Here is a 106,672-nt window from a genome sequence, read left to right as displayed (position 1 = left end):
TCATTATTTATTTGTTTGCTTATTAGCCTTATGGCAAAGCAAGCGACGAAGGCTGCTACCCTACCAGAATATTTTCGAGAAGGAATTTCAAAGGAATGCTAGTTCTTATTCTGGTTACACATGGGAGAAACAAGAAAATGGTTATGGAGCCAACCACTGCCTCGAGACTCGAAATCTTCAGCCGAATTACTGGTTCCCAGCATTTTTATCCACACGCTGCCTTTCATAACGGAAACAGACTTTTCCTTCACATTGAACTGCTTTATTATTTAACGCATCTTTCTATTGCTATCAGCTAATCCAGTGATGGGCAAACATTTTCGGTAGCCGGCCAAAAATTGGAAACAAAAGTTTTGCAGGCGAAGTTAAATTTTTCTAAAATTTTAAAAACGATATACAAGTATTACAATTTAAATATGTTAATGAGATGGAGGAAATTCCGATTTCATTTTTAAAAGTTCCTTATATTGAGTTTCGAAGTGAGATGTACTGATTCTAAGGAACGAGGCTAAATGCTCATCTGTCTCTGCTTCTGAAATAATTCTTTCTAAGTTTCATAGTTGAGGAGACGTGTTCCCATATATAAGATGAAGCAAATATAGCACTGATTTTCTGGGCGTGAGATATTAAATTTAGAAAACTTACTTTCGATAATTATTTATAAAACTGTAACTTTGGCACATTTAGAAAAAAACTGCTTGAGATGATTGTTAGATTGCAACTCAATTAATTCAAGCTGCAAATCTGACCTCACTGCTTCGCAGTTTACGTTGAAAGGCATGGTAAAAATATCCAATTCTGTTTGAATGGCACTGAAATCTTGAAATCTTTGTTCGAACTCAAAATGCAGTTTTTTCAAACCATCTTCATAATTAGCTTCTCTTTATTTACATAGGGTATTGAATTTAACCTCGGGAAATAACAAAAGTCATTCTTAGCTAGCTAGTTGCCCATCCAACAGATTAAGTTTCTTATTAAGTTAAGATCGTAGAGACATAGTATTTTTGGAAGCAGGCAAGATGAAGAATTAGCTACGCCTTTGCCGGGAATCGAACCCCGGACCTCTCAATTACGCGCTGAGCGTGCAGATCACCACACCACGAAGGCTCGCTAAGAAGGTGGTAGAAATACCTTACAAGATAATTATTTCAAAATAATAAATTGAATTTAAATACAAATTTAATTAAATTTTAACAACTATGTATATACGTAAAAAGCAAATTTAAAGTTAAAATAATTAAAAAATGTGCAAACATATAGAATTTGAAAATTGTATTTAAAATTTATAATAAAAGAAGAGAAACAAACCAGGTAATTAGCGCTAAATCTGCTAAGTACAAAATTTTCCCATATGTCTGCTCCCCGAGAAAGAGCTAACTCTTGTTGGCGCCAATCTACAGCTATTACTAAGAAAGAACTTCCGCTTTTAATATTTTACCAATTGAAAGCTGTCTGTGCTTGCTATTTCCGTCGATTTATGTTTTGTAGAACAAAAATAGAGAAAGTAAAAAGATCATCAGCCCTTTGAAAAAAGGAAGAAGAGAGTAATATTTACACAAAGTAGAAAAAGAGATGGTATATAATATATAAATACATATTTCTTTTAATTTGCCGGTGCCTCGGACCGGCAAATTAAAATTCTATCCGCGGGCTGGATAGAACCTTCCGGCGGGCCGTAGTTTGTCCATATCTGAGCTAATCGAAAATTCGGCAGTTTTCTACTCCGAGTTACCGCCTAATCCAGGCACCCGCGTGTGAGTATCTGCATCAAGTTAATTTACGGTATTATATATGCTACGCGTCTGTAAATTTATTTTTTTCCGACCTGAAATTAACTGCATTTATGTCATTTTATCCAATCAGTTTAGTTAACATATTTTATACCAACTAAATACGATTTTACTTATTTTGAACAAGGTCTACTGCAGCTATGAACTGTCGCCATCTGGTGAATGGTCAGGTATTTTTCTGAAACAGTCCCATTACTTCGTGAAAAATTTCATAAATCAAGATATCACGCAAAAATGAGTTATACTAGTCAGTTTACTTCTCAGAAATTCCAAATAAAATTTTCTTTTTAATTCTTTATTAGAAGCTATGTTAAATTGTAGTCGTTTAGAAACATGAAAAAAGAGCACCTCGTTCTTTTGCGGTTAAAGCACATAATCACATCCTGATTGAAAAATCAACGGTATTTTTAAGTTCTTTTATCTTTATTTGATAGAAATTTCATGTTTATTATTTATATAGAATAAAGCAACTTATAATAGAAATCAAGGATGTTTCAAGTCAATTTGAAATGTTAGTGAAATAATTTGAAATATTAATGTAGTTCTGTATCATAATAGTTACACAAATTTATGTGCACAGTGGGTTTTATAGCACTATGCACAATCAAAGTAAAAATTATAAATTAATATTTTAATGAGTGGTTATGAACATGATGTAAGCTGAAATAGTGTAGTATACATAAATTATTAATGAAAACGAAAAAAAAAAAATTCTTGGAAACAGCATTATAAATGTTTATTCAGACGTGACAATTATTTAAAATTTTAGCAAATAGTACGAAAAACTAAACTAAATAGATAAATATTTTTAAACTCCTAAAATAGAAATGCAAATATAGAAAGTATTTCTGTATAATTTTTAAATCTGTACATAAGCTTACTATTTGTTAGTACCGCAATTTCTTCATTATAGGAGTAGTTTTTATTGCAATGAATGTTCTAGTGACAGCCACTTCTCTATTAGACATCCATCTCTGACGGTAAAACTTTGTTTCTGAGAAAGCAAATCGATATCATTTGAACTTCATCTCTGTAAACTGACCAGTGATCTTTATAGAAAGGGTTTAATATAACTTCAAAGTTAAGGAAAAATCAAATCAAATAAAAGCTGTGATTTAACTGGAGGAAGGAAGGGCTGAAATAGCTGCTGCGAATTATATTTCAGTTTTATAACGTATATAGTATCGTCAAAGTGGCACAATCTCGGTAGTCAGATCCTTTGATCACAGAAAGGAAACATGTCAAGCTAGAGCAAGTGAGAATAATCGCAAGTTGAAGAAGAAGTCTGCATTGTATTTTCATTTAAGTGAAAATGATGAGTTTTTAATTCGCATTCATCACAAAATTTAAGAGTGCTATAGTAGGGATAGAAACTATGAATATTTCATTTTCTTTCAAGCTGAAAAGAAAATGCGTTTCATTTTTGCCGTTTCCTAAAATGCAGGGCTTAATTTCTAAGATTAGAAGTGCCGGAGCCCTATGGAAGACCATCAGCAAAAGGAACAAGAGTAAATAAATAAATAAAATGACTATTAAACTCATTAATAATTTAAAAATTAAATAATTAATTATTATCAAATAAATTAATGTTTATAAATTGTTATTTAATCAATAACTATTACATAAGTAATTAATTATAACTTAATTGATAATTATTAGATAAATAATTAATTATAATTTAATTGATAATTATTAGATAATTAACTATTATTTATTGAAATAATTAAAGATTGAAGTAATTAAAAAATTAAAATCAAATAAAATGTAAAGAGATAAATTGAAATTTAATAAGCGATTTTTAATATAATTTTATTGTTAAAATAAAATTTTCGAGATAAAAATTTCTACTGAAATTGTTATTCAGTTACATAAAAGTGCCGCAGCCTTCTTATTCAGGACTCCGGTGCGTTCCTGCTAGAATTATGATTTATTACAAAAACTAAGAAGCACCGGAGCCGAAATCCCGTGGGCTCCAGCTCAATTTAAGCTCAGATCGTAGGGAGGAGAAAAAGTTATTTTATCATCACAAAAATTAAATATACTTAAAGTATAGCTGATGAAAATTCCAGGGCGAAACAGAATGAGCGTATGAGTGGGTGAAAACAAAAAATGAGGGAAATCTTGGTGAGAGAGAACGTTCTCTTTGACCGCGGCTGTCTACTGATATAATTATACCCATAAAGCAGATGCGTATCAGGGGTAAAATGAGCCCTGAATCTGACTCCTAAGGAAGAATGTAAAGTTGCTGTTTACGCTTTCCCCCACAATAGTGAATACTGTGGGAAGACGATGTATAGGATGTGTTTGAGCAGTTTATCTCAGTCTTTTACTCTTACTGTATTCGCTGTCACTTATAACGTACATTTAAAAACACAAATTGTCCTTCATGCGAGGATAACTAACCATCGATAACAATACACTCGATACCATGGCATGGCGAGAAATTTACGCGTTCCTAAACAAACTTCCGCAAATTTCTTTTCCTTCGTAAAGGGAAAGGTTTCCGCATGTGAGTGAAGGGACTTTACTTGAACGTCTCATGTTCTCATGAGTTCGTATTTTTAGGGAAATAGAGTATTGCAAAGTCTGCTTATTGTTAAACTAAAACGTTAGGAATTCTAAATTTTTTATTCCCTTCAAATTGTGGTTCAGTTTTACAAAAAGAAGTACCGGAGCTCATCTTATTTAGGGCTCCGGTGCGCTCTGGCTAAAACTGTAATTTATCTTAAAAATTAAGAAGTACCGGAGCCGGGCTCCGGCGCAGTTTAAGCACTGCTATAATAACTACAACATGAAAAATCCTTTCGTGCACTGAAAAGGCAAACTTATTTTGTTAGTTAATCATATAAAAATACAGTTTATGCATGTAAAACTATACTGATTATTTTACCTTTTTGAAGTCACTTCCAACGCGAACTGAAGTTGAACTACCCTTTTCTGAAAGAAACTGCGGAAATTTAACTAGGTTTTTGGGAACGAAACAAATACAACCACGCAATGCGAGTATGTGTTCATGTGATAATAAAAGAAATTGTTACTTAATTTATATATACTAGATTTGTTACCAAGTACTAACTGTTCTGTGCTATATAGAGCATGACTATTCTTTCAGTATTCTGTCATTTAGTTCGTTATTATATGATCATTATGATGACGTGGAAGAGTTCAAAGGTGAGACTGAAGAATCTTTTGTTAAGTGCATTGAATATTTTTACGTGGGTCGAAAATAAAACCTCAGATGCGATTATCTATGGTTCGTATCGTTTCAAGGCTATATTATAAGGTGGGAGTTATCACTGATGTTTCCTGAATTGAAAGATATCATCGAATGTATGAATGAGGCAGATGATATTTAGATTGAGTACAGTAAACTAGAAAGGCTTTCGCTGATGAACTGAATGTAGTGGTGGAAGTTCCTATGCACTGAATTGTGTTTAAAGATAACAAAGAAAGATGTTATGTTTGAAAATTAAAAATTAACTCAGAGAGAAAGCAAAGGGCATCAGATTACGTCTTCTGAGCATGCGAATTTCACATGCTTTATATCATTCTGAAACAGAAGATTAGAATTACACTGAAGGAAACTAACACTTCTTTTATGTAACTGAACAACAATTTCAGTAGAAATTTTGATCTCGAACATTTTATATTTTGCAATAAAAATGTATTAAAAATCGCTTATTAAATTTTAGTTTATCTCTTTATAAATTATAATTAATTAATTTGTATTTAATTAATTATTAATAAGAATTAAATAATTATTAATTAATTTGATAATTAACTATTTAATTCTAAAATTATTAATGATTTTTAATAGTTATCTTATTTATTTATTCAATTTTGTTCCTCTTTGTTGACATCCTTCCATAGGGCTCTGGCACTTCTAATTTTAGAAATTAAGCCCTGGTTTGTTTACATTTGATGATAACTTCAGGTATGAATGCATGCGCAAAAGTTTGAAAAGGTTACAAATATATTGAGTACTTGATGCGTAGTTTTAAAATTTAAGTAAGATAAACAGGTTTATCAACAGATTACAAGACAAATAATAAGGATTTCTGTAATAAAGTACAGAAAGGTATCAGCAAAACTAAATTTGTAAGGATACGATTCCTTTGTTCTTCATATAAATCACTTATCTGGAAATTCTTCAAATGGAAAAGATTTCTCTGAGACTAATTCAGAGCTTTTTGGTATAATATTTATAAAAAAAAGTATTAGAGTTAGCACCTATTTCAAGCCGAAAGACGCGAAACAGAATTATGAAAGAAAATATTAAAACCGCATTCAGGAAAATAACTTATTGCTCAGAGGATTCTGATTTCATTATTCTCGGAGAACCTTTCATTTTTTTTTTTTTTTTTTTTATAATAAAAGCTGTAGTGTTCATCACTAGCATCGTAATTTTCTAATTTACACGACCCTGCCTTTTCTACATAAGATACTGACATTAAGTCAGTTTTCTTAACTGGGAGGTACGATTTTGTATTTAAAATTAGTCATCGAAATGTTATAAAAGGGATTCAAATTTTTACCTCATTCGTTTTTAAAGAAACGTAAATTAGAAACGATTAAATACTTAAAAATCCAAAAATGCGAATTAATTGGTATTGGGTGTAATTTTTATGCGTATTTTTAATTTCAAAATGCTATAGTATTCGAGTACCTGATACTGTTTCCATCTGAATTGTTTGGTTTTCTAAAATCAAACGAAATTTTATAACTTATTTAGTGTTTATTTATTTTGTTTGCGAGCATTCATTATTTTAATGCAGTAGAATCTGATCCTTTTTGATTGATGTTCTTTTAATAGTTAAATTACAACTATCTTTGATTTGAATGAAAATTTGTTTTAGTCACTTCAAAAAAGTTTAACACGGCAGTTAATTAACACTGTTAGAAATTAACACGGCGGCAGTTAATTTTTTTATACTTAGTTCAAAGGTATTGATATCAGTATCCATGATAATAGTATTTTCAGTAGTGTAATCATACTCTTAAAAAATAATACGAATTTTACCAGCTGAAGTAGAACTAATCTGAATCCGAAGTCGAACTAATCCAATAGATAGAATATGACAGCTCGCTTTACACTAAATTTTCTTGGCTCATTTCGTTTCTTTTAATTTTTCTCACTTCTGATATGTTTGAGAAAAACAGAGTATTTTATAAATGTGCAACAGTAGAAAGGAGGGTTTGCTTGGCAATATATCTTTGCCTACAGGAAAGGGAATTTTGACTTAGTAGGATTTCCGAAAAGATTGCATGTGTGAAAGGAAAATTAATTTTTGACCTCCAATTTAGGCAAAATAAATACCACACTGGGGAAGATAAGTTAAAAGAAGCATATGCGATTATGCTTTCCAAGTTTTGAAAACTGAAAGAAAACAAAGTGAATGTATTCAAGAGATACCCGCGAATTTTAGTGAGACGATCCACGTAAAATCAAAAAATAAAAAATTTTCGTTTTTGGTGGTAAAAGCTATTCTTATATGCTAGACTTCACTAGCACCGAGTACGGTAGAAATAAAATAATTAAAGAATTTTAGGCTCAATTAAATAAAGTAAAAACATACGAATTTAGAAAAATATAAATGAAATTCTCTCGACTTATGCCATTAAATTACATTGGAACTTAAACCTTAAGAGGAGCAAAGCAGAAAATTCTGACATTTATTTTTCGATTATTGAAAACACAGTTAAACTAAAATCGTTAAAATATCGTAACTAATGCTGAAATAACTTTTATAAAAGTATTCTCTGAACGCAGAAAATTATTCTAAGGATTCTTTCAAGAAACAGCTGTTGAAAAAAATAATTTTAGCATGATAATTAATAGCAATTTTTCTTTAATTAACTAGCTTGACTGTATGCAAATATATTCCTTATTTTTCTGCTAACTAGAATTGGTAAGGTATTTCTCCCTCATTTCCACGTACTTTCGTACTGTAACTGGATAGCACGTCCGACGCGTATTCGGAGATACAGAATTCGAACCCCGGGGAAGGTCCTACTCATTTTACACGCTCCAGCATTGATATAATCTAATGACTAACTGACACTCGAACTAAAAAGGTGGTGGACCGTAATTCGTCACCACCAGGATTTGGCGATTGGGTCTCTTAATTCCCAGTTTCCCTTTAAAATGGGGAGTATAAAGCTATTTTCTCCTCTTTTCTGCGTGCATTCGTGGTATATCTGGATAGCACGTCCGACGCGCAATCGACAGGTCTAGGGTTCGAATCCCGGCGAGGGCACTGCATATTTTTTACGTTTGTACACCGATATATCTTAATTATTGCCCATAATTTTAATTTCAGTTAACAGTATTTTCTTATTTTATTGCTATGTCAGCTCTGGTGGTACGGCTAGTAAAATTAATGTTTCCTTATCATTGTATAAAAACATGAATGACTATCATAAAACATCTAAAGACATATATCATTTTATTTTTTATTAAATTACAAATTTATTACACACTTTCATACAAAGTTAGGTAAAAAAAAAGTTTACAATTGGGTGCCTCTTTTTTTTTTTTTTAATTCTTTTTTGACGCCAAGATCGGCGCCATGAAGGCACAATTTCTACACAAAACCAAAATAAGAAGTCAAAGAATTGCATAAACTCGGTGTCCATGTACACATCGATCTATTTTTCACTTTAAAAAAAACATTAGAGAATCGCACAATCTCGGCATTGTGCACTGCCTTTGTCAATATACACATCGATCTGTTTTCACTTAAAATAATCAAAAAGCTAAAACCAAGTTAAAACTGTCATGGTAACCAGAAATGGGCTTTCATCTCCAAACTTTAACCAAATTTGTCGCCAATCGAAGGGGGACCCAATTCTAAACTAGAGCTCAAAGTTATTACATTAGTTCTGGCCATGCAAAGACCTGAGCCGTTTTCTGAGCAAAAAGAATAATCGCGATAATAATAATCTAATAATCATAATCGTAATGCAATTAATTGTTATTTTATAAACACGCAAAACACTTATTTAAATACGAGGAATTGGTAGTTTCAACTCATATCTTAACTTTATTGTAAATATTGTAAGGCACGATATCGTTTGATTGATGCACATTTGAAATGTCAGTAAAGTACTGGATTCAGCGCACATTTGTCCTTTCCTAGAAACATTTTTCTACAGAGCAAGTTGACTGTAATTATAAAGCATAGAATTTTTCTCGAAACCGATTTCCAGTCCTTTCTAGATGCAAAAGAATGGGGAGATTGCTAAAGTACGACTCCCTCGTTCTCCTTAGTTCATGAAATTTCTTCAGCAGTTTTGTTATCTTTCTTAAATAGTAATTACTTTTCAATTTAAACTTTTTCCTGTGTTTTTTTTTTTTTTTTTTTTTTTGAATGGAATGAAATACATTTTGAATTGACTATGATTTTATTGATTTTTAAATGTTTCAGATTTATTATTTTTATATTTTTATTCACATATTTATTTATTTAAAGTGAAAGAAAAATGTTTAGTATATCCGAATCTGTATTCTATATAGACTCCGAGGTAGTAAATTAATATTGTATAATGTTTTTCTTTTTAATTGATTTTATGTATAAAAGTGTATAATAATAGGAATGCAAACAAACTTGATTAGTTTCATACTTTATACATAAGCCATGTTCGTGCAGGAATCTCATATTTCTAACACATATTCATCATGGCTCCAAATCCACAATGTTTCTGTTCTCGATGCCAAAGAAGCTATTTTCTCACTCTGAGTAGAAGGCATCTCTGACGTTCTTTAAATATTATTAACGTTATCTAAATAGCTTATAAAAATTATTTTTTGACACTTTTATAGCCAATTAAGTATAGGCTTTCTTAATTCAGCGGCGATTATTCCATATTTTAAAACATCAGCAAAGAATATTACTCTGAAAATAAGACTGGAAAATAATTTATATATATGTACACGAAATAAACTACACTGCTTCGTCCTTTGCCAAAAGTTGCCATGAGTTGAAATGAAAAGTACGTTACAGGATTTTGAGGTCATATTTAGTCATATCATGTTAGGCAACTTATTGAAGTTATCCCTTCTAACGTTTCATCATTTAAACAATAACACTTTTAAGCATTTTAAAAAAAATATTTACATTTTGAATATATTGAATGACATTCAACTACTTCCAAAATTTAAAATATCACAAATATAAGGATTTTAAAAATTCTATTCCGCTTCAAATATTAGTATCCGCTTCAAGTTTGTACTTCGTTTCAAGTATTTTCGCGGGCTCATATTTGAAGAACTGGTTTAAGTAATTTTGACTTTAATCTATTTGATATCCATACCTGCATCCTCGACTTCAGTGAACCAGAATACTCGTAATTATGCAAATTTTACATCTCCAAATGTATTATCAAGATATTAAAATGTTTCAACTCATTTAAAGAATCGTTGATATGTTTTGAGCAAATGGAAATTCGTTTCGCTGCTGAATGTGTATGCTTCAGAAAGTTTTTATTTGGCAATCACGTGTAAGTAGTATACAAAAGGAAATACACTTATGTATTACAAGACTCAGTTTCTAGATTATTTCCATCCATTTGGAATGTAGAGGACATTTATTTATCAGTGTATTTTGTTTTTTCCATTTGAAAGCCAAAAATATGAGAATATTCTTAAATGTTAAGAAGATAAATAAAAAACTGCTATCTGTTCACTGTAAAATTTTCACAAATTCGTGCGAAACACCTCATTGCTTTCACGAAGATAATCTGTAAATAACATAAAAGCGTATACAGCCTACCGTCAAACTGGATGCATAAAGACTGGAAAATTAATATCGTATACATTCCATCTGCAATATATAAGAAAATGAATCTTGTAATATCCATGTTGACCACAGCGGCCAGGAAGCTCAAGTTAGTGTTCCTATTTCCATCAGTTTATATGGCGCATTTTTCCAGACTAAAATGGACCAGGCTCTGAAGACAAGCCGTTAATATGCGTTGCCCATAAGCATCAGAAATACGTTCAAGCTATGGTAACACCAAGCACAATTCCGAGGATGACCCCTATGGTAACCACAGCCAGTATGATCCATAATACAATCAGATGTCCTTTACAGCATACTTGGTCCACGCTATAAGCATCATCCGCTTTTGAACCAGCATATGCCGAAGCAGGTGGTGTTCGCATTTTGTAAGGATCTCTCACTGGTAAAGGTTCTGCTCCTGCAGGAATAACGAAGGGCCTGGGTCGCATTAATGGTGGCATCAAATAAGGATTGCCTATCATCTGGAGAGAACCATGGAATGATTTCTTTTCAAGTAGCGGAGGTGGAGGTGCCGGATATTGGATTGGTGGTCCAAATGGTGGGGGATGACCATAATAAGGGAGCCGTACATCGAAAAGTGATCCATGACGGCGTAGTGTACCTCCATTGCTTAGACCTACTGAGTGTTGATGGTGAAAAAGTGGTACGCCATGACCATGGACTGGACAAGGTTCACCATCCCATGTTGCCAATGCCAAAGCCGGAACGCTTCTTGTGGACCTAAAGTAAAATCATAATTAATAGAAAGTACTCAAAGTAAGGGCGAACATATTTCATTCAGTTTTAAAATGTTAATATAGAAAATGTTAGCAAGACTTTCAGCAAAGAAATCAGAAGTTAATATTTACAATCTTCCATTTTCTTGTTACTTTTCTTATTTTTTACACTCAAATGAAGAACAAATGTAAAAAGTTATAACGTATGGTAACAATTTTTGGAAATGTCATCTTCAAGACGAAAGTGGAAGGTTTGTACAATAGTTCTAACCGATTATTCTCGCATTAAATTATTTTTATCTTTCTAATTATGATAATTAAAAGTGATCAGACTTTTAATAAGTCAATCCAAAACAATCATGTTTGGACGAGCAAAAAACCTTACAATGAAATCTCCCTAAAACGACTACTCATCGCTGTAGTTCATCATCGTATGTCTGTCTTTTGTGTAGGTGGTCTCATTAGAGAACAATGACAATCGATAGTCAGTACTCATATTCAGTTATGCTTTCAGATATACTGGCCACTATTAAACGAGTTAACGTTCAACTATTAAATGTATTTTGTTTTAAGTTATATAGCTTTATAAATAAAATATTTTATTGTCAAAGTACGTTTTGGGTAAAGTTATGGCTTCTTCCCTAGTTTTTTCTTTGATAACATTTTCGTAAAGTGATTCATTTAAAATTCCACGAACTACTTAATTTCTCAGCCCATTTTGATTCCAAGTATGAAACACAGTTAGACTGTAGGGATTTATATTTATTTTAACTAACATTTTTAATTTTAAGTTCAGACTTTTCTATAAGCCTTCATTCCCCTAATTGTCAGTGCCAGAATAGTTAAATGTTGTAGCCCGCCAGAACGGATGCAAATTTTTCATTGTTGAAGGAAATAGTTAAAAGCCGAGTTTCGGTGCGAGAAAGAGAGAGTTAAGGCTCTAGCTGCCATAGGTATGTTTGCTTACTGCTGGTTCAAGTGGCTTAATTGCATTGCCTTACTGCCACTAGCTTAGAAGGGGGTTGAAGTTCGGGATCTCGCTGAGCCCTGTAGCTTAATTTAGCACTTGTTAAACATTTCAACTTTTAATTTTCAATTATTCGACTTACCACCTAAGTAGAGGCGAAGTTTGTTAGCGTCGAGTTGACGCATTGTAAATTTTAAAGAGTTAATAAAGGGTTTGAACCCTTCTTCTGTGTAATTTCCTGCTACTCCAATATACAGAAAGAAGATAAAGCACCTGGACTCTACAAGACAATAGAAAAAAATAGAAACCCCAAAATCTTTTCATAATATATTCTTTTGCTGACTCGCAAATTCCCCAAAATATATATCTGTAATCTAGAGTTATTTGATAAATAATATATTTTTGACTTTAAATTTATAACTATAAGCACACAAAGTGGCACTAACAAAATTCATTTCAACGCTTTTCGAAATTCAAAGTTATTTACGAAATGTGGGATGATTTCAACTATATATCCTAAACCGAGACACCATCTAAAATCTGGGACCGTCTCGGATTGTTCGGGATGTTTGCCTAGTTTATTTTAATATGCTCGGAGATGAATGAGAGTAAATTAATAAAACTGAATTAGATTGAGACGTTTCCGGAATAAAAAAGTTTCTTAGGTTTATGTACGTAAGCTACCTCATGTAATTAAGATACAATAACACGCCGAACAAATATTATTTTAGAACTCAAACAACAAAAATCAGAGTTATATTTTTCAAATTTTCACAGGACTAGTTTCGATGGTTTTACCGAACCACCATCCTCAGCTGCAAAAGCGCAAGTGAACGAGATAGGATATAATGATTAGATAAGATAAGAAAGCTTGGACAGAAAATAAGCTAGTGGCGCCATCTGTTGATGAAACCAGAACTAAAGCATAATTTCTTTAAAGGCTAAAAGTAAAGATGGATTGGAATTAGGGTCGTTAACTAGAACGGAAAGATTTTTTTGAATGTGAAATGCCTCTACAAAATCCAGTTCACCAATGGAAGATGTTTTTTGAATAATTTTGGCAGCAGAAAAATTGAAAGTGTGATTTTCGGACCAACAATGTTGGGCAACAGAAGACTTCTGTGTTTCCTTCTTTTCTAACATATGCCTTATGTTCCTTGACACGAAATTTTAAGGCTCTCTTAGTTTGGCCAATGTTAATTAAACCACACTGGCAAGGAATCCTATAAATACCCCAGGAATTCATATGTGGAATGGGGTCCTTGAGTTTGGAAATCGGAATTTTATTGATGGGAGAATAAACGACCCGAAAGTTAAATTTCTGCAAAATATGTGCAACTTTATAGCTAATTGATGGAAAGAGGTCCTGTGAAAATCTGAAAAATATAACCCTGATTTTTGTTGTTTGACTTCTAAATTAATGCCTAATGTAAACTAATTTGGATGTCTTGTACAGACATTAGGTTATTTAGAAGCCAGATAGATGAAAAATGAGCAATGTCTTCTCCGGGAATCGAACCACGGACCTCTGGATACGCGCTTAGCGTGCAGACCACTACAACACGAAGGCATGCTAAGTAGGCGGGAGAAATACCTTATATTACCCCCTTTTAAAGGGCGACTGGAGTTTTAGGGAACCAGTCGCCAAATCCTGGGTGTGGAGAATCATCATCCACCACGCTTTTAGTTCGGGCGCCACTGTAAAGACATTAGATATTTTTTGGAAGTAGGCAAGATGAAAAATGAGCAACGCCTTCGCCGGTAATCGAACCGAATGTCCGATAATGAATCGAATGTCTTCTCTGGGAATCGAACCACGGACCTCTAGAATACGCGCCCAGGGTGCAGACCGCCACACCGCGAGGGCATGCCAAAAAGGTGGGAGAAATACCTTATAGGCTCACCGATGAATTGTCTGCTAGTATCATTCGACTGCTTATCCATATATCGCAGAGAAGTGCCATTTATTTAATAAACTTTCTTGGATATTTATTCAAACGTATACTTTGAAACTTTCCAAACATAATGTCTTTACTTTCATACAACACAATGTAGCTTTTCTCTGGATGTTGCAAACATCTGATAATTATATTTTATTTCATCTGTTTATGAATTTAAAAATTCAAAATCTACTTTAGAACTGGCACCAACATTTGACATCTCTTACGGTTACAGAATTGATAACTTATTAACAAACATTTATCAAAAATTCATGAAAGGACCTATTTACAAAATAAATCCAGACAGGCGATGATTTAATTGAAGGTGGAAAATTAGCTTATTTTCTTTTGATTAATTTATAAACAAATTTAAATTTTCAGTTTTTTATAAATAATTTAAAATATTGGTGATAGAATTAATAACATTCGGTTATTTGAACTACCCAGACACTGGAGGGCTCAAAAAACGTTATTGCATTAAAAATAAATTGTTGTGAACTATAAAACTATAAATATAACTTAATAAATGCCCTTTTTGAAAAAAATCCTTTTTCCTGGAGTCCAAAAATTGTGATACAGCTTTTGTGACATCGTCGCGTTTCGAAACTCCTGTTTCCGTATGTATGTGTATGTGTGATTATGGCAAAGCCTCGAGGGCTATCTGTCTAAGGGGAGGGATGCCTTCGTGGAGGACTTTCTAAGGGAAACTGGCTCGTATACACGTTACACATGGGAAAAACCACGAAAACGCCCATGCAGCCAGCCCGTTCGCGGGATTCGAACCTCGGACCGAACTACCAATTTTCAACGACACCGCTCGGCCGCTGATGGGCTCTTGTTTCCGTATGTGAAATGGTGTTTCCACATTCATGGCGAAAAATGTATAATTGTGAGATGGGGCGATGTCCGGAGAATAAGGTGGCTTAGCCATCCCTGTCCCTTCATCACATCTTTGGCCGCTTTTGCCCTATGAGGTCTGGCATTATCCATGGAGGAAGAGAACTCGTCTGTTGACCAGTGCTGGCTGCTTCTGGTGCAGTGCAGCTGAAATTCTTCGCAGCTTTGACCAGTAGACTTCAGATATTATGGTTTTTCCGCTTTCTAAATATTCTCTAGTGGAATATGCCGCAGCTGTTCCACCAAACACACGGCATTACCTTCTTTTAATGCATATCTGGTTTAGCGGCCAATGTGACCGAACCAGAAATCAACTAATGATGTTTCCTTTCCTGGTTATCATACATGATCCAGTTTTCGTCACGTGTAGAGATTTGGTCCAGGGACGAGGGTTTATTATGGGCTCGACACCAAAGACAAGCAAATGTCCAACTGTTGAAGCTCGTTTTCCTCTGACAGGACATGAACAACCCACTTATTTAATTTCTACGTCATCCCAAGATTATGAAAATGTGACTGAATGGTTTCATCAGATACTCCAAGCCTGTGTGCAAGCACCTGGCAGGTCTGACGAGGATTCTGCTTGATTTCCACTTTTGAGCAGCCCATTCACTTATTGATGTCTCTCTAAGTACGGAGCATATTCCTTTAAAGGGATCTGCAGCTTCATATTCTAATTTGTGGTCGTGAAGAAATAGGCACAAAATCTCCTTTTCCAACGACATATTCTTTTAAAATGGCGTTTCCTACAAAGCCAATAGCGAAATGTGCGAGCCGCTTAATAACTCTCCACAGAATAAGGTTTGAAGGGAGTGTAAACATATGATGTCATCATAATCAATTTAATCATACTAACGCACTAAAAGAACTGTTCTAAAAAAATGCACGAACGTTCTTGGTCAACTGGTATTTTTTGTTAATTTCACCATCATAAAGATTTAAATGCAGAATTATAATTATCTAATCGAACATTAACCCAATACTAAGAAATAAAGTGTATTCTCGGAGATAGCTGTTATTTTTTAACAGCACTTCATTTACAATTTTTGAAATCAAATCAAAATGCTCAATCACCTGAGAGTTCCCCCACTTCTGAAAGGAGCACCTGGAGCTGGATACGACTCAGCGGCCGAGAACTGAGACTGGCCATCTCTATGATAGCGAGCACCTCTGCTGTTTGGTCGTCTGTGTGGAGGTCCACGCACCATGGGCACTTCTTCTCTTTCATCTGAAGAAGTTGTCGTGACTGATGGACTTGGAGGCGGCCGAGGTGGATGGTGGTGGTGATGATGATGGTGATGACCACTCCTCTGTCCACTACTGTGCAAAGTCATATCCCGATGACGCCAGGCGAGGGGTGTCCGATGATCAGTCATGTAAGAACGCATCAGGAGTGAAAGCACTTACGACTTGCTGGAACAAAATGTAAGAAAGTGTAAATGAAGCATAAGTGCCATATTTCACAACAGGATTATAATAGTTTAGTTACTTAATGTACTAATTTTGTTTCAATGGATTCATTCGATCAACCATTAAAGCAGTGGTATTTTGTTAGAACTCCCCCCCCGAAAAGTTTCCATTTACTGAGTTGCTTTTAATAACTTCGAATATTTTGTTATATTTGTGAGTCTTACGCCCAAAACTGAACTGGTAAATTATGTAGAATAGTTGGTTACTTAAATACGGCAAAGTACGCGAGAGCTGTTTGCCTCAGATGTACTTCGGGGAGGACTTTTTAAGGAAAGCTGGCTGGTATTCAAGTCGCACATGTGGAAAAATATGTGGTGTTGGTGTATTTAATTATGGCAAAGCACACTAGGGCTATCTGCCTAAGGGGAGGGATGCCTTCCTGGAGGACTTTCTAAGGGAAATTGGCTTGTATACACGTTACACACGGGGAAAACCACGAAAACACCCACGCAGCCAGCCCTTTCGTGGGATTCGAACCTCGGACCGAACTACCAATGTTCAGCGACTTTACCGCTCGGCCGCTGGTGGGCTGAAGAAATATGAAAACCAGCCTTGCAGTCAGCTCATTCGCCTGGATTGGAACCCGGGGCGAACTACCAATATTCAGCAAATTTTAACCGCTTGGCTGCTACTGGGAGGGGTCTAGGACTTTTCGCCGTCGCCATTTCACCGTGGCCGTTTCGCCATTGGGACATTTCGCCGTCAATACGTTTCACCGTCAAGAAATTTTTTTTTACATGATTGTATTATATCTTGCTGCATTATACACATATTAAATTTATTTAGTTTAATAATTATGTTTACTTTTTGTATACTTAATAAAGGTTGCTTGTAATATATATAGTTGTTTACAAGTATGAGATATAAAGCAATTATACATAGTTAATTAGAAAATTCTGTCAGTATGAAAGAGAACTGGGCTAAACCTCTGGTATAACAGAAGTTATATTATCGATTTTAAAATTATGGGGGTGCAATAATTACATTATTCGTCAAAATTTTTCGAAATTTTAATTGCCTAGTTCATAGAAATCGCATGCAAAAAGAGGAAATTGACATTTTTGTGAAATCTGAATTCAGAAAAAACTTACTTTGAAATCTTGTCAGCACATTTCTCTTTTAAAATTAATACGAGTATATAAGGTACCGAGCATAATTGGGGGAGTATATAAGGGATTTTCCTCGCCTTCCTAGTGTATCTTCGTGGTGTAGTGGTCTGCACACTGGGCGCGTATTCCAGAGGTCCGTGTTTCGATTCCCGGTGAAGGCGATTGCTCATGTTTTATCTCTCCGGCTTTTCCAATTAACCTAATGCCTCTACACAGAAATTCTGCAGCTGGTTCTTAGGCCTCGTGCGTGCATTCGCGTTTTGGATCTTTATCACCAAACCAAATTTGATTGTAATGAAAATGTTGATATTACTTGTAGATAAATTGCCATATAATAAAGCATATTCTAAAATGGGCGACTGAGTTTAGGGTGATAAAATTAGAATGTGAAATTTGCAGCATCAAAATTGAGTATTCTGGACTGGCGTAGCAGCACTGGAGACGCCCAAACGGTCGGATCTATTCAGGCGTAGATGACGGAGGGAGAAGGTTATTCTCCTCATTCATGCATGCAAGAACTTGCACAATGGCTACTGTGAATAAGTGTGGACGAAAGCCATGATTAATAAGAATCGAAGGACGTTTGCCGAGAATGGCTTCAACGGGTTGCCGGTATTAATCGAACAGATAGCATTTTGTGACAATGATGGTTTCCAGTCTCATTCATCTTTAATGATGCCGGCTGTTCAACTTCAATGTATTATCCAAGTTTCAGTACGACTGAAGCATAAGGAAGGGATACTCGTTGCAAGTTTAATATGTTATTAGATTTAATTAAGAAGATAAAACAAAAATAAAATTAAAAGGCTTCAGATTTTAAATTACGTCCATAGGGGCGTTTTTTTAAAGTTTTGTGTGTTACCTTTATTTATTAAATATCATGTTCTTTGCACTTAAACCATAAAATTCAGTTCAGTAGCAATGTCGCAAAATGATTTTAAAATGAGCCTATCTTTAGAATTTCCGATACACAGTTCCGCGCGCTGGAGATAAAAAGGTCCCCCCCCCCGTAGAGTGTCGCCATGGCTCGCTTTTAAATCGTTGAGTTTATTAATCAAAAATTCGTTAAAATTTTACAAAGTATGAAATCGATTATAAAACAAATTCCAAATTTCATATTTGGCCTTCCACATCCCATATTCGTAGGAGGATTACGTCATTCAAAATTCGATGGCTCTATGTATCGCTGTTTTATCACAATGCGAGAAATAGACATACACTTACGCAGATTTTTCATTATTGAATTTCTTCAGATATAATGCAAGACTTAACACTTGGTGGCAACAGTTTGAAAAGTGATTCGCCGTTTATAGTGATTCAACGCAAAATTGCAAAACGAAAATAATAGTCCTTCAGGGACAAAGCCCCTTTGGGCTAAAAAGTCCCTCAACGTTTGCTAAAGATTTTGGTTTCTTATCTATGCAAATAAATATGCATATGAAAATATGCACACATTTATTTGTACGTGTCATTAAAACACCTTAACCACTAGTGACAAAATAAAGTACGCATGTAAATAAGGGATGCATGGGTCTATTTCTTCCAACAATTTGATTTTTCATATCCCTATACTACCTTTATATATGTAGAAAGTACAGCTTTAAAAATACCTATCGGAAAAATGAATTAGTAAGAATAGTTTCAAAAAGTAATGCTTATTGTGAGTAAAAAAAAAAGTTTAATCTCTCGTACTGCAAGCTGGTTTCTCAAAATTTATATTTCTACTATATATTGTTGTAACTTTGTGATTTTCTAGGAAATATGGTTTTATTTCCTGCAGTCTCATCAGCCCTTTTCTCACCGGTCATTACTTTGACTACAAGTTTTTCTATGTACATTATTAAGTATTTTAACAAAAACATTTACCAAAATGTTCTTCACTTAAATAAAGGTTTCTACACCTGTTTTCATTCAACCTTATTTAACATAAAGAAAGGAAGACAGATATATTACTGTTAAAATCTGTTTGGAAAGATTATAAATATTTTGAATATGAGTTTTAATATACTCAACGCGGGGAAAGCTATGGTTTTATTTATTTACTTGCAGAGACATTAGGTATTTTTTGGAAGCAGGCAAGATGAAAAATATGCAACGCCTTCGCCGGGAATCGAACCGCGGACTTCGCCGGGAACTCAATTACACGTTGAGCTTGAAGATAACTACACCATGAAGGATCTCTAAGAAGGCGGGAGAAATACCTTATATACTCCCCCTTTTAAAGGGCGACTGGGGTTTCTAAGGGATCCAATCGCCAAATCCTAGGTGAAGAGAATCGTCATCCAACACCCTTTTTAGTTCAAGCGCCACTGTAGAGACATTAAGTATTTTTGGAAGCAGGCAAGATGGACAATTAGCAACGCCTTCGCCGGGAATCGAATCGCAGACCTTTGAATTACGCGCTGAGCGTGCAGACCACTACACCATGAAGGCTCGCTAAGAAGGCGGGAGAAATACCTTATAAAGTAAATATCACTGAAGCACACATCCCCAGCAGAAGCAGGCCAAATAATGTTAGAATAAGAAATAATTTCTAGCTCGTGTACATCAGGTGAAAGCTATTTTTTAAGAAATAACTTCGTATCCAAAATAACTTGAAAAATTAGGAAAATGTGCTTGTTAACACCACACTTTTGTATTACTTCGATAAAAATAAAAACTACGTGAAAGTACTCAGATAATTTTTTCAGCATCTTGAATTAAATCACAACAGTACACTGAAAATTAAATGTTAAATTACTGATTCATCCCCACTAAAGAAAAACAATTAGCTGCGCTTTTAACCATAAATCTGATCGCAGACTGAATTCGTAAGCATGAAAAACTACAGAATAACAAAGACGTGAACACGGCATAGCTAGAGCATTTCCCTCTTCCCGCGGAGGCCCGTTTGTTTGCCTCCCCTTTCATTGCAAATCAAATTTATAAAGTGATAGAATGACATATCGGGAAATAAATAGATGCTCTGTATGAAGTTTTGAAAGAAAATTTTACTTCGAGCATTTTAAACAGCTATTTCCTCCGTTTTTCTTTTAGAAAAATGGTCGATGACATTCCAGAACTTTGTTTCATTATTCCAGCTGCCCTTCTTTAGAGCGTACATTACATATTTAAAGAATGATACTCATTTGTAGGTCTTATCGGATTTGTATGAAAAAAAAAACTCCTCTCATAACAAGTAATATTTACAGTGATAGTGAGGAAAATACGAAGTAAAATGACAATGTTTGGAATTTCGTTTAGGAGACTGCAAAAGTTCAAAGCGACTGTTCTTTTCCCTTCTGATTTTGTCTTCCGAAGTAGTTACAGAAATAAAACTCTGAAGTGTTTCTTTCGCAGTGAGGTAATGTCATTAAGATCATAATTTAATCGTTATTCGCATTTCCATTCAAAAGTTTTTATGGAATAGGGAAGACTATTGAAGTTGCTTGGATAGTTTAAAAAGAATTTCTTTCCTTAATTAAGTTCCCAAAATTCGGTATTTCATATTTCGTGATTCTTCACCTCACCAGTGACCGAATGAATAAGATGGCTGAATGCTGGTAGTTCGACTTGGAGTGAAATCCCAAACAACAGGCTGATTGCCTTATGTATTTATATTATGTGTAACGTGGTATTCACACAGTAGGTGATCTGAATAGAAGCCAGTGCTCCTTTCGTAACGTTTCAGCCAGTTTAAATTTATTTAAACCTTGTGGAGAGAAGTTTAGTCCTCCACGAAGACATCCCGCTTCTTAGCAGACAACCGTAGTGCACTTTGTTATAATCCGTTAATACGAGGTGGGCCAAATAAGACCTACTAATGTTAAACACAGATAACTCTTGTAATAATCATTTATTTTGATTAATTTTTTGTACATGAAATATATTTTATGGAAATTATGTATGAAATATGACATCAGATAAATGTCCACCATTTTTCTCGATACAGAGATTGGCTCTTTTTAACGCGTTTTCGAATTAGACTCCCGTAATGTTTCTGGTTGAAGGTTTAGTATTTCCTCTCGAATATTCTGCTTCGGCTGTCTAATCGTTCGTTTTATTAACATATACTTCATCTTTTAAGTATTCCCATAGAGAAAAGGATTCTGCTCCGCCATTGGCTGCAAAAAGTTTTCAATCATTGTTCCGGAAATCGTTTCCGGAACCAAACAATACACTTGAATTAAAATATTGCCGATATTTACGCTGCGTCATAACAAATGATCTTGACAAAAATAGAAAAACTCGATAATTTTAACGCGTTGTTTTGTACTGTATGGTTACACAATAAATTTCCAAGAATTCAATTCTAAACTACAAAAAGAAAAAAAAAATAATTATATCAAAAAATAAAAAAAGTTATTTGTGTTTAACATTGGTAGGTCTTACTTGGCCCCATTCTGATCCTTATACTATACTGTTTCACAGGAAAACAGTCGCCTGCTAAAATTGTGCAGACAGTCCCCCTCTGACTACCCATGGCATGAACAAGGACTAAATCGTGAGAGTGTCAGTTAAGCTGTCATCTTTATATCTCTGGTGAAAATTAATTTTAGGATCATGAAAAATAAAATTCATAAAACTTTGCTCCATGAGCGACTTGTAAATGGTTTCTTTTTAGTTTGTGGAGATGCTGTGTTGCAGTAGATGCTTCCAAATAGCTTGTTACTTTCAAAATCGTAAAAAACAACCTTATATTTAGCGTAGGTATAATGAAACACGCAATCGATTTCGAGGGCAGCTAAAGGTCCCTCCTCATCAGGAGAAAGAAATACATAGAAAGAAGAAAATAGGAATCACAGAAACACGTGGTGCTTATCAGCACTGCACGTGGTTATAACTAGATTCACCCTTCGATTCTAAAAGATTGCGTTTCTGTCTTGGATTCTTGGGGAATTTATAGTATATCATGTCAGTGTGGTTTAAGATATATTGGCCAAACAAAAAGAGCGTTGAAGTTTCGTATCAAGGAACATGAATCTTAAGTCAAAAAAGGGCAAATTAACAAGTCTTCAATAGCGTATCATAGCTGGACTTTTAACCATAATTTTGATTTTGGGTCTGCAAAAATCATCCAAAAGGCTTCTTCCATAGGCGAATTGGATTTTCTTGAGGCTTTTCACATTCACAAAGATTTAGAAAGTTTAGTTAATGATTTGAAGTCCAATCCAGTCCTTCCTAATGCCTTTAAAATTCTACTGTCTTAATTCAATTATTTTTGCCGATAGATGGCGTTACCTCCTCGCACTTGGTACTACCAGAGGGTATAAAAATCCGTTCAGTGGTTGCTTTCCATTATTTGAAGTTCAGATTTTGAGCGTAATGTGCATTTGCCCCTCGCTCCCTATTTTAACTTCGCTAATATTTCTTTATGCTTGATCAGACAGCCTGGCTCAGTAAAAGTAGGCGGCCAGTGCAACTCTGATTAAAAATCTAGTTATAACCACGTGCAGTGCTGATAAGCACCACGTGTTTCTGTGATTCCTATTTTCTTCTTTCTATGTATTTCTTTCTCCTGATGAGGAGGGTCCTTTAGCTGCCCTCGAAATCGATTGAGTGTTTCATTATACCTACGCTAAATATAAGGTTGTTTTTTACGATTTTGATTGTCACATTAGCGTGTTTCTCTTCTAGTCTAGCTTGTTACTTACTTACTGCACACAACGGCTACCTCCTGAAGGGAAGGGACGCTTTCATGCAGAACTTTTTAAGGAAAAGAGGTTCGTGTTTACGTTACACTTGAGAAAGACAACTCTCCCCGGAACTCGAATCTCGGTCAAATTATTCTTGTTTAGCAGTCTTTTAGGTCGTTTCCTGATAGAATAATGCGGTAAAGTAACGGAAATTAATCGTAAAGCATCTCAGGTTTCATTAGTTTTGAATAATATTAAGGCAAGATTCAACATCAGATTGACGTTAGCCTTTAAAGCAAAGTTATGCATTTCGTAAAACACAAGGGCAACGTTCCTTTTGTTCAAGAATTTTCTATCCCATCTTAATACTTTGAAACTCGTTATTTTCAGTTTAATTGTTTACATAAATTATTCTTTTAATACATGTATTAGAAGAAGATAACGAAATAAAGTTTGACGACATTCCAAATAGTTTACGTTGTGCTCAGATATTCACGCTAATGAAATAATGTTGAATGTTAGTTTATAAGGTGAGTGAGTGAGCGCCACCAAGGAAGACCACTGACCTGGCCTTAGCCTCACAGTGTGTTATCTTCCTGTCAGAAAGCATCTACTCTCTGCTCCATCCTGCTTCTGGAACGCAGCCGAATAGACGGCTAAGAGCCTCATAAAGTCTACATGTAAGCTTGGATACTGTTGTTCGGGGAAAGAGTATTCTGTTAGGAACTACTTAACCTAAAAATGATTAAATTATGTTGTTCTTATCTTCCGGTTAAGGTTTTCATGCCTTTAGTAAATCTGCATGCAATATTTGTAGGATTATCGACAATTTAAAAGTTGTTTAAGTCCGGCTAAGCTTAATTAATATTTACCATGTCGGCCATGTTTGTTTATATTTGAAACTTGGCAAAATAGTAGGTTTGTTGCCAATCTAGAGAAACACTAATCGTTACACTTAATCTACTTACTCTTTGCTTAAATTTAAGCAAAGAAGCAATCAAAAGACTGTTAAGAATCGCTGTTAGAATAGACAGAATTTTGTGTTAGATAAAGTAAAGAAAGGAGGACTCTGCCTCAAAAATTAACTGTCGTGGATTTTCTGGACTTGCTAAATGTCTACATGCGGATCTTATAAGGTACACAATCTTATAAGGTATTTTCTTCCTTTTTACTTCTTTGTACGAAGTAAAAAGGAAGTATTGTAATCGCGAAAAGTTTCAGGCAGCGCCAAACGTATATAAATATATTTATATATATATCCACTCTATTACCTGGCTCAGTGATCTCAGTTTCTTTACTCTTATATGTTTGTAAATTGTACATTTTTTGCTTTAAAAATGATTGAATTAATTTGTTCTTATCTTCCAGTTAAGGTTTTTATGCCTTTAGTAAATCTGTATGGAATATTTTTAGAATCATCAACAATTTTAAAGTTGTTTAAGTGCCGCTAAGCCTTTTTTTTTTTCTATGGCGGCCGTTGATTGTTTACAATCGAAACAGGAGACTAGTGGATTTGTTGCCAATCTAGAGAAACTTAGCTTCGCAACAACAAAGATAACGCCTTCATTTATTATTGCCAATTAAATCATGCTTAATCCTTTCTGGAATTTTTTCGAGGAAATAAGTGTTTAAGATTTACTTCGTAATTTTTAATCCAGATATTTTGAGTTTTTATGCATTTTTGCCTGTCGCGAAGTGAGAACTGAATTAATTGAATGAGAAATACTCAATCGTCTGTGAAAAACTATTTCTTTTCTTTTCTTTTTCTTTTTTTTTTTTTTTTTTTTTTTTTTTTTGCTTAATTTCTTTTATACATCGTTCTAGCTTTATTATAGTATTTGAATAGAACACGTGGTAACGATTAGATAATTCTTTAAATGATATAAATTTTGTGCATTCGGAGTTATAATATAATATGAAAGAAATATAATACTGTTAAGTGAAGCGCCAGAGTGTCGCTATGGTAAACAAATAGAGTGAATTTTAAAGAATGCATTTATTCTATTGTGGTTTATGCGCTGTCGGCGAGGTAGATTTAATTCAATCCAATAAGTTTAAACGAAATGCAAGAAAAAATGCGTATAATTTAATATTCTGTACAAGGAAGGCATGTGGTGTACACATCAGATTTTTTCCGCTTGCGTTCGTGGTGTAATTGGAAGCATAGTGGACTCGCATTTGAGGCGTCCAAGGTTCGAGTCCCGGCGAAGGCATTGCACATTTTTCACGTCTCTTGCTTAAAAAACCTAATGACTCTACAATTTGAAAATTTATTTGTTTAAAGCTTTCTATTGGCATAGAGGTCATCAGGAACTAGAGAGTGAAAAAGATTTTACGGTACAAATGAACTTATTCTCTGCGATTAAAACTGGAGCTTACATGGACGATTTATACTTTCTTGCTATCTTATTTCAAGTTTTTTACATTAATATATGTGCTGAAGCATTAAAAGGAAAGAGTGATTTTACATCCAAATGTATCAGCTTTACAGTAGTGTATAAGGTATTTCTCTCACTTCCCTAGCGTGCCTTCGTGGTGTAATGGTAGCACGCTGGGCCGGTATTCCAGAGGTCCGTGGTTCGATTCCCGGGGAAGGCGGTTGCGTATTTTTCATCTTTTTTACTTAAAAAAAAAAAAAAAAAAAAAAAAAAAAAAACTTAATGACTCTTCAAGTGTATTGAAGAGTGCGATACTTTTCATCATTACTTTCAAACCAAGAATTTAACATGAAGTAGATTTACTCGACGATATTGCATTTCCCGTTTCGAGGCATCGAATGAGATAATCAATAGAGAAGAAATTATAAACCGGAATTAGGGAAAAGAATTAGTAACAATGCTATTTTCTTATTCTGGGACATCAAAACACGCTACTTCCTACGGCTCATTCATTATCAAGTGATCATATCGTTGGAACGAGATAAGATGTATAGCTTCTGCTGCTTGGAAAACATTGTGGCAATTTCTCCGTCTAATTAAGCTTATTTACCGCTTTCAGAATTCGTTGCACGCTAAAGCCACTAACTGAGATCTTTCTGCTCTGTTTCCCAGAGGAAATAGATGCAACATAACGATACTGCAAAAGTGTCTCTTTTTCCCTAAAATAAATTATCTACGTTATATTTTTTTACTCAAATGCATTTAAAAATTTCATGGCATTGTATATAAATATGAGTCAGTGTTTTTTATATGATATGAATCTTCAATTTGAGAAGTGAATTAGAAAATTATCTATGAAATGCTTTGCTTTAGAAAGGCATTAATACTGAGAAAAAAAAATCCTCATTTAAAAATTTCATTTATTTCTATCTTAAAAATGAATTGCAAATGAAACTTTCTAAATTTAATTCTATGAAATTCTAAATTTATTTCTAATTTCTAAATTTATTTCTATGAATTTTTCTATTTCTCACATTTTTTACACTTTATACAATGAGAAATTCCAAATAAATCAAATTGAGGAAAGTTTCTACGTGAAGTTATATTCTACCAAATGGAAAAATGGGGCAAAAAGTTATGGGTTTTTTAATTTAACCTTTGTAATAACGAATTCATAAATATCATTATACTGAAATTTTCTATTATTTTAATTAAGAAATCACATCTGAAGTTTTCTAATATATTAATGAATAAATCTTGTTCTTCTGAAGATCGTTCTTTACTTAATTCTTTACTATGAGCCTAATATTTTTAATTTATTGTTTAATAATGACTTACCTTGACTAAGTCATACTGTTGAAATTTAATGATAAAACTTGATTCGAAGTAAGCAGTTGATGGAAGGTGTTTTCTTTCGTAGGTCGAGGCAAACAATTTTCTGCTTGACAACTTCTGTTAAGCGGTAAAAGGAACTTTTTTCTTTAGGAACTCTACAATATTCCTAAAGAAAAAATCTGATGTGTACACCACATGACTTCCTTGTACGGATTATAAATTATACGCTTTTTTCTTGCATTTCATTTAAACTTATTAAACTGAATTAAATCTGCTTCGTCGAAAGCGCATAAACCACAACAGAATAAATGCACTCTTTAAAATTCACTATATTTGTTTACCATTATGATACTCTGGCGCTACGTTGCCTTAACAGAGTTACATTTCATTTAATTTATAACTCTTTATATCTATTTACCTAGTAACTTATTTCCTGGCATCAACTTTAAAGGGTTTTTTTCCCAAGTATGTTAAAATTTATTTGCTTGGCTTAAAGATAAAAGATGCATGACAGCCAGTATCGTCGCACAGAGGCGTGAATTAAGTAATGAAAGTTCATTGACTAATTGATATAAACATTCTTATCTTTGAATTCAATAGTTTGCGAGTGAAAGTCGCGAAGGCTAAACTTGAGGCGCACGTGACAAATTTATAACTCAGAATGCACAAAATTTATATCATCTGCAGAATTATCTAATCTTTGCTACATGTTCTGTTCAAATATTATAATAAATCTAAAACGATACGTAAAAGAAATCAAACAAACAAACAAACAAAAAAGAAACAGTTTTTCACAGACGTTTCAGTATTTTTCAGTCAATTAATTCACTCCTCAGTTCGCTACAAGGCTAAAATACACACACACACACACACACACAAAAAAAAAAAAAAAAAAAAAAACCCTCAAAATATCTATATTAAAAATTACGAAGTAAATCTTAAACCCTTATTCCCTCGAATAAATTCCAGTATGGATTAAGCAGGATTTAATTCGCAATAATAAAAGAAGGCGTTATCTTTGTTGTTGCGAAGCTAAGTTTCTCTAGATTAGCAACAAATCCACTAGTCTGCTGTTTCAAATGTAAACAATCAATGGCCGCCATAAAAAAAAATGCTTAGCCGGACAACTTTTAAATTGTCGATAATTCTACAAATATTGCATGAAGATTTACTAAAGGCATAAAAACCTTAACCGGAAGATAAGAACAACATAATTCAATCATTTTTAAAGCGAAACATGCACAATTTACAAACATATAAGAGTAAAGAAACTGAGATCACTGAGCTGGGTAACAGAGTGGATATATAACATTTGGCACGGCCGACTGGAAACAAAATACGAGGTGCACATCTACATGTTATAGTAGTCCTATACAAAATTTCAACATTCTGAGGCTACTCGTTTTTGAGTTATGGGAGGTACGTACGTACGTACGCACAGACGCCACGAAAACTCTTCAGAATTCATTTTAAATCAGTGTAATAATTTTTTTGGGACGAAAAGTCCTTTATTCTATCTTTACGTACGGACATCATGCAAAACATCGGTAAATTGCATTCGATAGCGGTGAAAATGGATATTTTCGTTGAAATATGATGTCTGAAACTTCTCGCGATCACAATACTTCCTTTTTACTTTGTAGAAGGCGTAAAAAAAAGTAGGCGTAAAGTAAAAAGGCGTAAAAGTGAAAAATTGTTTAACATGATTCTTTTTATGAATAGAAAAGCAAATTAGAATTAAATCTCAGCGGAATCCATTATAAAGGCATGTACTTGATTTACTTTTGAAGAGCGATAATTAAGTGACTAATAACATATTTTTTTTCAAAGAACTTATTTTTTTTTTAGGTATATTCAAAGGGATAGTTGTGGCTCACTCTGTAGACTGAAGTTTTCGTCTTACTTCTCCCAGATTTTAAGTTTTTAGTAATGCAAAACTTAGTCAAAAGGAGATAATTCACACTGGGAAAGTGAACCGAGGTAAGTTTTATTGTTTTCACCTAATCGCATGTATCTCTATGTTAGAGGGAAAGACACATATTTTATACTTTATATACAGGGCGTATCAGTACAACGGTGACAACATTTCAGGAGATAGAGTACCCCTAGACGATGGGAAATCCCATAGCAATATATGGTTGGGAACGTTTTCCTAACGCGGTGGTGATGACATAAAACGCAAAAAAAGAAAGGACAGAAACAGTGAGACAAAACGTGTTTTATTATGTTTAGTACAGCAGAAATCAACAAATAAGAACAAAAACAAACAACGAACGTTATTAAAGAAGGTGTTTGAAATTACGACCCCGGACCGTGATGTAGGCGTCACTTCTGGGGCGCATGGAAGATCACATGGAAGATGTATGAACGCATGGTTCCTGCATCACGGTCGCCATTTCGAACACCTTCTTTGATGACTTTTTATGTTGTGTTTTTCTTGTTTTTGCTGTATTTCGGATAATAAACATGTCTTCTCACCCCGTTCGTATCCTTTCTTTATTTTTGTGTCGTCAGTATCGGGTTAGGAAAGCGTTTCTAAAATAAATGTGTAAATGGAGACATCAAGTTACGGCAGTGAGGTTTTCAATTCTTTCATTTTCATTGAAAATGGATAAATTTCATATTATATTTCTAATAGAAAATTTATCAACTCTATATTCAGTGTATTATAATAAACAGATTTACTAATAATTGATTGTTAGTCCAAAGGGTCTTTGTCCCTGAAGGACCATTGTTTTCGTTTTGCGATTTCGCGTTGAAAATTTTAAAAGGCTGTATGACTTTTCAAATCGTTGCCACAAAATACTATCTCCCTGTATTATATTTGAAGAAATAAATAATGAAGAATCTGCATAAATGTATGTATGTTTCTCGCATTGTGATGAAACAACGGTACCTAGAGATATCCAATTTTGAATGACGTAATCTTAATGCGAATATGGGCATCTGAAGTGCAAAGAATATGATATTTAATAAATAAAGGTAACACACAAAACGTTAAAAAAATGTCCCTTTGGATGTAATTTACGATTAACAAACTCAAGGATTTAAAAGCGAGCCATGGCAACACTCTACGAGGTAAAAAACCTTTTTATCTCTAGCGCGAAAAACTGTGTATCGGAAATTCTAGAGATATGCTCATTTTAAAATTATTTTCTGACACTGCTGTTGAACTGAATTTTATGGTTATGTTAAATTACGAACTTTAAATTATGTCCTTTTGGACGTAATTTAAAGTCTGAAACCTTTCAGATTTTTATTAATTTTTTCCCTTCTTTTTTGTGGTAAGAAAAAAGGAGGTGATATCTCTTGCTCATCCTGCTGATGTGGCAACTAGATTTAAAAAAAAATATATTAGCCTTTGTTTTCTGCTGTTAATTCCTCCGTAAGCTCCGTCCATTACCAGCTAATTTTGCAATAAAACGAGATCACATTCCACAAGAACCAATTCTACACTAAAAATACCCGAGTTCCGTCTATTTGACCTTCTTGTAACTGTCGGCACGCTTTCGTTAGGAATTTTATTATTGGCTTCAGGACGTAAAACTTCCGTCCTCCATTTTGGATCTCAGCTAAACACTTGCGAATATTCCTTAAGCAATTCAGTTTCTAATATTACGTATCACCTATGGTTCGCATTTCAGCGGCGTCGCCTTATTTTAGAAAGATGAACTGCTAACGATCGAAATCAACATTTATTGAGCATTTTATATACTTGGATAAGAACGAGAAAATTTAAGCTGATTAAGAATAAACGAAGTAAGAATATAACAATAAAAAGCAAGCGTAAAACTCCAGTAGCTCTTAGTTAATTAATGATAGATCCATATATGGCTGCTAAAGGAACCTCATGGCCATTGATTTGGATTCTTCCATTAACCCGAATAAATTCAGAGATATGATATCATTAATTCCATCGTACATTCTACGACAAATTTCCCAGATACTGTCTATACACATTTCACCTGCTTTAACAATAATAAAAGTAAAAAAGCTGTAAAAGTAAATATATCACGGACTCTCCGATGAAACCAAAGCAAGGCGTTTGGGAAATACGCTTTTCTATCTGGAAAAGACAGATTATGTCAATTAAATATTGCAAACATTATGAGGGTTATTTGCTTAAACGTAGCGATGCCTTCGTGTATGACTTTCTAAGAGAAGCTTGCCCGTAATCACGTTACGCATGGAAAAAACCACGAGCAGCTACGTATTTCGCCTCGGCATGAACCCGGTTAGGCCCCAGGCTGAGTCTAACTGTTTAACTACATGAATGCTGGTGAGGTCATTTCACATGAAGATGCAAAGAAGAAAGATTTTCGCAACGAAATTGTGATTGGATGAGAAGAAGATATTCTAGGGCAGGGTTTCTTAAACTTTTTCTAGTCACAACCCCTTTTTATCACTGAGATTTTTTCACGACTCCCAGGACCTCATAATATTTACGAAAATTTTGTGAGACCCTATAAGTATTGCGCAAAACCGACACACGCGTGAGTGAAACTGTCAATCTTTTCACTTCTGCTGTAATACACTATTGCAGTTTAGGTCATTAACTTTAATTTCTAATTTTAAGCCATAGAAAATGGGAAAATTTTAAATAGGCAACAGATTATGCATCTGTAAAAATATTTGGTAATTTTAAAATTATTATAATAAGTTAGTTAAAGTAATATCAAAACTGTTAAAATTTTTGGCGACCGCCTGTTCCAGGCCCTGCTATCTCCAGTTTTAGAAACTCAGGTCTAATACAATCTACACGTTCGTCGAAGTAGTTTGGAATGAAAGCCCCTTTCTATCTGAGGAAAATGTTGTTTACTTTAGGCCAGCGGTTCTCAAACTTTTGACTAAAGCGTACCTTCTAAACAAAAATTGAAAATCTTTAGTACCATCACTACAAAGTACTACTACCACTACCACTCTTGAACAAAGCTCAGATCGCATAAATTTACGAGTGTTAGAGAAAAAACTCGATCAGGATGTATAATTTAATATTTCGTGCTGGGAAGTCATATGGTATACGCGTCAGATTTTTATACTTTGGTAAATTTTTTGCTTTAAAATGATTGAATTATTTTGTTCTTATCTCCCGGTTAAGGTTTTTATGCCTTTAGTTAACCTGCATGCAATAACTGTAGAATTATCAACAATTTAAAAGTTGTTTAACTGTGTCTAAACCATATGATATGGCTGTCTATTTGCCATATTTGTTTACATTTGAAACTTAGCACAATAGTGGATTTGTTGCCACTCTAGAGAAACTAAGCTTCGCAACAACAATGATAACGTCTTCTTTTATTATTGCGAATTAAATCATGCTTAATCCATTCTGAAATTATCGTTTAAGTTATTTAATTATCCCATATATTGATTCAGCTTAGCTTCAACAACAAATTCAGTTTCTACGTTTTCAGTGTCTTTTTGCCGAGTGAGACCAAAAGTAAACTTTCAGTTTCGCGCACTGGAAAATCTGGCTTCTTGCCCGCTGTCTGTATTGCTTGTTGTTTTTGCGTAGAAACTCTATAATGTTTTATAAAAGTTTCGTTGAAAGGCTCAGGGAAAGAGTGATTCGTGCGAGACCAGCCATTGCAGACAAGTGGATGCTTCATCATGTCAATGGCCCGTATCACACGGCCCTTTCCATCAGTGAATTTTTTACCTCAAAACTCATTGCTTTTGTTCTTCAACCCCCTATTCATCTTATTTGAGTACTTGCGACTTTTTCCTTTTCCCGAAATATGTCTTAAAAGGGCGTCATTTTGGAACTCTGGAGAATAACGACCGCCGATGTATAGCTGCTCAGGGGAACTACTTTGAAGGGGATAAGATTGCTGTTTGAAAAAAACTAAAAACTTTGGTAAGTACAAACTCATTACTTTTCTAACACACTACGTATTAATGGGTAAATATAAAGTTATTCCAATTAACTCAAGACTGGTTATTTATATTGTCTCTTGTCTGTTCGAATAAGGCATGAACGTATGTGTCCGTCACGACCAATAAAAATATCTTCGATAATATCAAATGGCTATAAAAATTTTGTTTTAGTTGTCCTTTCAAGGAAAACTACGTTTCCTCTTTTAAGATACTTTCCCGCTGATGGGTTTACAAAATTATGTGCGTTTCTCAATTACATCAAATATTTATTCTTCCATTTCGCCAAGAGTTGACGTAAAAGTTTAGGCTGATACAATTTTCGACGAGTCAAAGTTTCTTTTATATAAGGTTGATCGTCAAATTTTCAACGATAGGTATAGAATATCTAAGATTTTCTTGACCAGGCAACAAAAATGGGTAAGAGGCTTAGATTCATCATACTCATTGCGTGCACACAGTGGCTCAAACAATTGAGAATACACTTTATTTTTACTTGATAAATCCAACTTCAATATAAATAACACATTATCAAGAAGCGGAAACATGTTTCTATTTTTACACGTAACAATTGGTTTAATTTAAAGTATAAATGAAGAAAAATCAACGAAAAAAATCCTAAAATGAAAAATTTAAGAAGAATTTTAAATAAACATACAGATTTTTGCCTATAATATTTGTGAATACACCAATGAATAATATTTTTATCTACCACTAAATGTTTTCAACGTGGGTTCTATTTTTATCTAATGTCGCGTAATTTTATCTCAAAAGTTTTCACTTTTGTGATATGAACTTAAAGCCACAGTTTAAAACAGAAAATGGCTCCTTAAAGAGAAACCAATATTGACATAAGGAAATTCGTACTAAGATTACATAAAAAAAGAAAATTTTATCGTGAAATAGCTAAAATTATTGGTAGAAGTCGCACGTGTGTCCAGAAAATCACTGGAAAACTTTAAAGGGATGAATTGATTGAAAATAAAAGGGGGAGATGAAAAAAAGGTATTCTGAGTGTTGTCTCCAAAAAGAAAATTTTGAAAGTTATCAAGATTGAACCTAAAGTAAGCACAGTCACATTTGCTGCAGAAACTTCTTAAATCATCGGCAGAAGTGTAAGTGCTGAAACTGTGCAAAATTTAAGTAGGCAAGCTGGATGCTAGAAAGAACCATTCACCAGTTTGCATAATCAGAAAAAGCGTTTGGAGTTTGCAAAAACTCATTAACTGAAGATTAACCTTTTGGAAGAAAGTTATATTCACTGATGAAAGTAAATTTAACATTTTCGGCACTGACAACCGTCAAAATGTAAGAGAGCCCAACACCACTATGGATACAAAGAATTTACATCCTACAGTTAAACATGATGGTGGCTACGTCATGGTTTGGGGTTGTATGGCTTCAGCTGGGGTAAAAAGTTTGGTTTTCATAGATGACATTATGAAATCGTATGGTTTACTTGAATATACTCCACTATAATCTAAACGAAAGTGCTAAAATTTAGATTCTTCTTGGTAATGTGTTATATACATTGAAAGTTAGATTTACAAAGTAAGGTGTATTCTCAATTGTTTGAGCCACTGTAAGGGGTTTATGATTTAATACTAATTCGATTGATTTTCCTTATAGTGTCCTCCTGTTTTATACTCCTCAGGAGTTTTTCAAAGTAGCGCATCCCACGATACAGCACGAGGGGCAACAAACTGCCATGCTATGTCATGTATCGCAACAAAATTTTTTTAGTCCAAATCAGCCAATATTTGGGAAAAACTTTTCAAGCTGTTGTTCAAACTGTTAAAATTATTAATATTATCAAAAATAATGACCTTAGAATTCCCCCTTCTTGCCAAATAACGTCTTAAGGAGGAAATAAAACTTTTGGTCGGCATATCAGTAATTCATTCGACTTGAAGTGCTCAAGTAACTCCAGATATGACCAAAGCTATATATAACTTTGAGTGTCCTTTCCGGAACAAAGAAAGACTGGACCAATGAAATTAACTTCTTCATAAAATTTACTTTTTTCTTTCGTTTAATTCAATTTATAGTTTAAGTTATTGCAACCCGGTTGGGCTAGACTTTTAAAACCTAAGGTTCCTTTTCAAGCAAAGTTTTAAGGCGACTTACAACAGCAGCAGCGGTAAGCGCCAAAGCAGCTTTTGCTGGTAATCAGCGGTGTGTGTGTGTGGGGGGGGGGTCAACTAGTCGAATAGTAACTGAGTCTGTAACACGAGGTATTGTGTATTAAAAATGCTTCACAAATGTTACGGTATATTGATGAAAAGGGATGATCTTGTGATTATTTTTAAGCAAATATTTAATACAGAAGAGTATGTTTTCACTTGTTATACAAAACATCAGTTTCGAGCACAACATTTTCTATGTTTGTATTTATTAAATCATTAGCAGTTATATTTTCTAAAAAAATATCGGCGTTACTTGCTTTTCAAGGCTCCCGTTATCGAAATGGCGCCTAGATTATTGCGAAGTTTAAGCCACTCGCATATACTTTTCTGTTATTGGGACGGGATTCAGAAATGTACGTATGTCAGAAATGTAGGTTGATCTTTACAATATGGTAACTGGTAGTTTGGCGACATTTTGGAGGCGATAAAGGTTACGACCTGGCACTTTGGTAATAATGTGAGCAGTACTCAGTTCCGATTACGCATTATTTTGTGTGAGGGAAATGAGAGATCATGGGATATGTCATGTGATATTAATGGACGAATTACGGTTCTTTAATCGGAAAAGGGGGGAAATCGGGAAAAAATCTGGAAATTTTGTATTTGGCTTTATTCTGTGTTGTGTGAAACAGTGTTCGTGAATTTTTGGATCCCATGGCCGTAACTAAAGTGAATTCGAAATGGGTATTTATGTATGTATTAATTTAATGTATGTGCTCATTTATATTTTAAGTAGTGTTTTTGAATTTAATTATATTTTAATTAAATGATAGTTATTTTGTGAGTTTTATGTTTGTAGGAATTTGGTATACGTTTTAGTTGAAGTAAACGTGCATGGAAATAATTTAAATATCTGACACTAAGTATTTGTAATGGTTGCGGTATGAATTCGTTGGTGACGTGTATAATGTAATAGATGATTTAGAGGTAAAAGTTTTTGGATATTTTATTTATTTTATATGTGGAAATGTTCATATTTGGAAAGGGTAAATACTTTTTCGCGATCAGGTAATTTCATATATGTTCTTTTTACCGGGTTTAAAGATTGAGAAAATTGTCATGTATTTTCGTGAAATTTTTCTAATTTATGAGAAAAAAGCAGTGTACATGAATATAGTGAAGAGTGTGAGCAATGCCATTTTTGTGCAATTCTGGGATGTTTTTTTAAGTAAAAATAAGTCGGCGTGTACATGGTTTATGTGTATGTGTTATTTTGAAAAACGCGTAAGGAGTATGGTATTGTGCACTTTTTCCCAATTTTGCAGTGAATATTTGTCATGATTAAGCAGTTTTGTTAGGTAAAATTTCTAGCATAAGTGTAATTCGGCTAGTAGATTGTAGATTGCCTGTACATATATATGTGTGTGTGTACACACACATATCTTCACATGCATACATATACACGTGCGATAATAGAGTATCGCATATAGTTTGTGGCTGCCATATTTCCGTGACTGCTTTTAGTATGGCATCAAAAAGCTTACCTTTCCCACGGGATTTCTACCACATGAATACCAAAAGATACGCTTGTAAATGATGTCGAGTTTAGTAAATGGTTTTCACTTTATTTTTTGTTTCGCAGTTTAACAGAATCCCATAATCTTTCCACATTTTGGGTGCGAGCACCCATTTTTGTATCAAGAAAATTAAATGTGTGATGTCTGTGACCAGCCTTTTGAAACGCGTCTGTTTCATAGGCTCGTCAAAAATTTCAATATATTGTCGAACCTTCGACTGCGTGGTCAACAATCATTGAAATCGGTGTACTTGCTTCCCGGTTTGGAACCAGAACAAGAACGCACTCGCCACTTTCACGACGACTGTATTATTGCATTTATTTCAGCTATTATAAATAGCATTTATTATTGGATTTATTTCAGGTATATTATTGCCTTAGATGGTACTTACGGAAAATCCCGTTGACCCTTTTTGACTATTAAAGAACAGACGCCAAACTACGAGCTTGACGCTCGAGCTTGAAAAAATTACAGCGATTAAAACATTAAGAGTTGAAAACGGCCAGCTTAATATTGCAAATGATTTTAATAACACTTTATGAAGATATCTTGCTATAATTACAAATGCGAGTATTTTCGATTTCTTCTGATTACGATTACAAGACTGTTTTATTTTTATATAAAATATTGGAAGATAGTTACGAGTAGTTTTCCTTTGATAAACTCAATTACAATTGGCTAAGAAATTTTCATTTCAGTTTTAATCCAAGACAGTTGTAATGAAGGTTAAATAGTTTTTGGGATTACTTAAAAATACTTACTAACCGTAATTAAAAAAAAAAAAAATAAGCAAAAGTTTTAAATTATGGAATTTGAAAAACAAGCTATTTTCATTTAAAATATAAATTATTGAAATAAAATAGAAACGTAAAGGATATATAAATAAAAACAGTGCAGTTTTTAATGTTTAGAGTATCAAAGAGCAATGATGCGAGCCGTTTAATAAACAAGGAGTCAAGCGACTGCGTAAACATCTTAGCCGGAAAATCATTAATATGCGGGAAAATACGTGTAAAACCTTCCCTCATCATATCTGAAAGTCACGGTTCACTTCCAAAATGTATTTTATGTGTTTTGCTCGATATCTATTCGTAACTTGTAATCCTTTCTCCAATACAAATGGAAAAAAAAAAAAAAAAAAAAATCTGCGTCAACTGCGTGAAAGTGTTTCATCTTCCGTTAGTACTTTCCGGAAGATGTTCGTTTCTCATTTTGCAAGTAATTTACACGCATCGTACGAGAAATTTAGGTTATTACTGACAGAAAGTTATATCATCAGAATGGCGGTGATTAGAACACGTGAAAATTCTCCAGCTATTAACTGGGCCATGATGAAATGCTTGCCAGTTTGTAAATTTTCTAGAATTTTCAAAGACTTTGAGTCAGGATTACACGTTCCAAGTTTTGCAAACAATCAAAAAACCAAATGCTTTAGAACTTATGAACGAAACAAAAGTAATCATTTATTCGCTGAGTTAAAAAGAGTGAATAATTATTTCAAGAATCATTATGTAAAAGAACAGATGCAAAGTTACAGCATTTTCAGGAAATGTTTCCAAATGACTACTCGAAATTGGGACTTATACAGCTGAGATAAATTTGCAATGAATTCAATTTTTAATGTATAAAATTTGAAATTCTGGTTTAAAGAAATAATATGCAAGGTAGCAAAAATATTTGGGAAAAAACGGTAATAATCCACGTTTGATAAAATTTTGGTTGGTTAATCAAGTAAAATACTAATATTTTACGCCTCCCAGACGGTTAGTGGTTAGGGAAGCCTAATGATGTAACCGGATTAGAATATCAGAGAAGGTATGGATGTTTGTAAATGTATAGCGTCTTTGCGGCATGGGGCACTCTAAATATATGGGGAGCCGAAAGTCCTCTCGTGGGGTTTGGTTCTAGGGACAGGGGTAGAAGACCCTCGGACCACCTTCCAGGGTACTCTCCCTCAAAATTGGGTTGAAAGTAGAAGTTTAACTCCTTTAGGTTCTGGCAATCGTTCTTCCCTGAAATACATGGACAAGATAATAACAACTAATATTTTACGAAGAAAAAGAAATACTCTAAAAGGGCGATTCAAACGCCAAAGCAGAATGCTTTTACGGACAAAGTATGTTATTTTCTCCATATGAAAGTAGTTTTTTTCTTCTGTCCTCAAAACAAGAGTTACCGATTCGCTCACATTCCAAGTAATTCAATCAATTTTTCTGAAAATTCTATTCGGTTTGTTTACGTATACTGGTATTTAAAATGGAAAGAGAGCTAAACTGAGGATAAACCCAAAGTGAGCTCTTTGGAAGTTTTCCAGAAAGGGCAAAGGGTAACTCCCTAATAATTTACTTAATTTAACTGTAAATTCTTCGTAGCTTAAAGAAGCTATGAAGCTATTTTAGTTTGTTAAGCTTGGTTATTCATACCATCAGCAGATCAAGGAAAAAAGTTTCAAAAGAAAAAAAGAAAAAAAAAAAAATATCTATAAAAAACAAAATCTGAAATGTTTCAGATTTTAAATTACGTCCAAAGGGGCGTTTTTTAACATTTTGTGTGTTACCTTTCTTTATTAAATATCATGTTCCTCGCACTTAAACCATAAGATCCAGTGCAACAGCAATATCGCAAAATAGTTTTAAAACGAGCCTATCTTTAGAATTTCCGATACAGAGACTCACGCGCTGGAGATAAAAATGTTTTTTCTGCACAACGTTGCCATTGCTAGCTTTGAAATCCTTGAGTTTGTTAATCAAAAACTCGTCAAAGTTTTAAAAAATAGGAAATCGATCATAAAACAAATTTCAAATTTCAAATTTGGTCTTCCACATGCTCATATTCGTTGGAGGATTACGTTATTCAAAATTCGATGACTCTATGTACCGTTGTTTTATCACAATACGAGAAATATACATACATTTATGCAGATTTTTCATTATTTAATTTCTTCAAATATAATGCAGGACTCTAACATTTTGTGGCAACAGTTTGAAAAGTGAACCGACATTTATGAGTCCGACGCAAAATGCCAAAACGAAACTAATAGTCCTTCGGGATTCAAATCCCTTTGGACTAAAAAAAAAAAAAAAAAAAAAAAAAATCAGTTTTCTAATTTTATTTTATTTTTTTCTGACACGAATTATTTAAGCAAACGAATTATTAAGCAATCAAGTTATTTTCTTATGATTTTCATGTTAAGAATGAGCTTACTACTGAATACAGTTTTAACTTTTCGTTAGAGTTTAGGTTTAAGTATTTTAGATCAAGATGGTAGTCTGTTAGTTCTTTGTCAGTATTGGTAATTAACCCTATGGATGATTACTCTATTCTTGACGTAGATTACTCTATTCTCGTGTCAACATTGCAATCATTATCATCAAATAAGGAACTGAATTTATTAATAATATGTAAATACACCCTACACTATACGATTTTAGTTGGTCTAGTAGTTTTCCTAGGAGCATTGATATCTTCCTTATACGATTTCTCGTTTTCCTTTTTCTGTTTTCCTTTTGAAGCTATTTAGCAACATTGCATTAATTAACATTGTCTACGTTAGTCGCATTATCATTATCAGAATCTTTATTACTAGAGCAGATATTTATAACTTTCAGGAATCGATAATATTTACCATTTGCAACTTTTTTTTATCATTAAGAACATTTCAGTTTTATTCCGCATAGCCCAATCTTGAATTAATTTGGCAACTAAATAGTTATTAATTGGCTTTTGGGCTCCAAAAAGGCTGCTCGTCCCTCTCGTAACATTTAAAACATTGTTCAGATGCTAGGCAGCATGACAGTACAAACAAGTCTAGAACAAATTCGCTAGCATTCTGTGACTCATGAAGTTTTATTCTTTATATCTTGAGGAATTGCACACTCCTCGTAAGACTTCATTTCAGCAACCACTTCTCTATTCTCGGCATGCATCTCGAGGTAATACAAAACATCCGGATCTTGAAGAATATTTATTGACTTTCTTTCTTTCCACCGACAGCGAGGCAGTCGATCAACTGGAGCAGTCAACATATCGGCCAAATAGCCCAGCTGACGGAATTAACTTGGTCCACATAACACACTTTAGTGCATTTTGTGCTCAAGACAAGCGCTGGGGATGGGGCAAACAAATGCTGGGCGAGTCAGTGGTGTAGTGGTGGAAGAAGGGTGCACTGCGGGTGAGGAGAACAGTTTCAGTTTCATGTTTACAGAGTTGTAGATAGATGGTTACAATAGGTATCCACAACGTGAACAATAAATGAGTACTGTGGATTGTCAGATACTGGTATACTGGGTTATAATCAGCTGAATAGTTCATTAATTATGAACAGAGTGAAACAGAGTTAACACAGTTAACAGAGTGACTGATAAAACAGTAAAAATAACACATAAAATACGGAAAATAATTAATAGCAATACTAAAAAGCAAAATAATGCATAAATAAAATAGGCAAAATACATAATTGAAGATTCACAATTCAAAGAAATAAGTATAAATAGTAAGTATAAATAGGCGGAAAAAAAAAAAAAAAAAAAAAAAAAGCTAATTTATCCACTTGCGCTAAAAAGACGTGCCACGCACGTCGAGATGCTTTTGTGTCAAACCGCGAGCGACGTGAACACCAAGTCGATAGGCATTTATCGCAAAAATTAAAATAACGTGGTGCACACGTCGCCTAACAACGAGATTGTTTATTTCTCGAGTTACAGCTCTGGATTGCACTCGCAGACGCGGATCGGCGTAAATGAGACACTTTACCGCTTGTTATATAATAGCGCACGGCACCGCAACCGTGAAGTTTAGTCGTAGCGCAAGTGGTTAAAATAAATTAACTACAAGTACAAAACATACGGGATTGTGCTGGTGACGAGGATGGCAGCTGAGAATTACTCCAGCCTGTTTGAGATATTACGTGCAATATTTACGCACGTGCTTATGCTTATGCACGTGCATATGCTTTTCAATGCATAGCGATTTTTCGAAGTGGCTTCGGCCCATGCATGGATATGGTCTACTACTATCTGTCTAAGATGATGTTCGTCAGTCTCTCTGCAAATACATAGTGGTCTGGATCTCCTGCCATCTCGCATTAGCACTGTTTACTTTCTCGTCATCTAAAGCGATGCAGGTAAGTCATGAAGGGATCATGCCCTGTTAGATACTGGGTAAAGCGCGGCGAGGCACTTCTGAGAAACCGACAGACTTTTGGGCAAAATCTGTGAACTCTCCTGCCAGTAGTCTCTGTCTCCCACAAATATTGCCAACGCTTCAATAATTGTCTCTCGATCTCGGCTTTAGAACCGAGTCTGGGAGGCGTAATTCACAAATGCACATAAGTATCGCCACTGAAGGAGGGAAGGAGTTTATAATTCGATAAGATATCTGCCAAACAATGAAGGTTATGCAATTACTTTCTTACAACAGTATAATATATTGCCGAGTAACTGTCAAGATTCCACTTTGCATGAGATGATGTTTCATTCGAATCATTGAAGAGCCCACGAGAATGCCAGTCAATAACTGGTTTGCAGTAAGTGGATTGCCCATTTGTGAAAGGCACTTGCTAACAAATTCATCTACTGCTGTTCTAACGAAATGGCATCCATAAAAAATAAGCATGATTGATATTACTGTTATAGACTGGAACAATTATTTGAGAAAAATATGCATCTACGAGATAGTCATGAAAATTAAAAAATAACGGGTGAAGGCTTGATCCTGGACACTGATGAAAGCTTATTCTCGAAAAGGAAAACTAACGTTGGCCGCCTTTGACCGCCTCAGTTGATTTTCGGCGAAACTAAAGAAACCTTTCTTGTTACAGTACCCTAGTAAAAAGCCACGACTTTAATGCAATCAAGGAAAATATCACAATTTATTCCGACTCATGGACCTCCTATAAAAAAGAAGTATTTCGGTTTTGAGCTTTCAAAAGTGAGCCACAAACTCAATTTTGTGCATCCACATTCCGAAGTACATACGCAAACTGTCTAGCGGGTATGGGGGTTTTCAAAATGACAACAAGACGCCATTTGAAGTTGTACTTAGTAGAATATATGTGGTGGCAGAAAGTTGTAGCTCAGGGTAAGAATCTTTTGAAGGTATTTCAGAAGCGATTGTCAAGCATTTCCGACGCGAAGCAAAGAAAAATTAATTGTATCAAATTACCGCCAAAGTTAACCAGTCCTTCTCCTTTACTCATATGTACCCGCGTTTTTGTAGCACTGGTTTTGCAACGATGAAAAAGCAAAGAACATTCGTTTTCTTTTTGTGGTGCGAAAATTTGAAAAATTGTTCAACGCAATACTAGGAGTATTCCGTTTCCACATTTGGTTGGTTTAGTTTATTAGATTACGACAAAGCACTCGAGGGCTATCTGCCTTAAGGGAGGGATGCTTTCGTGGAGAATTTTTTAAGGGAAACTGGCTCGTATACACGTTACACATGGGGAAAAACCACGAAAGTACCCATGCAGCCAGCCCGTTCGCGGGATTCGAACCTCAGACCGAACTACCAGTGTTCAGCGACGTTACCGCTCGGCCGCTGGTGGGCCCGTTTCCACATTTGAAAACACTTTTACGGAATGTTCGATCTGAGAGTTTAAGATATTAGTTTATAATTGGGGTAAGTGTATTCAATTATTTAGTTCATATTGATGACAATCATGTTGAAAAACTGCATTGTAATATTGATGAAAAATGAAGAAATAAAAAATTATATCTAAATTTCTAGAACTTTGAAAACATTCCACGTACTTAAAAATACGTATACACTTTTACGGTAATCTTTTTAAAAGCAAACTAGCACGAACAGTACTTTCGTAAATCAGAGATACGCACGATGAAGTTAAGAATGTTCGTAACAAGCTCCTAAGAGACTAAATATACGTGAAATCATGGTGTGATTATCTAATTATTAAATTAAGTCAAATTTTATTTTCTCTTAAATTTTCATCAAATTCCATTTTAAATTTTCATTCAATTTTCAGCTTTTTACGCTACAAACAGGGGGTTTACTTCACTATTAGAATTTTATATTCAAGAAAAAATATGAAAATAATTTTTTGTTTTTAAATAAATAAAGTCAAAAGCTTTATTAATTTTTTTGTATTAGATATTCTGACTGGTTAATAAAGTTAAGACAATGTCAGGCTCGGCTGATGAATTACGCCGTTACCGAAAAGCAGATTATAAAGGTAATCTCACTGCCAGTCGGCCATGTTTGACCACTTGTTAACAGGTACTTCAAGTTACAGGTATAGGTACGGTCATTGAAGTTTGGGATTCTGAAGGAGTCCAGTCACGCGCATTCCCTTGACCCAAGAATGTGAATAAGAAAAGATTCAAGAACCGGCTTTATTCACCAGCATTCTGTTTCTGTCTCGCCACGTTATCGACCGCTAGGTGCGTCCGCATGAATGGAATGCTTTTAACTGAAGAAAAGAAATCCTAGAGATTCTAGATTAGCCGCAGTTTTTTCCAGACTGTCTGCGTTTTTAGCTCGCTTTGAACATCATAATTTAAAGAAAAAGAATAATATAGCGTCAAAAATATTTAGATCAAAAACAACAATGAACCTAACAACAATGAATTGGTAACTAAAATGAAAATTAGAATTTAGTTACAATTATCGTGCAAGTCGTACTTTTTTAGAGTGATTAGAAATAGGTACATGGCATCGCAGAAGCACGTGTTTAACGATATAGTGTAAAATTCATTGTTGTTGGGCGAACGCTACACAAGATATCAGCACTCCAGGGAAATGGTAGACAGGCTTATTGGCCAGACTCTTCATTTTCCTTTTTTAATTAGAAGTAAAAATTAAAGGCAAGGGTTATACGCGCAAGAATACGGTAAGCAGTTTGCTATAGCACCCAAATTTATTTACCTTATTTTATTCTAAGAATTATTCTTACAATTTTATATTTTACCATTCAGTGAAAGAAATAGTAAACAACCTAGTGTGTGTGTGTGTGTGTGATTATGGCAAAGCCTCGAGGGCTATCTGCCTAAGGGGAGGGATGCCTTCGTGGAGGACTTTCTAAGGGAAACTGGCTCGTATACACGTTACACATGGGGAAAACCACGAAAACGCCCATGCAGCCAGCCCGTTCGCGTGATTCGAACCTCGGACCAAACTACCAGTGTTTAGCAACTTTACCGCTCGGCCGCTGGTGGGCCCCAGTAAACAACCTAGAGCAGAATTAATTCACTATCCTCTGTAGTTTCGAAAAGTGTTTCGTGAAGGAATACATTATAAAAATTTTTGAAACCTAAATATTCTTCTTTGCCAGAACCAGTGGTTTGAGGAGAACTAATAAAGGGGATAAATAAATTTCCTAATAAAGGAGAAACGTACTATTCTCAACTCCAAGTACTGTGAGCTTTTTTTAAATCTGACATTAATACAAAATAAAGACTCAGCTTCCACATTTCTGACGATTACATCGTATACAGCATATTGTGAACATAACACTTGTAAGAAATAATCTGATTGAGAACAGTATTTAAATATTTTCTATATCTTTCGTAAAAAACAAAAATTAAGATTTTTAGAAAATATTGTAATGGATATCAGCCCAAAAATCTTAAGATAAAACGAGATGGAAAAGCAAATTAAAAAAGTATTTTCTAAAAGCCGAAAAAGTAATAACGTGTTTGTAATTATTCTAAATAATAATTTAAATGAATGTTTTAAAGCGTAAGTTTTGTATGCGTTTGTAATGTACTCAGTTTTATATACACTGATCGGAAATGAAATCTCAACACCAAGACCCAATTGTGCTAGATAACAGAACTTTGGGAGGCGTGCTCGCACATTTGAAAGATGACTATTCAAATTTCGCGCTAGACGAATAGGTACGGTTCTATAAGCATGCAAATTGCGTTTTCTTTAAATATGCGATGTGTGCTTTATTTATCATCTGGATTGGGCTCCGTGAGCGAGATTTGATTCCAGAATGCTTCCAAGGAGATAAAGAAGGCTGTATCAGCAGCTTACTGAATGCGAACGAGGTCGTATAACAGTGTTATGAGAAGGTAGATTTTCTTTTGTCGATATTGCAGAAAGACTTGGATGTATTCAATGTGCATGTGTGTCGGCAACAGTGTTCACGGTTCAAAGAAGGCCGGAGTGTAACGCATGTGCCGCCACTCGGAGAAAAGACAGTGTTCACGGTTCAAAGAAGGCCGGAATCCGGTCGCACATGTGCTGCCACTCAGAGAAAAGACCGCCAACAGTGTTCACGATTCAAACAAGTCCGGAATCCGCCGCACATGTGCCGCCACTCAGAGAAAAGAACGCCAACATTGTTCACGGTTCAAAGAAGGCCGGAGTGTAACACATGTGCCGCCACTCGGAGAAAAGACCGTCATGTATGACGCGCGTCTGTGGGCATGGCACTGCATTTGCATCAGACATTCGAGCTTTTGTTGACACTAGTGTGACATAGTGAACGGTAACAAATTGATTACTTGAGGGAGAGCTCCTAGCCAAAATACTCAACGGCTATACCACAACTCCAAATCACCGCTCTCTGCGACTTGGTCGTATGGTCGTATCAAGCTGAGGCTCAATGAAGGGCGGAGTGGAGATTTGTTTTTTTGCTCTCAGATAACAGCCGTTTCTGTCCTATGCTAGTGATGGCCATATGTAGGTTAGAAAGAGGTCAGGTGAGCACCTAGAAAGAAGCAGTCTGTGGTGAAAACAGATTGGGTTGTAATCACCTACACCAAGCGGTTGTGATTTGGGGAGGAATTTCATGTGGCAACAGAAGCATTCTCGTTGTTATCCCACACACCTTGACAGTAAATCTGACTGGTGATTGCACCGGTTGTGTTCCCATTGTTTAACAATATTCCAGGACGCACTTTCCAACAAACTAATATTGTTCTTATGCCACTGCTATCACCGATCGTGGTCTACAGAGCGTCAACATACTGGCTTAGCCTGCGAGATCACTCGATCTTTCTTCCATCGAGTGCGTATGGGACATGATTGGATGAAAAATCCAACGTCATTCACAACCAGCACGGACTGTGCTGATTTGGCTGATTAAGTGCCCCGGGCCTAGAATTTTATTTCACAAAATGACACACGGTATCTGTAAGACACAATGCATGCGAGTTTGCAAGCTTGCATTCACTATCGTTGAAACTACAGCGGTTATTAATGTACCACCATTTCACATTTGGAATGGCTCTTCTCGAGCATGACTTGTGATCTTGAAACATTAATCAGATATATATGCTACCTAGAGAAATTGCTACCTGCTTGCATTTCATTCCTCTAAACTGATGTTAGCTGCCTGCATTTCATTCCTCTAAACTGATTTCTTGTTGGTGTTGGGATTTCATTTTCCATCAATATATACATATAGATAGAAAGGGAAATTCAAATTACTTATACAATAAAGATAACGTATAACGATAATTAGAGAATATAATTGGCAACAAGTAGGAGATAGCAGCATTGCCTTAAGTATTGTGGAGAGGATCTCCAAGACATTCTATTAAAGAAGTGACACATCCTTTTAAAAGCCTTTTTAATTTACCCTCATAATAAATATATTAGTAAAAATTAACAATTAATTAGCCAAGATCCCAGACTAAATTAAGAATACGTGCTTTCAAAATAGAATTATTTAATTTATAAATAAAATATTACTTAAATTTAGCGCATGACACTTAATTCAATGCGGTTAATTTTAAAATGATTATTCATAAAGGACTGTTTGCGGCATACTCATTCATTTGGTAATTAATGCATTTGTTTTATAGTTTCAACATATTGAAAATGGCATGTATTCGACTTCAATAATCAGCCCTTCATACTGAATTTAATATATCCTGATTAAATTCAAAATTTGAACAGAGCCCTTTTAAAAAAGTATTTTTTCATTATTTTCTAAGAACTTTTCTTTGAAAATTATTATACGCACTTAAAAATGATTTGCAAAAATATCTCCATTGTTAAGTTTTCAACCATTGTCGCTCAAATTATCTTTCTTCAATTTAGTTCTTCGAAGAATGAAACAGATAAAACTTCAGCCGTAAAATACCATATAATGCTTAGAGACTTTTGTTACTGCGCATGACCTTTGAAAATGGTGTTCAACTATCTACACGAAGATCTATCTGATTGCATTGTATTGAAAATGAGATAAATAAAATACCTCGTGTCAATCACCTTCGTCTTGTGAAGCAGAGATCCAAACAAAAACATTTTCTTATATTTCTTAATGAATTTTTCTTTAAAGACATCAAAGAAGCACTGCACCGAAGCGCCTCTAAATTATCTTTAGTTTTTCTTGAATATTGCATCGTAAGGTGTGGGATTTCGTACTTATTGCATTAATTCGTGTTTTAATAAAAGTATCTTGATTTCTTAAAAATTAGGCTCTAAAGACGAGACAAAACTATCTCCTCTTCGAGTTTTCCAAATAATGTCAAATTCTGTGGAAATAATAATAGAATTTCATGATTTATGATATTTGCGGGACAACGTATTAGATTCGATAGTAATTTCAATAAAAAATGAGATTTAGACCCTTTTTAGTTAAATTTGAGTCTCAGGAAATGCATTAAATTTCTTATTAACGAAATTGATGTGAAACAAAGACTAAATTTTGTCATTTGTTAATAATCTTTAATGTAATAATAAGTACAGGAATAAAGAACCGCTAACTGAGTTATCGGAGCGATTCAAGGAGCTCTAACCAGAAATTATATTAATCTATTCGTCAATTGAATTTCCACGACGAGGATTTGAAATCCTTACACCATGCAAGTCAGAGTTCAGTGCTTATTATAGTAACTAGCAGTTTACGAAACAACTATTGCATTATGTGTTATGAAGTTCTTGCTTTTGCTTCTCAAAGCGTGCTTGAAAAATTTAAGAAAAATAAAAAGTTCCTAATTGCTTTCACTATTCGCAATACTCAAGTGAAACTCTCTTACACTGAGAGATTCTTCTTGGTCAATACATGGCACCATTAATTGTTTACCTGGGCATCCTCAAAACGACTTGGCACAGGATGCCTGCTATGAATTTTATTCCAGTGGCATCTTGAAAACATTCTTAATTTTTACTTCAAAGCATACATTTCGCGTATTCTTAGCCAGTACAACTCTATTTTTCACCTGACAAGAAATGTGCATTAAAAGGTACAGCAGAACAATTTATTATTAATATCAACATTTTATCACTTTCCAAATGGATAATATATGCAATATTTAACAGTGGTGTAAAAAAAAAAAAGGCACATGCTATGCTGCCTTCAGCGTTTGCTACGCGCAAAACCACCATGAATTGCTGTAACCAGTGTTGCCAGATCGTGCGATTTTGCGCAAATTTGCGACTTTTGGCAAACTTGTGCTACTAAAATTTTGGTAATTGCGATTTGCGAAATTTTCGCGACATCCATCATTTTTCTTTTGCTACTTTTTGTGACTTCAAAGATTTTTTTTAATTTATCGTAAAATGCTTTTATTTCAAAACTATTTATCAATTAAATATAAATTTATATTAAAAAAATAGTTTATTTAGGCTTAACTAGAAGTTGACAGCTGGCAATCATATTTAGACGTGGGCCTTCCTTTTCAAGGCTGCACAGCCTGATGCCGGTATAACGAGAAAGGGGTAAGGGAAGTGAAAAAAGTAAAAAGAAAGGAAAAAAAAAAACGCTTAGGGACCTCCCACCACCCTCCCTCGTTCCCCGTGCATGTTGTTTTTAAGTCAGTTCTCCTCCCCCAGTTCTATGGTAATGAATGTGATAATGAATCGAACCAAAGAATGTATTGCGCGCCATATATTGGGTACCCAAACAGATAAATAAATTAAATTCATACTCTTGATTATAATGTTGCTAAGAACTAAGTAATGGAAATGACTTGAATATCAAAGCAACGGCATTTTTCTATATAACAACAAAAATAAATTTAACAGTGAAAGAACAAGGCTTTCTTAAGTAATCAGAATCTGAAACAGATCCACTACACAGAACGGAGAGCTCAATGAAAAGCATTCCCCAATTAAAATGTTCACAATTAAGGAAAAAAAAAAAAAAAAAAAAAACGCAATTAACTTCCAACTCAAAAAATTTAATATAAAAGAGCTAACAGTCTAAACTTGAGGAATCTCTTAAGAATGGATATCGCAAATTAATTTAAAAATTGAAACTAAATTAAATGAGAATTAATTAAAAAGAAATGGATATTTAAACAGAAAATGAGCAATATAGTTTTAAAATTTTCGTTAAAGCAAAGATGTGTAATTAAAAAGACTAAGAATTGAATACAGTCTGTAACTTACAGAACCAATAGACGGTAAATTTGGTAAGAGGCAACTATAACGTCACAAAAATCACGTGATCTCTGACGTCATTTGAGGGGTTTTTTTGGGGGGGGGTTCTTTTGCTATAGTTGAAAATTTTTTGGCAACACTGGGTGTAACTAATGCGGGGGTGGGGAATCTACTGTGCCCACACATCACCTCCCGCTACTTACATTTTAAGACATGAATGTTTAAAACATGGAATAGCAAAAAGCTTTAAGTAATCTACCAAACTTCCGATTCATCATTTGTAAAGTAAATCTAATTTTTGTTACAAACTTTATGACTCGGTATTAATTATAAATATTTTTTATTAGTCTCTTCTCCCATACAATGGACAATGATAACTATACGGGTACACGTCTATATGGGTTCTTTGATTTAAAAATATCGCATCGATTGTAGTATATCCTCTATTCATAGTCGCAATGATTTAATAATTATAGAAGTTTTAAAGCAGTGTATCTTTCGAGTGTTTAGTGTTGCCATATTTTTCTTCTTATATTCGTTATATTATTTATTTTTACTATTTATTTAGAAATAATTCAAAGCGATAACATTTGGTGGCAGCATCCTTTTATTTAAAAAGTAATTCGAGACGAAAGTGAAACGAACACAATGTTGTGGATTGAGTTAATACATTTAACTTCTTCATAACGAGAGCTCGTCTTCATAATGAGTTTATTCTCCTTGGATTTAGCTGAATTCCAAGAACACATTGAATGCTTGTAAATGTAAATGTGTTGCTTTCAATCACACACTTATTTAAAATACAAATTTGAGAAATTTGGGATTATCCCGTAATATATTTTTGTAGGAAAGTCTGTTCAGGGCTTCAATCACTTCCGTTTTAACAATTTTAATTAAAATCTAATACGTTACTCCTATTGATATAAAAGTCTAAAATATTAAAATTTATATTCTAAGTTTAATATGTTTCAATATAGACTTTTAGTAAAACCTTTTACAGGCTTTAAGTAAAGTACCATATTCGGCTCTCCATCGACAATTTATAGGCTTTCTGCAAAGTGCCGCTTCCGGTTGTCGAACTTTACCCTAAATATTTATATGAACTATCAACTCTTTATAAGTATGTAGAAAATTTAAATACGGAAAATGTACATTTTTGAATTTTTCACCTAAAAGTTATCTTGGACGAAAAATACGTCAGATATATACACAAGCAGACAGACATCATTGTACAAACCGAAAAACATGTTGTGGGGAATTTTAGTTTCTGCTCATTCACTGAAAACTCACTATAGAATTTTTAGACCGAAAACATTACTTTCCTTACTTATGCATGCAAGTTGGTCTGAGGTAACAAGCATATGCCACTTTGATCCTTAAACTATATATTTTTAATATGTAGGATTTAACTGAAAACGGGTACTCTTCCGTTAGAGCGGCGTCGGTTAAAAAAGAAGAAAAAATGAGAAGAAAACAACGCTACAACAACATGCCAAATATCGTGGCTAGATAATTTAACGTTTGAAATATCATCACTAGTTATTTTGTTATTTTTTGTCATATTTTGCCATATATTGCCTAATGACCGAAAGGCTGTCATAAGATTCTTTCAGGATAAAGAAGTAATTCATAGCAATAGACTTTGTTCTCAAAATCATCTGATGAAGTTAACTTTTGACTCAAACAAACCTCCTATATAGTGTTGTTTCGTACGTTCTTGCTGTGGCAGAAAAAAAAAAAAAAAAAAAAGGATTGAGAACTAAAAAAATGGTTTGAAGACACACGTCTTCCTTTTCTCAATACAGTTCGTTTTATCTATCTGTGGTATCAAGAATTGACATCGATTGAATTTTGCTAACTTCAGTTAGAAATCATTCATAATACGACAATAGATTGGAATAGCTACTTTAAAGTCTTTTCACGAAAAGTAAAAATCTGATGTGTACACCACATGACTTCCTTCTACGGAATATTAAATTATACGTATTTTTTTCTTGCATTTCGTTTAAACTTATTGGATTGAATTAAATCTACTTCGCCAACAACGCATAAACTACTTTAGAATAAATGCATTCTTTAAAATTCACTCTATTTGTTTACCATAGCGACACTCTGGCGCTAGGTTCACTTAACAGTATTATATTTCGTTCATATTATAATTCAGAATGTACAAAATTTATATCATTTAAAGAATTATCTAATCGTTGCCACATGTTCCATTCAAATACTATAATAAAGCTAGAACGATGTATAAAAGAAATTAAGCAAACAAAACAAAACAAAACAAAAGCTTTTCACGGACGATGTAGTATTTCTCATTCAATTAATTCAGTTCTGATTTCGTGACAAGGCAAACATATATAAAACTCAAAATGTAAATCTTAAAACACTTATTTCCTCGAAAAAATTCCAAAAAAGATTAAGCATGGTTTTATTCACAATAATAAATGAAGGCGTTATCTTTGTTGTTGCGAAGCTTAGTCTCTCTAGATTGGCAACAAATCTACTATTCTGCTGTTTCAAATGTAAACAAGCAATGGCCGCCATGGAAAAAAAAAATATTAGGCTTAGCGGCACTTAAACAACTTTTAAATTGTTGATAATTCTAAAAATATTGCATACAGATTTACTAAGGGCATGAACACCTTAACCGGAAGATAAGAACAAAATAATTCAATCATTTTTAAAGCAAAAAATGTCCAATTTACAAACATGTAAGAGTAAAGAAACTGAGATCACTGAGCCGGGTAACAGAGTGGATATATATATAAATATATTTATATACGTTTGGCGCGGCCGTTTGCAACCAAAATACGAGGTGCACACCTACATGTTATAGCAGTCCTATATACAAAAGTTCAACTTTCTGAGGCTACTCGTTTTTGAGTTATGCGAGATACGTACGTACATTCGTTCATACAGACGTCACGAAAAATTCTCTTCAGAATTCATTTTAAAGCAGTTTTATAATTTTTTTTTTTTTTTTGAGGAAAAGAGTATTTTATTCAGTCCTTTCGTACGGATGTCACGCAAAAACATCGTTAAATTGCATTCGATAGCGGTCAAAATGGATATTTTCGTTGAAATATGCTACCTGAAACTTTTCGTGATTACAATACTTCCTTTTCTTCGTACAAGGAAGTAAAAAACAGTGTTATACGTATTCTTCCGGAACAATTGCTCTCCGGGGGGGGAAGCTAAATGCTGTGAAAGCAACGCAGATGGCAGCATTATATTTTCAGACTGCTGGAAAGGATGTAAAAGAGAGGAATTGAGAAATACTGGGTATGAACATTTTCCCCGTGAATCACAGTTATAATTTTATAGACTGGAAATTGGATGTCATACCCAAACTGTGGACAGATTGTGGGTAGTGCTAAATGGAGAAATAAAGTCAGCGGGGGCACTGCTCATCACTATTTAGAGTCGTATTTGATAGAATTTATGTGGCTTTGGTTACTTTAAAAAACTGAACATTTTTCTGCAACATTGAATGATATTTGTAATTTTATGCCATCTGTTCACATCGAATTTCGTTTTGTTTTGTTATTTTTTATTTATGTGTAGAGTATTCTAGATTAATAAAATTAAAAAGAAAAATTTACTTTCCATAATAAATTTTTTAAAAATTTACTTTTTACAAAACTAATTCCTTTTTAGTCTTTTGAACTCTATTATTATTTCATAATTTTATAATTTAACAACTGGGAAAAAATGGTATATTTAACTGACGCCCTTCTAACGGAATAGTACCTAAAAACGCTGTTAACAAACTTATTACTGCTATAACTCTTTCTTCTGCAACACAAGTTATGCTAAACTTGTAGCACAATTCTAACTCAGAAATAAATAATAATAAAAATTTAGGAATGGTACCTTAAAGTTCAAAGGTGTATTCCTTTTAATCGTAACTTCGTCATTATATAAAATGACTAGCCTAAGTACAGTTATAAAATTATTCACATATTAAACTTGTAACTGCAGCTTTACATGCTTTAGCTGTTCTTGATCTTACCACTGAATGCAATTCTGACATTTTCTACCATATTTATAGGAATACCTGTTATCACTGTTGCCAGAAATGACTGTATTTTAAAAATTTTAGCCTTTTATTTAATACGTTATATCACTATAATGCTATAAGTTCGGAGTTCCGTATGAGAATTCAGTTCCTTTATCACTAAAAAACTAATGTTTTCTTCTCATCTGCTCCAGTTTCTTACATCTAAAGAATCACTCTTTCCCACCTTAATCTTTAAATCAACGCATTCGTTTCAAAAGCCAAAATGACTAATAGTTCATATTTACTGTACGGAACAGCTTGTTATCTGTCTGAAACAATCGCCAAGTGGTATTAGTTTCAAAAGCCAAAATGACTAAAGGTTGATCTTTACTGTACGGTACCTCTTGGTTTCTGTCTGAAAGAATCACCAAGTGGTATGGGTTGTTCGTGAAATCTGGATATTCGTTGCGTGAAATAGGTTTTTCGGTAACCCTAATGTTAATAATGTTGGCCTTGGGAAAAATTATGTTTTTTTAAGTTTTTGTTATTAAAAAGAAGTTATTTCTGCAACTATCGCCAAACGTGTTGTGATTTAGATTTTGGCTATTTTTTGTAATAGTAACCTTTCGTATGGACCCGGGTTTGGTGTTTTCAGTTGCTGTCTTTGCTTGGACGTGTATGGAATTTGGATTTTGAACTTGCGTGGATTTTGAACTTGCTATTATTTTGCTATGGGTACTATCATTTGAGTGTGTCTTAGGTGGGTAAGAGGATGAATGTTGATTAACAGCGTATAAGCAGAAGCGACCAAAAGTTTAATTGAATTGTTTACGTGGAGGAATGGTGGTGGGCACGTGAAAAAAAGGTATGTTAAAAAATTGACGTATCATTTATTTATTCGTCTCTGCGTGTTAACTTTTGCTAAAAGATTTGTTGTTTAATGTTTTTATGTTCGGAAATATGTATTTTTGGTTATTTATTACTCTCTGTTAGTGCATTTTTGGTTATTTGTTCGTCTATATGCGTTAAGACAGCGTCGAATTTTTTCTGGTTAACATGATAGTTTAACTTTGTTTTAGCTTCTTGATTTTGTTTAGATGAAAATAGATCGATGTCAGTGAATAAAGTTAAGGCAGTGCGCAATGCCTAGTTTGTGCAATTTTCTGACTTTTTTTTAAAGTTAATATAGGTCTATGTGTACATGGACACAGAGTTTGTGTAAGTCTTTGACTTCTTGCTTTGGTTTTGTGTAGCAGGCGAAAGAATCGGCACCATCTTGAAATTGGTGCTGATCCTTCCTGGCGCCGATCTTGGCGTCAAAAAAGGAACGATTCGCCAAGGGGTACAGTAGAGTAAATTTTAATCTGACTAATATTTAACAAACTATTGCGTGTTATTCGCGCTATATTTGTGTATTTCAGAACTAAATTATAGATTATTTAAACCTTTGTATTAGAACTTAACTTAATTATAAGACTCGTGGAATTAACAGAACAATTCATCGTTTCTCGGCCGATTTAACGGAACATAAACGTTAACATAAAACCTGAGCAGTTTAAGCAAAGAATTAAAGGGGGTTCTCTATACAAATTGTTTGATTTCAGTATGCAGTTGCACGGTAAAGTGCTACTGTAGGTCTTGACAACCAATGACCGGCGAATCAGCGAGTGATCCATTACATAGTTTTATAATTTTATCATTTGAGTTCCGAAAATAAAGTATAAAGTAAAAAATTATAAAACAAGCACTTAAAGAATACTTAGGGGAAAAAATATAGAGGGGGAAAAATCCGAAAGGTTTCAGATTTTAAATTATATCCAAAAGGGCTTTTTTTTACATTTTGTCGGTTACCTTTATTTACTAAATATCACGTTCTTCGCACTTAAACCATAAAATTCAGTTCAAAAGCAATATCGCAGAATAGTTTTAAATTGAGCATATCCTTGTAATTTCCGATACAGAGTCTCGCGCGCTGGAGATAGAAATGTTTTTTCTGTGCAACATTGCCATGGCTCGCTTTGAAATCCTTGAGTTTGTTAATCAAAAATTCGTTAAAGATTTACAAAATACGAAATCGATAATAAAACAAATTCCAAATTTCGGCTTCCACATACCCATATTCGCAGTACGATTACGTCATTCAAAATTCGATGGCTCTGTGTACCGTTGTTTTATCACAATGCCAGAAATATACATACGTTTATGCAGATTTTTCATTATTTAATTTCTTCAAATATAATGCAGGACTCTAACATTGGGTGGCAACACTTTGAAAAGTGAAACGGGCATTTATAGTGAACTAAAGAAAAATCGCAAAACGAAAACAATAGTCCTTCAGGAACAAAGCCCCTTTTGGACTGCCAATAACATTTTTGCTTAATTACAAATTTGCATTAACGAACATGCATTTTTAATTTTTAAAAATAAAACTTTTAACAAAAGTTCAGGGAGAAATCGATAAGTATTGCAATGCCGCATTCAGTTCATTTTATAAATGCAAACAAATATTCCCACGCATTTTTTTTTTTTTTTTTTTTTGTAAATAAGAACAGGAGCAGCTGAATTATCGAAAATTCAGATGCTTGTTTTTGTCTTAAGACGACTAACTATACGCCAGACTTTACTACACTGACATCACAAGTTCAACATCAAAGATTTGATACCGAAGAGAAAAATATAAAGTTCACTCAGTTATGTTTGTTTTATTTTTTATATTTAAAGTGCAAATCGTATTGTTATTGATTATTTTCTCAATAAAATTTATCTTGTTATTCACCAAGAAAGACTGTTTTAAAAGGAAAATACCACTTAATTTACACACTGTTTGATTTTGAGCCAAGAATGGTTACTGATGCCTGCCCTCCTGTAAAGTTTTTCTCAGCCCCTCGAATTACGCAGGCAGAACACGGCTAGCAAAAAAGGCTAAAACCGATTCAGGTGGTGTGGTGTATTTAATTATGGCAAAGCACACTAGGGCTATCTGCCTAAGGGGAGGGATGCCTTCGTGGAGGACTTTCTAAGGAAAACTGGCTCGTATACACGTTACACATGGGGAAAACCACGAAAACACCCATGCAGCCAGCCCGATCGCGGAGTTCGAACCCCGGACCGAACTACCAGTGTTCAGCGACTTTACCGCTCTTCCGCTGGTGGGCTGACTCTCGATTCAGATAAATCTAAGAGCTTGGGAGAAAGTAGTACGGAGAAGGTCTCCCAGAAAGCCCTCCGTAAAAATTTAAGAACAATGTTCTTATATAGGTTAATTAATTTGCATACTAGTGGGAGCCGACGAAAGTGGAAGTGGCAAATAACAATAAAATGGGCTAATAATAATAGTGTTACTATTTTTGTATTTATTTAGCTATTTTTAGTCGAATTTGTGATTAAAATTGTTTTATATTCCCGTGCAATGCAGTACAAGACTTATTGAAAGAGAAAGCTCCGCCGGAAAAATTAAAATATAGGAGCACGCGCATTTAACATTTTAATAAATAGATATCTCGTAACTGTACTCTTTTGCGATCTCGAAAAATCGAGAAAATACGAGAATGTTCTAGCGCTTGATTAAAAAGCTTATAAAAGCCGGACCGAAACATCTCATTTCAGTTATTTACTTAGTGCTGTTATTGATTGTAGCGAATTCACGGTGAGATCGGATTGGCTTTCTCGGTGTTTTGAATAGAGTTCTATTCAACGTTTTAGTAGTTTAAAATATAACTACTGCGAGATATTGCGATATTGTACGAATATCTCTGAGAAAATTTCAGCATTTTGTTTTATTTGGCCTGATAAGAATAAATTTTATCCACTTTTTATTGGCTTTTGCATTCAGTTTATTACGAATTTGTACGCACGGAACAATAGTAACAATGAAATGGGCTAATAAACATAAAAACCCTGCAGATTCATCTCAAAAATTATGTTTAAAAATGCAGTTATAATTCTATTTCTTCAGAGATTTTCGTAGTCATATCCAACATCTAAATTGTTACACTATACGTAGAACTGCTTTTATACTAGGTTCAATTAATTATGCAATAAATAATGTCTAAAGTGTACTGTCAATTCATTTGAGCATAGTTTTATATTTTGAAAGACCTAAAGATTTCTAACAGTATGACTTTCAGCATACTGTATAACGATTATAAATAAACTATATTTGCTAGAAATATTCAGAAAATAGTTTATTATGCATATTGTTTTTGTTTCGGAAAGTTATTGAAAAATCTTACGAATAAGACTACTAGCTACTTGAATAAGTAACCTTGGAGGTTTTTATTTTAAATTTTGTTTCCTCGTTCTAATTAATTGTGTGTTTTTCCTTTTTTAATTTCTTTCAACGCTGGTCTGTTTATTCTATTCTCAAAATAGTTTGTTGTTACTCTTAATTATCCTTTTTTCTGAGAGCCCACCAGTGGCCGAGCACCGGTAGTTCAGCCCGAGGTTCGAATCCCGAGAATCGACTGGCTGCATGGGCGTTTTCGTGGTTTACCTCATGTGTAATGCGTATACGAGCCAGTTTTCCTTAGAAAGTCCTCCACGAAGGCATCCCTACCCTTAGGAAAATAGCCTTCGAGGCTCTGTTGTAATCACATAAAATCAAGAAAACCAATCCTTTTTCCTGAATTACTTCCAAAAATTTCATTTACCTTAAGAAGTTCTCGTGTGACATCAAACATTTCATGAATAGTGTAATGCGTATACGAGCCAGTTTTCCTTAGAAAGTCCTCCACGAAGGCATCCCTACCCTTAGGAAAATAGCCTTCGAGGCTTTGATGTAATCACATAAAACCAAGAAAACCAATCCTTTTTCCTGAATTACTTCCAAAAATTTCATTTACCTTAAGAAGTTCTCGTGTGACATCAAACATTTCATGAATAGTGTAATGCGTATACGAGCCAGTTTTCCATAGAAAGTCCTCCACGAAGGCATCCCTACCCTTAGGAAAATAGCCTTCGAGGCTTTGTTCTAATCACATAAAACCAAGAAAACCAATCCTTTTTCCTGAATTACTTCCAAAAATTTCATTTACCTTAAGAAGTTCTCGTGTGACATCAAACATTTCATGAATAGTGTAATGCGTATACAAGCCAGTTTTCCTTAGAAAGTCCTCCACGAAGGCATCCCTACCCTTAGGAAAATAGCCTTCGAGGCTTTGTTCTAATCACATAAAACCAAGAAAACCAATCCTTTTTCCTGAATTACTTCCAAAAATTTCATTTACCTTAAGAAGTTCTCGTGTGACATCAAACATTTCATGAATAGTGCAATGCGTATACGAGCCAGTTTTCCTTAGAAAGTCCTCCACGAAGGCATCCCTACCCTTAGGAAAATAGCCTTCGAGGCTTTGTTGTAATCACATAAAACCAAGAAAACCAATCCTTTTTCCTGAATTACTTCCAAAAATTTCATTTACCTTAAGAAGTTCTCGTGTGACATCAAACATTTCATGAATAGTGTAATGCGTATACGAGCCAGTTTTCCTTAGAAAGTCCTCCACGAAGGCATCCCTACCCTTAGGAAAATAGCCTTCGAGGCTTTGTTGTAATCACATAAAACCAAGAAAACCAATCCTTTTTCCTGAATTAATTCCAAAAATTTCATTTACCTTAAGTAGTTCTCGTGTGACATCAAACATTTCATGAATAGTGTAATGCGTATACGAGCCAGTTTGCCTTAGAAAGTCCTCCACGAAGGCATCCCTACCCTTAGAAAAATAGCCTTCGAGGCTTTGTTGTAATCACATAAAACCAAGAAAACCAATCCTTTTTCCTGAATTACTTCCAAAAATTTCATTTACCTTAAGTAGTTCTCGTGTGACATCAAACATTTCATGAATAGTGTAATGCGTATACGAGCCAGTTTTCCTTAGAAAGTCCTCCGCGAAGGCATCCCTACCCTTAGGAAAATAGCCTTCGAGGCTTTGTTGTAATCACATAAAACCAAGAAACCAATCCTTTTTCCTGAATTACTTCCAAAAATTTCATTTACCGTAAGTAGTTCTCGTGTGACATCAAACATTTCATGAATAGTGTAATGCGTATACGAGCCAGTTTTCCTTAGAAAGTCCTCCACGAAGGCATCCCTACCCTTAGGAAAATAGCCTTCGAGGCTTTGTTGTAATCACATAAAACCAAGAAAACCAATACTTTTTCCTGAATTACTTCCAAAAATTTCATTTACCTTAAGTAGTTCTCGTGTGACATCAAACATTTCATGAATAGTGTAATGCGTATACGAGCCAGTTTTCCTTAGAAAGTCCTCCACGAAGGCATCCCTACCCTTAGGAAAATAGACTTCGAGGCTTTGATGTAATCACATAAAACCAAGAAAACCAATCCTTTTTCCTGAATTACTTCCAAAAATTTCATTTACCTTAAGTAGTTCTCGTGTGACATCAAACATTTCATGAATAACTGCTTGTTGATGAACATAGTGTCAGTACATCCGCCTTCAGAAATGCATTTATTTTCGAATATTTGTTCTTATTACACGCGATTCGGATTTTGAGATGCAGAACTCAGATAACTGGGAGAATGAGACACGTTGACATACCATCGACCAACCAGCATCCAATAGGAAAAGCAGCTTGGTAACCGCCAAAGAAGGTGTGTGTATGTGTATTGAGAATACGGCAAAGCACACTAGGGCTATCTGCCTAAGGGGAGGGATGCCTTTCGTGGAGGAATTTCTAAGGGAAACTGGCTCGTATTCACGTTACACATGGGGAAAACCACGAAAACGCCCATGCAGCCAGCCCGTTCGCGGGATTCGAACCTCGGACCGAACTACCAGTGTTCAGCGACTTTACCGCTCGGCCGCTGGTGGGCGCCAAAGAAAGCTTTCTTTACTAAAGAAGTTCACCAAAGAACTCTTCTTCTTCGGTAAGCTAGTTGCAGATATTTAACTTAATCCCTTAGTTTTTGATTTCAGACGCGACCAAACATCACACTTTCTAAGTGGCGTCATGCCTTTGATTATGCAGTTCCGTGGCTAAAACAAAATTGCGGAAAGCGATGTAGTGTGAAAAGTGTAGGGTTGAAAGGGTGTTTTTATTTACAACGGAAAGGCGGGTGATTCAGGTTTGGGTGACCCTGACCTTCTGTTGCGCGACACCGAACAGGACATCGGAGGTGTTCTAAGACCGGTTTCTGATCAATTCCTGCAGAGCATATAACTGTGAGTAGGAGATGAATATTTTTCGTATGTATGGCCATAGTTCTCGCCATAGATGCTTTTGGGCGGAGAGAAGGTTTCCTTTTTATCTAATCATCTTCGCACTGCAAATTGTAACGTCCTACGGTAACTGTTTGTTTCATGGCCGATTGCATCACTTTGAATATAACGTACGGGAAGATTTCGACTTTTAATTCTTCACACCCGAATATGTTCCTGATAATAAATCTCCTTTCAGGTCATTACTTATTCTCCAGCTAATAGAATTCCGATAATGTTACCAAACAAGGAGAGTTTTATCTGTTATTCACTACTCTATCAAAAATCGATTTTTTCCTAGGGCAGATAATTCTGAACAGCTAATTAACATCAATGAAGAAATAACTTTAATCAACATTAGCATTTGATAATGAAAGGACAACTTCTGATGCAACTCAGATCGAAATTCTTCTCTTCAAGACGGCACGAGAATTCGTCTAGAAATCTGGAATGTTAGACTCACGCTTTGTGTTTAAGCAGGATCGGTGCTATAATTTAACATAATTTTTTTTCCATGTTTCGATTCTATGACTCAGATTATGCCTAGATATTAAATTTTGTGAAATTTACGGAGAAATCAAAAAAAGTCGCATCTTTCCTACCAAATTTGATGTTTTATCCCTTTCAACAAATATGCCAACTTTCAAAACGCGCTAATGTATAAATTCACGTATATCTTCGGAAATTTTGAATAAAAAACTAATTTTTTGCAGGTATGCTTAGAAATACATCTACTTTAAGATGATGGTAAAATTTTATAGATTATAATTCAATTTTTTTTTTTTGAAAAATTTATAAAATTTATTTAAAAATACAAATCCTAAAAAAATGGGTGAATTTTATTTGGAATGAACGTGAATTTCGAAATGTGAAAGGAAGAATCAAATAAGTTTAATAAAAAAAGAGAGATTAATTAATATATACCAAACTCAATTAACATAGAGGAGCTAAAATTTTGAGAGCTAATTTTTTAAAAACTATTCATGCGATTTTTACAAAACTTGGTAGTTTGGCGTAATTTGAGTCATAGAATTAAAATATGGAAAAATCATTTCAGAAAAAAACCGATTTTGTCCCAAAATACCTATATTAGAACAATGATGTATATATAAATCTAATACATACTCTAAGTCGCGCTTTCCGAGACATGAAAAACGAGTAGAATTTCTTCAATCGGCCCAATAGAATCGAAGATTTACAACAAAACTCCTCTCCCCCCCTTTTTTTTCCCCGCTGTGTAGGTAGGTTTAGTAAAACTTCAGTAAAAAAGAAATACACTTAAAATTTCATTTAAAAATATTATTATAATCGGAGATGGAAAGTTTTATTAAACTATACCGTCTGCCTATCGAGTTATCGACATATGCTACAATGCAAGTTGTCTCTAATCACGTAACATAAAGATGAAAATTTTGGATGTCTCCTCATTGTTATTCTCAGTTGATACAGCCTGAAAAATGTCAGTTAATAGTCAATTAAATCTATTAACACATACTTATTAATATGTGATATAGTACAAGTCGACTTACTTTTTGTTCTGTAAAATTTTATAAATAGCCTCTTTTGAAGTTCTCGCTGATTTAAAAGTTGCTCATTAAATATTTTCGGCCATGGAAATGTGCATTAAAAAAGCATGTTAAAGGCGTCATATTTTATCTCGACAACAGTTCGTGTTACGGCTTTTTAAAACGACACAGTAAGTAACGTGATTTTAATATTCCTTTCATTAAATGAAATAAATTCCCAATGACTAACTCTTCTCTGCAATTTATTTTACAGGTATAGTATTTTTTAAAATTTTATTTTCTTCCAGAATGAAACTTGATTGTAAACTAATAAACATTTATCCCATCCCCCCCTCCAAAAAAATCAGAAACTGAACTGCTGTTATAAGTCTGTTATAAATTGAACTGCTGGTCTGCAAGACATTATCACAAGCCTCTGGTATCAGCACAACCTTACATCTTAAGTTTGTTACATGGTCTTTAATATTCAAATTCATTTACTGATTTCGCTTCTATTTTTATTCTGAGAAATAAGAATGAAATCCATTTTCAGTCAAACAAATATTCCGAAAAGGTATCTTGAGACCCGGAAAGTAATATTATCTATATGCTACATTATTTTGCCATTTAAATCATTACTGCTATTTCTAAAGAGTCGGTAAGATGTTTATGAACGATTTTCACTCCGAATCGAAGGCATTTAGCTTTCTCAGTTTTCTGGTACAAAGCAATATTTATTTTAAATCTTCCTCTAATTCAATAAAATAAACTTTCATACTTAAGTCACAGAACTTTTTATAGCCTACGATAACCATCGTATTCCCTAATTCCTTTTCCCATAATCTATGCCCTAAATCAGCGGAAAGAAAGTGACACCAAGCACCACAAGGAAATTTTTAAACAATCCAATCGCTGTATTAAATCTATATATACAGATATACAGAGTGATAATATTATTTGTTCTGAATATATATTCATTCAGTCTTTCGTCGTTGATGATAAAGGTTTATTTAATGGCATTATAAAAAAGTTAAATCTCTAACATCATTTGCTAGAGAATGTAAAAGTAAAACATGTACTTGATGATGAACTTTCAGATTTTTAAGTACAGATTTTCATGAACTAACTTGCTTGGAAAAAGACATAATTCTGATAAAAATGAAAGATGTTAGGGAATAATTAACATGCTGCTACAAAGTTATAAGTACTATTACAGATACAAATTACGTTCGTATATTTTACGAATTTTAATAAGCATTCAGGGCAAGTTTAATACATTCAGATTCCATTTCAACTATTGAAATAATTTTACATTTTCCCTTAGCTAATAGCTTCAGTTTATATTATACATCTAATTTCTTTTTTAAATATAATAGGATTTAAGACCAAGACATAGTTGAAGTGTTTAATTTATCTCTTGCTTCTAAAGTGACAATAGTTTTTAAATACAATATTTCTATAAACTTTAATCTGTAAAATTTAAATCTATATCTCTTGATGCATGACCAGAGCAGAATTAAAAGAATTTTAAAAACACTCCAGTTTATTCAAAGAAGTATATTTAATATAGCTATTATTACAAAACAAATTCTCTCACATTTCTATTGTATTCATTATAGGTATTTAATAAGTAATACTTAATCCCGGTGACAGATAATTTCTACAACACACAAAATCGATACCATATTTGCAAGAGCTCCCAAATTATTAATTAATATTTGGAAAACAGGAAATGTAAAGTTAAAATGAGAAGTACCTCTTCATAAATCTGCCACTCAAAAGACTAAAAATAAAAATATCTCTTTGTTGAAATGTTAACGGGAATATAGTTTAATCGGCACTATACCAAAACTGTTGACTGTTGCTTCGAAAAAACACTTTTAAAACCTTCTCAGCGTTAGGCCGGAAAATTCCGTACAGAAGGTTGCCATCCACACTCATTATACATGAAAATTTCTGCTACCTTTTAATGTAATCTGATTTCAGTTTGGATGTATATTGGAAGAAAAGGAATCAAGGTACAAAATGAAAGAGACATTTTTTAATTAAAATCAAGAAAATATCACTTATTCATGACAGTTTGAGGAACTTTGAAATTTCAAGGCTAAACCCGTATAACGCTCAGAGGGTTAAACCTCTGTAAAATATTTCTCTATCGGAAAGCATCTCTAAAAAACGTGTGCAAGTTTTTGCGTGCTACAGATAGATACTTTTGATAGATATGATTTTTATTCTTCGATATTTATGTGTTACTAAATTTAATTTGAGTCAAAGGATATCATGGCCCTTTTCTTAAAAAGGTTTTAAAACAACATGTTTCTTTCTTCGCAGAGTTAGCAATAAGGATAATATTCACATCCTTTCACATCGAAGTAGTTACGAATAGATTTGACTTAAGCATTTGTTGTATACATCATAATTTTACAGATCAGCTTTCGATCTGAGCTATTAGAGATAAAAAAAAATAAAGAGTTGTATTTTCAATTCTTAGCTCAACAAGAAAACGGAAATTAAAAATTTACATCTTGCCAAAAATGTGATTTTGGGGATTCTAGATGAATGAGAACTATTTAATAACCACGATAGTTTGTACTCCGACATTCTCTTAAGCTTTTTCTTACCCGATTATGTTACTTGTATTTGATAACTATATTAATCGATAAGAATGAGATGACTATTTCCCCATAATTATAAGCAAAATGCGGATCAGGAAATTTGTTAAAAGAAAGTGAAAAGAAATAAAATTATGATTTCTCCTTTTCATACATACAATGATTACATAAAAAGAATTTTATACATTAAGAAAGAATGTATTTTTTTAAAAAGAAAAGATACTTTTTATTTTGGATCTTTTAAAGTATTTTTCATTTATTTTTGTGCTTTGATGTTAATAGACTATTACTAGTTTATGAGCGATGTATGAAGTTTTTTTTAAAAACCATTTTTGAGACGGTATCATTTCTGACCACTATAAGGTATTTCTCCCGTCTTCCTAGCCAGCCTTCGTGGTGTAGTGGTCTGCACGCTCAGCGTGTAATTGAGAGGTCAGCGGTTCGATTGCCGGCGAAGGCGTTGCATATTTTTCATTTCTCAGGCCTTCCAAAAAAATTATGTCTCTACAGTGGCGCCCGAACTAAAAGGGTGTTGGAGGATGATGGTCCTCACCCAGGATTTGGCGATTGGGTCCCCTAAAAACCCCAGTCGTCCTTTAAAAGGGGGAGTGTATAAGGTATTTCTGCCGCCTTCTTAGCGAGCCTTCGTGGTGTAGTGGTCTGCACGCTCAGCGCGTAATTGAGAGGTCCGCGGTTCGATTCCCAGCGAAAGCGTTGCTAATTTTTCAATTCTCTTGCTTCCAAAAAATCCTAATATCTCTACACCATATAAAAGTGAGGCAATATTCTTTTCTTCTTAAATTCCTCGCCCCCCTCATATATCGCGAGTCGAGTAATGTAAAGGCTAAGAAAGATATTCTATTTTGCACATTGTTGATACAGATTATATTAAAGAATGAAAGATGCTTTTAAGGGTTGTATTCAAAACGCTTCTGATTCGAATTTAAAACAAAATTAACAATCAAGAAGTTCCATTGTATTTACATAACTGTTTTCTTTACAAACTGATAGTTATTAAAAGAAAACAATTATTATCCTCACTTTCATAACTTCGAAAGAGTAAATTATTATTCGAATTCTAGTGGCATCTTATCCTAGTGTATTGTCTACAACATGCTGAACCTGTTGAAGTTCTTTGCTCAGTTGCACCGAACAATAAGAAAGTTGACAGACTCTAGAAAAATTAGGCACTGTTTCCTTTCGAAAGGCAGCAAATATAAAAAAATAGAGGGGGAAAACTCGTTTCGAAATGACCTCATTCTTGGGCTTAACTGCTTGGACAGCGGAAAACTCAGCCAACGAGACCTTGGATTTTATTCTTTTATTGTTACATTCAGACCAGGAAGGAAATCCAAGAGGGTCAGAGTCCCTTGATTTCAGCATCATCTGTATTAATGATCGACTGCGAAAGCAGATTAGATTAAAGAGAGATATATTTGTTAGAATATTCTCTGAGTACTATTTCAGCAAAAGATTTTTCAGTTTTCGGTTGAGTTTTTCAACTACCCCCTTTAGAACTTTAGTTCCGATAATGAATGACATTTATGGCTTCGCACTTATATTAGTTACAAAAATTTTTCTAATACCATTTTCTGCTAAATAACAAAACCAAAATAAAATTTTAAAAAGCCTTTAACGAATTTCATTTGTGTTACTCTATTTATAACGTAGGCAAGTGTCTAGTGATTTTGAAGATAGTAATCATAATAGACTAAATCATCTTATTATTTGTACGCATTCCACATAAACAATAAATAAATAAATAAAAATAAAAATAAAACAAAAAAAAATAAATAAATAAAAATCTGAAAGGTTTCAAATTTTAAATTACGTCCAAAGGGGGGCGTCTTTTTTTAACATTTTGTCTGTTACCTTTATTTATTAAATATCACGTTCTTCGCACTCAAACCATAACATTCAGTTTAAGAGCAATATCGCAAAATTGTTTTAAATTAGCATATCTTTAGAATTTCCGATACACGGTCTCGCGCGTTGGAGGTAGAAATGTTTTTTCTGTACACCTTTGCCATTGCTCGCTTTGAAATGCTTGAGTTTGTTAATCAAAAATTCGTTAAAGATTTACAAAATATGAAATTGATTCCAAAACAAATTCCAGATTTCAAATTTGGTCTTCCATATGCCCATATTCGTAGGAGAGTTACGTTATTCAAAATTTGATGGCTCTAGGTACCGTTGTTTTATCACCGTGCGAGAAATACAGCCAGCCCGTTCGCGGGATTCGAACCTCGGACCGAACTACCAGTGTTCAGCGACTTTACCGCTCGGCCGCTGGTGGGCGCAACATATCAAGAAAATTGTAATTAGCAAACATAAATTTCAATTTTTTTTGGAACGGAAACTTTTATTGTTTCTTAATAAAAAAATGTCTCAGCTTTCGCAAATCCAGGAAATTTTACATTAGCTTGAATTCGAAGAAATTTTATTGTGATACAAAGATTTTGAAAATTTACTTCTCTATTGATTTCAGAAAAAAAGTAAGCAAAGTCTTTCATGTGAGTAACAGTTGGAGACGATTTATTTAGAGAATTAAAATACGAGAACTATCATCAAAGAGTATAATGCACTGTTAAGAATTCAGCTGTGAAACTAAAATGTAATTTCTACATTATGACGATAACTTCCATTATACAAAGATATTTATATATTAATTATTATAAGAAAATTATAGAATACTCTAAATATGTGTGCATATATTCAAAACAAAAATTTACTTAATTTATTACTTATGTGAACATAAGTAATAAATTGGGATAAATCATAAATGTAAAGCATTATTAGCCTAGAAAGAGCATTATTAGTCTATCTGATTATTCAAAGCAATATTAGGGTGTCCCTCTGTTAGTGAATCTAAAAAATTTCATTATGATTCAGTTAAGCATGTACCTTCTCAAGCAGCACACCAAATCATGACAAGGCCTTACTCAAACACACCTTGACAGCCCCAAGAATACAAATTTTCAATCTCTAGTAAGACTAGAATTATCACTCAAATCTATTTCAAATAAGGTTCCATTTGCTCTAAAGTTTAGCGTTCCTGTCGGAGGGAGTGGCGAGTACTGTCTAAAAGAAAAGAAAAATTACCACTAAAAGTCTAAACTATTAAATAAATAAATAAATAAAATAAAAAAAAAATCTGAAATGTTTCAGATTTTAAATTACGTCCAAAGGGGCGTTTTTTAACATTTTGTGTGCTACCTTTCTTTATTAAATATCATGTTCCTCGCACTTAAACCATAAGATCCAGTGCAACAGCAATATCGCAAAATAGTTTTAAAACGAGCATATCTTTAGAATTTCCGATACAGACTCACGCGCTGGAGATAAAAATGTTTTTTCTGCACAACGTTGCCATTGCTCGCTTTGAAATCCTTGAGTTTGTTAATCAAAAACTCGTCAAAGTTTTAAAAAATAGGAAATCGATCATAAAACAAATTTCAAATTTCAAATTTGGTCTTCCACATGCTCATATTCGTTGGAGGATTACGTTATTCAAAATTCGATGACTCTATGTACCGTTGTTTTATCACAATACGAGAAATATACATACATTTATGCAGATTTTTCATTATTTAATTTCTTCAAATATAATGCAGGACTCTAACATTTTGTGGCAACAGTTTGAAAAGTGAACCGACATTTATGAGTCCGACGCAAAATGCCAAAACGAAACTTAATAGTCCTTCGGGATTCAAATCCCTTTGGACTAAAAATTTTTAAAAAAATTTGAAAGCATTCAGATTTTACATTACGCCCAAAGGAGCGTTTCCTTAACGTTTTATATGTTATCCTTATTTATTAAGTATCATGTTCTTTGCATTTAAGTCATAAAATTCAATTCAACAGCAATATCGCAAAACAATTTTAAAATGAGTGTCTTTAGAATTTCCGATACACAGTCTCGCGCGCTTTAGATAAAGTTTTTTTTTTTTTTTTTTTTTTTTTTTTCGTGCAGTGTTGCCATTGCTTGCTTTGAAATCGTTAAATTTGTTAATGAAAAATTCGTTATTAAAGTGCTACAATATATGAAATCGATAATAAAACAAATTTCAAGGATCGTGGAAGTTAATTTACGGAGTACACTACACTAGGCTAGGCCTAATGTAGTGCACATGAAAAGAGGGGTTTATCAAATACGGTAAAAATTTTTGGCCTTCCAGATGACCATATTCGGTAGAAGATTACGTTATTCAAAATTGGATGACTCTAGGTATCGTTGTTTTATCACAATGGGAGAAACATACATACTTTCATGCAGATTCTTCATTATTTAAATATAACACAGGGCAATAACATTTGGTGGCAACAATTTAAAAAGTGAACCGACATTTATAGTGAACCAACGGAAAATGCGAAAACGAAATTAATAGTCCTTCAGGGCAAATTGCCGCTTTGGACTAAAAAATCTGAATTTCAACAGTCACCCAAAAGAATTTTTTAAAGGTTTTCTACGCTCTCGCTGAACTTGTAGTCTTCCAGTCTACTATTGCACTCACTCCTGCTAACCCATTTCTTTTTGTCTTTTTAGCTTTTTATATTAAGCATCATTTTCATAGCACTTATGCCATATACAGTTCAACAGAAAATTACAAAACTTTTAAAAGTAGCATATGTTTAGAATTTCCTACAAAGTGTTAAATGTTGGCATAAATTTTCTTTTTTTTTTTTTTCAGTCATTTTTCAGTTTATCATATCAATATAGATACAGTTTTCTTAGCAAAACGGATTGTAAAACTTTTTGTTTGTCTTTTTATTACAAATGTTTTGTGTGTTAAATTTATTAGTTAAATATCAAGTTCTACGCACTTACGCCACAAAATATTTAAAAACAGCATATCTTTAGAATTTCCGGTATAGAGTTTCGCGGGCTGGAGATTAAAGTGTTTTAATTCGTACAGTGTTGCCACTGCTCAATTTCAAATCGTTGAGTTTATTAAAAATTCCTTAAAATTATGCAAAATATAAAACTCGAAATTCAAAATACGGGTTTCCAGTCACACGTATTCGAGTAGAGGATTACGTTATTTAGAATTTAATGGTCTTAGGTACCGTCTTTTTTACATTCATGCAAATTCATGATTATTTCATTTCTTTAAAACAGGGCGATAATATTTCTTGACAATAACTTGAAAAGTGCGCCAAATCCCGTTTCGAGGCTAACGCCCTTCAGAGCTAATAAGAGTAAACCTGTTTAAGAGTGAAATTTTGTTAAACAATTTTTAGTTTGCTGAGAGTATTTTTTTTTAACTAACACATGAAGTGAGTTGAACTCTTAAATTAGAGTTTGCATGTTCAAATCAACTAAATTTTTCAATAGCATTATGGGCATAAATTCGCTCTTAAATTGGCAAGTTTGTTTAATTCTACAAATTGCTTCTCATATAATGCTATAAAGAGTTTAGATTTCACATCAGCGATACATATTTCGGAGATCAAGTGAATATAAGATAAATTAATCTGTTTTTCAGCCTTCTCAGAGGATTAAAAAAGAATGAATCCACATCGCTCTGAAGACTTGAGTTCTTCTGAAATCATTACAGACCCAGTGACCGCAACAACCATTAACTGGATAAACATCTTTACTTTTTTTTTTTCAATTTCTCTAATTCTTTTTCTTTTTATTTCATCTTGTAAGAGATGTGGAAAAATGTCGACAACAATGAAAAAATCACTAGGTAGTGCATGGCCAAAGATTCGCATGAGGGCCTTTTTGTCTTGCTAATGGTAACTTAGAGAAAAACGTGAATGCAGTTTTCAGCAGCGACCCGTTCTAAGTCGCTCGATTGACCAATAAGAAGATGTTATACGAAAATTGGCGTTAAATTGAATTATAATTGTACCAAAGTGGCTATTATTTGGACTTAACGCGTCATTTGAAGCTGTTAAGGGCTTAATCAACAAATGGTCGACAAAGAATCCATTTATTTCCTTTTCTCACCGTAACAGTTAATGGAATGTTAATAGCATTCCTAATCATCAGTAAATATCTTCGAAAGTATCTAAAATACCAGTGGCATTATTCTAAAATTCTAAAAAAGTAATAAGAATTCTCAAGTAACGAGAACTTTTATTGTACAATTAATTTCAAAGAACTCTATATTTAAAAAAATACCTTTTTACTTCTTTGTGCGACGTAAAAGGAAATATTGTAATTTCGAAAAATTTCGGATATAATATTTCACCCGCTCTCGAAAACATTTGAACGATGTTTTTGCGTGACATCTGTACGTACGGACAAAATAAAGGACTTTTTGCCAAAAAGAATTGTAAAATGGATTTAAAACGGAGTGAGAAGATATTTCTTACCTTGACGTCTGTACGCACGTCAAGTCAGTGTAGGTACGTACGTACGTGCGTAAGTATGTATATTCGCATAACTCAAGAACAAGTAGCCTTTTGAACGTTTGGATTTTATATATGGAACTGCTATAACAAGTAGTTGCACACCTTCTTTTTTCGTTGCCAATCGACTGCACCAAGCGTGCATTAATATATATACTCCCACTCAGTTACAGGGCCCACCAGCGGCCGAGCGGTAAATACGCTGAACACTGGTAGCTCGGTCCGAGGTTCGAATCCCACGAACGGGCAGGCTGCATGGGCGTTTTCGTGGTTTTCCCCATGTGTAACGTGTATACGAACCAGTTTCCCTTAGAAAGTCCTCCACGAAGGCATCCCTCCTTTTAGGCAGATAGCCCTCATGTGCTTTGCCATAACTAAATAATCCATCCCACTCAGTTAGCTGGCTCGGTAAGCTTAATTTTTTTTATTCTTATATGCTGGTAAATTGTCCCTTTTTTGCTTTAAAAGTGATTGAATTATGTAGTTTTTATTTTCGATTGAGATTTTTATGTCTTTAGTTAATCTGCATGCAATTGTAGAATTATCAACAATTTAAAGCTGTAAGTGGCGAGTTAAACCTAGCGAACCATCTATTGTTTACATTTGAAACTCTGTAGAATAGTGAATTAAGCAGTTTCTGCACCTTCAGTGTCTTTTTGCCGAGTGAGGCCAAAAGTAAACTTTCAGTTTTATGCGCCGAAAAATCTGCCTTCTTGCACGCTGACCGAATTGCTTGTTTTTGAGTAAAAACTTGAGTAGTTTTAATTGTAAAAACTGATTTTTTTAAAAACTATTTTAACTGTATTTGGTGTTTTATGTTTTTCTGTATTTTACAATTTTTTAATGAAGATGTTTTGAGTTTTTACGTATTTTTGCTTTGCCGCGAAGTAAGAACTGAATTAACTGAATGAGAAATATATCTGTAATGAAATTCGAGGAAATAAGTTTAAATGAAAGGCAGCAAAAAAATTTGCATAATTTAAACGGTCATTATGGAAGTCACGTGGTGTCTGCATCAGATTTTTAAATAAATGAAACGAAACTATAACTGGAAAAGGCAGCTATTTAATTAATCGCTGTTAAACCGAAAGCTAGGTAAAAGGTTTTTCTGTCTCCTTTAAAAAGCTTGGATTAGAAACTGTCCAGATGATGAATAAATACTATATTTGATTAACATAATTACCTAATTAAATATCGATATATTTGTTTACGTAAATAATCCTTGATTAGGTAACTTGGTCAAGGTGTTTTTCCAATTTTAGCCTGTAGAGACTGGGCTAGTAGATGGACAGTTTCATTTGTATAGTTTTCCTATTTAATTTCTAAATTGTATTTTCATTGGCCCAGAAATGGGGGTTTTTCACCCGATTTCTCGGTATACCAACTCCTTGAAGAATTAGGTCAGGAGATGTAAAATCCATTTACCTTTACTTTTGTGGGGCCCACCAGCGGCCGAGCGCTAAAAGCGCTGAACACTGGTAGTTCGGTCCGAGGTTCGAATCCCGCGAACGGGCTGGCTACATGGGCATTTTCGTGGTTTTCCCCATGTGTAACGTGTATACGAGCTAGTTTCCCTTAGAAAGTCCTCCACGAAGGCATCCCTCCCCTTAGGCAGATAGCCCTAGTGTGCTTTGCCGTATTCTCAATACACCAATACACCTTTACTTTTGTCACATTTTTCATGCATTTAAAATGATTTTTATTCCAATTTATTTTTACAGTCGATTCAAACAATGTCTGGAAAATTTACAACTAAAGAATAACAAACAAAAAAAGAGAGAGACAGTGGGAAATGCAAAGAATTAATAAAAAAATGTCGACTCCTAGATTATGCTTGAAATCGATGGCAAGCATTTAAGTCACACATAAATTTATTTTTTAAAATTGCACGAAAAATTATTTTAAACTGTGCCATCGAACTGAGGATATAATTTGGTACTTTTCCGTTTTGCCGGCGCAGACGATTTAAAGTCGCCAATAATGGTATAACCGATAACAAACGGAATATCCTCGCTGGTAACCTTTTACTCTTCATTTTCAAAACAATTTGCAGCCATTTCTTATCAGATTGATTGTTTCCTTCAATACTGGTATACAATTACATAGAATTTTTACCAGATAGCTCAATTTTATGCCCTAAGGCCATTCGCGGGGGGTAATTAAGTGAAATAGGGTACAATCTCACCGCTCACCGGATGGCGAAAAGGAAAAGTCAAGGGTTAAATTCATCAATTCTAATAAGAATGCACTACCGAAGTAAAGCACTGCGGTTTTACATAATTTCTGAGTAAGCTGATTAATTACACGCATTGAAATAATTCTTGCATTTAAACTTGTATTCCAAATTGAGATTTAACTTGAAATTAATGTAGATAATTACTGAGTGAATTAGATTTTTGTAGCGTAGTTTACGTGAGATGAGATCACTTGGGGTCACGTGATATGGCACCGGCGAATCAGAATGTGGTACCATGAAAGCATAGTAAATTCTTAAATTAATGTCTTTTTAAAAATTTATTGTCTTTATTTATTGGCTTTTTTACAAAATTTTAAACGATATTAAAATGTTTATCCCTTCAAAATAAGAAATTCTTAGAACTAAGATTTGTTAACCTTTTTTATGTGTATACTGTGTGCTGTCGCCAATAAAGTGTGCTTGGCGAGATATGCGGCGACGAAACGGAAAAGTACCTATAATTTCTCTTCCAATAACACTTCATTATGTATATTTAAAATAGCTGAATACTGAAGCTTGAATAATGACAAAGAAACTTAAAATATAACATTAACATGAATTAAAAATTTCGCCGATTTATAATTCCCATTAAGTAAGACAATTTTAAGAACTAAAATTAGTTTAAGTCAGTCAATATCTCCTTGGCTCGAAGGTAATCTTAATCGATGGAACACTATAAACAGCGTCAGGCTGACTAAAGAGAAAAGGTATCGGGTTACTCAGCAAATCTAGTTATCAGAAAGATGAATCTAGCGAATCAGAAATAAATATTGACCTGCATGGTCTCATTAACACATTTTTTTCTTTTTCTAAAGAATTGTTAAGCCTTCGATGTTCTGCATAACTACGCCATGTTCTGTTAAATTTTACAGTGTACATTTTCTTTTTAACATCAATTTCCACGCTATCGCTATTATTATACCCTATTTCAGAGAATATGCTTAAATAGTCTTTCCACGCATAAAGAAGGTCAAAATTCATACCCCCCCAAAAAAAAAATTCAATGCTGCAAGATCCATTAAGTATACAGCGATTATATGGTTATATTTAGCATTCATCAGCTTAACATTTTGACCATTTTATATCTCGCTGATGGTGAAGGGAAACATGGAATTTCTGAAGAAGTAAGGATTTGAGGATTTAAATATAAAAAAAAAAAGAAAAAAAAAAAAAAAAAAAAATGAAAGGTGTCAGATTTTAAATTGCGTCCAAAGGGGCGTTTTTTTAACATTTTGTCTGTTACCTTTATTTATTAAATATCACGTTCTTCGCATTCAAACCATAACATTCAGTTCAAGAGCAATATCGCAAAATAGTTTTAAATTGAGCATATCATTAGAATTCCCGATACACAGTCTTGCCCGCTGGAGATAGAAATGTTTTCTCTGTACATCGTTGCCATGGCTCGCTTTGAAATCCTTGAGTTTGTTAAACAAAAATTCGTTAAAGATTTACAAAATATGAAATCGATCAGAAAACAAATTCCAGATTTCAAATTCGGTCTTTCACATGCCAATATACGTAGGAGGATTACGTCATTCAAAATTGGATGGCTCTAGGTACCGTTGTTTTATCACCATACATTTATGCAGATACTTCATTATTTAATTTTTTTAAATATACTTCAGGGCGATAATATTGGGTGGCAACAATTTGAAAAGTGATACAGCTTTTTAAAAGTTTAGACTCAAAATGCCAAAACGAAAACAATAGTCACTCAGGGGCAAAGCCTCTTTGGACTAAAAAAAAAAAAAAAAAAAAAAAAAGCTTATATTTTTACATATGAACAAGTACTTTTTGTAGACAAGCAGCATATAACAGTTTAGATATCATCTTCTTTATCACAAAATGAAATTTAGACGCTGATTATTATTTCGAGCATTTAGCTAGAAAACATAATATTGTTGTTTTAAGTTAATATTTCTATTATTATTCAATTTGGAATGTAATATTATTTGGCATGCATGACTTACCTTTTTGCGTGACCAATTTATGCGGTTCACGCTGGCAGTATTCTTAGAGAAAATAATCGAGTTTAATTTTGATATTCTCAATTCATTTCGGGCAGTTAGTCGTAAAATCGCTGAACATTTGTAATCAAATTCTTTATTTGCATGAGACTTTTCATGGTTTTCTTCATGTGTAATGTGCATAGAAGCAAGTTTTCCTTCAAACGTGGTCTACGAAGGCAACTCTTCCCTTGAATAATAGGGGGACCGGAAAGTCACGTCGCTTTCTGACATTAAATTCAAACGAATACATTTTTAACAAGTTTTTATTTTTAATCAATAATATAATCACCGTCGTTATCAACAACCTTTTGCCATCTAGTGTGCAGATTTATTTTCCTTCCATTCTTCACATATTGAATAATAAATACTTTTTCTGCAATTTTTAAGTTACTCAATTTCTAACTGGACATGATAAATTCAATTCATATCTGAAGAGATTTAGATTATCTAGTACAGACTTGTACTGTTCATGCAGTTTCGGGGGAGTGCAAAATGTCGAACATTTGTTGTTCTACTGTTCAAAGCTCAAGGAAGGACGAAAGGAACTCATTTCTATGTTAAACTCTGTGAATATTACATTTCCTCCCCCTCTTCAGGTATTTGTCCAACATAAAATGGCTTTCTTTTTCTTCTGTAAATTTATCTCTTACGTATCATCTGTGAATTTGTAAGTTTATTTTATTTTGTGTTGTGTTGTTGTATTTGTTTGTTTTTTTTTACTTACCTCTGTAAGCCTTGTGTAAATACTATGTGGTGCACAAGGATTTAAAATTTTCAATTAAAAAAGTGCAGATTTTCAATCTGTGTTTTTTTCAATCAATTAGTGTGCAGATTTTCGATCCCCGGACCGATATAAATGAATTGATTTTTGAGTAAAATATCTCAAGATGGCATTTTGGACATCATTCAAATTTAAAAATTTTTTGCCACTAAGAAAATGTTGTAGGGATCGGAATAAATGGAAATCCGAGTGTACGATATCGGGTGAGTATGGTGGGTGATGCAGCACCTCCCATCCCAATTCATTCATTTTTCCCAGTGTCCGTCTTGCACACTGCGGTTTTCATTGTCGTGTTGCAGAACGATGCCTTTTCTATTGACAATCGCCGGATAGTTTTCGATTAAAGATTGGTTCACTCGATCCAATTGTTCACAATAAAGATCTGCATTAACAGTTGGTCCAGGTTTCAGCAACTCAAAATGAACAATTCCGCGAATACTCCACCAAACACACAGAAGCGCCTTTTCGGGATGTAAACCCTTTGTAACCCCTATTAAAACTGCCTTTTGCGTTTTGGATTATCATATAAGACCCATTTTTCGTCTCCAGTAATCAAACGATCAAAAAACGGTTCTGTAGGGTGCCATTGAAGCAATACGTTGCATGTGATGGATCGGTTGGCTTTGTTCTCTTCGAACAGATTATGGGAGACTCAAACACCTGCTTTGTTAATTTTTCCATTCTGCTTTAAATGTTCTTGGATGGTCGACCAAGGTTGGTTAAGAGTGTTTAACATGGATTTGCTTCCAGTTCTGCCCTTACCATGTTGTTGTCGACATGCGCATAAACGACATTACTTTCCGGTCCCCCTATTAGATAACCCTCACGTACTTTGGAGTAATTCAAATAATGTCTCATCTCAGTTCATTTGGAGTCATTTTAACTCGGGAAGATCTTTCTTTTTCCTTTTCCCTGTTTTGTTTTTTGGAAACTTAGTAAATCAGCAGAGGAGGGAGAAGGTAGTATTTTACTAGATTAGGAATAATTTGCTATGTTTCTAATGCACACCAGAACATTCTACGAAAAAATAAAGAGATCCTTTGCATGTAAAAAATTGTCTTGTTCTGCTCTGCGATTTACTGATGCAATCTTATTTCTTTCATCGTTTAAGAATTATGCAATTTTATATTATTATTTTTAACTATCTAGTTTAGAGACTCCATTTTTAGCTTTTTACTTCTCATCATTGCACATTCGACTTACATCTTATGCAAATATAGTCTTTTTTTAGTTATTACATCTGCATAATTTACCGAAGTTTTAAAAAATAGATTTTTAAGACATAATAAATTACGTGCATTTAAATAACTTACGTCCATTTTTAATTCCTAATACTAAGTGAAGGAAATATTGCAATCGCAAAAAATTTCGGTGTTCAAGTTTCAACGGAAATATCATTTTTGATTATCTTTTGCTTGATGTCTGTAAGTATGGACAGAATAAAGGATTCTTTATTCTGCCCATACTTACAATCTGTTTGTTCCAAAACAGACTTTAAAGTGGATTTAAAATGGAATTTTTCGTGATGTCTGCACGTACGTATCCACGTATGTATCTGGAATAATTCAAAAACCGATTAGCCATAGAGCGTTGAAATTTTGCGCATGGGTTTGCTATAAACACAGAGTTGTGCACCTCCCTTTTTCATTGTAATCGGCAGTTTCAAAACTGTATGAACCCATCTTAAAAGTACTTGCCTCGCCTTTATTTTCGCAATCGTTGGTGGTAAACAAGTTGCAAAAGTGTTTTAAATGACGAAAATGTTCATGTTTTGGCAGTTTCAAACTAAAAAATAATAATCATTTTGGACAAACAACGAAATTTAACATCGAATGTGGTCTCCAAATTCCTGTACTTATATTTAGTAAAGTTTTTACTCGTTATAAAAACTAAAAATACGAGAAGTTTTACTCCTGCACGACACAAATTGACCTTGGTGTTAAATTTAAAAATTTGCAATTTTTGATTTCCTTCTCTACTTACCTTGAGAGATCGGTTAATTAAGCTAGAATAATTCTAGGAAATTAGTTTATAAGGTATTTCTCCCACCTTCTAAGCAAGCCTTCGTGGTGCGGTAGTCTGCACACTCAGCGCGTAATTGAAAGGTCCGTGGTTCGATTCCCGGCGAAGGCGGTTGCTAATTTTTCATCTCTCTGGCTTTTCCAATTAAATTAATATCTCTACAGTGGCGCCCGAACTAAAAGAGTGTTGGGTGATGATTCTCCGCACCCAGAATTTGGCGATTGGGTCACGTAAAAAAAAAAAAAAAAAAAAAAACCAGTCGCCCTTTAAAAGAGGGTATATAACGTATTTCTCTCGCCTTCGTGGTGTAGTGGTCAGCACACTCAGCGCGTAATTGAGAGATCCGCGGTTTGATTTCCGGCGAAGGCGGTTGTTAATTTTTCATCTTTTCTGCTTCCAATTAACCTAATGACTCTGCAGTGGCGTCCGAACTGAAAGGGTGATGGATGATGATTTCTCCCCACCCAGGATTTAGAGGCCATTGGGTCCTCTAAAAACCCCAGTCGCCCTTTAAAAGGGGAGTATATAAGGTATTTCTCCCACCTTCTCGGCGAGCCTTCGCGGTGTGGTGGTCTGCACACTGGGCCGATATTCCAGAGGTCTTTGATTCGAGGCGTTTGCTCATTTTTCATTTTGCCTGCTTCCAAAAATAGCCTAATGTCTCTACAAATTTAATGAAGTGCAGTAGAAAATGTGAATAATTCAATAGCCGCCGCACAAGGAAGTCGTGGATGTTATAACCAGATTTTTTTTTCCTTTTTGGAGAGTTGATTTAGCGGTAAACACCAGATTTTAGCGATAAAGAATATTTCGTTACTTCATTGGTATAATAAACTTAATATTCAGATGTAAATGATTTTATTCATTCATTTTAATTTGTTGTTCGGTAAAATTTTTATACGTTGATCTTTAGATTACTTTAATTTTGCAATGTTATTTTACTAAATTTATTTAATAACTCAGATGTGTAAAAGACTGATATAAATGAGAAATTAAAGAAGAGAAATCGGTGTATTACTAAAAAATAACAGATACGAAACTAGCTACAAAAACTGATAGCTACTAGCTACAAAAACTAGGAAGTTTCACCTCAGATTGTAAATGCTATCAAATGATAATGCAGTAAAAAATAAAAATATCTGACCTAAACCTTTAGGCTTAAAAAGATGTTCCCTGAACGAGAAAACAGGAAATTTATAAGAATGAGAGCTTGAACAGATTAAAATGAATTACATAAATAAATTAAAATGAATGAGGGAAGAGTGTTGTAAGCAGACGCTTTGTGAAAGGTGAATTAAAAACTTGTGCACGACATAAAAAATCTAAGCTGACACTTTCTGTAATAATGAAACTATTTTTTGAACGGCTCAAATACATACCACATGGACTTCTCAGATTTAATTCTGTCATGCCAACTAAAGCTCTGATATTTCAAATTTACAACAATCAAATTTTGCCCGCTATTAAATCTGAAGGTAGTAAAATTTCTTTATTGCATCTGGAGAGATCCGTAGAAAAGCCGCTAACATTTATTCCGAATTTTTTAGGGAGTCTTCTCATTTCAAAGACAATGAAGGTTACTCCCTATCTTTCAGAAGATTCCATCTTAACTGGCCATTACTCTTCTAGTCACTGAAGACGATCTCAAGTGCATTATGGTACAGTAAGGCCTCAGGAATAAGGATAAATAATACGAGTACATTTGCACTTATCATGCGACTGTTATGATTTTTAAATCAGTGTCAACAATTAAGACTTTTCATCACTCTAGCTCGGACTGATAGAGAGGAATCATCTACGCTACATCTGGATCCTTCGGTGGCGTTTCAAATGCGGTCAAGAAGGGGACATTGACGTTAATTGCGAAGAAGAAAATAAACGGATGCGTCATGTATCATACGAGGAGATATATTGTAAAAGAAAAGTGTTTTTATGTCTCATTCAGTACCAATATATGAGGATTAAAAACTTGAATGGAGCCTCCTTCCGTAAGTTCTTGATAGGACACAAGGGTTTTAAATCGCCGAGTCAGCCAGTCATTCATACGTTAAAATTACGTCTTGGCGAAGTAATACTTTATAAGGATTTTGAACCTGGATTTTTTGGCGTGGGTGAACACTTCACCGATCGTAATTCATGGACAGAAAATATTTCTTCTGTCTTTGGATCTTTTCATTTATAAATGAGTGCTGTGACAGCACAGATGAATATTTCTTTTGAATTTATTTCAAGCTTAAAAGGCGATATAATGATCAATTTTTGTGTCACTTTTATACTCTGTGAAATTTCGTATAAATTTGTCTCGAAAAATTTATCTTAAGTTTCCAGAAGTTTATCGTATTAAAATTAAATAAAAGATCGTAAGTCCAACTAAAATAACGCTCGTGACTTCCATTTCTTTTAATATTTACAGGGCATTGTTAAAAGAAACTTCTATTAACCTGTTTACCGGAAATGATTTCTTTGTTTTCAGTTATGATTAGGCACGTTTTTGGTGTGACCTCTTTTCAATAAATGGAACTTGAACGAAATAGTTGCATCCTTTCAACTGGTAAAAATTTCTTCTATTGAATTAAAAGCAGGAAGTAAATGTCTTTTCCTTTTATAGTCAAGCCGGACATAATATTTCATATTTTTCAAAAAAGGAAATTGTAATAAAATTGCTTACTGAAATTGAAAATTTGGGAAAGTCGGACCAAATTTATGGTTGATTACAAATAATAATTGTAATAGCTGTGTGTAGGAAATTTTCTTGCCCAAGTAACAAATATGTGCATATTGTAGAAAAATAAAATACTGTTAAATACGCAAATGAACTGAAGAAAAAGCCCTTTAGAAGCTTAAGGGTCTATTGCATTAGCAGCAGAAAAAGCTTCGGATTATGGAAAATAATGCTTCTCTGACTTTGAAAGACAACACATTGCTGTTGTATTCACAACTAGAATTATTCCTGGAAAAGAAAAGCGCACGAGTATATGACAAACTGTATAATGCATTTAAACATTGTAGTTTAACAAAATAGTTACACTTGTCATCTTTATTTGTCAATTCTATTGAATTTTTGGTAGATTAATTACATTTTCTTCTCGGTCATTGGTTGCTGAACGGTTTTACTCATTTTAATCTCTCCTGTTTCTACAGATGGCCTTTATATTATTCAGAGTTTTTACATAGCCATTTTAACACAATTATGAAATGGTAATAACTTCAAAGTATCACTGCAGCCCTTCGTAGTGTGATTGGTGGCACGTTCGTTTGGCAGAAAAATCCGGGTTCATTCTCGACGACATCATTGCTGATTTTCAACATGTTCTAATGAGTTCATGATTTCATGTTCTAGTTTACAACATGCTTTCTTCGAAGGTATTCTTTCTGTTAAAAATGATGAGTTACATTTCCATTCAGTTACATCTGAATGAAAACTGAAAATCCAAATTTTCCTTCCCAATACTTTTTAAATATCATGAAAGGACGTGAACAGTAGCAATACTATTATATCTCTTCAGCCCGTATTCAACAAGAGAATATTAAATCTATTTATTTATTAAATCTGTTTCCAAGTATTTGAAGTAGGAAATAAATAGGAAAAAGACAGGAGAAAATTTTCATTATTTTACAATAAGGAAACTGAAATCTATTGCGAATTCAACAACAAGAACAGCAAAATCATTTATGGACTTCCATCAAGTTTATAGTTTGGAGTGAATTGCTATTTTTCGAGAGACAAAAACAATGAAAACGTTACACCACAGCACGGTGCAAATGCAACTTTTTTATTTATATCGTCAAAAGTTCTTGGTTTTACAGCTCTTTCGAATGATAATTATAACTTTAGTATATCAGACACTGATTATGGAAGTGAGTGGAATTTTTTAGGCTATAGATAACGAACCTGATGACTATAATTCGCCGGTACCGTATTATTTTAGCAACGTGTGGAATGCATTTGGCTTTCTGTGCTTGAATAGGCATTTTAAATTTCTGGAAATACTTAAATCCAAGCTAACGCTTATGTGTTTGGGTTGTCAAAATGTTACCGCTTTTCTAAATGGAAAGAAGTTTGAAAATCAACGACTGAATTTTTGTAGTTATTCATTTTTCGGAAAAGAGAAAATCTATGATATTTTTCTTTCCCCGTTAGATCAAACGGCACTGAGTTCTTTCATTAATCAAGAGAAAAAAAGAACAAAGAACTCTTATTTTATTTCAGTTCAACTTTGAAGCGTATATTTCTAGAAAGCGCTGTCCATACGAGCCTTTCAGCAGTCCCGGTTAACCCTTTCCGGCACGCTACCTTTTAAAGTCGGAGTTTTTATTGAAAAAATAAAAAGGTAGGCAGTCTAATTAGGTCTAGAGGAGTACACAAGTAAAATTTTGTGAAGATAGCACCTATCGTTTTAATTCTGTGGGTGTGCCCAAAGTGGCACACTGATTGAATAGAGCTTCGAAAAGAGTGCTGAAACGAGCATTGTTGTCAATGAACTGACCGATGAGATACGGAGAATCAAAGAATACAGACTCTCAGTTGTCCTAGATTATCGGTGAGCCCACTCTGAGCACACCTAGGGTCCGCCGTTTGATTTCAGGCAATATTTCAAGATAAAAATTTAAAACTAATATAGAATAAGGAGATTAGCATACAGCCAAAAAAATAACATAGGAATTTCTCTTCAAACAATTCCTTTTATACCCTAAAAAAACCTGGAAGATTTCTTTGAAAAATGAGGGTCTTTAAAAACTAAACATGGCTAAAATATAAGGACTGGCTTGTGTTGAGCTGCCATCTACTATAAATAAAGAAGGTTCAGAGTAACCTATAAATCCTTTCAATTTTTCTGTGCGTACAGAAGGAAATTTTTAGGTGTGTCCGGACCGGACACACTGTGCCGCAATGGCTTAACAAAATATGATGCCTCGTATCTGAGCAGTAGGGCACCATAATTGGAAATTAACAGGAGGCGTAGTAAAGTTGGTTCCAGATTATTTTTGTCTTATGTGAAAGAGGTCATCTAATAGATATGTGCTATTCAAAAAAGTCATTACTCTAAGAAATACTTCTTACTTTCAAAGGTATGAAAGGTATTGGTTGTAAAACGCTTTATGTTATCTAAACACTTTAATTCTTTGAGGGGCAGGAAAAGCAATTAATTTTTTCAGTGAAACTGTTGTTTTATTTACTATATAAGGTGTTACAATGAAATTATTTGCGATAATTACACATATTTTGTCCAAAACGCGTGAAAAAAATGACCCCTTCTGGTGGTTAGTGTCAGTGACCATCGCCCACAGAACACATTCCTACAAATCAGTCTCTACGGTACTCATGGAAACAGTTTTCCGTTTTCAAGCAGAGTGTAACTTTGCATGCGCTGCATTCCCACACTGTTCTTACAGGCTTTCTCTTGGTGCTGCAGAGTGCGCATCGTCGTGATGTTGTCTTCGATGGCGGATGCTTATTTTCCTGAAGAAGAATTGCTGCATCAACTAATGGCTTATGTTTCTTGATTGCCACCTAGTGAGCTACAAGGGAAATTCTGAAACGGTCAGTCTTGAAAACAGGTCACACGAATGAGTAAGACGTTTAATAGAAAAGGTGGTTACTGTTAGGTAACCATCGCCCTTCAAAGAGTTAAGCGTCTTTTTGTCTCTTTAAGTGTACATTTTCCAAAAACGTTGCAGTTTAGTTACTAAACCTTTTACTTCACGTTCCCATACACACGAAAGGGTCCTGAATCGGTTAAGAATGATGTAAATGAGTGATTCTCATTGAGATAGACGATACTGGATAAAGAGAGGTAATACGCTGGTTTAAATTTCAGTAACTAGAACGTGCTCATTCTGATATTAATTATTTAGCGAATATAAAACTGAAAATGAGTAGATAGTATGAAGAAAGGAAATTAAAAACTTTTATAACATTATTTTAACAAAATGAAGAAAGGCACATTTATTTGGATGAAAATAAATTAATGAGCTAGTTGCATTGTTGTTCTCCATGCATGCATAATCTTCATGCAACAACTTATTATTCAATTTAACAACTGTACAGGGTCTCAAATATATTGTTGCGTGCGTACGGGTTCGTTACGAAATGAATGCACAAGTCCGATGAAAAATGAAGAAAATTTATTATTATCACAACAAATATGATTAAATGTCCTCAAATAATCGTGCAGTATCACAATATATCACTGTAGTTATCTTCTAACTACTCAAACGTTCAATAGAACTTAATTCAAAACAGCTAAAGAAAGCTAATCCGCGAATTCGCTACAGTCAACAAGAGCAGTTTTCTAAACAACAACAAACTAAGTAACTACTACAAACTGAGAGGTTTTCCTCCTTTTATAAGATTTTTAAAATCGCGTGCAAGAATTTTCTAGTACTTTCTCGAAATCAAAAAGAGATATTTATTAAATGTTAAATGCACGCGCTCTTGTATTTTCAATTTTCCGGCGTAGGTTTCTTTTAATATTCGTCACGCGCCGCACTGCGCGGGAAACAAAACCATTTAATTTATAATTGAACTACCATTAGCCTTTTAAATAACAAATTCGTAACACTATTTTAAAAGAAGAAATAAAATTAGCTTTTCGTGCTTCTCTTCGAATGCAAATCTTTTTCGTCATATAAAGTCCTTGCAATGCAACTCGTTTTTAATATTGAGGATAAAAAATTATTAATACCATAAGAAGATTAGAATGCAAAATATAAACCGAGGTCTCGATGCTGACTGCTTCCCGGAAACTTATTCCATGGCAAGATATTAACGTTTCTATATTCATTAAATGAAACCCGTGATATTCAGTTTGTTCACATGCTTAGACGATACATGTCCATGTCGTTAGAATGATCAAAATTATTCCGTTGATAATAATAACAAATTAAAAAAAGTCAATCCTGATAGGAATTTTAATCCTGCGAAATTTGATGGCGAAGTCATTAAGAAATCAAAGGCGAGCTTCTGTAACAGGGAAGTTAACGCACATTAACTCCTATCGAAATTTACGAGATTTCAATGAAATTTTTATTGTGCCGTAAAAGTCCCGGATTTGCGTTGAAAAATGATCTTTTTTTTTTTTTTTTTTTAAGCCCAAAGGGGCAATTTGCACAGAAGGTCTATTAATTTCGTTTTGGCATTTAGCGTCGTCTACCGTAAAATGGCGTTTCACTTTTCAAATTGTTGCCACCAAATATTAGAGCCTAGCATTATATTTAGAAAAATTAAATAATGAAGAATGTGCATGAATGTATGTATGGTTCTTCCACTGTGAAAAATGAACGTGCATGAATGTATGTATGGTTCTTCCACTGTGAAAAAAGAACGTGCGTGAATGTATGTATGGTTCTTCCACTGTGAAAAAAGAACGGTACCTTGAGACAACAAATTCTGAACAACGTAGTCCACCACTCGAATACGGGCATCTGGAACGAACAAAACATACAAAACCTTAAAAAGGAAGCCCTCTTGGGTGCAATATAAAATCTGAAAGCTTTCGGATTTTATTATTATTAGCCCAAAAGGGCTTTGTCCCTGAAGGACTATTGTTTTCGTTTTGCGATTTTGCGTTGGTTCACTATAAATGCCCGTTTCACTTTTCAGACTGTTGCCACCAAATGCTAGAGTCCTGCATTATATTTGAAGAAATTAAATAATGAAAAATCTGCATAAATGTATGTTTATTTCTGGCATTGTGATAAAACAACGGTACATAGAGCCATCGAATTTTGAATGACGTAATCGTACTGCGAATATGGGCATGTGGAAGACCAAATTTGAAATCTGGAATTTGTTTTATGATCGATTTCATATTTTGTAAATCTTTAACGAATTTTTGATTAACAAACTCAAGCATTTCAAAGCGAGCATTGGCAACGTTGTACAGAAAAAACATTTTTATACCTAGCGCGCGAGACTTTGTATCAGAAATTCTAAAGATATGCTCATTTTAAAACTATTTTGCGGTGTTGCTCTTGAACTTAATTTTATGGTTTAAGTGCGGAGAACGTGATATTTAATAACTAAAGGTAACAGACAAAATGTTGAAAAAACGCCCCCTTTGGACGTAATTTAAAATCTGAAACCTTTCAGATTTTTATCTGTTTATCTTTTTAATCTTTTCAAACTGCACAGCGTAATCTTCAAACAACACCTGTTCACGAGATGATGGAATTTTTACGATAGGAATTATAATAATTGTTTTAATAATTCAATAATATGATATGATGCATTAAATAATTGTAATTTTTTTTTTTTTTTTTTTTTTTTCAGAGCAACATCTTTTTTTTAAATCCCGAAAGCTAATAAACCTTCAAAATAAATTCAGCAAATATACAATCAAATGAAAATAATCAGTAAGACCTTAGTCTAAGAGTGGACTAAACAAATGCAAAATATTTACTTTTGAAGAAAATATTTTCCGTGGAAAAAAACTACTCATCGTGAGATAGAGTTATTGTGGTAGGCAATAAACATAATGAATTATTGATATCAAACTTAAATTAAAACAAGCAAAAAATTAACAGGGAAGTTAACGCACATTAACTCCTATCGAAATTTACGAGATTTCAATGAAATTTTTATTGTGCCGTAAAAGTCCCGGATTTGCGTTGAAAAATGATCTTTTTTTTAAGCCCAAAGGGGCAATTTGCACAGAGGGTCTATTAATTTCGTTTTGGCATTTAGCGTCTGGAAGGTTTCAGATTTTAACTTTCGCCCAAAAGGGTTTGTTACGGTTTTTTACGCTTTCGCTGAACTCGCAGTCTACCAGTCTGCTGTTACACTCATTCCTGCTAACCTTCCTTTCTTTTTTGTCTTTTTAGCTTATTATTAAGCATAATTTTCTTCGCACTTACGCCATATACAATTCAGCAAAATTGCAAAAATTTTAAAAAGTAGCATCTGTTTAGAATTTCCGATGAAGTGTAGGGTGTTGACATAGATTTTTCTGTTTTCAGCGTTCTCTCAGTTCATTATAACAATGTTCAGTTTTCTTACTAAGATGGCTTTACAAAACTCTTTTGTTTTGTCTTTTTATTATTAAAGTTTTGTGTTTACTTTATTTATTAAATATCACATTCTTAGTGCTTACGCCACAAAAAATTCAAGTCAAGAGCAAAATCACAAAATATTTAAAAACAGCATATCTTCAGAATTTTCGATAGTAAAATTTTACAATAAAAAATAGATGCAAAATGGTGTTTCGAGACTAATATCTCCTTCTTGACTAAGGTGTCTTTTGGGCTAAGTTCGCTAACATTTTACCTCATATCATCAGCTTACTTTAAAAGCTGCAGCGATTCCAGCTACAATATTTATTCCACGCGAAATTATGATGCTAAAAACTCAACTGAAGTTATCACCGGTTGGTACAATAAATTGCTTTTGGCATAGTATTTTTCAGTAAATTGCTTTTGGCATAGTATTTTGCAGTATTGTTTGCAGTAAATTTAATGTGATCATGGCAGATGTAAGGAGAGAGCGAAGATTACAAAAACTGATGCCATAATTTTTTTAAAAAAAATCTTGTTTATCATGAATTAAAAATCTTGAAATCGCTAATTTAGAATCAGTTTCGTAAATTAGAATTTAAACTTACATGTTCTCATCTTATGTGTGTGTATTTAGATAAAGTGTCTAATTACGTGTATTTAACATTACGTGTATATATGTGCGTGTGCGTTAAACTTTCACTACATATTATTTCCCTTTTGTCTCCTAAAAATAGTAACAAACTGATAATAAATCTTTCTGAAATGCATCATTTGAAAATTCATATGATTCTTATATAATGTTGAAGGTATGTACTTATATAACAACAAAAAGAAAACTGAAGCTTTTAATCAAACTGTAGCTAGCAATAATGAGAAATTTTCAGCCTTTAACCAATTAACAAAACCATAAGTTCCCTGTTCTAAGATCAATATCCTACTCTTTATTCTTCTTCACTTTCTCTGTGAGGTTAATATGCAGTCCACTATCTCTTTTCGGTCGTTAGTTACAATTCTGTGAATATAAGGAAAGTATTATTATTATTTATGTGTTCCGTCTTAAGGCCCTACACGAAAGGCAGGGATGCCTTCGTGGAGGACTTTCTAAGGGAAACTGGCTCGTATTAACACGTTACACATGGAGAAAACCGCGAAACCGCCCATGCATTCAGCCCGTTCGTGGGATTCGAACCTCGGACCGAACTACCAGCGTTCAGGGACTTCACCGCTCGGCCGCTGGTGGGCTATGTGGGAATTAAGCTGGTAATTGCGACATGCATGGACTTGTATTGCGAAAATTCATTTGTGTGCATCTCAAGAATGTTGTGTGCCGAGAATGGAGGAAAAAAAATGTGCATAAGTGTTGCGTGAAAAAAAATGTATGAGATACCTCTTTCGTATAACATCCGTGTTTCCTCGTCATCATGTCATCATTTATGACAGACTTCACATCATAGAAATTCAGATTCAATTTATCAAGTTATAGAATAAGAAACGCGGCTTCCCTAACAATCCTTTTGCTGCTCCTTGAAAAGTCATCTTATGGTCTTTTCTTATGGTCTACTCTGTCTCTTGTTAGTTATTTTTTCCCTTCCAGGATTGCGCATTATGATGTTTTCTTTCCATTCCCAAGATTTATGTAACAATTTTGCTTTTGAATTAGACAGCAATACCATTGCCAAAAAATTGCAGTCCACATGGTATTTTCTCTTTCACGTGTAAAGAAATACGTAAACATGAAAGATATAAATTACACAGAATTAATATCCTTCTATAATGATAAACTTATTAAAAGGAAAACAAAACCTTTTTCAACAAAGAAGAAAATATTTTCAACAAAGCCTTTTTAATAATTAGTAGCCGCCAATTAAGAGAAGCCACCGATAATTATTAATTAACATTTCAAATTTCTGATCTAAAATATATATATTCTTCTGCTCATATATATTCCTTTCAGCTGACAGATAATTATTCTGTATTTACATAGTGCATATAATTATTGCTTCATTTGTAGGAAAATATCACACTTAAGTCTATGTAAATTTCAGAATATAATTTAGTCGGCAATATTTACAGTGATAGATAAATATGTAATTTGACAAGATTCAGGATTCAAATTTGTGTATAAAAGACTTCACAATGTTTCCCGGACAAGGAATATAAAATCTCATGACCACAGCTTATTACTGTATTATTATTCCTTTTTTTTTTTTTTACTGGATACGCTTGCTTTAATGCTTATATTTTTTCCTTTTTCAATGTCAGTAGTTATATATTTTTAAATAAATGAATTATAATATTATTTACAGGGAAGCCTCAGACATAAGCAATTCCTCTGATAATTTTTTAGAATTTGAATGTAGTTAAAGCCCATGTTACTTTTCAAACAGGTAAAAAAATGAAACATCAAAAGAAATACTATCCTTAAAGACCTTAATGATTCCCTGGTAACATTTGCAGTTACTTAATGATGTTACAATTAAAATTTTAAGATTTTTCAGTAGGCAGTTTTGAGTTATGTCATTAAGATGATCAATTAAGGAAAATAAATCCATACATGAGCTCCATACATGATCCATACAACACTGAAAAGGCTGAAATACAAATGAAATACTGCGAAAACCATTTTTACATCATAAAGGAAAGTTAGAAAATCTGCGGACCTTATTAATACCTAGTATCAGTGAAACAGGAGCATCAGATATGCTGTAAAACGAATTTAAAGAATTCCACGTGTCAAAAGACAGCACACATTTAATATTTCAAGAACTGCTAGGACAATGAATTAATGAATATACCTTCCCTTCCGTTTTACAGACCTTTAACCGGTTTGAATAGGTCGTACAAAACGCAAACCGCTATTTCCTTTGAATTTCCAGGAAGTGAGGTAAATTATGGCCAAAGTGAATTACTGTGCAAAATGAAAAGCACGTGAATTCGAAAACTTACCTATGGTCAGTTGGGATTCTCAGCTCCTTTTCAATGTCCACAATCGAAGTTTGTTAGGAAATTCAAGTAATCCAATGAGTTTCATTTGGTCTGTCATTGCTATCACCTCAGTTGCAGAGATGAGGTGGTGAACAACACAAAGCGAGAGGTACCTGTTGACTACACGGCGGGCTTCCGAAACTAGTTATTGTTGAGGTTCCCGCGCGGGCAGGTGAGAAAGAGAACGGGGGAAAAAAAAAAAAAAGACAGCCGAAAAAATCGTAGAAAAATTCCCTACAGGAAAATCCCTGCAGTGTTTTTGTGTGTTGGAATGCCAAACCAGTGTTATATAAGCAGTTCTGTGAGAAATAAATCTCGCCATTTTTGATATGAATGCACGTGTTAATGCTCTGGTAAAAGTAATGAAATTTTTCAGTAATAATCAAATTTAGCTTCTTAGTCCTCGTTGAGAAATTAAAAGGAGCATAAAAATAAAAGGGGACAATAAATGAACTGTTTACAATTGTAAAATTAATTGAAAATTAAATTATAATCAAGCGATTTTGCCGGTCCAAGTCAAATTAAAAGAAATATATATTATCTACCATCTCCTTTTCTACTTTGTTTAAATATTATTTTTTTTCAAAGGACAGCTTTCAATTGGTAAAATATTAAAAGCGGAGATTCTTTCTTAGTAATAGCTGTAGATTGGCGCCAACAAGAGTTAGCTCTTTCTCGGGGAGCAGACATATGGGAATCCAATACAGGTGAGTTAGACCTCTTAGAAAAAACGTAATCTTAACTTAATTATCTTATATTTCTCCCACCTTCTTAGCGAGCCTTATATGTTTGCTGGGCAGCTAGCTAAGAACGACTTGTCTCATTTCCCGAGGTTAAATTTAACACCCTCAGTAAATGAAGAGAAGCTTAAGAATTATGAAGATGGCTTGAAAAAACTGCATTTTGAGTTCGAACGAAGATTTCAAGCTTTTCAGTGCCATTCAAACAGAATTTTATAATTTTACTATGCCTTTCAACGTAAATTGTGAAGCAGTGAGGTCAGATTTGCAGCTTAAATTAATTGAGTTACAATCTAACAATCCTCTCAAGCAGTTTTTCTAAATATGCCAAATTTAAGAGTTTTATAAATCCTTATCGAAAGTAAGTTTCCCAAATTTAATATTTCACGTCCAGAAAATCAGTGCTATGTTTGCTTCATCTTAGATATGTGAACAAGTGTCTTCAATTTAGAACATTAGAAAGAATTATTTCAGAAGCAGACTGGCAGATGAGCATTTAGCCTCGTTCCTTAGAATCAGTCCATCTCACTTCGAAACTCGATATAAGGAAATTTTAAAAATGAAATCGTAATTTCATTCATCTCATTAACATATTTAAATTGTAATACTTGTATATATATATATATATATTTTAAATTTTAGAAAAATTTATCTCGGCCCGCCAAACTTTTTGTTTTCGATTTTTGGCCCTCGACCTTAGCCCCCGACCTCGACCTTAGGGATGGGTAACATCCCTGCGCTAAGCTAATATATTTGATTTAGTTCAACATTAAGTATTTAAGTTAAGCCAGAAGTGTTGACTTGTGTAAACCCAAGTTGGGTCATTGTTATTTTCTTTGGGTTCAAATAAAAGGGTTATTAAATGCCTTTATAGGCCATTTGTTTATATATATATATATATTTATACACACACACTTCTTTTGACTTTTGTTTCTGTACTTCACAACACTTAAGGATAATTCTTCAAAAGTATCTTTTTTAAAGTGTTATGTTCCTAGTTTATGCTCCCTAAGAACACTAGACCAACGAGTATTCTAAACAGGACATACATATCTATCTATTTAATATATATTCTAATATATCTATCTATTTAATATATATTCTAATATATCTATCTAATATATATTCTAAACAGGACATACATATCAGTTTTTGGGAGGAGTATTAAAAGCAATCGTGAAGGAAACATCTCTTAAGTTTTAATTATAACTTCAGCATAATAAAATAGGGCAAATGGCTTTCGAATTGAATTCGCATTTCATTTTGCATGGTAATGCTTCTTTTTAATAATTCCAAAATAAAAGTAAGATTTTTTTTATGACTTTTTTCAAAGCATGTAATCGACTTCTTTTTTTTTTTTTTTTTTTTTGCTTGCATTGGCAAGTCTTTTTATGCTGCAGATGCTGCTTGCGTTTCCCTAACAGGGAATTTTCCCATTCAGATAATATCAGTTCTGTAGAATGCGAGCCATTTGCATACCTTAAGAAATACTAATGAAAGTGCGAACACGCAAACTCTTACAATTTTTTTCTTACTATCCTATTGTTTCTTTAACCTTTCATTACACACAGCGCTTTGTCTGTTTAGCAGGACGTGCAAAGCATGAAAAGAAAGAATATTGCCATTTTAACTATGTAATTAAAGCAAAAGTCCGTTAAATGGTCAAATTCTATAATTTAAATGAAACCTTTTAAAATGAAATTATTGTATTATCCATTTTTTTTATCACATAAATGTTATAATCCAATTTTAGAACAAAAATTTCTGAAATGGGGCTAATATGCTCGATCTGTCTATAAGGAAATCTTATACATAATCAATATTCAATTAAAATACTAAATTGTATCGTGGTTCTATGAATAATATCGTTTTACAAAAATGACGGAAAATTTAACGTAAATAAAGACATGCAAAAACCAATGTGTGGATTCTTTTTTTTAACTGGCTAGATACCGTTGTAACATTTTTAAAGTTTGTTAAACCTTAACAATATAACCTTAACTTATTCATATGATATACTGTTCAATGTATAAGATCTTAAATTCGCTTATGAGAAACCCAAATGTCAAAGAATTCCTTAGAATTAGTCATCAAATGCAGAATGATTTGAGTAGCATGAGATATTAACAAATTCTTACAATTACAAATTCTTACATGAAATATTAACAAGTTCACTTGATCTTGAAACAGGGTTTCTTAAACTGTGGGTCGCGTGATGGAATGTATGACGAAATATGGATGAAACTCCAGTAATGTTTGATAATATGGTAGGAAATAAGATAACTGATGTGAAAACGGTTCACATAAAAACAAGTTACGAAAAAGCTCAGCTCACCATAATGCTTTCCTGCTTACTATTAAATTCACTATTAAATTAAAAACCCATGTTTATTTTGAAAAGTTACATGATGACGAAATGTAATTTCCCAAATGGTGTTATCATTCATGTTTAAAAGAAAGGATGACTGGAGGGAAACGGTGTAAAACTATGGGTAAGAAAATATTTGGAAAAAGCATCCTGTTGCCTTAAAATAAAAAGCAGAGTTTCATAAACTGTGGGGTCGTGACCCCCATGGGGGTCACGGGACCTGCAGCAGGGGTGCCAAAAATTTTTGCAGTTTTGCTATTTCTTTACTTATTATAATAATTTTACAATTACCGAATATTTTTACACAATGTATCCGAAAATAGATAAAGATAAGACAATACAGACAAATAAAAAAACGAAAACGTTTCGACGTATTTCTTTTTATAATATAAACGTTCATTTTCCTTGCTTTGCACGTGATAACGCTATGATTTCGTCTGTTACTTATTTAAAATTTTCACATTGTTCTATGTCTTAAAATTTGAAATTAAAGACCTAAAACTGCATTAGTATACATTACAGTACAATTGAAAAAATTGACTGTTTCACTCGCGCGTGTGTCGGATTTGAGCAATACTTATCGGGTACCACAAAATTTTTGTAACTATTATGGGGTCCTGGAGGTCGTGAAAAAAATCTCTGATAACAACACATAGTTAAACAATGAAGTAAAAATGACCTTGAAAATCCACAGGAATTTTGAAGCATTTTGGTTTATGCATCATATTTGTGATAATATATTTTATACTTGAATTAGCTTTTATTCCTGCTATCTAAATCAGATTTGGTTAACAATATTTTCATATTAATAAATGAAACCTCACTTCACAAATTCAATTCGTTCTCGAAGGCCGTTCGTCAACCAAAATGTTCGTAAACCAAAACAAATTTTCCCATAAGAATTGCTAGAAAATTGATTAATTAGCTTCAGAACAACAAAAAATCGGTTATTTACACTTTACAAGAGTACTTTGAGCACCAGTTCATAACCCAAAAAACCAGAAAAAGCATTAACTATAAAACAAGAAAGATAAGCAAAATATTAAACAGATAAAATAATCGAAACCTTAATTTTACTGTAACTGTACGAACAAAAATGAATAGTATAAGTGAAAAACGATAAGAGAGATGATTGTTCCCTTTTATTAAAACACCATGTATTTTTAGTCCAAAGGGGCTTTGTCCCTGAAGGACTATTGTTTTCGTTTTGCGATTTTGCGTTTAATCACTATAAATTTCCGTTTCACGTTTCAAACTGTTGCCACCCAATGTTAGAGTCCTGCATTATACTTGAAGAAATTAAATAATGAAAAATCTGCATCAATGTATGTACTCGTATATTTCTCGCATTGTGATAAAACAACGGTACGTAGAGCCATGGAATTTTGAATGACGCAATCCTCTTACGAATATGGGCATGTGGGAATCCCAAATTTGAAATTTGGAATTTCTTTTATGATTTCATGTTTGTAAAACTGTTCACGGACTATTACTGAAACAAAAGCATCGTAGAGATTATGAAGCAAGTGAATGAAAATAATTATATCCAAGAAACTAAAGATTAATGTAAAATGTATAAAGGCGGCCTAACCGTCAGATTGCTAGCAATGACTAGGATGAATTCCTAACCCTGTAGTGCCATTAACTTAGTTTGGCGGAATAGGTTAAGTAAAGCGACCATATCTCTCCTGCTTTAAAAAAATACTTAATGTCTCTACAAGCTATACTTGTTGCGGTATAACTTAAAGTAACATTCAAATTTGAATTAAGCCCAGTAACACAAGACTATATAACTGATTTAACGCGAAGATAGAGTTTGGTATTCTTTGGTAGCGTAAACTAAGTCCTAATTTCTGAGAGACTCGGAATGTGTCTGAAAAGAACTGCAGTCTTAAGAAGGCTTAAACATTTTTATGAAATTAGAATTTGAACATAAACACACTTCTCTTGCTTCTAAATTAGCCATACTTGTGGCGATATAATTTAAAGTAAGACTGAAATTCAAATTTGAACCAAGCCTAGTAGCATAAGACTGTACAACTGATTTAACGCGAAGTTGGCTCAAATTCTTCTTACCAGCGTAACAGTTTATATGTCGGAGCGACGCCGAAGAAAAACAACCTTATTAGAGCTAGCGAAACCTACTAACGTGGCCTCGAGACGCTGTGTCTTAAAATCTCAGCTTAAATACTATCAAACTAATTTTAATTCTGGTAGGAAACGCAAAAGATAAATTGACAGTAAAGATCTAAATCGTAAAATAACTGGTTGTGTAAAGTAATAATAACCCTATAACTGTTGCTTTGTCAAGAAGAGATATTATTATGTGAAAACTTTGCATCCGACTTCCTTATGTACAAATTTTGCTGAACTAAAGTCATTTTCCTTTCTTTCTCTTCTGAAAACATTTCTTCCACAATCGTCTTTTTTTGCTCCTTCTGAAGTTGGTGTAGTTCTTCGCCATGGGCGTAGCCAGGCAGGGAAGCGAGATGCACTGTCACCCCCCTAAACAAATGCAAATTTTTCCTGTCCAGATATTAAATAGCTTCCAAAAAAATTGAATTAGTTCTGTTTCCGCGATTCCTCTTTCCGCGTTTTTCAAAATTCTTCTTCTTCCCGCGAAATCGGAGAATACAGTACCCCTCCAACAGCTCCTCAGGGGATGTCATGATGAGTCATTAAGAAGAGCTGGGCAGTTTCTTTGTCAATAAGTTCCTACTTCCATGGATGCTACTAAATTTCAGATTGAAATGTTTTCCGTTCTTGGGAAGCAGAAAAAGACGCGAAATCTTCTCTTGTCCCTCGAAGCTAAAAACAGTAGCTACGGTTTGCAGCCCAGTCAACCCTCTGAAGGGCACACCACATAATACTGATACACATGGCAACTTATATGTGGATGGCCGTTAGTCTAGTACACGAAATTATGAATGTTAATTGTTCCATCCAGTTTCAACGATTCTTCATCCGATTACAGTATTAAATCTTGTAAACCTTTTTTTTTCACACATGTTTATGACCGATTTATGAGATTCAAGTCGTTTATCCGGATTGCTCTAATTTAATACTTAGAGAAAAACCGATATGTAAAGTTCAAAATTCTGACTTCAAAAAATTCTGTGCACGCTCTTTTTATTGCTACTAGTCACATCAGCACAGCTTCACTTTTTAGCATTTTATACTTATTACATAACTTCGACTTCAAATCTGTCTTGGGATTTGTGCGTGGCAGGTTTCCAAATTCAGTTTTTTGAATTTCACTTGTAGAGTCATTAGGTTAATTGGAACCAGGAAAGATGAAAAATATGCAAACGCCTTCGCCGGGAATTGAAGTAGTTACTGCTGATCAAAAGCTCGGTGACACCAATTACCTATTACTTGAACACGACTGAAAGCTAACACTTAGGTCATCAGTATATCGACAGGCACCAACCAATATGTTTCAGAGTGTAGAGGCAGAAAATCGTCCGAAATCCAACGTCCGAAATCGAACCACGGAATCGAACCACGGGCCTCTTCGTCCGAAATCGAACCACGGGCCTCTGGAATACGCGCCCAGCATTCAGACCACTACACCACGAAGGCACGCTAGGGAAGTGAGAGAAATACCTTATACACTCACATCCTCCGTTTTCCAGTATCATTTACATTGCTCAAAAGATAAGCGAATTGGTTATGATCCTGCAACAAAAGAAAGCTTGTTAGATATAATAAAGAGCAAGTTTTATTTTCATAATGAAACACGCATCTGACTCAAGAGACTAGTCTCATCAGCACAGCGCTGCAGCAGCATTTTTTTTATTGACGATCATTTTGCCTGTCTAAATACAGTATATGCATATCGTGAGATGTTGTTTATTGAAGATTTCGTTTATATTTCAGCAGCCGATAGAATTTATTTTGGCTGGAGTCATAAGTTAGCAGTAAGTGGTAAACTGGAGCAATGACTCTGTAGATTAATCTCCAGCGAGTTTTGGAGTGTAGCATCCTTTAAAAGAATTCGGATAAATTAATATTACAATCAATGAAAACATCTGGAGAGTGGATGATTAGATTAGCGTGGTCGTATTAGGAGAAAAAATAACTTCAGCGCAAAAAAATAAAGCAGGCACGAGCAGCTCGAAATAGGCTTTGACCTAATTTAGAAAACTAGAGCGAAATGTTACAAAATTACTGTCGCGATAGGCTTTGTTCCCCTTTAAATTGTCCTGTGGATAATTTTGAACATCATGTTATGACAAACATCGCTTTTGTTCCAAAGTTCAATGTCGGGATCTAAATGGACGCTATCTTCTCGAGTCCAAAATCTCTATTGCAATATTCAAAGCCTCCCCCTTGAAAATACCTCTTCTGAATCTAAACATCCGGGCCTGTGTTCCACGAGAAGTCAAACTTTTTTTTCTATTTTCCTTTTCTGTTCTTCTTTGCTCGAGACAAAAGTGTCCTCAAGACGGTGAAATGCAGTCACGCAAGGGAAACTTTTATTTTCTTACATCTGAAGTAATGACGGATGACCGATTCAAAGAAAGGAAGGATGTTTTCGAGTTTTACAGTTAGCTTCGAAGCTGAAATTCCAGTCTGGGTGTTTTGACTTTTTGGTAAAACTTCATGTAGCTTCTTCAGACGTTTTTTTGACTGATGTTTTTAAAGTGATTAATTAGAAAAACAACGCATGATACAAATTAAGGTATGACAATTAAGATATTTTTCATTCGGAAAATTGCCATGACTGAAAAAAAAAGTGTTTTAGTGTGCACAACAAACTAATTTAGAAGTGCCACAAACTAGCTATAAATGCAAAGGGGTTGTTAAGGTTTTTCGCTCTCGTGCTGAACTACCAGTCTGCTGGTACACTCACTCCTACTAACCCATATTTTTTATCTTTTTAGTTTTATTATTATAACCATAATTTTCTTCGCACTTTGTCATATACAATTCAACAGCAAAAATAAAAATTTTAAAAGCAGCATAACAGCACATGTTTAGAATTCCCGATACAGCATTAAGTGTTGGCATATACTTTTTTTTTTTTTTTTTTTTAGTCTTTTCTCAGTTCATTGTATTAATGTTAAGTTTTCTAACTAAGTCGGCTTTACAAACCTTTTGTCTTTTTATTATTAACGTTTGTGCTTTACTTTATTTTGTGTGTTTACTTTATTAAACTAGCCGCCATGCGGCCAGCTTTCGTCTGGCTTTTAAATATACCGGGAAAATGGCCAACACCTAGGACCGATGGCCCCGTAACATCTTCCAACTTTGTTTCCTTTGTTGAGATTCCAACCCGTCTCCCTTGCATACTGCCCTGATGTAATAGGGGGACCGGAAAGTAATGTCGCTTTCTTACATTAAATTCAAACGAATAAATTTGTAAAAAGTGTTTATTTTTAATCAATAATATAATCACCCTTGTTATCAGCAACCTTTTGCCATCTAGTATGCCCATTTCAATCCCAGACCGATAAAAATCAATTGGTTTTTGAGTAAAATACCTCGAGATGGCATTTTGGACAACATCCAAATTTTTTTTGTCACTAAGAAAATGCTGTAGGGGTCGGAATAAATGGAAATCCGAGGGTGCAATATCGGGCGAATATGGTGGGTGAGGCAGTACCTCCCACCCCAATTCATTATATTTTTCCAGTGTTCATCTTGCAAGTGCGGTCTTGCATTGTCTCATTGCAGAATGCCTCCTTTTCCGTTGACAATCGCCAGATATTTTTCGATTAAAGATTAGTTCACTCCATTCAATTGTTCACAATAAAGGTCTGCATTAACAGTTTTTCAAGGTTTCAGCAATTCAAAATGAACAATCCGTTAAAACTCCATCAAACACCCAGAAGCGCCTTTTCGGAATGGAAACGCTTTGTAACCCCTATTAAAACTGCCTTTTGAGTTTTGGATTATCATATAGGACTCATTTTTTTGTCTCCACTAATCAAACGATGAAAAAACGGTTCTGTACGGTGCCGTTGAAGCAATACGTTGCATGTGATTGATAGGTTGGCTTTGTTCTTTTCGGACAGATTATGGGGGACTTAAACACCTGCTTTGCTTATTTTTCCATTCTGCTTTAAATGTTATTGGATGGTCGACCAAGGTTGGTTAAGAGTGTTTGACATGGATTTTGCTTCCAGTTCTGCCTTTAGCATGTTGTTGTCGACATGCGCAGAAACGACAATACTTTCCGGTCCCCCTATTAATAAAGCAAACCAGAGAAACATATATATCCTGAAATTTTAGGAAATTGATTGCAAGAGATGTGTATTAAACATTTGTTAAAACATAATTTATATCTCCCTTCTTAACCATCACTCTAACTACATAAATTACATAAAAATTCTACAATAAAATAAATATAACTTTATGCCATTTCTGATGAGTCAAATGTTTTCAAATATTTTCTTACTCGACGATTTGAATAATTCTTTTTCTGAAATTTTGAATTTTACAAATTAGAATTATGAAAAAAAAATATACAGAAAAAGCATAACGTTTCAATAACGTCCAATATATGATGATGTGCTGAAATGGTACGTTACTTTAGGTAATCTTCTGAGAAAACTCTCAGCAGCCATATCACAGCAGTTTAAGTTTTGCTAGTCAACGTCCACTTTTTTTTCCAAAAAATTTAAAATTTGTGAAGTTAGAGATATTAATTACAAACTCTTAAAATTCGATTTAACAGCAAAATCACAAAATATTTAAAAACAGCATCTCTTTAAAATTTTCAATTGACAGTCTCGCGCGCTGGAGATAATTTTTCTTCCCGTATAGTGTTGCCATTGCTCACTTTGAAATTGTTGAGTTTCTTAATCAAAAACTCGTAAATGTTTTACAAAATATGAAATAGATAATAAAACGATTTCCAAATTCGGTCTTCCAACTGCCCATATATGGGTAGATGACTATGCTATTCAAAATCTAACGGCTCTGGGTATCGTTGTTTTTTCACGGTGCGAGAAACATACATATAGTCATGCAGATTCTTCATAATTTCATTTCTTTAAATATAATACAAAGCGATAATATCTGAAGGCAAGAATTTGAAAAGTGAAACGGGCATTTATAGTGAACTAACACTCCTAATACAAATATACAGATACTCAGTTCCTATTACAGATACTGTAAATTGATATATAAATGCATGTGTTTACATATGCACTTTAAAAGTACATAACTAGAGCAAAATATGTTGATGCGGCGATCGCTAATGCAGATACACCGTACATTCTATTTCAGATACACGTACAATTACTACTGAAACACATTAATTAGTTCTAATAAATATGTCGATGCAGACATTACTGATACAAATATACAGATACTCAGTTTCTGTTGCATACACTATAAATTGTAATGTGTATACACGTACACTTTTAAAAGTACATAAGCTGGTTCAAATATTGATGCGGACATTGCTCATAAAAGTAAAAGTACGCGAATTTCGTTGCAGATAATCTGTTGTCAGCCTGTAGTTACTGCTGATCAAAAGCTCGGTGACACCGATTACCTATTACTTGAACACGACTGAAAGTTAGCATCAGTATGTTGACAGGCACCAATATGTTTCAGAGTTCTGAACACTGGGAGTTCGGTCTGGGGTTCGAGTCTCGGCGAAAGGGCATGGGCGTTTTCGTGGTTTCCCCATTTTCCATTTCGTGGTTTCACGCGGGTACAAGTCAGTTTCCCAGCCAGAAAATTCCGACACGGGGCATCCCTCCCTTTTCGTATAGTGCTTAATAGCGAAGCGCGTAATAAAGACCGAAGGAGGTAATATAAGATATTTGAAACGGCTTTTATAAATTACAGTAATGCTGCAGATGTCTATAAAAATTATCATCGGGCATATTACAAATAAATCTTAGATGTATAATCAAATCCAAAATTAATATAAAAGTTCTTATAAATTGTGTTTATTGTTTTTAAATCTCTCCATTTGTTAAGCAATTACAGTTTAAATTTTAACAACAAAGATATTGCGACACATACTAGAATGGCTGGTGACCAGACAAAAGCCCACTGGATGAAAGCGCACGCGACTAAAGCTCACAAAAAAGACCCACTGGGATAATTGCCCACGCGACTACCCACACTGACAAAAACCCACACCGAAATATATGCTACGTTAAAATTAATATTTTCCCCTTTTTTCTTCAGCTGCACAAAACAGATTCATGAATGAAGATAAAATAAAAAATGAATTAAATTAATAAAAAAATAATTGAACAATAAATTTAAGTAGCGGTATAAGGTATTCCTCCTCCCACTTCCCTAGCGTGCCTTTGTGGTGTAACGGTAGCACGCTGGACAGGTATTCCAGAGGTCCGTGGTTCGATTACCGGCGAAGGCAGTTGCATATTTTTCATCTTTTCTGCTTCCAATTAACCTAATGACTCTACAAGTGGTGCCCGAACCAAAAGGGTTGTGGATGATGATTCTCCGCACCCAGGATTTGGCGACTAGGTTCCCTAAAAACTCTAGTCGCCCTTTAAAAAAGGGGGGGAGTATATAAGGTATTTCTCCTCCCACTTCCCTAGCGTGCCTTTGTGGTGTAACGGTAGCAGGCTGGACCGGTATTCCAGAGGTCCGTGGTTCGATTCCCGGCGAAGGCGGTTGCATATGTTTCATCTTTTCTGCTTCCAGTTAACCTAATGACTCTATAGTTGAACACATTTCATTTGGGCTCCGGCTGAATTAAAACCCCATATGTATATAGAACAGAGAGTGAATCAAAATAATGTACTTAAAAACACGTACATGTAGAACAGAATTTCTAATATCTTGTTTTCTGCATTAAATGTTTCACCAGTTTTTAAGGTTCATTCCTAAGAATAATTCATTAAGCAGAAGTTAGTAAGAACAAGTTAGCCCAGAATGTTCTCGAACACAAGCCGAAAGCTATATAAACCCTGCCTGTCCGCAGTGAGTGAGTGTGCCTCGTCGAGAGGGCGAGAGTGTGTGCCTCGCATAGAGTGCGAGATAGTGAGTATCGAGTTGGTGTCTCGTCTAGCGAGTCAATCCCTGCGTAGTCGATCGAGTTAACAGCCGGGCAGCGAGTGCCGACTGATCCTAAGATTCGGGAGCCGTGCTCTGTGTGTCGTCGAATGCATCGCGAGTTGTAGCGTAGAGAGTCTCGAGAGTACGTGGAGTTCCGAGAACGACCGAGCAGAGTCGGAAGCTGTACTCTCGTGCTTTGCAGTGAAGCTGTCTTCACCGTGATAGCCTGACAGTGTGAAGGCTGTGTCGCTGATTGTTCCAGCGTGTTTATAGTAGATCCTCGACGACTGTAAAAGTGTTTTGGAGCTGCCCTGATTAATATTGGTAAATAAAGTGTGTTTCGATATTCCATCAAGTGCTGTCGTCGTTATTCACTCCAAATCCACACGAATCCCATACGAACGTGAAGGAAGAAAATAACGTAACAATATTATATCAAATATGTGGCAATATGTATTTAAAAAATAACAAAAATTGGAACATCCTTCGATTTAAGGTCTGATGGTCAACAGCGTCAACATCCGGTGTATTCCATTCCTTGATGTCTTGCAGGGAAAATGATGTTTCATAGGATTCCATCATCCATAACCTATCAATGTGAAGACGACTATTGATAGGTGAAAGGCCGAGAATTCATTAACGTTTTATAATCATAAAGAATTGTCACCATTTCTTCATAAAAGCAGTTTTGTTCAATCTAAATTTTTTAAGAGGTCCTTCATCATTCGAAGCCCACCAGCGGCCGAGCCGTGAAGTCGTTAAACACTGGTAGTTTGGTCCGAGGTTCGAATCCCGCGAACGGGCTGGCTGCATGGGCGTTTTCGTGGTTTTCTTCACGTTTAACGTGTATACGAACCAGTTTCCTTTAGAAACTACTCCCCGAAAGCCTCTTTCCCTTTAAGAGAATAGCCCTTGTCACCAACATTGTTAAACAAGGTGGGATTCACTTCTGACACCAAAAATTGTTGCGTCGTACGGGTTCGTAATAGATTGAATGCACACAGAACCGATGATAATTTGATAAAAATTTATTTTACCAAAAGAAATGCTTCACAGTTCTGGAACTTTCCGCCATACTCGTACAGTTCTTCACAGTATCATAGAGTATAATGAGTAGTTACACTTTAAACTACTAAGACCGTTAAACACAACGCAGTGCAAAGCGAACCTCTAAAGCGAAGCTCTCGCGGATGTCTCAATGCTCCGAAGTCGCTCTGAACTTACAGCTGATGCTCTATATAGTTTCCGCCTAGAAGTCTCTAGAAACAGTGTTAAACAGGAATAAATAAAACATATACTAGCCCATACCGATGAGACATTATCGACAAGCTTTTCATTCGATTAAAGCTATATAGCTGCTTTAAGGAAATGGATGAACCGTTGTTAGGAATATATATATATATGACACTCATAATTCTATAATGTACTTTAATTGTAATATTGTCTTCGTTTATGTGTTTTTGCTGAAGGCTATGTGGTATATTTAACAACGTCATTTTAAGTTCCTGATTTTCTTCTTTCCTTTTTTCTTAATTTTATTTTCGTAGTTCAGTATTTGATCAGAAAGCAAAACCTGACCCTTTTTAGCCCAAGATATTTGAAAATAGAAAGAAATTTCAAATATCATTCTGCAGTAAAATAAATATATTTTAGATATGTTTTGCATTAAAAATAATCTATTGAAAAGTGGTACATCAAAAACTGTACTGGAGTCACAACTGGTACGAGATAGAGACAAGAAGTACTTTGAGGGATAAGACAAGATCAGAAATAATTAGGAAATAAAAAATATTATTCTTTTATCACAAGAAAAGAGAAAAGTATTTCTTTTCTCATTCGAATGACTTGAATGTTCTCCTTTCCAAACAAAGCGTTAAAGTGGTTATACCCATGAAAAAACATTTTTATTATTCGGACTTAGCAGGATAAAAAATAATTCTGAAGACTGTGTATAACAGGAATATACGTAGTTATCTGCCGCATCATTATCCTTACTACGCGAAGATTACTAACGCTAAACAGTATCAGCAGAAGAAACATAAGGAAATTTGCCACAAGCGATCAAAAGGCTAAATTTCCTTAAACACGTTATCACATGGAAAACTGAATTATGCTTTACATAAACCAATAAAAAGCTGTAAAATTCTTTGCTTCCAGATCACGTAGAGGGCAATCTATTTAAAGATCGGTACTTTTCATAGATGAACTAGTCTGAACCGGTGAAAAAAAAAAAAAAAATTCTTGAACCAATTACGCGCAGTGACTCACTTCCTTGAGCAGTTCCAAGGACAATTTTCCTTCAGGTGCAGACAACGGGCATTCCTCGTCAATTCGATCTTTATGTTTCCAGTTGAAATATGGGAAATGCAGCACATGGCACCCATTTCCAAAGTTACTTTGTTATAGGCGTCGTCAAAATAACTGGAAAAAATATCACAGTCTCAAAAAATTAATTGTTAACAAATTGTTGAACATAGATAGTCATTAGAATACAAAAGGATGCTATGCTTATTCATTTGACATACAAAGGCTATTTCATCGAATTTATTGTAATTTCTCTCTTAAGAGATTGACTATTTTAGGTTATTTATGATGGTGAAATATTGGATAAGGGCAAAAGTTCTACCCGTTTTCATTACCCACAAAGAAGAGCGAATAAATGCAAAATGAACAGTACCTAATATTGTGCATAATCCCCATTGTTATCTGTGGCCTCTTGCCATCTTTCTGGTAGGAGATGAATCTCACGGCGGTACAATTCCGGTGGTTTCGAGTCAAAAACGTCTTGGATGGCAGTTTTAACAGCATCAAAATCGTCAAAGATTTTCTGACTGAAGGAATTGTTTAACGCACGAAATAGGTGATAGTCAGTTGGTGCCAAGTCAGGAGAATAGGGAAGATGGGGTAAATCCTTCCAACCGGAAGCCGAGTAACTTTTGGCGAGTCATGATACCCCGTGAATGATGAGACCTGGCCGCTTTGCTACCAAATTTGAATGCAGCCTGTTTAACTGTAGACAGTAAAAGGCAGCAGTGATGGTTTGGTTGAGTGGCAGGAACTCTGAATTATTCCCTGCACATCCTACCACACACTCAATAACACCTTCTTGGGAAGAAGTTCGGTTTTGGAAGTCGATGCAGGCCAATCAGAAGAGCGACACACACTCCTGCGACGCTTTATGTTACGGTACATAACCCGCTTCTCATCTCCTGTCACAATTCGTGTCCAGAATGTGTCGTTTTTGTACCCAGAAAGCAAGGAAATCCAGGTGGCGATTCGGTCATCCCGTTGATTAGCTGTCAGGTTATGTGGAACCCAACGATCCCACTTTCTCGTAAAACCCAACTTAACCAGCCGTCTGTCGATCGTTGTCCGGTGCACGTTGAAGGTCTCCGCTAATTCTTGCACGGTTGGGTTCGGGTTGTTCCTTATTGGTTTGGTCAATAGCGTCTTCTCCAATGTGTGATGGCCGTCCACTCCTAGTCTGATCTTAGAAGCTTCTGTCTCCTTCCCAAAATTTACAAAACCATGTACGACATATGCTTTCGTCTATTGCATCCTCCCCATAAACTTGGCAAACATTGTGACATGCTGCGGCTGCCGTACTCCTTTTATCGAACTCGTATAACAAACAGTGTCTTACATTCTTTCCATGTTACACCTTCTGAGATTTTTTTTTTTTTTTTTTGAGATGATTAACTATGCGAGACCCGATGCATTTATATGTGAGGCATCCACACGTTTGATTGGTTGACGATTTTCGTCATTACAGTGTCATGTGTAATGTCAATACCTTTGCAAATTTGCATAGCCAAAAACGGGTAAAACTTTTGCACTCACCCTCGATATTAGAAAGTTACCGCTTTTAACAAGAATAATGACTCCAGAGAAATGGTTCACATTCACATCTACATGAAAGTGAGCTAAGGACATGATCTACATGATAATTTGAG

The 106,672-nt window shown here is 34.2% G+C and overlaps 1 protein-coding gene across 2 annotated transcripts; it reads right to left on the bottom strand.

Annotated features, from left to right (window-relative positions):
- Window positions 1–8,219: 8,219 nt before the first annotated feature.
- Window positions 8,220–90,776, bottom strand: LOC118183866 (uncharacterized). 2 transcript variants are annotated; one of them, XM_035353473.2, is made up of 3 exons: window positions 90,579–90,776; window positions 16,186–16,524; window positions 8,220–11,311 (listed from the first exon to the last, which is right to left on the bottom strand). In XM_035353473.2, exons 2-3 carry the CDS (start codon window positions 16,497–16,499, stop codon window positions 10,789–10,791), a joined length of 837 nt encoding a protein of 278 aa, XP_035209364.1. In that variant the 5' UTR covers window positions 16,500–16,524; window positions 90,579–90,776; the 3' UTR covers window positions 8,220–10,788. The 2 variants fall into 2 exon arrangements, with proteins under 2 accessions (XP_035209364.1, XP_035209365.1); XM_035353474.2 differs by lacking the exon at window positions 90,579–90,776 and adding an exon at window positions 17,673–18,028.
- Window positions 90,777–106,672: the final 15,896 nt, after the last annotated feature.

Source organism: Stegodyphus dumicola, chromosome 12 (genome assembly GCF_044657685.1).
Source record: "Stegodyphus dumicola isolate Sdum_Otavi_A_Nest chromosome 12, ASM4465768v1".
NCBI classification, from domain to species: Eukaryota; Metazoa; Arthropoda; class Arachnida; order Araneae; family Eresidae; genus Stegodyphus; species Stegodyphus dumicola.
Note: the sequence above shows the minus strand (reverse complement) of the source record. Positions and strands in the feature narration are given on the sequence as shown.

Coding starts and splice junctions, on each gene's coding strand:
- LOC118183866 (XM_035353473.2), bottom strand. CDS start 16,499: ATGCGTTCTTACATGACTGATCATCGGACACCCCTCGCCTGGCGTCAT. Junction 11,312..16,185: donor AGAAGTGGGGGAACTCTCAG/GTGATTGAGCAT, acceptor ATTTTACTTTAG/GTCCACAAGAAGCGTTCCGG.